This window comes from Myotis myotis, unplaced genomic scaffold, assembly GCF_014108235.1.
Source record: "Myotis myotis isolate mMyoMyo1 unplaced genomic scaffold, mMyoMyo1.p scaffold_m19_p_8, whole genome shotgun sequence".
Classification (NCBI taxonomy): Eukaryota; Metazoa; Chordata; class Mammalia; order Chiroptera; family Vespertilionidae; genus Myotis; species Myotis myotis.
In genome coordinates, this window is record NW_023416390.1 from 9,481,324 (window position 1) to 9,600,260 (window position 118,937).

The 118,937-nt window shown below is 45.1% G+C and overlaps 2 protein-coding genes and 2 pseudogenes across 21 annotated transcripts; all 4 read left to right on the forward strand.

The window, feature by feature from the left end:
- Nucleotides 1-537: 537 nt before the first annotated feature.
- On the forward strand, nt 538-44,983 carry CFLAR (CASP8 and FADD like apoptosis regulator). Of its 18 annotated transcripts, none has more exons than XM_036319869.1 (12): nt 2,348-2,643; nt 7,537-7,606; nt 15,068-15,468; nt 18,467-18,572; nt 19,809-19,944; nt 20,831-20,916; nt 24,494-24,551; nt 27,646-27,695; nt 28,407-28,488; nt 37,284-37,794; nt 41,123-41,283; nt 44,847-44,983. In XM_036319869.1, exons 3-11 carry the CDS (start codon nt 15,188-15,190, stop codon nt 41,259-41,261), a joined length of 1,449 nt encoding a protein of 482 aa, XP_036175762.1. In that variant the 5' UTR covers nt 2,348-2,643; nt 7,537-7,606; nt 15,068-15,187; the 3' UTR covers nt 41,262-41,283; nt 44,847-44,983. The 18 variants fall into 18 exon arrangements, 16 of the variants coding, with proteins under 16 accessions (XP_036175760.1, XP_036175761.1, XP_036175762.1 ...); XM_036319876.1 differs by lacking the exon at nt 7,537-7,606 and having other exon boundaries at nt 2,351-2,643; nt 37,284-37,426; nt 37,565-37,794; XM_036319867.1 differs by lacking the exons at nt 2,348-2,643; nt 7,537-7,606 and adding an exon at nt 538-694.
- Nucleotides 44,857-46,613, forward strand: LOC118661642 (annotated as a pseudogene).
- A 9,525-nt stretch (nt 46,614-56,138) lies between these two features.
- On the forward strand, nt 56,139-56,469 carry LOC118661825 (annotated as a pseudogene).
- Nucleotides 56,470-57,561: 1,092 nt separating this feature from the next.
- Nucleotides 57,562-87,099, forward strand: CASP10 (caspase 10). Of its 3 annotated transcripts, XM_036319429.1 has the most exons (10): nt 57,562-58,202; nt 58,300-58,354; nt 59,441-59,540; nt 59,748-60,101; nt 61,778-61,874; nt 67,703-67,838; nt 73,828-73,907; nt 80,019-80,127; nt 80,999-81,491; nt 86,164-87,099. In XM_036319429.1, the coding sequence occupies exons 4-10, from the start codon at nt 59,755-59,757 to the stop codon at nt 86,324-86,326; spliced, it is 1,425 nt and encodes a 474-aa protein (XP_036175322.1). In that variant the 5' UTR covers nt 57,562-58,202; nt 58,300-58,354; nt 59,441-59,540; nt 59,748-59,754; the 3' UTR covers nt 86,327-87,099. The 3 variants fall into 3 exon arrangements, with proteins under 3 accessions (XP_036175322.1, XP_036175320.1, XP_036175321.1); XM_036319427.1 differs by having other exon boundaries at nt 57,562-58,354; XM_036319428.1 differs by lacking the exon at nt 59,441-59,540 and having other exon boundaries at nt 57,827-58,202.
- Nucleotides 87,100-118,937: the final 31,838 nt, after the last annotated feature.

Genomic DNA, 118,937 nt, shown 5'->3' on the forward strand with positions numbered 1-118,937 from the left:
TCTGACCGCAGGAACTGTAGCGGTTTGTGGTTCAGGAGCTGTAGATCATTTGCAGTTTTTCTCTGAAATGCAAGAAGAGGGGCAGGCCTCTGCTTCCTATAGCATAGCTGCGAGGTGTTTTCTTAGGAATTTGAACCCAGCTGATCAGAAGGAGTCCTTCTGGGCGGGTACACTATTCTTTCACCACGGTCAATACTCTGTTGGTATTATTCTTGCCACTTTTCTGTAAATTTAAATTTATTTCAAGAAAAGTTAAAAATTAAAAGAAAAATCTCCAAGTAGTTATTAGGAACACATAGATGAAAACATGAAGTGCTCTCACATTTGCTAGTTATTCCCATACATCAGTAAAAAGCACTAGTAGTGTTTACTCCTAACGCCAACTAACCCTGCCGAAACAGCCCTGGGTTCGAGTAAACGGTTACAAGGGTTATAAACAGGAAATAGGGGTTGGCTGTGGTCCAGAGATCGTTCACCCCCCGGGGGCTGGTGAGTGGGGGGTCTCTGGCCCGAACACAGGGCCAGACGTAGGCCGGCAAACCGTGGTGTGCAGGGTTAAGGGAGGGACAGGCTCTTGGCAACGGGCGTTTGGCGTGTAGCAAAACGCCACGTTCACTTCCACTTTGCTGCTCAAGCGTCCGGGAAAGCGAAGCCTGAAAGGTCGCGGCGGTAGGAAAGCCCCGCGGACCGCACGGTACGTGGCCCTCTCCCTCCCGCCGCTCCGGCTCCAAACGCTCCAGACCTGGTTGCAGGCTGCGCGTCAGTGTCGCCCCGCGCCCCCGCGCCCCGCGTGCAGCCTCGCCCGCTCCGCATCCCCGGGCGCTCCCGAGACCTGGCCCTGGGCAGGGGGGTTCCCGGCAAAGGCCGGGACGGGGTGGGCCTTCTGGCAGGTGACTCACTCCTGCCCACTCTTTAGCTCTGGTTTGCCCGCGGGCACTGGCCGGGGCGGAGCCCCCCGCCCCCCGCCCCCCGCCCCCGCGCCCTCCCAACCCCCACCCCTGCCCACCCACTCCCCCGGCTCTCCCCGCACCCCGATTGCCTGGAGGGCTGCCAGAGGCTGCGGGCACCCCAGGTGTGGTCCCTCCGGGGCGCGGGATCCCCGGGACCCAGTAACCCGCGGCCAGCGGAGGCAAAAACCAGGCCGCCAGCTCGGGTGGCAGGTCGCCAGCGTCCTGCAAACTTGAGATCACAGGAGCAATGCCTGCGGTGAACTATTCGAAATGTTTTCCTTTTGAAAAGTTGATGCGAAAGGCTTTTTCTCTGCAGTGAGAGTGCGCGCGCTTAAGGGAGCAGCTGGCCTGGCAGCCGGGTTCCCTCTCTCGCCGCAGCCCAGCCCGGGGAGGGATCTCCAAGCCGAGCAATCGTACTTTCTGGCTAATGACGAGGGAGGGCAGCTTGTCTCGGGGAAGATCAGAACGATAGTATGTATGTGAAGCCTTAGAAAAAACCTGCTTCCAGTAGGTTTTTGCTGGATGGTGTCCGGGTTTGGACAGAAGGCCTGTTCTTTGAAATATTAACAATGGGTTGCAGTAGGACAAAGGGCACTGAAATGCAGACTAAGGTTCTGGTTCCAGGAACAGAAAGCATGTTCCAGGGACAGCAAGTAAATTCAAGGACGTTGGAGCTCTGGCGACTATTTTTATTTAACTTTGAAATTCGTTTACCCAACGAGAGGCGGTGCCTTTGGGTTGATAGCAAAACAAGTTAGACCGCCCCGACTGTGGGTAAAAAACTGAAGCCCGTGGAGACCCAGCTGTGGGTAAGAGATTTCAGGTAAGAGGAAGCACATTGCTGGCATTTTACCTCTGGTGGTGTCCTTAAATAATCTCACCAAAAAGAGTTTCATTTGGAGGACAGACAAGACAGCTAGACTCCACAAACAGAACCAAAGCGCGTTTGTTTGCCATCCAGAAGTTTTCACGTTTTTGCTAACACTTGTTTTACTTGCAGCTTCTAGGTTGGATGTCCTGATTAAAATGGCTTTTTCTAAGACTCCCTGTTTTACATTATGTTTGTAACTGATGGGTTTTTAATTCTTCTTCTTCCTCTTCTTGTTCCTCTTCTCCCCTCCTCTTCCTCCCCTTCCTCCTCCTCCCCCTCTTCCTCCCCCTCCCCCCTCTTCCTCCCCCTCCCCCCTCTTCCACCCCCTCCTCCCCCTCCTCTCCCTCCTCCCCCCCCTTTCTCCCCCTCCTCCTTCTCCTTAATTACTATTATTAGCGCTAGCAGGGGGCCCACTGGAAGCTGGAAGTAATTAAAGTATGTTTCCGTCCTCGGTTCTGGGGCGCCCCCAGCCGCGGCGCCCACTCATTTCCCACCCCGCGGGTAGTTTCCCGGGCGCCGGGGGATTGACTCTGTACAGAGACACGCAGTCTCGGGTGGAAGGCGCGGCGTGCGGGGCGGCCTGGAGGCGGTTCGGGGCTGCGTCGCAACAGGCTTCAGGAAGCCTGGCCCGGCCCGAGCCGCCGGGGCTGAGCTGCGGGTGACGCCCCGTCCACTTCCTCGTTCTTTCGGGACAAAGACCAACTCTGCAATTTCCCAGAGCTGGTCTGCGGGTGCTGGGTGCTGCGTGCTGCGAGCTGCGAGGGGTGGCGCCTGCCCCAGAGGAGGTCGGAGGTCCAGCTGAGCAGCTGGCGGCTGCCCTGCGTGAGTAAACCGAGGATCCCGCCCGCCCCTCTCCCCCACCTGCACGCTGTGCTGTCGCCCTGGACTCGGGGACTGTCGGGCACTGTCCCCGATCCGGGCAGGAGAGGGCTGAGTCTTGCTCTCAGCCCGTCGCCCCCTCTGAGCCTCCCGGAGACTCCTGCAGCACTCCTGGGCTCCCTCCGTCCATTCTTTCTTGCTTATAGGGCCCCAGAGGCTGATGACACTTGTGTCTCAGTCCTGACATGCCTCCTCTCCTTGGAACTCACTATCCTCCTGCCAGTATTTATGGAGCTTCTCTGGGCCAGGCAGAGCTCTGGGTGCCGGGGACGGCGAGATGGATTCGAACTTGGTTCCTTCCCCAGGCAGCCCCCAGCGTGGTGGGAGGAGACCCAGCAAAGTTACCTCCACAGCGAACTTGATGTCCAGCAGCTAGGCCAGGGCACCGACAGCCTGGGATACAAAGGAGCAAGCCAGACGGTTACAGAGCTGTCACACGGGGACTCCCATGGGTCCTTGCTTTCCTGACTATACTCAGAGAGGGAAGAATACTGTTACTGTTGAAATGCCCTGTTTCTGCCTTATATTCAGCTCCTGTCACTCCTCTAGGAAGATTTCACAGCCGGTCTGGGGGGTTCCTGAACTTGCATAAATCCAGGGGCTATTTTTGCACTTTACACAGGATTGCACTGTATTGTCATATTTCCTTTTAAAAAAACTTTCCAGTCAAGTTATTAGAATTATCTGCGTTAAAAATACATGCAGAATAAACGGAGAAAGTCTCTGGAGTCCATTGCCTAAGATAACCAAAGCTTACAGGTTAGTGTTGTTGTTGTTTAGACAGCTATGCACGCAAATGCAACCTTTTCAGTGTTTTAAAATATGTATATGTATTCTCTTATTTTGTCTGATGCCATTTCTCCAACTGTATTTCAGAACTGCTGGTGTTTGTTTTTCTTCTTTCAATTAATATGTAGTTTAACTCCCCCCTGGAATCAGGGTTTCTAATGACCCCTTTTCTTGTTTTTGAGAAGGTGTGTATCCACAATTAACATTTCATTCATCTGCTTGTTCAGAAGCCGGAATGTTTTTTTTTTTTCTCCCTCCTCAACTATGGGTTTAGAGGAATAATTTCTTCTTTGACCTCTTGTACATACAAATGAATGAATGGACATATGTATTCATATATGTAATAGGTATATTCTTGAATCTTTTCTTTCCAGATGAAACTGCTTCCTTTCCTCACCCCCACTTCGTACCTTGTTTTGTATTTATGTTTCTCTGGTGTGGTCTCCACTTTTAGCCACTTTGTCTTTTCAACCATTTAATTTTTTGTGCAGAACAGACAAAAAGCTTCTTCATTGTTTTCCTCTTATTCTAGATATTGGGCTGTCATTTTCAGTATTTCTCTACTTATGAAAGAACTAAGCTCCTCTAATTTGATACCACATTTACCTGCATATTCAAGATGGTTTATGTCTTCTGCAGTGAACTGGGGCCTGCGGGCTGGGGGCAGCTCCTGCATTGAGTATCTGCCCCCTTGTGGTCAGTGTGTGTCATAGCGACCGGTCGATTTGCATAGTAGGCTTTTATTATTTAGGACTAGAGGCCTGGTGCACAAAAATTTGTGCACTCGGGGCGGGGGGGAGGGAGCGTCCCTCAGCCCGGCCTGTGCCCTCTCGCAGTCTGGGACCCCTCGGGAGATAACGACCTGCTGGCTTAGGCCTGCTCCCGGGTGGTAGAGGGCAGGCCCAATCCCTAGGTGCAGCCCCTGGTCGGGCTCAAAGCAGGGCCGATTGGGGAGTTGGGGCACTGCCCCCTGTCATGCACAGAGCAGGGCAGATCGGGAGGTTGCAATGCCACCCTCAGTCACGCTCAGGGTAGGGCCGATTGGGGGGTTGGGGCACCGCCCCCGTCACACTCAAGGCAGGGTTGATGGGGAGGTTGCGGCGCCACCCCCTGTCACGCACAGAGCAGGGCCAATCAGGGAGTTGGGGCGCTGCCCCCTGTCACTCACAGAGCAGGGCCCATCAAGGGGTTGGGGCTCTGTACCCTGTCACACACAGAGCAGGGTGGATCAGGGGGTTGGGGCGCCGCACCCTGTCACACTCAGGGCAGGGCCGATCAGGGGGTTGGGGTGCTGCCACTGTCACAGTCAGGGCAGGGCCGATCAGGGGATTGGGGAGCTCCCCCCTATCAGGCACAGAGCAGGGCCGATCAGGGGGTTGGGGCGCCTTCCCCTGTCACAAACAGAGCAGGGCGGATAGGGAGGTTGTGGCCCCAACCCCTGTCACACACAGAGCCGCAGGGCGATCGGGGTTTGGGTGCTGCCCCCTGTCACGCTGTTCCAGGGGCCAGGAGGCCTTGTGGCTCCGCTGATCCTGGTGCTGGGAGGCATATTACCCTTTTACTATATAGGATAGAGGCCTGGTGCACGGGTGGGGGCCGGCTGGTTTGCCCTGAAGGGTGTCCTGGATCAGGGTGGGGGTCCCACTTGGGTGCCTGGCCAGCCTGGATGAGGCGATGATGGCTGTTTGCATCTGGTCACACCCCCTTCAGGGTGGCGGTCCCCACTGGGGTGCCTGGCCAGTCTGGGTGAGGGGCTGAGGGCAGTTTTCAGGCTGGCGGGTGACTGAAGCTCCCAACTGCTCCTTTTTTCCTTTTTTTTTTTTTATTCTTGGATTTATGGCTGTCACTGGAGCTGAGAGCCCGCTTTAGCTGTGAGACCTCGCTGCTGAAAGCAGGTTTCTGGCTTTGTTTACTTTCTGTATTTGAAACTTTGTTTGCAACCCAGCTCTGAGATCCCGGCTGACTGAAAATAGGTTTCTGGGGTTTTGTTTAGCTTCTATATTTGTAACAATGTTTCTTAGCAGCTCAGAGCCCAGCAGCGGCAGGCGGGGAACGGGGAACGTTGGAGTCCTCCGTCACTGAAACAAGCAAGCCACCTGTTCGTGTCAGTAGCCTGGCTGCCGGCCGCCATCTTGGCTGGCAGTTAATTTGCATATCACCCTGATTAGCCAATGGGAAGGGTAGCGGTCGTATGGCTAATTACCATGTTTCCCTTTTATTAGATAGGATGAGTAAGGCATTACACATGGCCTTAGTAATGGAGTTATGTAATGATGATCAGTCAGGTCAAGGCTGAGGAGAATGAGCTTGGCAGGCCTGTCAAGGTCCACCACAGCCTAATGAAGATGAATAAGAAATTAATCTGTCCTCAAGGATCTTACCACAGGTGACAGGTGCCCAAACTAGTATAAGACAAATGCCAGACAAGAGTAAAAAGGATGCTGTGAAGCAAGAGGAGGTGACCTGATTTGGGGGTCAAGACAAGCTTATGGGAGAGATACCTGGGAAGATGGGAGAGAATTTCAATAGGCAGGGACTGAAAAGAAGGAATTTCCGACTGGAAGCAAATACTTGAGCAATGCTGTTGGGACAGGAGAACACTGTCCAGGGAATATTGAGATTTTTTTTTCCTATTTATTTTTATTTATTTATTTATTTTTATTGCTTAAAATATTACAATGAGTAGTACATTTGTTTCCTCCCCCCCCCCCACCCCCGCCAATGTTGAGATTTTTATATGTCTTGATTTAGATGATGGGTGGGACAGAGGTGGGAGATACTGTTAGGTGTTTGGTCTCTGTATGAGAAGTTTGCCCTAGCAAAGGCTTAACTTTGGTAAAGAAGGAGGGGTCCACTATATTAAGCAGATGTAGCTTTATTGTCCCTAGTAATTCTGCTTATGTTGCTGTATTTAGTTAAATAATTCATGATTTTAAAAAATATATTTTATTGATTTTTACAGAGAGGAAGGGAGAGGGATAGAGAGTTAGAAACATCGATGAGAGAGAAACATCGATCAGCTGCCTCCTGCACACCTCCTATGGGGGATGTACCCACAACCAAGGTACATGCCCTTGACCGGAATTGAACCTGGGACCCTTCAGTTCACAGGCCGACGCTCTGCCACTGAGCCACATGGGTCAGGGCCATGATTTCTTTTTGATCTATCCTTTCTCATTCTGTGGTTCTTTCATTCCTTTGTTTATCTAGTCTGGATGATGCTACTGTTATGAACCAAGGAAGTAATTGAAAGTAAGGATATGCTGGAATTTGTGGGAGCTTCCCTGGGAGTCATGGGGCTGAGCCTCACCAAATAAGTTTATAACATATACCTTTAAATTTTATGTTATTTTATAAGTGAGATCATCTATTGTTTGTGGGCAATTTGCAGTAATTGAAATGCACTGCTTGTGAAGCCACATAATTTTGAATGTGTGTTTTTAGCCACGGATGCAGAAGTAGTAACACACCAAATTGGCGTGTGTTTATGCTTCAGCCTAAGTACGTGGTCTTTTAGACTATGTTTGGTATGTATCCTTGGCACTTCAAAAATTCCAGAAACCATGTGAGGAATTACTACATCTCATTTTATTTTATTTACTTTTAAAAATTATTTTTATTGATTTTTAGAGAGAGAGGAAGGGAGAGGGAGAGATAGAAACATCAATCTGCTGCCTCCTGCATGCCCCCTACTGGGGATGGAGCCTGAAACTCAGGCATATGCCCTGACCAGGAATGGAACAGGTGGCCTCTCCGTGCATGGGACAGCACTCAACCAACTGAGCCATGTCGGCTGGGCCACATCTCATTTTAAATATTGGGGGGGGGGGGCACAAAATGGCACTTTATAGTTGCAGGAGGAAAGAGGGGTTTATTGTATTAGCAGTTTGAATTGTTACCCACACAGCCCACATCCACAGAGTCTGTGCATGAATGGAGAAGGAAAGTGGGTTCTGTTATGTTCAGAGTGAATGCACAGAGCTCCTGTGAGATGGCCTCATTTTATGTTGCCTTGAGGGTCAAGTAACCCCTTCTTTATCCTTCCAGAAACTTCTGTGTGACTGCGTCTGGGGCCTTCTCATCTCAGTGGGGATTCCCAGACAGCTACCTGAAAGCGGCAAGTTTGCATGCAGCTTTCTGCAGCTGGCAGGGCAGGCGGGCTTCTCTGCATTAGCACCTGTTCATGGTGTTGCTGGGGAACTGTTTACTTCTCTACTGCAGCTCGGTGGACGTGACCTTGCTTTCATGCTAGGCCGTGAGTGACCTTGCTCCAGGGAGCAAAGCAGTATAAAGAATGGAATCTGAAGTATGTCCTTGGGTAGGTTAAAGTAGGACGGGAACCAGTCGTGCTGGCTGCTGTGCTACTGATTACAGAGAATGTTATGTGCTTTGGATATCAGATGGTTTGGAGGCAAAGTAGACATTCTGTGAGAAAAATTGGTCACCTATTAGAGCTAATGCTGGATGCCAGGGAGTTATGTAACACGGTAGAAGGTGTTACTGACCAAGTCTGTGTGGGCTCTTCCTAGGAGATGCACAGTAGCAGGTGATTCGGCGGGCCCTGAAGCGGAGAAGGGTTTTGCTAGGCAGGTAAATGGAAGAGGTAATCCGGGCAAAGGCTCACAGTATGCATGGGAAAGAAAGAACTCCTTGTTTGGTTGAAGCCGAATGTGCAAGGTGGGTGTTAATGAGAGGTGAGGGCAGGAGCTGGACCACAAGAGGCCTTGAATGCAAAGAAAATTGGAACCTGCCTTGGGAGAGGAGGAACCCTTAGAAGGTTTGAATTAGGAAAGTGACTTGGTTCAACCATGAACTTCAGAAAGTTCATTCTGATAGGAGTTCAGTCTGGAGAGGGTGAAGTCATAGGCAGGGGGAGCAGAAAGTTCAGGGGAATAGAAAGGTCAGGGGAACAGTCTGGGAGAGGGATGGATGGGAGGGCACACCCTCATTTAAGGAGCAGGTGCAGAAGGAGGGTGTGGAGAGTCAGAGGTTAGCAAGGGACTGCATAGAATGCAGAGGTGTGAGGTCAGCCAAGGTAGGATCAAGGCGGGGTTAATCAGCAGACCCCCGATGTGGCCACTAGGAGGTCCCCAAGTCCTCTACAAGAGCACTGTCAGCAGGAATGGGACAGCAGGGTGAGCAAAGAGAGGCACCACCTCAGACACAACATTTAAGGGGGTGCTTAAAAACGCAGTAATCAAGATATAGTATTCTAATGCAATGTTTTGAAAAAAAATTGACATTCATGCAAAAAATCCATAATGAACCAAATATCAACATTTAAAACAGACAGCATTAGTACTACTGATTTTTCCTTCGGCAGGTTGTAGTTTGGCTCCGTACGGAGTGTCACTGTGTAAAGGATGTGGGGGGAGGGAGGATGCAGGTGGAGGCTTAGTGAGGAGTGGATTGAAGTTGAAGTAACCTAAGGACTGAGGGCAGACTCTTCATTCATAAAGGCCCAGCTTCACATGAAAGTAAACTACTGAAAGGATCAGTCTATCTAGGACAGGGGTGGGCAACCTTTTTGTGAGTGCGTGCCAAAACCGGCAAAATCTCTGACTCAAAATTCTTCTGCGTGCCAACCCTAATTTTTTGAGAACATGTTATGCCAAGTTGATATCTCTTAAGGTGTACGTATGTGAAGAAACTTGAAGAAATAATAAAATTCATTCGAGTGAGGAAAACACAGTATATGGTGATGAAAAATACATTTATTTTTTAATGTATACATGTACACTGATAGTCTGACAGAAAACTTTATGACTCCGTTTGATGTTATCAGTGGGACTTTTGCTGCTGCATCACTGATGACAGAGATTCCACATCAGGTTTCTATTTCGTGACCTTCAGAGATATGCACGAGCTACTACTTTCATCCATCAGGCTACTCCTATTACGAGACTTAACAAAATTCATCAGTGAGAACAAAGATTCACAAGCGTATGTGGATGAAAACATGGAGAGTAACGCTGTTGCAAAGTTTTTTAAACAGAAAAAATTTTCTGGAATGGCATTCCAAGTCCTCAAAAGTTCGTTTTTGACACTTCTCTCTGGTACTCCTGTCTCTAATCGCTTTTTTTCCCAATGTTTTCCAAGTCAACTCTAAGGTCAATAAATTTCTGCTTCCAAATTGAGCTACTCTGAAATTCAGTCAACTGCATTTCAAAGTCAGCCATGTCTATCCATGAAAACATTTGTAAGTTTAGTTCCTCCAGTTTCGTGCTGTCTGAAAACCTCATGAATTTTGCTGTCTCTTCCAGTTCTCTAAATTTCGCAAATCTTGAGAAGAACTGCTCAATAGTTGACTCGATGATGTTTAAAAACAGCTTTTGAAGGCTTTGACAGTCTGTTCTGTCATCTTTTGGGAGGTCTTTGATGTGCCTCTTGAGGTTTGGGAAATATCTAAATCTCTCACCATCCACATCCCTCTTAAAGACTTCCAGTTTCTTTTCTAAAGCCTTTATGTAACCAAACATAACATCAAGTGTCTTGCCAGTTCCTTGTAATTTAACATTTAAGTCATTCAAATGTTGACAAAAATTGTAAATGGAAGATTATAAGAGAGGGTTCCGCGTGCCAGCAAAAGTTACTGGCGTGCCATGTTTGGCACGCGTTCCAGGGGTTGCCCACCCCTGATCTAGGGGATCTGAGGCTTAAGGCTTTTTCTTGTTGTTGCGGTTTTTTAAGATGGAAGAGACCTTAACATGTTTACAAGCTGAGGGAAGGAGTCCCTGGGCCTAGGGAAAGGTTGACCAAAGAGCTCATGGAGACAGGAGGGCACAAGGGGAGTGGTTGGCCCTGGGCAAGCTGACGGACAACAGGTGCCAGCCCCACAGTGGGAATGTGGAAGGTTACTGGAGTTCAACCCTGGTAAATGTCAGTCATCTGATAACCCGCACCCCTGGGTGGTGATGGGATGGAAGGGAGCAGCGTGGGTGGCGCCATTGTGAGGTTATGGGAAAGTAGCTGACCAAGGTCCTGTAAAAATGGTTTCAGAGCAGCAGTAAGGAAACCTAAGGGTGTGGTGTGATTCCCCCACCCCCACCCCCTTCAGCCAGACTTGCTATTCTGGACGTATGTGTGGAGGAGGCTCACCGTTGAGGATGGGATGCTGGGGTGATGAACCATTCTGCTTTTCCCAGGACGGAGGAATTTTCTGGGACACAGAACTTTTGGTGCTAAAACTGGGAAGTCCTGGCAAATCAGGACCAGCTGGTCACTCAAGGTGTTGCAGAGCTGGTGGCCAGGAGGCAACATGGCAAGAGAATTGAGGGTGCTAGCTGGTGAGAGTTTGTAGCTTATGCTCTCAGTCCAGTCTGGGGAGAAAGGGAAGTGAGGCTATTACTTGGTAGTAATTTGTGATCATACCTTCATTCATTCAACAAGTATTAATTGAGTGCCTACTATGCTGAGGTCCACACAGAGGATTTAACCAGAAAGAAGACAGGAATGCCCTCATGGACCCTCCTTCCGTGGTGGCTAATGTCAGTTGGTCTTCAGGACCCATTCTCACCTCTGTCCAGAGGGCGGACAACTACAGTCTGCATCTCCCCGGCTTCTTTAAAAGTAGGATGTGACTTTAGTTCTGCCAATTAGGTGCATTCAGGCAAGATTTACAAACAGCAGTGAGGTAGAGGCCAATAGCTGGTTGCTTTTCTCTGTTTCTCTGCTGACAAGCATGGTGGTGATGACTTGGGGATCTGGGTAGCAGCGTTTAGGTGTCCAGTCACCAGGTGTGGCGTTGGTGGAGGCAGGTGTGCTGGCGGTGGGTTGCCTCCTGGTAGCTGGGTCACCGTGGGTGTTCTTGAGCTCAGTTCTCCCTGTGGCGGCCTCCTGATTCCCCACTGAGATACGGTCTTCGTGGGAGTCCCAGGAATCTTCCTCAGGAGCCCAGCCAAGAGCCCCTTCCCCTAGCCCTTGCTGCAGTTTTATAAACACCCATATTGAATGTATTTCCATGGAAAATACCTCATTTCTGTTTCTAAAACCTGGCACACGTTCTATTGGCCAAAGTTGTGGGGATTCACTTTGGAAATTAACAGCTGAGTTTTTTTAAATGATCATTGAACCCTTGCACAAATCCCACTCGAGAAATGAAACTGCTACTGGTCTTGGGTTTTGTGTCTCACTGTGAAGATCGGAACAGTTTGTACCAGGGTATGGGGGTGGAAGAAGGGGGAGGCATCATCATCAAGTTACAATTTGACAGAAGAGGGCAGGGGAGTAGAAAAGGGGAATTTTTAAAAGAATTCTATATACCTATCGATGCCAGTTACGTCTGGCTAGAAAAGGCTTACTGTAGTAGAGTGAAATGAAACTAATCTAATGATGATGACATCAGGAAGACTGGGCATTTAAAAGCAGGGGAAAAAAATAATTGGACTCACATAGCCCCTCTGTCCCTCATCCAAGTGAGGCGAAGCAAGTGACTTCGGAGGAGGTGAGTGGCGTGTGGAGCTGGCAGCGCAGGCAGGGTGGGGCTGCAAGCCATGGGCACTGGGCTTCACAGAACTCTGCAGACCTCATTCCACCTGCTGCCACCCCTCCTTGCCCCTGGCCACATCTTCTGAGTCATGTTAAGTACAATCTGACCAGTTCTTTTTGAGGATAACTTTGGGATGCCTCTAGGATTCCTTGTTCTAAAGCTTGTCTATACGTGCACCAGGGAAGCTCTAAAAGCATTCTGGATGCTGTGAAATACGTGTACAGAAGAGACCGAAGCTAATTTTTCTTTTTAAAGATCTATAAGGTTTCCTTTTGGCTTGCTACTGTTTTCTAATTTTATTGTACTGTGTTCAGAGAATGTGGTACGAGGTATATTTATTTTAGTATCTGTATACCTAATGTCCGGCTTATGAAGCAAAATATTACACGTTCAGTCATTTCAAAATATTATAAGTTCAGCCTCTGTATTTTTATCTAGTCACATTCCATTCATCCTGTCATGGAAAAAAATTCAGTATTTATTATTGCTATGTATGTTTTAATATTTTCACTACACACCTCACTCCCTAAACAATATACAGTGGGGCAAAAGTAGGTTTGCAGTTGTGAGTACTCGAAACATGAGTTTATTCTTGTTTTATTAATTATTGTATTATTTTCCATATGAACAATTGTAAAACTACTTTACTCCGCCCTGTATGGTATTATTTTTTAAGCATTTAGGGTTTTAATGTATGCTTTAGCAATTTGCTTTTTGCCTAGGCAAAAATATTTCTTTTGTTTTGCTTTTTCTTTGTAAGATTCATGAAGTAGTAGTTTATTTTCAGGGCCATGTGGTACTTTATTAAAGGACTATAACTTTAAAATCTATATCTATATCTATATCTATATCTATATCTATATCTATATCTATATCTATATCTATATCTATATCTATATCTATATATCTATCTATCTTTGATCTCAGAGGGGAAAGGAGAGGGAGAGAGAGATAGAAATATCAATGATGAGAGAGAATTATTGATTTGCTGCCTCCTGCACAGCCCCTACTGGGGATCGAGCTTACAACCTGGCACCTTCCCTGACTGGGAATTGAACCAGAAACCTCTTAGTTCCTGGTCATTGCTCAACTGCTGAGCCCACCAGCTGGGCTGTATATAAATATTTTATAGGTTAATTTATAAAAACTACTAACAAAATTGTGACTTTTAGTGAATAAAGAAAGAACTTGACCTCATTTAATGGAAACTAGTGGCTATTAACATGCCTATGAGTAGAGTATAGATTTAGGCTTTCTGAAACACATAAAATTAATATTCAGCTTTCAGATGAAAAAAATAGTTTGAGTACCAGTTACTTTTTACTTTCATTGAGCAATAATTTTGTAAATTGCATTACTCTAATTATTCACAAGAGGCCATATGTAAGTGAATTTTGGATGAATGGGAATGGGATTGGTGTAGACACATCAATACTTATTAACAAGTATACATTAGATAAAATGTCTATTTTTATTAAGAGCTCACCCATTTACACTGGTAGTGGGAGGCCAGTGTGAAAAGTATGAATGAATGGTCTATTTTAAAATAAAATATTTAAAAATTTTAAGAAATAAAATAAATGTAATTTTATTACTTTCAGACTCTTTAATATTTTCATTGATGGATAGTTCTGGAATTTTAGGAAAATTGTGCTTCCTCTAAGAATCTGTTTTGTTTTTCTTTTCTTTGACAGCAAGAACTATATATTTAATGTCCCAAATACCCCTTTTTGCTTTGACTGCCAGGGAGCTCAGGGACAAATTCACAGCCTACTAAAATCTGTTTAGGCCTTTCTGGCCTGCATGTTTGCATTGTATTTACCACTCCAACCCATTTCAACTTTGTAACCTAATTTTTTCCTTTGTTTACGTATATAAAATTTTCCTGCTTATGAAATTTTATTTAAGATGCCTCAAATCTTTTGTGGACTGAGATTATATATAAATAAAAATTATTTATAAATAAATAAAATAGATTCAGTGTTCTTTTCACTAAGTTTAGCTACATAAGTATATAAATATACTTGTATGCAAATATGTAGCAACAACACCTTGCAGTTGGGTTGTGTTTCCAGTTATTTATTTGCTGTGGTTAGCTTTTAACCCCCAAGGTTCTCTGATAGAAACAGACTAGGTACTACTCTCCCAGAACACTAACATTTTTAAGCGTAAAACATAGCCATGAAACTTTAGAATAGATGGTGACTGCCATTTGCAGCTTAAACTTGGAAAGAAAATAGGTTGTGTTCCACTGAAAGAAGTTCAGAATGTACCCATGGCATGGCCTCCCCACCACTCCCACCCAGATCCCATCCCAGGACTGGGATCTTTCCCCACATCTGTTCCACTTCCTTCCTTCCACTGGTACCGTCAGGAACTCTAGTGACAATTGCTGCCCTGGAACTTCCAGGGGGGAGGGTGGCCACAAAGAGGGGATCAGAACTGGACAAGGTTCAGCTGTGGTGGCGGGTCCTACAAGCATTCATGGTGAAGCCGTGAAAAAAGCCTGGGACGTTGGGAGGATGGCAGTGAAGGTTTGTTACGTACAGGTAGAATGAGGGATTTTAAAGTAGGAGAAGTAGGAATAGATGCCTCTTTCTCCCATTATTTTTGATCCCCCACAGAGGGCCGGTCCCTTTGTGTCAGCTTGCCTGGGCTAGGTCACGGAAAGAGGAAGTTAACTCTTGTGATGCCAGTTTCGTCTGTCCTCTCAGCTGCTTAGTAATTGGGTTTTTCCTCCTCTAGTAAAATTTGCCATTTAGTCACAACCTATTTTCTTTCCAAGTTTAATCAACTTCTTGTATGATTTCATACATTCCTCACCACATCATACATTCTAATAATTTCTGGTAAGCGTGTGGGTGTTTTGGGGGGAAATTTTGTCTCTGATTTTATTTGCCTTAAAATGTAAATTATTTTCTTTGTCTTGGTTTTGGATCCGTTTGTCTATTGAGGGTCGCTCTTTGTAGACTTCACAATATGAATTTAATCTCCTGGAGACCAGCAAGAAAGGAAAAGCCCCTATTTTGAATTTTAAGCATAAGTTCCTTTGATAAGAAGATTTTTAAAAAAATTCCCTTTTAACCACAGAACACCTCCATTGGAAAGGATTCTGAAAGAAATGAAGAAGCCCATCAGAAATGAAGTCAGTGGCCTCATGGCCTTCTGTTGACTGGACTGGCGTCTTGCCCCTGCGAGGCACTCTGCAGGATGTTTGCTGAGGTCATTCATCAGATTGACGAGGCGCTCGATGAAGATGAGAGGGAGATGCTCCTGTTTCTGTGCCGAGACGTTGTTGCAGATGTGTCCGCATTTAACGTCAGGGACCTTTTGGACAGTTTAAATGAAAGAGGAAAGCTGTCTCACATGGGCCTGGCTGAGCTGCTCTACAGAGTGAGGCGGTTTGACCTGCTCAAGCGGATCTTGAAGATGGACAAAAGGGCAGTGGAGGCCCACCTGCTCGGACACCCACATCTTGTTTCAGACTACAGGTAAGGCTGAGGCTGGGAGGGAGGCAGGTGGTTGAGACTTCTGAACGAGAGAAACAAGGACAGTGAGAAAAGCAGCTTCGTTATTTCCTCTGCTCACTGATCCAACGGCTGTATAATGTTACTTCATTCCTTTAAGGCACAGCGGTTCTCAACCTGTGGGTCGCGACCCCTTTGGGGGTCGAACGACCCTTTCACAGGGGTCGCCTAAGACATATATATAATTACACATTGTTTTTGTGATGAATCACTATGCTTTAATTATGTTCAATTTGTAATAATGAAATTGGGGGTCACCACAACATGAGGAACTGTATTAAAGGGTCGCGGCATTAGGAAGGTTGAGAACCACTGCTTTAAGCTCTTTGAATTTCTAGATGGTGTTTTCTTTAATAGTTGGGTAGTAGTAGATCATAATGACAGTGGAAGTGATAGATGATATGTATTTGCCCTATGGATAGAGTAAGAGAAATGGGCACGACTAAGACCTAGTAAATTTTTTTTTTAATTTATTGATTTGAGAGAGAGAGAGAGAGAGAGAGAGAGAGAGAGAGAGAGAGAGAAAGAGAGAGGGAGATTTTTTTGTCTCACTTACTTATGCGTTCATTGGTTGATTCTTGTAAGTGTCCTGACCAGCCCGCATAGTATTGGAGTATCGGGGCAACACTCTAACCCACTGAGCTTCACCTGGGCCAAGACCTGGTGATTCTTGCAGCCTCTGTGAGATCTATAGTGGTCTCTGTTAGATTATTTTCTATGATGTCAGAACTGGCAATTTTCCATATTGAGAAAGGAAATAACAAGTCAGATAAGTACCACATGATCTCACTCATTTGTGGAATATAATGAACAATATAAACTGATAAACAAAGAGCCAAACACATAGAAACAAGTCAGATGATGATCTTTGTGGAACTCTAATTGTTCCTGAGGAAACTAGTGGTTTGGACTTCCTTCTTGTGAGTTTCTGGGAAGTTCCTACTTCCAGATGCTTCTGTATGAAAATTCCAGCCTCAGTATGGAAATTACCATGTCCAGACATGTCAAGCTAAGAAAGACCACATCTCATCCCCTTTCAGAGAGGAACATCCGCTGGAGTCCCCTTTAGTTCATACAGCCTTTAAGTTGCTCCTTTTGTTCACACAAAGTGCTCTTAGAGGTTCTGGGGTGCACAGAAGCCATTTCTCCAACCATCATATAATATCAGTAACCTTAAAACTTGTTGGGAACTGCTTAAATTAGCAGTTCCTTTTTCTCCAGACCACCAGCCTTGAGTTATTTTTTTTTTTAACATATGTTTTTATTGATTTGAGAGAGAGAGAAAGGGAGAGGGAGATAGAAACATCAATCAGCTGCCTCTTGCACACCCCCTACTGGATATTGAGCCCGAAACCCGGGCATGTGCCCTGATTGGGAATTGAACCAGTGACCTCTTTCTTGGTGCATGGGCCAATGCTCAATCCACTGAATTACACCAGCTGGGCCACCAGCCTTTATTATATCAATAATGTATAGTTGGAGATGATGTGTATTATTAAAAAATATATTAAAGAGAGTTGAAAGCAATGTGGGCCTTGGGAAGTGTCTGAGACTTGAGGTCTGAAGTCCTGATTCAAGCCTCAAAACTGTCAGGTGCAGGCCTGGTTAGCTGATCCAGCCACTAACATTGGTTGGGCCTTTTTTATCCTAGAGGTAAAGCTAAGAATAATAAAATACCTAATTTCACAAGTTGTTTGTGAGGCTCAATTGTGATAATCTAGCATGTGAAGTACCTTTTAAAACTGTAAAGCACTCTGCGAATGTAAAAATTGTTGCTGTTGTTATTCTTGGTCATTTTCCACTTCTCCAAGCATCATAACCATCATATAATATCAGTAACCTTAAAACTTTTTGGGAGGCACCAACTGGGTTTTTGTGAATAAGTTAGGGGGCACTCAACATTTACTATTTCTTATGGTTGGTGAGTGGGGAGGCAGTTTCTCAGGGCCTTTTGGCAGAAAGGCCAGGCAATGGGAGGGGAGTGCTAGATTTATGTATTCATTTTTTTAAATGTATTTTTTAAAATTAATATCAGAGAGCAAAGGAGAGGTAGAGAGAGATAGAAACATCAATGATGAGAGAGAATCATTGATCAGCTGCCTCCTGCATGCCCCCTTCTGGGGATCGAACCTACAACCCGGGCATGTGCCCTTGACTGGAATCGAACCTGGGACCCTTCAGTCTTCAAGCTGATGCCCTATCCACTGAGCCAAACTGGGCTAGGGACATTTATTTATTTGTTAAGTAGCTTTTGTTTTTGTGGGTTGATATATGCCAGCCTGGTATTTGGAAAGTGCTAGAGCAAAGTAAGTGAAGACTCTTCCATACTCAAGATTCTGTGAGTCTAATTGGGAAAACAGCCCTTAAGCCCAATAAAGCATGATGGTAGCTCTTACTGGAGCAGAGGTGACTGACTGAGTTAGGAGGGGCTTTCTAGAGCAGGACCTCTGCGGTCACAATCCCCAGGCTCTCCATGATCTTTACACTTTGAGTTTCAGAGTGAGCCGGGTGTTTGCTTTAGAATCTTGTGACTCAAAGTATGGTCCATGGATCAGCATCAGCATCAGCATCAGGGAGGTTGTTCAACAGAGAAGATCATTTTCAATTCTATTTGTGTCTTCATCTTAGTCATTCAGGTTCTTTACTTATTTCTTCATAACTTCTGGGGGAGCTAGGGGATTCTTTAGGGAAGTTTTTATTCTCTGAGTTGTTTTCAGAGTAGTTATTTGGAAAGAGAAGTACCATCTCCTACTGAAAACGGGAAAAGATGCGTTATCTTTTGGAGTTCCCTTAAGGTCTCCTTCTGGGGTGATCTAGGCTTTCTGTCTTATGGGGGGCACATTCAAATGGGGACAAGAACTAGTCTTTTAACCAATTGTTGGCATAGAGGAGGCACGGGTTCTTGGTGGTCTCACTGGGACTGGTAACCTGAATTTACTAAAGAAACTTGTCTGTTTCACAGGGTGCTGATGGCTGAGATTGGTGAACATTTGGATAAATCTGATATGTCCTCATTAATTTTTCTCATGAAGGATTATATGGGCCGAGGCAAGACAGCCAAGGATAAGGTGCGTTTTCTTTTTCTTGGTTAATATTCCCAAGAGCCCGTCAGAAGTTGGAGGACACTCTCTATGGTGTGAAGAGAGGGAAGCAGGCGTTTGAGCAGGGAGGCCCAAGCTGGGGGTGAGGGAAGGCAGAAAGTGAGAACAGTATGGGGTTGTTGTTTTTTTTTAATATAATTTTTTTGATTTCAGAGAAGAAGGGAGAAGGGAGAGGGAGAGAGAATCATTGATTGGCTGCCTCCTGCATGCCCCATACTGGGGATCGAGCCCACAACCTGGGCATGTGTCCTTGGCTGGAATCGAACCTGGGACCCTTCAGTCCCCAGGCCGATGCTCTATCCACTGAGCAAAACTGGCTAGGGCATGGTTATTCTATTTTAGAATAAAAATAGCACGTCAGCAAACAAATGTTAAGCAGAAGGGAGGTGAAACCAAAGGCAATGCCTGAGTAACAAAATGCCCTGACCTTGAAATTTTGCCTCCTCATATCCTCTGAATCAGAGTGAGTTGGAATGGCCAGCATTGATTAAAAATGTGAGGAACTTCAAAACGGTATCATTGGGGTTTTCCTAGTAAAAAGATTCCCCCAAACTACCTTCTCTCTTCCTTTTTTAGGAAAGCCCTTAGTGTTTTTTTAATTTTTTTAAAATATATATTTCTTTATTGATTTCAGAGAGGGAGGGAGAAGGAGAGAGAGATAGAAACATCAATGATGAGAGAGAATCATTGATTAGCTGCCTTCTGCACACCCACTACTGGGGAACGAGCCCGCAACCCAGGCATGTGCCCTCGGCCGGAATCGAACCTGGGACCCTTCAGTCCGCGGGCTGATGCTCTATCCACTGAGCCAAGCCGGCTAGGGCCCTTAGTGTTTTTTTACAATAACACCAGCCTGTTTGAAAGAGAAGCAGCTTGGGAGGATTTTACTGTATTTTTAGGTCCGCTCTCTCACCATATTCCTTGATGACACAAAATGGCCATGTGTCCATTCCCAACCTAGACACAGGTTGGCCACCAAAAGACTTCCCACTGCCTCTTTGCTGAGTAAACTTCAGGAGAGTAGTTTGCACCTGGCCCTGGAAGGCCTATCAAGCAGAGAAGTCTAGTTTAGGATCCCTGAAGGTCTGAAGGAGCTCCCCTTGTCACCGTTTCTTGCTGTTAAAAACCCACAGCCTGAATTTTGCATTTGGGACTTAATCGTCAGCCCTACTGACATTTATTTCTTGTTGGTGTCTCTCTTAGAGCTTCTTGGATCTTGTGATGGAATTGGAGAAGCTAAATCTGGTTGCTCCAGATCAATTGGAATTATTAGAAAAATGTCTGAAGAACATCCATAGAATAGACCTGAAGACAAAAATCCAGAAATACAAGCAGTCTGGTAAGCAGAATTTTGGCCTTTCCGTGGTCTAAGGAAAGCACCCTGTGCAGGGTAGATTTGGTTGGTAAATATCCATTGTTGGGTGGATGGAAAGCACCTGAATGTTCACAGCCCCCTGATAGCCTGTGATTAGAGATCATATCCCTTTATATCTTTCATATCCCAGATCTGCTGACTTCATCGCCCCACGCCCATGACCCAAGAGTCTTGGCCTTCTCCAACATGCCACCAAGCAGTTCTTAACATTCCCACCTCCAAGAAAGAGTTTGCACCCCTATTTTCTGTACCTGGTGGAGGTGCTGTGGACATTCAGGGCTTTTGAGGATATGCCCTGCTGCCTTGCTCCAGCGTTTGACCTGATCACCATACAACTCTGGGTGGGATCTTGTCACTGGGCTTCCATTGCTTTCCTGCATATGTTTTGAGTTTCACAAAATCTTCTCATGAAAAAGGGCATCTGTTCTGCTGAAAACCCCTCCCTTGGTAAAGGGGACCAGGTTCACGCTGGCCTTCTCTGGCATGTCCCCCGCCCCCATTGTCCTTTAGACTCAGCCTCAGCTTGGGGCCTGTTAGCAGTCTACTGCCCCCAGAGTCACAGCCTAAAGGACATGGCTGAGACCCAGAGATCTACAGAACTGCCCCTCCCCGCCCCTGCCTCCTATTCTACCCCAAATGACTGATAAAAGATTAAGTACAAGAGTAACATTTTTAGTCCTTTCTTAATGATGCTGGTGGAAGAAGAGTCATCTGATCTGATATTTTGAATTAAGTAAGGTGGCTGGAAAGTTTAGGGTATTTTCAAAGATGATGATTGACCTTGTACTGAGCTATCATTGGAGATTCATTTAATAATAGTTGGTAAACCTTAACTCTCTTCTGCTTACAGCTCAAGGAGCAGAATCAAGTTATGTAAATGGCCTCCAGGCATCTCTCCCAAACTTGAGTATTAAGGACCCTTCGTATAACTTAAGGGTGAGTCTGGAGCAAATGTGTGGAATCCCAGCATGAAAAAGCTTCAGAAATTTAATTAAAAAATATATATTCTTACACTATGTACTCTACTTAACACTTGAAAAAATTGTGGTAGAAATGTGCCTATGTATATAAAACATATATATGTAACAACTTATTTCTAATCTTTTGTTTTGACAAAAAATAATTCCAAATAAATACTTTTGTATTTACCTCTCTGGGCATTTGCTTTTTATTGAGCTTATTTTAATGATGTCAGCAAAAGTGTTTTTTGAAAGGTTCAGAGTTGGGCCGGGATCTCACAGAACTGACTCAAGGCTCAGTGTAGTCAAAAAGATATTTACTCAAGGCACCTGGGTGCAGGTGGACTGAGTTTGAAAAAGAAATCAGTGGCGAATGGGGAGGGAGCAGGCTTTTTATGCGCGTAGGGAGCGCTTGCAGATAGCTTTAGGGTGACACACGGATCAGGACCTTGCCCGGATCGGGACCTTGCCCAGTCCGTTGTTGGTCGTAGTTTTACGGCCTTGCCCTTTGTCCTTCCTGGGGGCTGCGCAGGAGTTATGGTCTTCAGGAATTTCTGTAAAATAACCACTCAAGGGGATCATGTTGTGTGCAAGGCTTAGGCTTGCAGAACCGAGCTTTCTTTTGTTAGCCCCTGCTGAGTTAGCCCTGTTTCTTGATTAACCCTTTCATTTTTGTTATTGAGAGATTTTTAAAAAAATATATTTTTATTAATTTCAGAGAGGACAGAGAGGGAGAGAGAGGAACATCAATGATGTAAGAGAATCATGGATCGGCTGCCTCCTGCAAGCCTCCCACTGGGGACAGAGCCCACAACCAGGGCATGTGCCCCTGACCAGAATCAAACCTGGGACCTTTCAGTCCGCAGTCCAACCCTCTAACCACTGAGCAAACCCGGCCAGGGCGAGAGATGTTATTGATCTGTGAACATAAGTATGTTTTATTCTGAGAAGTCTATCTTAGTATAATCTCATCCTCATCCTCATATAAAGATATGTGGAATTTGTAATGAGGACGTAGATCAGAGTGCAATTTCATGGTTAAATGATAAAGACTTTCATAAAAGTATGTGATGAAAACATTAACTACCCCTATGATAGAAATAGCTTCATGAAGAACATGAGCTGTAAGAGATGCCACTGAGCAATAGAATTTCAGAGCTGAAAGGGATGATGAGGATTATACTGTCCAGCCCCCTCACTGAATAAATACGAAAACATAGTCCTAAAGAACGCTGAGTGATTGCCCACCTCCAGCTCTCACCAGAACTGGGCCCAGCCCCTGTGCCTTCCTCTACACCGAGGTGTATGTACTAAACTACGTACTAGATACACCATCGCTTAGATATGTCTGTCGTTTTCCAAGAACCAATTATGCTTGCTTTTGTCTTTCTGAACCTCTGTGATATTAAATGATGAGACAAAACTGATTTAGGATGCTGACTCAGGTTTTCTGAGCTTTCTCTGCTATTGTCTCTCTAATATCAATTATGTCACCATTCTTAGTTAAAAGTCTGCCCCATTTTTACTATTGTCTTTCTATTTTGTTAATGAAAGTAATTGTATTCACTATCTTTGTAGCCCATTGAGAACTCACATGCTCTATGTGTAAACTTCTCCTTAAATTTGCTATATTAATCTGTGACCCTGATCATTCATTTATTTAATAAGCAGGCACTGTAGCACATGAATTCAGTGAATTTCTCACAAGATTTAGGAGCCGGATACCTAGATATTAACTCATACATGGCTGCAAAAGTGCTTTAAAAGTTATGGTGGCAGCCCAGCTGGTGTTGCTCAGTGGTTGAGCATCAACCCCTGAACCAAGAGGTCCCCGGTTCGATTCCTGGTCAGGGCACATGCCCTGGTTGCATGGGGGACACGCAGGAGGCAACTGATCGAGATTTCTATCTCTCTATCCCTTTCCCTTCCTCTCTCTCTCAAATCAATAAAAATAGATACGGTGGCATTAAATGGCACATGATACCAACATATTATAGAATAAAAAAGTTGTATGACACTGCAATATAATGCTTATTTAATTTCATTTATTTCTTTGTAATATGCTTTTTAAAATAAATATATTTTTAACATTGATTTTAGAGAGAGAGGAAGGGAGAGGGAGAGAGAAGGAGGGAGAGAAAAACATTGATGTGAGAGAAACATCAATCTGTTGCCTTCCGAATGCACCATGGGCTTGTGCCCCGACTGGAAATCAAACTGCTGACCTTTCTGTGTACGGGATGACACTCAACCACCTGAGCCACACCGTATAAGGGCTCAGTATAATGCTTCTTAAATCTAGCTTCGACTTAATGTTATATATCTTTAATAGTATGTAAAAATGAATGCATATCCATGTGGAGCTTGAACTTCTACTTAATATCATCAACCTGTGGCTACGTCACTGGTTACATGCTTTTCTTTACTTTAGACACACAGACTTAGCTAAAGACAGTGTAATGAACAGTCTACTTCTCTCTTTTGGCTAGGATAGCTTCAGTGGAGAAACTGTCATTTGAAAGCTGAGCGTATCAGATGGTTGACAGTATGTGGGATGTGTACCTTACACAGGACCTGTCATCTGAGAAGAAAGGGTCGGTTCAATCTTTAATTCTCTGATTAATCCCACGGTAGCCCTCAGAAGTGGTAGCTGTTATCGAGAATCAAGCCCACATGTGGCTTATGTTTAGCTAGGCAATTACAGAAAAACAGTAACTGGACTAAGCACTTCATGTGCTAAGTACTGTCCTGAGTGCTTTGAATACATTTAACCTTCACAAAAATGTATAAGGTAGGTACCACTATTGTCCTCATTTTGAGGATAAAGAAACAGATAAATAAAGGTTAAATAACTTGCTTGAGGTTACATAGCTAGTAAGTGGCAGAAACAAAATTTATAGCCAGGTTTATTTGAGCTAGAACTCCCACTCTTAACCATACATACATTGCCTCTGTGTTAAATGATCAGGTTTAAGGTCAATTGCATGTTTCAACAGCTTGTTCTGTCTTGGAACTCTTTTTTTTTTTATTGATTTCAGAGAGGAAGGGAGGAGAGAGAGATATAAAAACATCAATGATGAGAGAGAAACATTGATTGGCTGCCTCCTGTGCACCCTTTCCCCTCCCCTCCAATGGGGATTGAGCATGTGCCCTGACCAGGAATCAAACCATGACCTCCTGTTCATGGGTCAATGCTCAACCACTGAGCCACACCTAGTTGGGCTGTCTTGGAGCTTTTATAGCAATTCTACTATTACCATGACAGCTGACTTTATTGAGCTCTTTTGAAACATTCTAATATGCTAATTTAGCATATTTACATGTTAATTGTATTTTCACTTCTTGAAAAGAAAGTTGCCTTGTTCTTTGGCTACAAGATGTAGGATTCATGGAGTTAATAGCTCTTGCTCTTCTTCTTTAGATAATTTAACAGTGAATGTGATATTTTTGTTTTTTCCTGGGTAAAAATTCTATAGAAATATTTAAAGAGGTGTAACATAATGTGACTCTGAAAAAACTAACAGGGACTGTGACCTTATTCTTTATATTTGAAGCTTCAGAATGGGAGGAGTAAAGGACAAAGACCCATGGTGAGCCATCCTGACATTCAAAGTAAGACTGACTTCTCTTCATATTTTTTCTTGTAAATACTTGATAATTCTAGTACAAAATGTTTTCTTTTTTAGAGTTGGCTGTTTTCTTTATCTATACAGTCTCATTAAAGCTCCCCCAATGCAGTTAAACTCTTAAAATGTATTCATCGGCATTTCTAGTTACTTACCGAACTTACTTAGTTGAATTTAAACACCTCTTACTCTCCCAGCTTCATCTTCTTGGCTATATATTTCTGCCTGAAATGAAACAATAACCAGGCCACATTAAACATTAATCTAATGAGTCACGTTAAACCAAATATCTAGCAGCAGGAAGAAGAAAGGTTACTAAGATCTTGTGTTCAAGTCCATTTAATAAGTCTAGGTACTCTATAGATGACATCCCCCTCTCCTAAAAAGAAAGGAAAAAAATACAATTTAAAAAACTAGTAATTTCAACCTGTATGACCTCTCTCATCTCTCTGACAGCAGCACGCACTCCCACCTATTTTTAAAAGTGTATTTCTTTTGCTTGTCTTGAGACCTCCTTGAAGCGAGGCTGAGTCAGTCACACTGCAGTCCTGGAGATGGCTCAGGACTCCCGGAGGCAGGCAGGGATGGCTAGGCAGGTAAGGAGGGCCCGGTCTTACCCGAGGAGCTTGGACCTGGTCCTGTGTGCAGTGGAGATCGTGAACATTGTAGTAGGGCAGTGGCCTGATGGAAGCTATCTTTGCGTGGCAGCCTGTCTGCTGTCTGCGTGCACTTGGAAACGGAAAAGCATTTTGCCTGATTAGCCAGATGGAGAAGCCCATGCCTGTCATTTCATACCTAAAATTCTGTGCTCCAGGAAAAGCTACAGAGGAGCGAATTGATTCCTGAAGTGACAGCATTTCTTAAAACGCTGGTGAGGTGTGGTGAGCATTAGCATTCTGAATGCTGTTTAAAGGGAAATAGGAAACCTGGTAGATCTGGATAGGAATTAAAAGCAATCTGTGTTCTTTCCACTGCGTTAATGGCAGGTTTGTTCTTGATTGGACTTGCACAGGCGAGGTAAGTGAAGCTCTCCACACCCTGGTGATCCTGGGAGAGCTGCTTTGGCCTGGGCATGGTTGATTTGCTAATAAAGGAAGAACGCATTCTTGGCCTTAATCTAATAGAAGTTTAAAATGATCAAGCCCCGTATTCATATTAATTTGGATTTCTAAATAGATCTCATCTGAATGATGATAATGATGATGATACAATTTATGAAGCTCTTACTAGGTGCCTTAAATGGAGAAAGGCATATTACAGAGATCATTCTGTGCTTTTAAAAATTCTGTTAATCCATGATTGCTAAAATACAAAAAGACAAAGTGAAATTTTCTCTTAATTACAAGTATCAACATAATCTGATTAATGTTTGATTTATATACCTCTAAGACTCTTATTTTTCACATATAGATGTATAAATATATGCACACAAATACATATTTTTAAGTATACTGGATCAATATTATAATATTTAGTAATCCATTTGTTACTCAATATATTCTGCATATCTTTTCATGTCAAATACATAAAGATCTCTTATCCTTTTTAACATTGCATAGTATTGCATTATATGGACACTAGAGGCCCAGTGCACTGTGAGGGATGGGGGGTGTGTGGCACCTCTCAGCCCAGCCTGTGCCCTTTCGCAGTCCAGGAGCCCTAGGGAGATGTCGAACTGACAGCCTAAGCCGCAGTTGGACATCTTTAGCGCTGCTGTGGAGGCGGGCCACTGCACTTGCCAGCCATTAGCCCTGTGTGAGTGCCCTGACTACCAGGGGGCACCTCCTGTGTTGAGCGACTGTCCCCTGGTGGTCAGTGCACATCATAGCAACTGGTCATTCTGCCGTTTGGTCAATTTGCATTTTACCCTTTTATTATATAGGATAATTTATTTACCCTGTTTCATATGGGTAGACTTTTAGTTTCTTTCTAGCTTGGGGCAGTCCTTCAGTAGATGTCCTTGACATTTTTGCATACTTTCTCTATTATTTTCATAAGATAAACTTCTAGAAGCAGGATGTTGTTTTAAAGGGTGTTGCTAGTTGTTCTTTAAAAAGAGTGATTCAACTTTTACAGCTTTGAAAATGCTCATTTCCCCCAAGCCTTATCATTCCTGGCATTTTCTTGGCCTGTCTTTAGACATTATTTCTCATTTTTGCAACAGTAGTATAGATTTTGGTTTGTTCACCTTAGAGATTTAAAAATCCCCTGAGACTTCAGGAAGAAACTTGCCCAAGTTCACAGAGCTTGTTTGTCATGGTGCTAGGGTTCGTGCCAGCCCTTTATGGCCTTAAAACTGATCATTTCTCTACCTCCCTGGGCTAATAAAGTCATTTTTATCTAACAAAATGTGCTGTAGGCTCACCTACATTTGCTAAGCTCACTGTCCCCGATCTTGCCATTGACATTTAATGCTACGATCTCCCAGTATCACTGGGCTAAGAAAACCTGGCCATCTGTTCAGTCTCTAAGGCTGTTCCCTTGGGTGTTGCCCACAGTTTTAGCACAGGTAGGAAAGCTATTGGTATTGTTGGTGGTGAAGGTATTAGATTCTCAAGTTAAAAACTCAGCAGTTACCTGGTCCTCACCTGGAGAAGCCTTCTCTCACTTGCTACTTAAGCAGTTTTTCTACATGACCCTTCTTTAGCACAGAAACTTGGGTTACCTTATCAGGTTTTCTTTTTTAAAAATATGTTTTTATTGATTTTTACAAAGAGAGGAAGGGAGAGGGAGAGGGAGAAGGAGAGAGAGATAGAAACATCGATGAGAGAGGAACATCATTGATGGGCTGCCACTGGGGATTGAGCCAGAAATGTGGACATGTGCCCTGGCCTGGAATCGAACCAGCGACCTCTTGGTTTTCTGGGTCGATGCTCAACTGCTGAGCCATGCTGGCCGGGTATATCGGTTAGGTTTCACAGTGCAGGGTCGGAACCCTGGGGCTGAGTATGGCTGAGGAGAGAAGAGATAGTGGGGGGAAGAAATAGGGGAAGAGACACTTGTGATATGAAGAAACGCAGCCAGCATGGAGTGGGCTAAATCTCCTTCAGCTTTTAAGTGATTTCCCTCTCATCCCGCAGGAGAACCAGTGAAGACGTCCGTTCAAGAATCAGGAGCATTCCTGCCTCGGGTACAGAATCCATTTTCTCATTTGGGATGGCACCGCACGCACACGCTCTGTGGAGAACACTGGCTTCTTTAAAAATATCTGTCCGTTAAGAATTTCTAGTGACAGTGATAGGATTCTGAGAGCGTCAGTCTCCTGAGAATTCTTCTGAAAGGGAACCGTGGACATAGCGAAGAGAAAAATGCTGGAGTGGATTGTGTTTGTGAACTTTGGAATGCAGAGAAATGCCAAGGGCCACGTCCCTGGTCAGCTGAGTCATTCCTGAGTGTACCAGGAAGCCCAGACACTGAGCCTTGACTTGCTTTTTCTTGGGCTGATAACCTCTGTAAGGAGAGGCAATAGGGGGCCGCCTTTTGTACTCGTTTGATAGCACTTGTACAAACTGAGGTTCCTGAGAAATATGTGACCCATCTTTTCTCTCTGTTTCAAATGATGTTTCTCCTGCAAAGCTAGGACACATGTAAAGAGACTGTGATTCTCCTTAAAATGAAATAAAAACAGAAATAGCTTGTTGTCTGAAGCACATTCCCTGAATAGAGGAACCATTTGATATTAAATGGAAATGTCAACTGTGACTACGTCAGGCTCTGTCTGTTGACTGACTTCCTGCCCAAGGGCTGTTTAAGAAAATCCAGAAGGAAAGTTGGCACACAGGGGAGACCTTGCGGAAACAGCGGTGCCAGAGTCTTTAACAATCCCTGCTTTGTTTTCCAGCCCATCCCAGAGGACAGGTACAAGATGCAGAGCAAGCCCTTGGGAATCTGCCTGATACTGGATTGCATCGGCAACGACACAGGTAGGTGTGGCTGCTGTAGGGTAACTGCTGCCTCCAGAGTGAGGCCACGGCACAGGCAGGCTACACCCGCTGGCCTGAGGAGCACTCGCGGCTCTCGCAGACCACTGCCCACCTCTCCATGAAGGGGAGTTTCCCTTTCAGGTCACAGTCCAGTGTGGATTGGGCTAAGGCAGCGAATTTTCAAGTGGTGCGCTGCAAGGATGTTTACAACATGCCATACCTGACTATATTTAGCCAGGGGCGCTGACCTCTTTTCCCTTAGATTGTCAGATAAAAAAATGAGAACAGCTAACACCACAGTAGCAAAAAAAATTATACCTCTTTTTTTTTTTTTTGGTCAGATCAGCAGAAACAGTTCTTTGGTGTGCCGCAGAATTTTAGTCATTGGTCTCTGTGTGCCATGAGATGGAAAGGGTTGAAAACCGCTGGGCTGGGGTTCCATGTGGTTATTTAGTGGCTCCATCTTTGGAGACCCTGGAGTTTCCCACAGGAACCTCTCTGTCTGGCTGGTGGATGAAGGGAATGCATGATCCCACATGCATTTGGGGACCAGGCCTCAGAGTGGTATGCCCAATTTCTTAAAAATATGTTTTTATTGATTTTTGGAGAGAGAGGAAGAGAGAGGGGTAGAAAGATAGAAACATCGATGATGAGAGATCGGCGTCCTCCCCGCTCCCCCCACACTGGGGATCGAGCCTGCAACCCAGGCATGTGACCTTCTGGTTCATAGGTCGATGCTGAATCATCGAGACACAGCAGCCAGATGGTCTGCATCATTTCCACCCCACATTCCACTGGGCAAACTCACTTGTATGGCTTCACCCAACCCCAGCAGACAAAGAACTCAGTCTAGCTGTGTGTCAGGAGGAAACTGAAAGGGGATCTGGGGAACACAGAGCATGTTGTCCGGCACAAAGGCGTAGTTTGTGCAAGTTGCTGAGCTTTAGCCTTGTCTTCCCATGCTGGATGCTGTGGCAGAGAGGAGTCCTGGGCCCGGGGAGGGTGGTGGGATGGAAGGCTTTCTGGGTTTCAGTATTACCAGATGCCTCATCATTCACCCAGAGAGACCGTGAACGTTTTTCTGGGGAACATTAAAAATATGATGTGTGTGTTCTGTCAGAGGCAGTGTGTCACTTAGTTCTGCACTGTGGGTGTTGCCCTGAGTCTGAGCTATGTGTGTGCCACCATTGTTTGGATCTGGGTTGATTCTTTTGTCCAATTGTGGTGACTCAAATGACATCAGTCACTGGTGATGCATCTAAAGAGAATGAGAAAACGCTAGTTAAGTGGAATAACATGTTTAATTCCCTATCTCTTCCTTAAAAGGATTGGTCGTCCTGTCTCCCCAGTTTCCTTCCGGCTTTCCAACATTCTCTCAGAATGAACCAGAGCTAGCTTTTAGGCTCACATAAAATGTTACCATGGAGAGATGTATGGACAGAGAATCTGACAGAAGATCAAATTAGAAACCCTTAAGCTGGATGTCCCAGGATTTCTGATGTGATCTCTCTTTCTCATGTCCTATTTTTGGTTAGATGTGAGAAATGCTGGTTTCTCGGTATAAGTAAGTGTCCTTCCTTTTGTAGCCATTAGTACCCACATAAGAGGAGCACGTATTTTCTCAATGAGTAAATTCTGCTTTAAAAGAGACGGTGTAGCTCTTCTGCTTTCCATTTTAATCAGTTCCGTTTCGTTCCTTTGAGTTCCCAGACGCACATGGCACGGGATGTACATCTGGCATAAAGAGAATTACACAGATAAAGCCATGATCTGCTGTGAATTTGTGGCTAAAACCCATTGTCTGTGCTTGCTTCCCGTGCTGGGTTATGGGCCTCTTGCCGGCAGGGACTGAATGTGTATTTGTGTATTTCTGCATTTCAGGAGTGCGGTCAGAGTTGGGCTCTGGAATATGACTGCTGCATGGGTATGAATGATGGCTCTGTCATGTGCTAGCTTGTGACCTCTGGCGATTTTCCTCTCTATGCCTCAGTTTCTATTCTGTAAAATGGATTAGTAACAGGACCTACCTCACAGGAAGGTTGGGCTTAGAGTGGTGCCTGGTCCACTGTAAACAGGTACTGAATGCCAGCTGACATTCTTTTCCCAGTTCGTGTGTTTAACTTTGGTTGCACACCACTAAGCTAGAACTTGCATGGCTTTGTGTGTGGTACAAGGAGTCTGATCCCAGACGAGTGAGGGCCTAGAGAACTGGGGGCTGAGGCCTGTGCTGGGCCCGGCTGAGTGGGGCAGGTCCCCACAGGCCGGAGCTGGGTGGGATGGAGGGGTAACTTGAGAGGCTGCAACTTCTGAGGAAACACCCAAGTGGAAAGCTAGCCAGACCACTCCTACCAGTCATCAGTGTGAACGGGCTTGGCAGAGACAGAGAATCTGAGTCCAAGGCCAGGGCCCGGGGCGGGTGAGGGAGGAGAAAGACCTGATTGGAGAGGATGGGAAGGAGGGTAGAAGTGGGGGGGAGCCCGGGGCACCTGTGTCTTTGGCCTGAGGTAGGAGCAGGTATTGGCCTTTGGTGCATTTGTATGTCTGCTTCCTTGACTCAAGCCCTCCCTGCCTCTGGGAGCAAAACAAATAACAGGGCGTGAGGCCTCTCTTACAACCCCTCCTGGGCTCAGGTGGCCAATGAACAGCTAAGCAACAAGACAGCACACCCTACTCCTGTTGTGCTGTGGGTTTATCTGCTGAGGGACCCCAGGTCCATTGTAAGCCCAGATGAGACTCAGAGCCCCTGCAGAGTGTTGATTAAAATGAATGGGCCCTGACCAGTTTGGCTCAGTGGATAGAGCATCTGCTTGCGGACTGAAGGGTCCCAGGTTTGATTCCGGTCAAGGGCATGTACCTTGGTTGTAGGCACATCCCCAATAGGGGGTGTGCAGGAGGCAGCTGGTTGATGTTTTTCTCTCATTGATGCTTCTAATTCTCTATCCCTCTTCCTTCCTCTCTGTAAAAAAATCAATTATATATACACACACACACATACATATATATATATATAACGAGTGGAAGGCACGGTCTCTTCTCACCTTCTCCCTAGGCCTCCAGCCCTTCACTTGCCAGCTGCCCTCCTGGAGATTTTCACCGAGGCCTTTGACTAGCAGTGGTCTTAATTACGCAGAGTGCCCCTCATGTGTTCATTTCCATCTGAGCAGCCTGGGGCCTCATCTAGAAGGATGCCTGCGGTTTCCTTTGCCTCTTGCCTGGTTAACTTAGTCATGTGGTTAACGTTGGACATTTGGGAAGAGTGTAGGAGTCTGGTAAGAAACATTGCCAACTGAGAGAAGGGATCTGAAAGAGACGAACAGGCATATGATGACTAACTTGAGAGGGGTGGTGATCAGAGTGGAAAATTGATTTAAACTCGACTATGTGCTAATTCCTTCACATGGATTCTCACTTAATCTTCGTAAATAATACTGTAAGGTCGGTACTATTATCCCCATTTTCAAGGTGAGCAAGCAGAACACGGTCAACTTCCTTCCTAACTTCTCTGGAATTTGAAAGCTTGACTCCACAGCCTCTGCTCTTGGCTACTTTGCTATAATGGAAGTTCCGTGTGTGTGTGTGTGTGTGGGGGTGGGGGGGGCTTGTCCATCTTTTTTACTGTGTCTCCAATACCTGGCACAGCACCTGGCACATTGGAGCCCAATAAATATTTGGCGGGTGAATGAAGGAATACGGTCTTCTAATCTCAGCGCGATTCTAAAACCATTTATCTGTACTGCAGAATTTAGCAGACGCTCTTATACCTACCTATCTTCTGTCCTCAAAAAGAAAAAAAAGATTTTTACCCAGAGAGTACAAGTCCCCCAAACATTTATAGGTTTATTCTTCCTTTATCCCATACATGTTTATTGAGCACCTCCTCTATGCAAAGCCCCATGCTTGGTCCTGTGTGAAGCAAATATGGAGGCAATGAGGTGCAGTCTGGTCTCAGAGCCGCGCTGCGAACGACGATAAGGTGATTTTTTTGGTGGCTTGTTCTTGAGGCGCATCCTCACAGAGAACAGTGACCTCCCCTTGGAGCAGACACGGAGGCGTAGGGACTTGGGGCTAATTGTCTCCGTTTGGTAGAATTAAAAAGCCGGTCGTGGAGTTGTGTCGTCTGTGCCAGGCCCTGCTTCGCGGAGTGGAGAAGGGAATGAATCAGGTCACAGACAGGTGAACTCGGGGCCTCGATCTAAAGCTCTGGTTCAGCGGTTCTCAACCTGTGGGTCGCGACCCCTGAAAATACATCCTGCATATCAGATATTTACATTGCGATTCATCACAGTAGCAAAATTACAGCTATGAGGTAGCAACGAAAATAGTTTTATGGTTGGGGGTCACCACAACATGAGGAACTGTATGAAAGGGTCGCGGCGTTAGGAAGGTTGAGAACCGCTGGTCTGGTTGGTGTGTAGGCTCCTGACGAAAAGACGTTAAGAAGTGTTTCGCCCTCTCTCTTTTCTCCCTGCTCCTTCTGAAAAGCTGGAAGATGTCCCTGTACTTTTTAGCCAGGCGGAGACTGGGATTTTTCTAGCAGCTGCTGCTTCCCTTGTGATCTTGAATAAGTAAACATGCTCTTCCAGCAGAGCAGCAGGAGATGAGAAAGCCAGAGGCGGGCGGTGGGGGTGCTTGGCGGCGGGGCTGGCGGCTCACCAAGAGCCACGCTCTCACTGCGTGGCCGGAAGGAACCCCCCCCCCCCCTTTCCCGGAATGCGGTTTCTGAAGAACAATTCAAGTTTACAAAGATAGTGCTGGGTCAGGAGCGGAATTTCCAGGGCATTTCGAATGTGGAACTGGTTTGTTCAAGTTTCTTTTGCACTCAGTCCCCAAGCTGTTGTTCCCCTATTTGCGGGGAAGGCGCAGGCAGTCACGGTGCTATGTGAGGACACAGACTGACTACTCTGAGCCCATCTCAGTTTCAGAGGCGGAGACCTTTCTCTGGGTGCTAAGGAGGCAGATTCCATGAGAGGCACCCGCAGGCTCGTGCTTTGTGATTGGAAGTGCCTGCCTTGATTTTCTTTAAATTTACTGCCTTATATTCATAAGCACGCACAGTGTCCAAAGCATCTTGGCAGAAACCCCCTCGGATCCCCACTGCTCCCTTTTGAAGCGCATACTAGTAGTATAGGCATCAGTGCTAATCCCATTTTACAGATGAGTAAACTAAGGCTGTAACTTGTTCAGTGTCACACTGTGACCGCCCCCTTGATCCTGTACGTGAGACTGGGCTATCTCCGTGTTCTTGCTGGCCCAACAACGTTGCAGTTCCCAGCTGACATCGTGCCACCTCGCCGTCTGGTAGAGGAGAGATGTGACTTTACGGCCGTGACGGCAGGCTGGTCTCCAAGTGACTGCCTTTCCAGAGGGATGTTTAAAGGGTGCGCCATCGTGGTCTGAGGCCCGTCCAGACTTGCTGTTCTTATTGTCCCGTTCTCGGCTTTGGGGACCTGTGTGGGTCTTGGCTTCCCCTCCAGCTTTAGCCTTTTTTCTCTGGTTCTATTAGGTAAGGACCCCTTGCCCTGACCTCGGGCCCCCACCCCTCTCTTAGCCCCACTGCTGGGTAAGTCAGTCCTCTTTCAGGACTAGGCAAAGCCCAGGCCCAGCAGGTAGGTGGGGAGCGGAACTTACACTCAGATCTTGTGATTCCAAGGCTGGTTCCTCTTTTGCCCTGTGCCATGCAGCTGCCTGCTCACAGCCATGTGGCAGCTGCTGTCCTCGCAGGAACCCACAGGAGCCCAATAAAGGCACCAGACAGCTGTCCTGACCGTACCCCTGTGTAACAGCATAGGAAGAAACTAGGCTTTTTGTTGTTGTTGTTAATCTCACCTGAGGATATTTTCCCATTTATTTTTAGAGAGAGTGGAAGGGAAGGGGAGAGACAGAGAGAGAAACATTGATTGATGTGAGAGAGCCTCCCGGATCAAGGCTGCAACCGAGGTACATACCGGACCCTCAGTCCTGGGGCGACGCTCTATCCACTGAGCCCACGTCAGCTAGGGCGAGACTGGCTTCCTTCCCAGGACTTTCATAAAGGAGGGAATTTCTCCGGAAGGGAGGGTCTCGGAGGAAGTGAATCATCTCTCTGAGCTAACAAGTAAACAGTGTTGAGGCTGCTGTTTCCCTGTTTGCTCCTGCCCCCTAGAGGGGATCATGAGAGCTCTGGGTCCTTTGCAGAGAAAGGAACCATTTGGAATACAACTGGGGATGGAACTGGGGACCTAGTCAGGCTTTCTTAGGGGACACTTTTGGTTCCAGCCTGAGCGCTCTGCTGGGGCGGGAGCCTTGCCCACCCAACAGGCAAGGGCCAGGGCGCAGGGCTAGCCGCCTCTGCTACACAGACTCTGAGGACAAGCGAGCTATTTAATAGGATGTCAGCCCCCTGTGTATCATGCCCTTCGTTTCCCTGCTAATGCTTATTTCTCATAGGGTTTTAAGGAGATGGGCACCTTTTTTATATCCCTTCATTATTATGTGATATATAAAATTCGTTTTCTCACCTTATCTGTGGGCTAGGCAGAGGATAAAAGGAAGTAGTCTTAAGTCATGGTTATAGCCTTTTCCTTTTCCTGGCAGGAGAGAAGAGGACTTAGCTGATGAATTATTTATCTGAGAATGTGTGCAAATCACTCCAAAACATAGAGGCTTAGAAGAACAAATTTCTGTGAGTAGGGCGTTATGAGCTGCTTCACTGGCTGTTCTGGCCCAGGGTCCCTCAGGAGGGAGGGTCAGAGGTCAGCCAGGGAGGTGTGAGATCCCAAGACCTTCTCAAGGCCTCACCCACGTGGCTGGGGAGTGGTTGCAAGGCCTTCGCTCCCCCTGCGGGCCTCCCCTGGGACTGCTTGAGTGTTCGCAGGACATGGCAGCTGGCTGCCCCGAGAGTGAGCAGTTCAGAAGCGAGAGAGAGCCAGGTGGAAGCCATGGCCTTTTTGGGATCCAGCTTGGGAGGTCACAGTCTCCCTTCTGCCACAGTCCAACAATTACTAGTAAAGACCAGTTACCAAGTGTGGTCCACATTTCAAGGGGAGCAGATGACTCTGTGTCTTTTTAAGGGAGGAGTACCAAAGAATTTGTGGAGTTGTTTAAAACAGCCGTGTCTGGTAGGGTGTGGGGCCACAGCGAAACGCAGCTCTCCTGGGGGGAAGTTCTACCAGCCCCGTGGCGAGCGTGTGTAGACGCTGCTCGCAGCTGCGTGGATCAAGTTTGGAGCACGCAGGCCCTGGCTTGACCAGTGGCTGTTATTCCAGCTTTTTGTTGACCCAAGGCGGTGTTTCTTGCCCCACCTTTTGTCTTTTTTCCTATTTCCTGCTGAGAAGCCAGAAGAGAAATTGCGGTTGCTTACTTTCACTTTTATATGTCACTAGTGCTCGGTGAAGCTTGCAGGGCAAGGAAGTGAAGACAAGTGGTTGCAGCCGTGGGCCTTTGAATTATTTGGGACTCTCCAGACTGCACATCATTCCCATTTGGTGTAGAGAGTTGGGAATCTGTCAACAGTTTTGTGGTGCATTCGGTTATGTATCTCCCTTGATGCTTTTCTGTGATGCCTAAACTAGCAGAAGGTGGGACCCCTCTGTTCCTTGGTGGAAGGAATGTCTGTTCTAATTATTGTTGTGTTGTTTGGTTTGGACTGAATGCAGTGTAGGCTCCCGGAAGACCATTCCCCAGGTGAAAAAGAGAGGTGGGCACACAGCCAAGAGACACGGAAACAAAACCCAGAGGAGCTCATGGGCTACTAGTTTGGGTGGCAACCTGAATGAGGAGATGTTTGTTTAGCCTCTGGGCTTGGGACAGACAGTTCTCTGCCCCACAAATGAACTAAAAACTGGAGACATCACTCAAACAAGAAACAGAAACTTAATGGGTGGCTCAAAAGAATGTGGAATTGCCGGGCCGGCATGGCTCAATGGTTGAGTGTTGACCTATGAACCAAGAGGTCATGGTTCGATTCCTGGTCAGGGCACATGCCCAGGTTGTGGGCTCAGTCCCCAGTGAGGGGTGTGCAGGAGGCAGCCGATCAATGATTCTCTCTCATCATTGATGTTTTTATCTCTCTCTAGTCTCCCTTCCTCTCTGAAATCAATAATAATAAAAAAAAAATTTAAAAAAAGACTGTGGAAGTTTTGAGCGAGGAAGAAAAAGATGTCTCTCCTTGCTATTAGAAAGATAAAACAATTTGGGAGACTGTTTTTATGTCTCCAGTGAAGGTAAGCTGATCAGATGGAGAAGAAGTGGACTGGGTAGAGTGTCTAGGGTTCCAAGGCCATAGAAATTTCTGGAATATGGACAAAAAGATTTTTAAAAAGAGAGTAGGAACTAATTTCTGTGGAGCACCAGGAGCTTTATTTGTCTTATCTCATGTAATCCTCACAGCGTTCTCAGAGGGTGGGTCTCATCACTTCCATTGAAAGCTGGAAAGACCCACTTCCTAAAGAGCATGCCGCCCAGGTGTGGCAAGGTCAACACACTCGACCTCTACTTTTCCTACTTCCTTCCTCTACGTCTGGAGCCAGGGTCAATCCAGGATTTCTGCAAGCTAGGAGACGACTCTGCGGGCACTGTAGGGAGTCTTGGCCCAGGGTTCCCACTGCTCAGTCAGAGGTCACACTGGGAAGCAGGTCAGGAGGGGAACTGGAGAGTCTGGAAATGGTCACCACTTACATCCTAGGGGCTTCATGTCATCCCCCAGCGACTGGGTGGAGGTGAGAGGACTCGAGACCCACACCACCCTTTCTGCAGCTATTTGGAGCTGAGCCCTGTAATGTATCCATTCCTATGACCTGCCTGTTTCTTTTCCCCAGACGTTCTTCGGCACACCTTCACTTCCCTGGGCTTTGAAGTCTGGTGTTTCTCATTTCTGACGATGAGCCTTATGCGTCATCATCTTCGCCAAGTTGCCTATTGGACTCACCACCAAGACAAGGACAGCTTTGTGTGCGTCCTGGTGAGCCGAGGGGGCTCACAGAGCCTGTTTGGTGTGGATCAGACTCACTCAGGGCTGTCTTTGGATCAGATCAGGAGGATGTTCAGGGGAGATGCATGCCCTTCTCTCTTGGGAAAGCCAAAGCTCTTTTTTATTCAGAACTATGAGAAGTCAGAGAGTCACATGGAAGACAGCAGCCTCCCAGAGGTCGATGGGCTAGCAGCGAGCAACATGGATGCCAAGGCCTGGCAGCCTGAGCCCTGCACGGTTCACCCAGAAGCCGACTTCTTCTGGAGCCTGTGCAAGGCAGATGCATCTCTGCTGGACCAGTGCCCCACCTTATCGTCCCGGTACCTACAGTGCCTCTCCCAGAAGCTGCAGCAGGAGAGGTGAGCCGCCCTGACTGATCCCAGAGCACTAGATCACCACCACCTCAGTGGTGGTTCAGCACTAATGGGTGCACAGAGCAGGGATGACTCCATGTTCTAAGGTGGACACTCAGGGTGCCAGCGGCATTACTGGCCTTTTACATGTATCCTGCATGTGCACAGACAATCCAAGTGGGTCATTGTTTGATTCAGTTGCCCCTTGGTGAAGGGGATTGAAGTCACGTGCCAGAGTGCTGCCCGCTGGCTTGAATCACTCACTAAGCAGCTTGTAAAGTATTTAGAAAAGAGCACTTTCCCATCAGTTGGCTCATTTAAAAAATATATTTTTTAGCTTGACCAGCGTGGCTCAGCAGTTGAGTGTCTACCTATGAACCAGGAGGTCATGGTTCGGTTCCTCGTCACAGCACATGCCCAGGTTGCAGGCTTGATCCCCAATGGGAGGGCATGCAGGAAACAGCTGATCAATGATTCTTATCATTGATGTTTCTATTTCTCTCTCCCTCTCCCTTCCTCTCTGGAATCAATCCTATATAATAAAAGAGAAACATGCAAATTAACCATCCCTCTGCTACGCCCACCAGCCAATCAGAGTGATTATGCAAATTAACCTGACAAAGATGGCGGTTAATTTGCATATGCAGGTGTCAAGCACCCCAGGAGGCAACGGCGGCCATTGCTGGCCCGGGAGGCGAGGCCAGGTGTGCCTAGCCATGCCTGCGGGCTCCCAGGAACTTGCCGACGGAGAGCAGAGAGGAAGAGCGAGCGGAGAGCGGAAGGTTTGGAGGACTTGGCAGAGCAGAAGACCGCTGGACATAGAGCAGAGCGAGAGGGAGGGTGGCATGGAGTGTGCGGCTCCCTCTGTCACCCCAGTTTCCTCATCACAGCTGTGGAAACTGACAGCAGGGAGGAGGAAGTCCTACCCCCACAGAATCAGCCGGAATCAGCTGTTGGTCAGACAGCTCTCAGTGGCCTGACAGCCAGGACTCTCATTCACCTGCATCTCAGACCGTGACAGCAGGGAGGTGGGACTATGTCTAAAGAACAACGGTTGATACAACGTAGCTCTGCAGCCGAAAGATGCCGGTGTTGTCGGCAGACAGTGTCTGCAGAGCAGCATGTGTCTGATCTTGAAAGAAGGTGGTGCCTGCGACAGAATGTATCTGAACACCAGCTTCTGGAAAAACGTTGCTCTGATGCCAAAAAACACTGGCATTATTGACAGAAAATGTCTAAAGACCAACATGCCTTTGAAGTTGAAAGAAGGCAGTGGCGACGACAGAATATGTCTAGAGAACAGTCATCAACAAGTACTACCAATACTGATAGGAACTGCCTTTTCAGCAAAAATGGAGTACATGAGGATGCAATTCTCGAACATAGTTGTGGTGGAATGACTGTTCGATGTGAATTTTGCCTATCACTAAATTTCTCTGATGACAAACCAGCCAATGGGAAATTTACTCAATGTTGTAGCAAAGGGAAAGTCTGTCCAAATAATATACATTTTCCAGATTACCCGGCATATTTAAAAAGATTAATGACAAACGAAGATTCTGACAGTAAAAATCTCATGGAAAATATTCGCTCCATAAATAGTTCTTTTGCTTTTGCTTCCATGGGAGCAAATATTGCATCACCATCAGGATATGGGCCATACTGTTTTAGGATACACGGACAAGTTTATCACCGTGCTGGAACTTTACATCCTTCGGATGGTGTTTCTTGGAAGTTTGCTCAACTCTATATTTTGGATACAGCCGAAGCTACAAGTAAAAGATTAGCAATGCCAGAAAGCCAGGGCTGCTCAGAAAGACTCATGATCAACATCAACAACCTCATGCATGAAATAAATGAATTAACAAAATCGTACAAGATGCTACATGAGGTAGAAAAGGAAGCCCAATCTGAAGCAGCAGCAAAAGGTGTTGCTCCCACAGAAGTAACAATGGCAATTAAGTACTATCGTAACAGTGACCCCGGTAGATATAATTCTCCCCGTGTAACTGAGGTTTCTGTCATATTCAGGAACGAAGATGGAGAACCTCCTTTTGAAAGGGACTTGCTCATTCATTGTAAACCAGACCCCAATAATCCAAATGCCACTAAAATGAAACAAATCAATATCCTGTTTCCTACATTAGATGCAATGACATATCCTACTCTTTTTCCACATGGTGAAAAAGGCTGGGGAACAGATATTGCATTAAGACTCAGAGACAACAGTGTAATCGACAATAATACTAGACAAAATGTAAGGATACGAGTCACACAAATGCAGTATTATGGATTTTATGTCTCTGTGCAGGGCACATTCAATCCTATTTTAAATCCAGGAAAATTAACTCAACAGTTTATCGTGGATTCATATTAAAAAATGGAGGCCAATCGGATAAATTTCATCAAAGCAAATCAATCTAAGTTGAGAGTTGAAAAATATAGTGGTTTGATGGATTATCTCAAATCTAGCTCTGAAAATGACCATGTGCCAATTGGTAAAATGATAATACTTCCATCATCCTTTGACGGTAGTCTCAGAAATATGCAGCAGCGATATCAGGATGCTATGGCAATTGTAACGAAGTATGGCAAGCCCGATTTATTCATAACCATGACATGGCAACCCCAAATGGGCAGATACTGCAAACAATTTACAATGCTGGCTAAAAGTTGAAAACAGACCTGACCTGGAGCCAGAATTTTTAATATTAAGCTGAATGCTCTTTTTAAAAAAAATATATATTTTATTGATTTTTTACAGAGAGGAAGGGAGAGGGACAGAGAGTTAGAAACATCGATGAGAGAGAAACATCAATTCAGCTGCCTCCTGTACTCCCCCCACTAGAGATGTGCCCGCAACCAAGTACATGCCCTTGACCGGAACCGAACCTGGAACCCTTTGGTCTGCAGGTTGACGCTCTATCCACTGAGCCAAATCTGTTAGGGCAAGCTGAGTGCTCTTTTAAATGATATCTGTAAATTCCATTTATTTGGCAAAGTAATAGCTAAAATTCATGTCATTGAATTTCAGAAATGCGGACTGCCTCACATTTACATATTATTGATATTAGTGAGTCCAAATTACATTCCTCTAATTAATTCCCTTTCAATGTGCACAATTTCGTGCACCAGGCCACTAGTAAAAATATTTTTATTGCTGATAGTATTACAGATATCTCCCCATCCCCCCCACCCCCCGCCCCAGCTCCTACTCCCTCCCCACCCCAGGTCTTCACTACCCTATTCAGTTGGCTCATTTCACCCTAATGACAATCTGTCTCCTCTTTGATGTTTGCATGCAATTCACTTTAGCTTTTCTCCTTCCCTCCAGAAGTCGGCCACTTGTGGATCTCCACCTTGAACTGAATAGCAATATGTATGACTGGAACTGCGGAGTACCTGATAAGGAGAAGTACCATGTCTTGCTGCAGCATACTCTGAGAAAGAAACTTTTTCTCTCTTGCAAATGAAAAGCCCAAGACTGCTGAGCAGGTGTGGCTCAGTTAGTAGAGTGTCATCTCATGCACAGGAAGTTGACAATTAGGTTCCCAGTCAGGGCACATGCCTAGGTTGCAGGCTTTATCCCTAGTGTGGGGCAGCGGGAGGCAGCCAATCCACGTTTCTATCTATCTCTGAAATCAATAATCAAAACACATCTATATATATAAAAGCCTAAGCGACCATCGCAACCAAATGGATAACCAGGCCGGCAGGGGTGTTAGTGAGGGACGACCAAACGACTGAGCAGCAGACTGCAAAGATGGCAGTGCCCACAGCCAATAAGGAGAGAATATGCTAATTGACTGCCACGCCCTCAAAGATGGTGGTGCCCACAGCCATAAGATGGCCAGCAGGGGAGGGCAGTTGTGGGCGATCTGGCCGGCAGGGGAGCAGTTAGGCATTAATCAGGCTTGCAGGGGGATAGTTAGGGGGTGATCAGGTTGGCAGGCAGAAGCAGTTAGGGGCAATCAGGCAGACAGGCAGGTGAGCGGTTAGGAGCCAGCAGTCCTGGATTGTGAGAGGGATGTCCCAGGTTGGAGAGGGTGCAGGCTGGGCTGAGGGACAACCCCCAGTGCACAAATTTTGTGCACCAGGCCTCGAGTTTTAAAAGAAAATCCAAAGACCTTTCTTTAGTCCTGCACTCTCTATCACTATCCAGAGAGTAGCTTTCAAGCGAATGTTCATGAGGTGGGAGAAGAAGCCCTGGCTGGTGTGGAAATGACCCTCCGAGAGGCATGTTGGAGGGGAAGGAGTATTTGACTAGAGCTTGGAGGTGAAGGCCTTGGGTGCTGTTGCTGAAACAGCTTCTCAGAGTTGGGAAGGAAAAGAGCTTTGAAACTTAAAAATTGAGTTGAATTTAGAAACTGAATTGGGCATCTCAGGATTATGTTGCTTTCCATGATAGCGATTAAGTCAAGCACCAATCAAAAGCCATAGAGAGCCTTCTTTTTTTTTTAAATTAAATCTTTATTGTTCAGATTATTACAGTTGTTCCTCTTTTTTCCCCCTAAAGCTCCCCTCCACCCGGTTCCCACCCCACCCTCTGCCCGTATCCCCCCACTGTCCTCATCCATAGGTGTATGATTTTTGTCCAGTCTCTTCCTGTACCCCCCACACCCCTTTCCCCCGAGAATTTTCAGTCCACTCCCTTTCTATGCCCCTGATTCAATTATATTCACCAGTTTATTCTGTTCATCAGATTGTTTATTCACTTGATTTTCAGATTCACTTGTTGATAGATGTGTATTTGTTGTTCATAATTTGTATCTTTACCTTTTTCTTCTTCTTCCTCTTCTTAAAGGATACCTTTCAGCATTTCATATAATACTGGTTTGGTGGTGATGAACTCCTTTAGCTTTTTCTTATCTGTGAAGCTCTTTATCTGACCTTCAATTCTGAATGATAGCTTTGCTGGATAAAGTAATCTTGGTTGTAGGTTCTTGGCATTCATCACTTTGAATATTTCTCACCACTCCCTTCTGGCCTGCATAGTTTCTATTGAGAAATCAGCCGACAGTCACATGGGTATTCCCTTGTAGGTAACTAACTTTTTCTCTTGCAGCTTTTAAGATTCTCTCTTTGTCTTTTGGTCTTGGCATTTTAATTATCATCATAATTAAATGATGTGTCTTGGTGTGGTCCTCTTTGGATTCCTTTTGTTTGGGGTTCTCTGTGCTTCTTGAACTTGTAAGTCTATTTCTTTCACCAGGTAGGGGAAGTTTTCTGTCATTATTTTTTTTCAAATATGTTTTCAATATCTTGCTCTCTCTCTTCTTCTGGCATCTCCATAATTCGGATGATGGTATGCTTGAAGTTGTACCAGAGGCTCCTTACACTATCTTCATATTTTTGGATTCTTTTTTCTTTTTGTTTTTCCAGTTGGGTGTTTTTTGCTTCTTCGTATTTCAAATCTTTGACTTGATTCTTGCGATCCTCTAGTGCAGTGATGGCGAACCTATGACATGCGTGTCAGAGGTGACACGCGAACTCATTTTTTTGGTTGATTTTTCTTTGTTAAGTGGCATTTAAATATATAAAATAAATATCAAAAATATAAATCTTTGTTTTACTATGGTTGCAAATATCAAAAAATTTCTATATGTGACACGGCACCAGAGTTGAGTTAGGGTTTTTCAAAATGCTGACACGCCGAGCTCAAAAGGTTCGCCATCACTGCTCTAGTCTGCTATTTTATCTCTGTATAATATTCCTTATTTCATTCAGTGTATGCTTAATTTCTAGTTGGTCCTTTTTCATATCCTCGAGGGTCTCACTAGATTTATTGAGGGTCTCACTAAATTTATCGGCGGTTTCTAGAAAATTCTTGAAAAACCTTAAAAGTGTGGTTTTGAACTCTATATCCAGTAGTTTGCTTTCCTCCATTTCTGTCATTTGTGACCTATTTCTTTGTCTTTGCATTTTTTATGCTTCCCAGTGTTGATAGAGTGGCTTTCTGTGCTAGGTGTCCTATAGGGCCCAGTGGCTCAGCCTCCCGTTACCTGAGGTGGACACTCTTGGTGCACCTCTTTGTGGGCCATATGCACAGTCTTGTAGTTAAGCCTTGATTATTGTAGGTATCACTGGGAGGAATTGACTTCCAGGCCAATTGGCTGTGAGAATCAGCTGTATCTATGGTGGGAGAACTTCTGTGCTGATGACACCCTTCTGGGGCAAGACTTGCTTCAGTGGGGCTTTGGTGCTCACTGAGTCTGCCCCTTGAGTGTGTCCCTTATGGATCTGAGGAGTTGTAATCTGGATGGTCCCACTCTGACCACTGGGTACACTGGCTCTTGGATCTCTAAGGAGGTGCTAATTTAGCCTCTGTCTGAGGCTACCCAGCAGGAGATATGGAGAGATCTGCAGATTCCTCTTCTTTGTTTGGGGTTTGGAGGTGCCCAGATGAGGCCCAGCTGTGAAGCAATGCAAGCTGGTCCGGGGCCATGGGCCTTCTTTTGGATGTTCTGGGTCTCTCTGACCCAGCTGCAGTTTGTTAGGTAATTTTAGATTGCAAAGGGCCAGGTCATTCATATGCAAAAGCCTCTGCACACAGCTTGGGTGGGGCGGGGTCTCAGGGAATCAACAGGATGGAGCAAACAACTATGGCTGATCCTCAGTCCTACCCGAAGAGGCCCCGCATCTCAGTGTCCTGATAATTGCTACAAGCACTTCTGAGAAAAAGCCGCCCTCGAGTTCCGACCGCTACCTGACAGTCCAGTTTCTCCCCATATGAGTCTGGGTCCACAGAGACTCTCCCGGAACTGGAGTTCAGAGAAGTTGGGAGCTTGAGACTCCCTCCCGATTGAAAAAGACAACCGTGTCCTCAGTTGCCAGCCCTTTTCATGTGCGCCTCCGTACCTCTGTGCTTTACTTCCACACCTCCTCTGAGTCTCAGTGTGCTTTTCTCTTTCCTTTTAGTTGTAGAATTTCCACTCAGCCAGCCTTCCTGTGGTTCTGGATGATGTTCGTTTTGTCTTTTAGTTGTATTTTTGAATTGGTTGTGCGAGGCAGCAATTTTGGTGTTTACCTATGCCGCCATCTTGGTTTCTCTCCACCAGACTTCTCCTCTTCCACCTTCCTTGGCCCACACCACCCTGCTCACCATGGATAATGATATTGCTGCACGTGTGGACCACACCAGCTCCAGCTTGCGCAGAGCGGGCTTTGGGGGGGATGCCCCCAGTGCCATCTGTCTCCTCCATGTGGGGCGCCCCTGGCACCAGGGCATGATGGTGGGTATGGGCCAGAAGAACTCCTACGTGGGTGATGAGGCCCAGAGCAAGAGAGCCACCCTGACCCTGAATACCCCATCAGGCATGGCATCGCCAACCACTGGGACGACAGGGAGAAGATCTGGCATCACACTTTCTACAACGAGCTGTGGGGGTAGGGATGGGGGGCATGTGGCCCCTGAGGAGCACTCTGTTCTGCTCACCGAGGCCCGTCTGAACCCCAAGGACAACAGTGAGAAGATGACCCAGATCATGTTGGAGACCTCAACACCCCACCATGTGCGTGGCCATCCAGGCCGTGCCACTGGCATCGTGATGGACTCTGGGGATGGGGTCACCCATATCCTGCATCTGGACCGTTGAGCTACCTCATGAAGGTGCTCACAGAGCATGGCTATAGCTTCACCACCACCACCCAGCGGGAGATGGTGCGCGACATCCAGGAGCAGCTGTGCTGCATCGCCCTGGACTTGGAGCAGGAGATGCCCCGGCGGCCTCTAGCTCCTCCCTGGAGAAGAGCTGCAAGCTGCCGGACGGGGAGGCCATTGCCATGGGCAACGAGCGGTGCCGCTGCCACACGGTGCTGTCTGGTGGAACCACCATGCACCCGGCACCGCCAACAGGATGCAGAAGGAGATAACTGCTCTGGCTCCCGGCATGACCTGCACGATGAAGGTCAAGACCATTGCGCCCCGGACCGCAAGTCTCCATCCTGGTCTCGCCGTCCACCTTCCAGCCGATGTGGAGCACCAAGCAGGGGTATGAGGAGTCCGGCCCCACCATCATCCATGCAAGTGCTTCTAGGCGGACTGTTTGTTTGTTTGATTTTGGGGGGTTGGGCGCTTGACTCAGGATTTAAAAACTAGCACGGTGAGGGTGACAGCAGTCTGTTGGAGCAAGCACCCCCAAAGTTCTACAATGTGGCCGATGACTTTGATTGCACATTGTTCTTCTTTTAAATAGTCATCCCAAATAGGAGAGATGCACTGTTACAGGAAGTCCCTTGCCTGCCCCAGAGCCGCCCACTCTCCTTAAGAAGGGCCAGTCCTCCCCGAGTCTACACGGGGAGGGTGGTAGCATTGCTTTTGTGTAAATTATGTAATCCAAATTTTTTAATCTTCGCCTTAATACCTGTTATTTTGTTTTATTTTGAATGGCCAGCCATCGTGGCCCCCCCTTCTTGTCCCCAACTTGAGATGTATGAAGGCTTTTGGTCCCCTGGGAGTGGGTTGAGGTGTGGAGGTAGCCAAGCAGGGCTTACCTGTGCACTGACTGACTTGAGGACTTGAGACCAGTTCAACAAAGTGCACAGCTTAAAGAAAACAAAAACACAAAAAACAAAAGAAAAAAAACAAAAGCCATAGAGAGAGAGATTCAAAAAACAAAACCCACAGAGATAAGCATTGAAGTGCTTGTGGCCCCGGTGGTTAGCTCCGTTGGTTGGAGCTTCATCCAGAAACGCCAACATTGCCAGGTCCATCCCTGGTCAGGGCACATACAGGAATCAACCAATGAATGTATAAATGGGTGGACCAACAAATCATTGTTTCTCTCTCTCTCCCTAAAAATCAGTCAGTAAATTAATTAATTAAAGTAAAGCGCTCCTCTCTGCAGTTTGTGGGGGTCATTACCTTCCCCTTCCAGCCCCATCCTCTCCCGTAGAGGTGGCATGACCACATAGCTGGTCTTATCCCATCTGCCTGACGTGGTGAAAACACAGAGCAAGGCAAATCAGCATCTTCTCTTTCCTTCCCTCTCTTTCCTTTCCCTCTTTTTAAAACAATTGTTTGTTTGTTTGTCTTTATTTATTTATTTATTTAATGGATTCCAGAGAGAGGAAGGGACACACACACACACACACACACACACACACGGAAAGAGAGATAGAGAGAGAGATAGAGAGAGAGAGAACATTGAAACATTGATCAGCGGTCTCATGGAACCTGGAACCTGGGTATGTGCCCTGACCAGGAATCTAACCCACCACCTTTTGGTGTACAGGTCAATGCTCCAACCAACTGAGCCACATTGGCCAGGACTAAGTTATGCGGTGTTGTCTGTTTCTCTACTTTTGTCGATTTTCTTATTTGCCTTTGATGACACTGTTTTTATTAATACCATCCATCAGTCAATTCCCAGAGCCAAAGAGAGGGATGCTATGTGCTTGCTGGTGTGTTTTGCTCATTTGCAAGGGGAATGGGGAGGAGTAAAGAGGGATTGTGATTCCAGGCGTAGGCTGACAAAACAGGAGGATGAAGGTTTGCCTAATTCACAGAACTGTTCTGAGGAGGAGATGAGAGAGCCTTTATGATCATACCCAACGAGAGAGTGTTCATGGCTGCTTATCGTTGTTATTATTATTACACCACACTAGGAGTTATTTTGGAAAGGTTGAACTAAACCTTGAGAAGTTAGTAGGGTTTTGGCAGGTTGAAATGGAGAAGAGAGTATGTTGCCAGAGAAGACCTAAACCAAGTGAAGGAGCAGAGAGGAGAGATGCAAGGCGTGTGCGCCACACCTGGAGCATAACTTTTAGCTGGAGAGGAGAGAATGGGAGCAAGGTGAGCTGGAAGCCAGGAGACGCTGTGGTTAGAATGTCAGGCGCCTCAGAGGTCTGCATCTTTGTCTTTTAGTTATCATGTAAGTTATTTTTCTTACTTTAATCGTGACTCTTTTCTTGGGCACTTTTGTATATAATCATTTGATTACTAAATGCATATTTTATTTTTTTACTGAGTATAGTTTTTTAAAAAAATGTTTTATTGAGCCCTAACCGGTTTGCCTCAGTGGATTGAGCGTCGGCCTGCAGACTGAAGGGTCTCGGGTTTGATTCCAGTCAAGGGCACATCCCCAGTATGGGGTGTGCAGGAGGCAGACTATCAATGATTCTCATCATTGATGTTTCTATCTCTCTCTCCCTCTCCCTTCCTCTCTGAAATCAATAAAAATATATTTTAAAAAAATATGTATATAGATAAGAGCTTACATTGAGATGTTAGCTCATTTTACATACAACTAAATTTAAGTAATTAAGTCAATTTAACCAAACATGCCTTAATGTCTTTTATTTGGTAACTATAGATTTTTAACATTAGAGGGCTTACCTTTTTTGTTCAGTTTAAACAGAACATTATATATGTATTAGTATTTTTAAAAAAATTCTTTATTGTTTAAAGTATTACATGTTTCCTCCACTCCCCCCCTCCCCATTGATTTCTCCCAGTCTGCTCCCATCCCCCAGCACAGGAATGGAATCCATAAAAATGTTAAGAAAATTATATTCCTGTATATTCTGATAATAGGTCCATTGTATCTATTTGAAAGAGGCCTTTTCTGCCCTCTTGTATACTTTGTTTTTAAATAAAAATATTTTAGAATACAGAAAAGTGTCAAGCTTTTGTAAGCATTTGTGTGTTAATTTTTGTGTAGACATGTGTTCAAGTCATTTGGGTACATACCAAGGAATTGCTGAACTGCGTGATAAGCCTACGTTTATCTTCGGAAGAAAATGCAAGGCTATATTCCCAAGTGGCTGTACTGTTGTTGCGGCGTTCCCATGGCTCTGAATCCTTGCCAACATTTGTTGGTGTTAGTGTTTTGGATGTTAGCCTTTTTAGTAGATGTGTACTGGTATCATGTTTTAATTTTTGATTACCTAATGACCTTTTTACTATGTTGGTTGAGCGTCATCTTTCATGAATTTTATCCTCGGGAAGTAGTAGTGCAATGGGATCTGTGACAGTAATCGTCATAGTCATGTGGTGGGAAGGGTCCATTTATCCATGGGCTGTTACCTTTTTGGTGGTTGCTTTTCCTACCTTTGGGGAGAAAATTTCTAAAGTCCCCTTAAGAATTTTAAGAGCCGGAGAGAATATCTTATATGACTGTATCTAGGTTTCCTCAAATTTGAATACGGTCACTTAAAATTATAGAACTAGGTACCGAGTGCTATAAAAGCTCCTAGTTAAATTGAAGAAAGCTTAATGTTGGAACTAGGGTCATTTGAAAGCTTCTGCTTCAGAAAGTAACCTTTAGTCTGTGGACTCCAGATAAAAGTAGGCATGAGTAAAATGACTAAGAATATAATAGGGAAGAATACCCTGCTTATCCATCTCCGAGCCATAAGGTCATCTAGCTAGAGCTAGATTTCAGAGAAATCAGGGTGAGTCCCCAAAAAAGCTCCCTCCAGACCTTCGGAAGGGCCGAGTGTTCTGGGCTATTTGTTTTTGAAGTAACCACGCAGTAATTTTTATTTTTCAGCACTTCTAGAAAAGTCTAATGCCTGGAATAGAGGAGGTTGAAACTGGGAGAGGGCCTGGGAAGTGGAGGTGCTGCGTGTCTCCCTTTATATACTTTGAGGGTGGGGGATTTGGACTAGAGCCTGGATGTAAAGAGAAGCCAACTACTGCTACCACCATCCTCTCCCAAGGCGGAACTAAAGAGAAACAGTCTAGTATTTCCCCATTGTCACCAGGACAGTCATCAACTCCCACCACTAGAAGAGGTCATAAAAGTTTTGATTGGCTCTTCGTGGGGACCCAGTCAGGAAAGAGATTGTGAGAAATGTCTATTCTTTCTACTACCATCAACTCACCATCAGCATGATCTCAGGAATTACGTTCCGAATGGAAGGAAGGATGAAATGCTGAATACAAATCACATGCCACACAATCTCGCCCCTGTAACTTGGTTCAAGATTTCCCCTTGCGTACTAGGAGTACTGGGATAGCAGTTTAAGTTTAGCTCACGTGTCTATATTCTACCTCTACCTTCCAGGCTTAGCTCAGATGCCTCCTCCTCCAAGGCATCCTCATCTGGATTCATCCCTTGCTCCTTGAGTCTCCTGCGGCAGTTAGGTGAAGCCCCACTGCAGTCTCAACCTCCCCGATCATTACAGATAGTATATTGTAAGTAGCAGTAACCTTGGGCTCAAGAGCATGGGATTGGGAATCAGAGAGACCTAGGGTTGAATCCTGAATTCCCACCTCTTCCTAACTTTGGGATGATGACAAGTTACGTTACCTCTCTGAACTTTGATTTCCTCATCTATTGAATGTAGATAATAGTGCTGATGTCAGACTGTTCATCAGAAAAGAAGGTGTCAAGAAATGTAGTCGTCATAGTTATTATGGAAGGCAGACACTGTGTTTTATCCATGTTTTCTTTCTAAATATGCCCAATCTAGTTCTTTACAAATAAGAAGAGCTTGTTAAATATTTAAAATAATTGAAAAACCTATTGTGCTTTATGAACAGGATAAGAAGTGGTAGTTTCACCAAATTGCCTCCTGATATGGCCCAAGGAATAAAATATTTATGGTTGAATAGCTGAATAGAAGACTAAGATTATGTGCTAAACTATACATAACATAAAACTCACCATTTTAACCACTTTTTTATATTTTTCATATTTCATATGCAAGAAGCATAGAGATATTTATTGTGCATGGAACCATATAGTCTCTAAACCTTCATCAAAACCAAGTTTTAGAAAGTTAAAAATCTCCATATTACTTTGTATTTAGGGACCTCATTATATCTATTTTCCCTATATTTTTCAAAATTTTAAATCCTTTTTTATTTTTCAATTACATTTGACATACAATTAGTTTCCAGTGTATACCCCAGTGAGTAGACATTATATAACTTACTACATGACCATCCCAATATACCTTGCACCCTTCTGACACCATACATAGTTATTAGAATATTATTCACTATACTCCCTACGCCATACTTTACATCCCCACGACTATTCTGAAACAACCCTTCACCTTTTCATCCATCCCTCCAACCCTCGTCCCATCTGGCAACCACCTGGATGTTCTCTGTATCTATGAATCTGTTTCTGTTCCTCTTGTTCATTTATTTTGTTTTGTTCAGTTATTGATAAGTACTTATTTATTGCTATTTTATTGTTCATATTTGGTCTCCTGCTCGTCCTCCTCCTCCTCCTCCTCCTGATTTTTGTGACTTTATTTCTTCCAAGTCAGAATATACTGAAGGAAACGAAGGGAGGACTGGGGTGGGGGCTCCAGGGTGGATTCAGGTGGGCTCAGGCTCGAGAAGCTGCTGTGTGGGGTTAAAACGCTGCCATGAAGACATCCAAGTGGCTTCCAGGAAGTGGCAGATGTGCTGACACATCTGGACAGAGCAGTCTGGCTGGCCACCTCTTACCAGGAACCCCCCGGTTGGGCTCAGGCTGCCTGTCGCTGTGTCCAATAACGGAGGGAGGGTTGAATCATATTAGGTGTTAATTGAGAAGGCCTGTCAACCAAGAAGACAGGGCCCTTACAAGCATCAAATCCTGCCTTTCAGCAAGATTCAGGAGACAGGATTATATAGGGGAATGGGCTGGGGTGAGGGATGAAGCTACATGTAGTCTTGGGGGTCCACAGACATCAGCTATTGTAATTAGTCATCAGGTGATGAGATGATATTGATGAGATGATGTTTTGACTCCTGGTGGGTCGTCTGACCATGCTTATTGGTTCTGCTTGCTGGATTCACAGCTGAGTCACCTCCTCAATCGCTTTGCACAGGTCTTGAAAAGGAAACTTTAAGAAAAACTTAAACCCCTACTCACATAAGTATATGTGTTATAAGATTTAAAATAATATGATTACTTTTCAGATTAATTCAGATGCTCCATCTATTAGATTATAAGTTCCCCTTATTATCCCCCTCTCTGATTAGGTAGATTGGTTGATATCTATCAACCTTGTACTACAGTAGTAAATTCCTTTATAAAGAAGCTTTCTCTTTCAAAAGACTGGAAAAGAGCCAAAGAAATTCTGTATTAGTTTACATTTATTTATCTATTTAGATTTATTATTTAGTACACCTATAGTTTGCTTTTATGATTTCTCTTTACAACTTTTCTATGATTTTTACAAATATTTTTACAATTTTAACTCACTTTCATTTCCTTAAAAAAATGTATCTCCATGTCTTATGCCTTCTATTAAGTATTCCTACTCTAATATCCTTTTTTCCTGTTATATCCCTTCTCACCTTTTTTACTTCCTCAATTCTAACTCGTCACAGCCTCTCTGCAACTTACACAGAACTCTGCAACGTACCTAGTCCCTTTCAGTTTGTCTACTTCACTTTCCTTTTCTTTCATCTCTATACTTTCTATTATACCGAAACTATATTCTTTCTAATTAGTTAGAATTAAAGGTCAGTTCTACACAGGCTCCTCCATCGCCAGCTTCAGAGCAGATGGAGTGGTCAGAGGTACGTTTCAGGGTCCATCTCTCCTCCAGTTGGCCCAGGGTCCTTGCTCTGCTTATGTCTGTCTAATTGCCTACCACATCCTCCTCAAGGATCCTGGCTCTGAATTCTTTCAGGGAAAGGAGACGTTGGATCTCTTCTGAAACTACTTCCTGCTGATGAGGGTTGAAGTCCTGTCAGAGCCAAGAGATCCTTGCTCCCTGTCAGAGGGACGATGAGGCCTGGCCACAGAAGGAGGTGGCAACGATGGCTAGAGGTGGTATTCCCCAGGTGTGAGTAGGGCTTATAACCTGGTGTAGACAAGCTGTGTTATAAAATTTAGTTTTATTCGGTAAAAGTTAGAAAAGTAAGAGTTATGACAAATGGTCTGGTGGAAGAAAAATACATTTTAGTTCTAATAATTTCCTGTTGAAATAAATTTTCTCCCTAAAATCACTCTCATTTTTATTAAAGAGCCAAATTAAGACCAATTTACTTACTGTATTACATTTAGCTACAAATTGGCCTGATGGTTTGCATGAACACAACAAGAATAACAGTTGATCACACAGACTATTTAAAAAAAATATTCTTTACTGGAATCTCATGAGAAAGTTTACTCCCAGGGCAAAGAAACCAAGCCACACAGTTGCTATCAGGTTTCGCCTGCAATACCTACAGAATTGGGGTGCATTCCTTGAGTTAAGGTCCCTGCAGGTGTCTTAAGGTTTCTTTCATGCCACCTCTCAGGAAAGCAACTTTCGTTCCTCACCTGGAAAGACTGTCATGAACTACGTGACCAAGCAAGGTACCAGGCTATTTATCCAAGGGGCTTATCGGCTTCAGAGTCAGTCTTCATTCCTTAGAGCAGTGGTTCTCAACCTGTGGGTCGCAACCCCTTTGGCGGTCGAACATCCCTTTCACAGGGGTCGCCTAAGACCATCCTGCATATCAGATATTTACATTAGGATTCATAACCGTAGCAACATTACAGTTATGAAGTAGCAACGAAAATAATTTTATGGTTGGGTCACAACATGAGGAACTGTATTTAAAGGTCCAGAAGGTTGAGAACCACTGCCTTAGAGCTTTCTGGCGACATCTAGAGTTCTGGCATGTGTCTCTCAGACATGACATTCCAGTAAAGTTTTCGTTAATAAAACCACAATTGGAAACTGGCTTACATCCTGTTATGAAGAAATCAGATTCTTTTTGGATTTATGCAAACAAACACATTGCCATGAGAACAATACTCATTAAGAGTTTCTAGTTTCTGGAGGAATCAGATATGGAGAAAAATATAAATGCTGTAATACTGCCTATCAAGGTACAATTTACCAAACTGCTTTTTGTTTGTTTGTTTGTTATATTTTATTGATTTTTTACAGAGAGGAAGGGAGAGGGATAGAGAGTTAGAAACATCGATGAGAGAGAAACATCGATCAGCTGCCTCCTGCACACCTCCTACTGGGGATGTGCCTGCAACCAAGGTACATGCCCTTGACCGGAATCGAACCTGGGACCTTTTCAGTCCACAGGCCAATGCTCTATCCACTGAGCCAAACTGGTTAGGGCCGAAACTGCTTTAAGAAAAGAAACAAGTTCCCTTATGCCTGGAAAACAAGAAGGTTAAAAATCAGCAATATTTTTAATAAAAGTTACAAAAACTATACAATTATTTTTAGCTCATTCAGTTCTATAATCACATTCTGTTTCTCCTGATTTTTCTTGCCAGTATTTCTATACATGCAGATACTCTATAGAGTTCTAGTAATTTTTATCCAATTCAAGGGGATGATCTGAAAGTTTATTCTCAGAGATATGTAGCTTAAAATAAATCAGAGTTCTTTCTATGGATCCCTCAGAAGATGTAACAGTTTTCCAAATGCATCATAACAAAACAACAACTGTCTCCAAAAGGCAAGAAATTTAAAATTATACGGTTATTGATTTGATTATAATGCAAATGGCATGGACTCTTGTCCTGCAACACACAATATTCTAAGATGGGCTTTTAAATAATCAAGTTTATGATTAACATAACATAACCATTTTAATAATATATATAAAACCTTTGCTTCCTAGGCAAATACAGGAACACCCCCCCCCCAACCCCCTCAGGAATGCAGCTACATGCAGGCCTGGGGGTCTGCAGATGCCAGTTATTATAATTAGTCATCAGGCGATGAGATGATGTTGATGAGTTGATTTCAGAAATAGGCTTAATTTCCTCATGGAAAATATACTCACATTCTTAAGAAGTATAACTGAGATAACATAACCTGATAACTCTTAGGAGGCTGCAAAAAAGGTGGGTGTGTATGTGGGGAGATAGAAGGCCCCGGGGTTTGTTCCTAGGACTGTAGCAACTCCTGGGCCTCCAACAGCTTTAGTGTAAAAGTACCATTTTTTTTCCTTTACAAGGAGAGTGCTCCCTCACCCTGTTGCTGCCGCTTCTGCAGCCTATTCAAGGGCACTTCTTTAGCTCCAGCCCTCTATGATATAAGTACTTGGGGAGTTTAAATGACTATTTCCCATATTTTTGTTTCTCAGTAGAATCCTTACATTACAGACAGACAGACAAGAACTCTCACTAGAGACCAAACAACAAAGAGACACAAACAACAATCAACAGAGACACTCTTATATACGATATTTACAGGTGCACATAACCACAGACAAGGCTTAATGAATCAGAGTCCTTTCCATGGATCTTTCAGAAGATGTCTTACTGTGCCCGGGACTTACAGCCAGAATGTGGCCCAGGGGGCTGCCAGCTGGGGTTGCTAGTGAACACCCACAAACAGAAACAGAAACAGCTATTGTTTCTGTTTATTTATTACAATCAGCTATTGTAATTACTCATCAGGCGATGAGATGATGTTAAGGAGATAATGTTTTGACTCCTGGTGGGTTGATCTGAACCTGCTTATCGTTTCCACTTGCTGGATTCACAGTTGAGTCACCTCCTCAATTGCTTTGCACAGGCCTTGAAAAGGAAACTTAACCCCCTTTTCATAATTTAAAAACTTAACCCTCTATTCACATAAGTATATGTGTTCTAAGATTTAAAATAATATGATTACTTTTCAGATTAATTCAGGTGCTCTATCTATCCTATATAATAAAAGCCTAATGTGCAAATCCATGAATGGCAGAATGACGGGGTGGAACGACTGGTCGCTATGATGCACACTGACCACCAGGGTGCAGACGCTCAACACAGGAGCTGCCCCCAGCCACAGGCCCCAGACCAGCCAAGGCAGGTGCCAGCAGCTCCCCCTCTCTGCCCCCTGCGCCTCCCCCACCATTGCCTGCCGGTTGCCCCACAGATTGGCCCTGATTGCAGGCCAGGCCTAGGGACCCTACCAGTGCATAATTTCATGCACTGGGCCTCTAGTTAGATTATAAATCCTCCCTCCCTATCATTTCCAGTGGTCGGCAAACTCATTAGTCAACAGAGCCAAATATCAACAGTACAACGATTGAAATTTCTTTTGAGAGCCAAATTTTTTAAACTTAAACTATGTAGGTAGGTACATTGTTATTAACTTAATTAGGGTACTCCTAAGCAATAAAAACGTCCTCAATCTGATAGAGGTATGTTTGCTGAGGTCCACCCCTTCCAACTCTCCCATCCACACTCGCCTTGTATACTTGTTTTGTCTATCTCCTTTCGTTCATCCTCTCTATATGTCCAAACCATCTCAACATACCTTTCTCAATCCTCGACACTACATCTTCTTTCACTCCACAACGTTCCCTAACATTAACTTAATAAACTTTACTTAAAGTTTTAAGTCTTAGTACGTTGAATAAAACTTGATATCATACTTAATAACGATATTATTTATTGATAAAATTAAATTCCTTACAATTTACCTTACAATATCCATGAAATTAAATCATAACAATGACTCTCTCGGGTCCTTGTTTCCAAGATGACCAAGAAAAGAAGGAATAATGGTCTTGCCAAAAAAGGCCGAGGCCATGTGCAGCCTATTCGTTGCACCAACTGCGCCCGGTGCGTGCCCAAGGACAAGGCCATTAAGAAGTTTGTCATTCGAAACATAGTGGAGGCCGTAGCCGTTCGGGACATCTCTGAAGTGAGTGTCGTTCTCATGAAGCCCGGAAGGACCGAACACCCCCACCCCGATTCAGACCTGCGGGTGCTGCCCCACGACCTCCACCAAAGCCCATGTAAGGGGCTGAGTCTTTAAAGAGTGAAGAAAAGTTCTCTGGGGGGGGGGGGGGGAATAAATGGAAATTGTATTTCAAAAATCAATCAATCAATCATGATAATGACTGACAAACACTAATGTGAACAATGGCCTTGCATCTCCTTGGAAAGTTTGGGTAAGTCAGGTTTGTATGTTGTTGTTTTTAACTTTAGGCACGATTCCAGGTTCTCATCAATAAGACGACTTCTGCGCACGGGCCACAAAGTTTCAATCACACTGTATGTGCGCGCCCGCACGAGGTATTTTGTGGAAGAGCCACACTCAAGGGGCCAAAGAGCCGCGTGTGGCTCGCGAGCCGCAGTATGCTGACCACTGTCCTAGAGCTTTCCATTGGCAAATGCTGCCTCCTGGAACTGAGGGACAAAGGTTTTGAAATAAGCCTTTGCTCCTTTGGCCATTTCATGTCCATCCCTTCTGGGGCTTATTGGATAACTTTGGGGCCTGGGAATAAAGTGTCCACTCTGGGCAAAGGGATGTGGTTGTGGGAGGGTGCGAGTGCCGCATTTACCAATGCCGCCATCTTGACTGGAAGCCCCATTTTAACCATTTTTAAGGGTGCACGTTAGTGGCATTAAATACATTTTCCTGTTGTGCGACCATCACCACTAGGACTCGTCTTTCTTTTCTTTTTCTTCTTCTTTTTTAAAAATCTTCACCCGAGGATATTTTCCCATTGATTCTTAGAGAGAGGAAAAGAGAGAGAAACATCGATGTCAAAGAAACACATCGGTTGGTTGCCTCCTGCACAAGCCTGGACCAGGGCCTCAGCCAGGGAGGAGCCTGCAACGAAGTACAAGCCCTTGACTGGGATCGAACCTGGGACCCTTTTGTCCTCAGGCCAATGCACTATCCACTGAGCCAAATTGGCCAGGGCAGGACTTGTCTTTCTTAAACCCAGAGGTTCTCTAGATGATGCCTAGGATCTGGAAATGACAGTTTAACATTTGCTAATAAAGCATAATAAATTTTACTTATTTTCAGAGATGAAGTATCCAAGACTCTGGAATTCTTCCCAGAACTTGGCAACATTTGAATTATCGTGTAGTGATTTAGAGCCAAACCTGCTGGGTGAGGTTTGGGTCTCCCACTAGCTCGTTGTATGACCTTGGGCAAATCTTTCTGTGTCTGAGTTCTCATGTCTTAAAAAAGGGGTCATTGGGTGACCTAGTGAACAAAGCATGCTTGACGCATAGTGATATACTGGTGAGTGTTAGGTATTGTTTTTGTTTTTAGAAATAATGTCTTCAAATTCTCTTTCCTGCTGGACTGAATGCACTGTGAGGGCAGAGACTGCATCAGTTTTGTCTACTGTTATTTGACTTCTTTGTAGATACCTCAGATTGGCTTATCTCTCAGCTCCTCCTCTGCCTCCTCCTCTTTTTCTTCTTCCTTTTTGCTTAAAAAATTTTTGTTGTTGTTGTTGTTAATTTGTAAATGGAGTTGTTGAGAAAAGATTAAGATGGGTGACTACTGTTCATGAGATTCTGGGTTTTATTAAGGGAACTTGGGGAAGGAAGTGGTTGGAAAATGGACATTTTTTTTTAAGACAAAGAAAAGGCTAGAACACTTAAATCCTGAGCTCTATAGTGTGCATCTGCCTTTAGGAGGTGCTGTTGATCAGGATTATCCTAATGCAAGCAAAGGGAAATGGGAAGGGAAAAGGCAGCGATGACATCAACAGGAAATTAATATTAAACCTGAGGGCCCAGTATTCATTGCAGTCAGCAGTAAGCAAGTCTGAAGTTTTCCTCCCGCGTAAATGGGAGCTTTCTTGAAACTTGGAGCCCAGAGAGGATCCTAATTCCTTTAAAACTTTGTTTTCAGGTAATTTCCCCAAGAACCACTTACTTCCAGAGGATCCGTGGCATCTGATTTGAAGGTATGTAGTTAACTACTTTCCTCTGCCGGGAGTCAGACAGTCCAGCATTTCCCCCTTGCTTTCTGTCATAGAAACTTGCAAAAACTCTTGTTTTCAGCAATGGCATGATTTCTGCCTGGATTTATTAGCCTCCCCATGGAAAATGAAAGTTTAAAAAGCCTTAGGAAGGCTTCGACACAGCCTTTTACCGGCAGGAATACGCTCGTCTCCATTCAGGAAGCGAGAGATTTAGGATCTTCAGGAAACTTCAAGGCAAATGTATAATGAGTTAGAATAAGAAGATCCCATGGATGACCCCATTTTTTTGTTTCCTTTTTCTAATAATAAAAGTAATATGTATTTATTGCGTAAGATTTGAGAAACTCACACAGGAGCCCAGAAGAAAATTTATATTTTATATAATTAGACCATCGAGATATAACCACTCTTTGTTATTGATGTTTCATTTTTGCTATGTTCTCTTTCCTTTAGAAAGTAGTTTCTTCTTTCTAAATAGCCATGTCTTGCATAGTGGATATATACCTTGTCCTTATATGATGAATAATATTACATTGAAAAATGTTGTCAATTTATTGATCCTCTTATTAGTATGAAATTTAGTGTAGAAAAGACCAGTTTATGCACTGCTTATGTGGAAATATTGACTTAGTTACTCTGTGACTTTCTATATTGATCTGAGCAACTCTTGTCTAAAACCTCCCTGTATTTCTGGGGTCTAGGATTATGATTATTCTTCCTGTGGGTTACAAACCTGTACTGTTCTGGTTAGTAATATTACCTTGCCATCCTTGGGTTGGTAAGCACTTCAGAAATATAACCCCCCATTGCTTTATTTCTAAACTGTGGGGCATAAATCTAAGTGCTAATTCTGCCATTTGATGGCAATGACTTAAGAGTTCTAACCAGACCCTGGCAGCTCGGCCTACGGTAGCTCAGTTGGTAGAATGTCCAACACCGAGGTTTCCAGTTCCATCTCCGGTCAGGGCACATACAAGAATCAACCAATGAATGCATAAATATGTGGAAAAAGTCGATGTTTCTCTCTCTCAAGATCAATAAATAAAAAAAAATTTTTTTTTAAAAAAGAGCTCCAACCGGAAGACGAACTCCAACGGAAACTGTTGTGCTGAGTTGTCCTCCATTTCACTCGCTTCTACGGGGACATTTTGATTTCAGAGAAGTCAGGGTAAATGGCATCCCCAAAAGCTCCCCGCAGACCTCCCAAAGGGTTCACACACAAGTGTTGGCTATTGGTTTTTGAAATAACTGCACAATCATTTTCCTGTCAGTAATGTTTAAGTTTCCAGGAAAGTCTAGTGCCCGGGAGGGAGGAGGCTGTAGGCGGGAGAGGGCCTGGGAAGTGGAGGCTACCCCGTCTCTCTGTCTTTTCCAGACTGGCCATGTCATCCGGCATTCAGAGTTGGATTCCCGGTCCGGAGGATAATGGTAGGGAGAAGCTGCGCAAAAGGCTTGTGCATATTGATTCAAACCTTGAAGACCTAGAGGTGCAAAAATTGAAGTTTCTCTGCCGAGACTTCGTCCCCAGCAGGAAGCTGGAGAAGGCCAGCTCGGCCTTGGATATTTTTGACCATCTCATTAACGAGGAGCGGCTGAGTGAGGAAGACCCCTTCCTCCTGGCGGAACTCCTCTACATCATGAAGCAGAACTTGCTGCTGAAGTACCTCAGCTACACCAAAGAGCAAGTGAAGGATCTGCTGCCCACCCGGAAGCAGGTCTCCCCGTTCAGGTGAGGAGGGGACTGCCATCAGGCAGAATGGGTGTCCAGTTAGGGGTCATTCAGGCCACTGGGCCTCAGAAGGAGACTGAGGTTTCCTCAAAGGATCTCACTAATATGTGGAATGTAATGAACCAAATACACCGATGATCAAAAATAGATCCAGAGACATAGAAGCATGAACCTCAGAGGGAAGGGGGTGGGGGTGGGGGGAGAGAACAAGCAAAGAACTTGTATGTATGGATGCATAACCCGTGGACACAGACAATGGGGTGGTGAGGGCCTAAGGTGCAGGGGACAGGAGCGGGCTGGAAAAGGTTAATGGGGGAAAAAGAAGGGCCTATGTCAGTGATGGCGAACCTTTTGAGCTCGGCGTGTCAGCATTTTGAAAAACCCTAACTTAACTCTAGTGCCGTGTCACATATAGAAATATTTTGATCTTTGCAGTCATAGTAAAACAAAGACTTATATTTTTGATATTTATTTTATATATTTAAATGCCATTTAACAAATAAAAATCAACCAAAAAAATGAGTTCGCGTGTCACCTCTGACACGTGTGTCATAGGTTCGCCATCACTGGCCTATGTAATACTTTCAACAATAAAGATTAAAAAAAAGAAGAAGAAGAAAGAAAGGAGACTGGGATTAAGATCTCTTGGGTCTCTTTCTTATGGACCTTCTTGGGTGTCTCTGATCAGCAACGCTAGGAGATTTCTCAGCTCTAGGTACCATGGAGCTGAAACGCTGGGATTCTCGGGCCTGGCAGTGGCTTCCCTCAGCTTCGTATCTCACTGCCACGGGAAGCCCACCCCAGCACAGCAGGCCCATGCGTTCCTCCTTCCCAGTCTGCAGGCCCTCAGACAGTCCTCTCGTGTGTCTGCCTATATTCAGTGATTTGAGAAGGAAAGAATGCATACTCAGCAGAGTGAAATGCCTCTGTGTGAGGGAGGGATGTCATTTAGGCGTGTCTGGTTACATGTTTTGGGTGAGAGAGGTAAAATACAGACATCAGGCCTGTCATGGTCAGACCACAGACACCACTGTTTTACATGGTCCCGGACATAGCTGCAGAGACCCTCACAAGGAGGAGCCTTCGAAGTGCGGTTTTATCGAATTGGCTGGGTGATTATGTCCTTCAGGCTTTAACATTCGGACTGGCTCCCAGAACCTGAGCTACCCTCGCTCAGCTCAGTGAGGGAATGCTGGAAATCTGCTGTTCAATGACAGAGGGCTGGTCTCTGGCGTGCAGAGGCATCAGTGTGTGAGCGAAATGTTTAGCTTTTCTGGTGATTCACTATATGACTACCCAGAAGTCGGGGTATTGTCCTTTCTCTTTCAAGAGTGGACTTGACATGGCTGGGCATCAGGTTCTCTGTGACAAGGGCCTGTAGAATAACCCAGAATTCCTCCAGTGGAGTTGGGAGTCGGAATGCCAAAATTGTGTTCTGTGCTTTCCTGGCACTAGACTTGGAACCAGAAGGCCTGTCCCTACTGTTTACTGTGTTACCATAATTTAAGAGGCCACTTTGAAGCTCAAAGTTTTAGTTTTTGAATCTATAAAGAGGGATTAATCACAGGGCTGTGGTCATGTACCTGAGAGAGAACATTTGTAGATGCACTCGATTCACAGTGCTGTCCTCTGCACGTGAGAGGCTTCATTTGACTCTTTGGTTGTGTGTGTCTTAGAAACCTGCTCTTTGAACTGTCAGAAGACATCGACTCAGAGAGCTTGAAGGGCATGATCTTCATTCTGAAGGAGTCCTTGCCGAAAGTCGAGACGCCGGTGAGTGGGTCACACAGAGCGGGGGGTCTCTGTGAGCATCGCTCTAATCTGCGTTTGGGAAGATGCTGGGGAGGGTTTTCAAGATGGTGTATTTTTTGCGGGAGACCATATCATCAAAGGTTAGGAATATCGACGTTGGTGTCGAACGGGCCTGGATTCTAGTGCTGGTTCTGCGACCAATTTCTCCATATGTGAGGCTATGATCGAAGATTTCTGCGTCTCCATTTTCTCATGTACCATGCCAGCTCCTTCCAGCACTGTTGAGGGGATTCAAGAAAATAATGTACACGAGGCATGAGCATAGGGCCCGTATTTGACAAACAGTAACCGTGCAGTAAGTGATTAACTGCTACTGACATCCACTATGTTTTATGATACAGAAATGAATGTTCAGGGCACAGCCAAGAAACGAGGAGGTGGGAAATAAAGGCAGAGCGGGACTCATCGCTCGTCACCTACACTAATCGAGGTGTCTGAGGGAACCGGGTGTCCTTTCCCGTGGACTTCACAGGGTCTCCCATGTAAGGTTTCTGTGGAAATCAAATGAAACAGTTTGAAGATGTGTTTTTTAAAGAGCTATATAGGTGCTTTGAACTAATAGTAATGCTTTTAATGTTAATATAATGCTCTTTGCTAATATTCTTACTGTATTGGCCATATTTGCTAATATTCTTGCTATATTGGCGGGGAGGTAGTTGCGTGTCTCTCTTCTGGGCCTCAGTACTTTATATTTTCTCTTTTGACTCCAATAGCAGCTTGTGGCAAGAAGTTAGTTGATTTCTGAAGGGACCAGTTTTCAAAGTTTACCCTGTAACATGACTCTGTGTTATTTACCTGCTCCTTTAATTAGATTCTAAGTTGTATAATATTTCATAACATACAAAAATACATGTGGCATATGGAAGTTATGAAATGTAGCCCTAAGCGAACAGCCATAAATTCCCCCATTCAACTTATGAATGAGAACCTCACCAATTCTCTGAGCCTTCATGTGCAGCCACCGTGTCACATTCTCTCTGAGCAACTGATACTAAATAACTTAAAAAAATAACCAAGGATTGGGAAGCTGTGATACATGTGGTAGGTCAAATGAACACCATGCTAGTAATTCATTAAATGGTGTGAGACCTATAGACCTGAGCAGGTTATGTCTCTGTTTTGGCCATAATCTTTGAGTCCTTTTTTTCCCTTTTCAGAGCCCTCAGGGACTTAAGCCTTTCGTGTCCTTAGATTGGTTATCTCTAGAGCAGCGGTTCTCAACTTGTGGGTCGCAACCCCTTTGGCGGTCCAACGACCCTTTCACAGGAGTCGTCTAAGATCTTCCTGCATATCAGATATTTACATTACGATTCGTAACAGTAGCAACGTTACAGTTATGAAGTAGCAAGGAAAATAATTTTATGGTTGGGTCACAATATGAGGAACTGTATTTAAAGGGCCAGAAGGTTGAGAACCACTGAACTAGAGGTCCTTTTCTCCCACAGATTGGTTGTGAGTTCCTTGGGGGTGGGGCTGAGCCTACTCATCATTATCACCCCAGAACCTTGTAATGCAATCTACCTCTTTCTCTTTCCTTTTGGAAAAAAAAAAAAAAGAGCCTGAACTTTCTGTTTATGTGATTTTACAATGAATAACTGGGGGAATTGGCAGGATAAACTAAACCTCCATGATGGGGGGTGCAAAGATATATTTATGACATTCTCGTTGTTGCCCCTTGTCAGAATTTTCTTCCTTAGAAACTTCCCTGGAAGTTTTGATAGCTTCCTGTTATTGTGTTATTTTTTTTACACTTTTTTGTTGTTGTTTTGTTGTTACCTGAGGACATTTTTTTCCATTGATTTTTAGAGAGAGTGGACACAGAGAGGGAAACTTCGATGTAAGAGAGAAACATCGATTGGTTGCCTCCAGCACACACCCTGATGGGTGGGAGGTGGGGGTTAGGGGGTAGGGGCAGGAATCGAGCCTACAACCGAGGTATGTGCCCTTGACTGGAATCGAACCTGAGACCCTTCAGTCTGTGGGCCAATGCTCTAACCATTGAGCCAAACTGGCTAGGGCTTTTCTTTCTTTCTTTTCTTGAAAAACATGCACCAAAATATAAGTACAGTAAAATGACACAAAACAAACATACATGAATGAATTATTATAAGGCTAATATCCTTGAAATCACTACCTAGGTTAAGAAATTGAACTTTGCTAGCCCTTCCAGAAACCCCTCCATGTGCCCCATCCCAATCACAGCCCCTTCCCCTCCCCTAGAAGCATCCACTGTCCTGGCTTTTATAGTAACCAGGGTCCTATGTCTCTTTATGGTTGTATCATCTACCTGTGCATCTCTAGCCCTCAATTTAGTCTTGTCCAGTTTTTTTCTTTGAAGTGTCCTTTAATCTATAGGTTAAACTCCCCTCCCACAATCCCTTTCTTTTGTTTAAAATGTGTTGACGACCCTGAGGACAATTGGCCCATGGAATTTCCCCTAGTCTAGGTTTTGCTAATGTGTGTGCTTGGTGCAGTGCAGCAAGCTCTTCTATCTTCTGCTTTTCCTGAAAATTGGCAACTGAATTCAGAGGCTTCGACAGACTCAGGTTAGAATCAGGGGTGGGCAAACTTTTTGACTTGAGGGCCACAATGGGTTCTTAAACTGGACCGGAGGGCCGGAACAAAAGCATGGATGGAGTGTTTGTGTGAACTAATATAAATTCAAAGTAAACATCATTACATAAAAGGGTACGGTCTTTTTTTTTTTTTTAGTTTTATTCATTTCAAACTGGCCGGATCCGGCCCGCGGGCCGTAGTTTGCCCACAGCTGGGTTAGATCCTTTTGACAAGAACATAGTGGTCTTTTGTTGCATCCTTTCATTGGGAGGAACAGAAATCTTGGTTTTCTCTCTCTTTTTTTTACTCCTCACCTGAGGACATGTTTCCATTGATTTGGGGGGGGGGGGGGGGGGGAGAGAGAGAGAGAGAGAGAGTGAGAGAGAGAGAGAGAGAGAAGCAACAACACTTTGATGTGAGAGAGAAACACTGATTGGCTGCCTCCTGTATGCGCCCCGCCGCCGCCTGGAAACTGAACCTGCAACCTGGGTGTGCACCGGGACCAAATCGAACCTGCCACCTCTTTGTGTACAGGACAGCGCTCCAACCAGCCGATCCACACTGGCCAGGGTCTCTCTTTTTTGATATTAGCAACTATTGATATTTAACGGTTTTATATATTGACTCTTTGGGGGTTGCAAATGGGATTTTTGAATTCTCTAATTTGTTTCCCCCTTGTCTATTTGGTTACCTGGTGATACAGTTTATATATAAATCCTAGATTCTTTTATTTACCCAGTGTTTATGATGACTGACTGGTTCCCTGTCATTCTCTGAACGTGACCCATTATAAAAAAAACAGTTTGAATTCATAGATTGAAACATATTTGGGTTTCAGTCTATTGCAATTATTACCCTCATTGAAGTTCACATTGTCCCATTTTTGCCCAGTGGTAACCTCTTCAAGTTGGCTCCTGTGTCATTTTTACATGAATTCAGTGTGATTATTTACAACAGTTGAAAATTTACTTTGCATGTACTATACCTATTATCTTCCCCCCCCTTTTTTGGTTGCAATATATCTACATTGTTAGAGTACATGGCCACATGTGTATATACTACACAATCTTTAACATTTTTATTTATTTTATGTTTACACTTTCTTTTAATCTTCATTTAGTTCTCTTTCTACAATTAAATATATATGTGTGGAAACCTAGAATACCCTACAAAGGTCATTTTTGTACCACTGGCCGGTAAAGAATTTATATCTCAGATTGAATTTTTTGCAATTGCAATTGCAGATAATGTAGCCTTATTAAGTCCTGGTATGGAAACTCACCAGCACTTAATAGACTGCATCATATACACACACTCCAATGAACTCGTCCTCATCCTTATGTTATTGCTCTAACTTCCTTCTTCTCTCTACTGCCAAACTGCTTGAAAGAATAGTCTCCACACACCCTTCCTCCACTCACTCAATTCTCGATCACATTCCATGCATCCCAGTATGCTACAGCTTTCATCACTCCAGCCATACTATTCCTGCTGAAGTCACCACACAAGCCCACATAAGCGGATTTTTAGTTTCTCATCATTGCCCCACATGGTTTTCTTTGCCTGGAATGTCCTTTTCCATGTTGGCAGTGAAGCATTAGTCATCCTCCAAGGTGCAAGTCAAGTCTCTCCTCCCATGGGCAGCTGTGTGAGGCCTGCTGTGTCGAATAGATGATACATTATTGAGTGGCATCAACATTTAAGTCATCTTTGACTCTTTCTTCACGTCTTCACCCACTTCCAATTGAACTTCAAAACTCACCAAATTGCAACTCAGAAATGGTCTCAAGTCCAGTGCCTCCTCTGCATTTCCACCACCAGGTCTTGATCATCTCTTCACCAGAGTATTTAGCCTTTCTGCCAATATTTTCTCTCGAATCCATTCCTTCTCCAACCTATTCCAAAGTCTCCTATTTATAAACAAATCTATTCATGTTACTGTTCTCAAAAACTACTATTGGTACCCCTTGGGCCATGGGACACTTGCCCAAATTTCTACATGGTGTGTGTGTGTGTTCTTTCACCGTCTCTTATCAGCCCATTGCTCCAGCCATGACCTGGCTCTCACCCATGGTTTGTGCTCAAAGCCTTCTTTTCAATATCCTGCACACACTGCCCCTTTTCGACTGTTCAACCATTCATCATGTCTAGAGACCTCTTCCCCAGATCCCACTCTGCTAATAGTGTTCACTTTCTGAATATTTTCTCTTTTCTGGGGGCTCTAGTATAATTTTGTTCATATATACTTTCTTTCAGAAGCAGCTTAATACATTGAGAAGCCCTAATCATTGAAAAGATTTGGTGGCTTCTATCCCCTATGTAATTCAGTATTAAAATAATACTAGCCAATTTGAGCTTTTCCCAGGAGTACTTATGAGATTTTTCTTTTAAAATACCAAATATAACATTCTTTCAAAAACATTTTATGCTCATTTCCTTGGTGCCTCTGTTTTGCTGCTGAGTTAAAGGTAGTACATACAGCTCAATGGTTAATGAAGGAGACTTCACTGCCACTTACTGGCTCTGTGACCTTGGACAAGTTGTCGACTCTGTGCTTCAGCTGTTTCATTTTTAAAAAATATATTTTATCGATTTTTTACAGAGAGGAAGGGAGAGGGATAGAGAGTTAGAAACATCGATGAGAGAGAAACATCGATCAGCTGCCCCCTGCACACTCCCCACTGGGGATGTGCCCGCAACCAAGGTACATGCCCTTGACCGGAATCGAACCTGGGACCCTTGAGTCTGCAGGCCGACGCTCTATCCGCTGAGCCAAACCGGTCAGGGCCAGCTGTTTCATTTTTAAAATGGAGATTGTAGTAGTATCTACCTCACTGAGTTGTTTTTGAGGTTAATATATGGCAGGCACTGAATGGCATGTAGTATTCAAGGTGTCTCAGAAAATGTATACACACTTTGAATAGTTATAAAGGCAGTGTTTATTAAGATACATTTCATTTTCAAAATGCAATTGAAATTAAAGACATGATGTGTATACATTTTGGGGGGAGACACCATATATACTAGTATACTGGCTTTTGATATGAATACAGATTTTATAGAGATTGACTTGGTCATACCTCTTCCCCCACACTATTGAACTACTCTGGGATAAACAACCTACGTTATTCATCCATGCAAAACCTGGTGCCTCATGGCCACGTAGGCAGTGTTTAATGAATGAATGGATAATCAGTAGGCAAGTAAATGTGACTCCATTAATTCTCTTGCAGACCTCTCTAAGTTTCCTGGAACATCTGGAGAAACAAGCTAAAATAGATGCAGATAATCTGATCTTACTGGAGGATCTCTGCAACACTTTTGCACCTCATCTTATGAGAAAGATAGAAAAATATAAAAGAGAGAAAGGTAACTAACTCATGCTTACTTGCTTGCAACAGACCATGGGAATTCTTAAATTAACTGGTCACATGTGATGTTATCAGTCTGATAATATTCTCTGGGAAAGCCAGAACTCTCCTGAGCTTGTTTATTCAACTCATTGATTGAGTGCATACTTTGTGCTAGACACAGTTTTAGAAGCTCCTCTTGGGAACTTGTATTCTAGTCGGAGGAAAGTACTTTTAGACAAATATCTTCTTCTTATTCTTATGTGGGAGTGAGAGTACAGGAAATCAGTTAGAATGAAATAACGAAAAAGGAGGCAGGATAGCACAGGGAGTATGCTATGGAGTCAGATTGCCAGGACACCATTTATTAGTGGTGCTGTGGCCCCTGCCTTAGCATTTCTACGCCTCACTTTCCCTATCTATAAAATGAGGTAATGATAGTACTCGCCTCATGGTTTTTCTTGAAGATATGAGTTTTATTGTATTTTAATTAATTTATTGTTAATCCTCATCCGAGGATATTTTCCCATTGATTTTTAGAGAGAGTGAAGGGAGGGGGAGAGACAGAGATAGAGAGAAACATCGATGTGAGAGAGACACATTGATTGGTTACCTCCCACATATGCCCCTACCAGGGCCGGCGATTGAGCCTGTAACCCAGGTACTCGCCCTTGATGGGGAATCAAACCCAGGGCCCTTCAGTCTGAGGGCTGACACTCTACCCACTGAGCCAAACCGGCTAGGACTTGAAGCTATGCATTTTCTAATTCCTATGAAACGCTTGTCTGGCACAGAATAAAGCATTCAATACATGTTTGTTGGAGAGGAGAGTCATGAAAACTTTCCTATGGTACTCTCAGAAATTACTATCAGAGAAGAAATTTATTATTCTACTTTTCTATTTTGAATAGGTAGGATTGCTTTGGTATAGAGGCAATAGCACAGGGCAGAAATCAAACCTGGCTGCCTCACCGTGTATCAACTTGTGAAAAGTTGTGTTTCTCTGGGTCTATTTCTCCACTGTTAAACAAGAGCTACGGATAAAAACTCCTGAGTATATTTGGAAGCCTCTAAGCCACACCCATATTTACTTAGGTGAATCAATCTAGTGTGCAAATTTCTGTTGTTGAAAATGAAACTAGCCAAAAGGAAACTCCTCTCTAAGAATTCTCTAAATACAAGGTGAACTTTGGAACAAAATATATTGTTGTTAAAATGATAAACTCTCAAACCACAACTACAACAATGAATGAATGTATAATTTAAGTAAAAGTTATGAAGAAAAAAATGCAGGTCTTCTAACGAGCAGAGTATCAAGTGAGAAATAAAAAGCAGGAAGTTGATGTCGAAAGTATATTTGGAATCCTCGTCTGAACTCTGAGGTTTTGTTTTCCGATCACATTGCCATTTTCTTGTCATGTACCCGACACGAGGTAAACACAGGGCAGGTGGGCAGAACTCTAGTTTTCATGTAGTAAGTGCCTCCCTGAGTCTTGTGGGCTGAGCTTTAGATCAGAAGAATTCTAATTTTGACTTTTCTTTTCCACAACCTACCTGCTGTGTAGTCTCCTTTGGGTTTTGAAAGAAAAACTCGTGTTTACTTCTACTAGCCCACCAGCACCCCAGGAACACCTCTGACCCCAGCTGTGTGGGGTTTTCCAGACCCAACAATTCTCTGTGGACACCAACTGTGTGTCCCACATTTGACTCACTTTTGACACGAACCAGAGTTAGCACAGACCCTAACTCCATTAGTGAAGGTCTCAGGCCCCCAAGACTGCCCCCCCTTCAGATGCCAATTACAAGTAGTGGGTCCCCAGAGTACGAACAGCATCTGTCCGATTTGGGTACAAGCCGGTGGGTCTCATAATCCCCACCTCAGGTTCAATAATTGGCTAGAATGGCTCCAGGACTCTGGAAACCTGAGTCCTTGCTAGATGACTGGATTATCAGGAAAAGAAACAGCCAAGCAGAAGAGATGCATAGGGTGAGGCGGGGGAAGGACCATGGCGCTCCCAGGCTCTCTGGAGGCAGTTCACCGTCCCCACACCTCCATGTTCACCAACCTGGAAGCCCTGTCCCATTTGTATCTGATTAGGACAGAAGCTCTGCTTAAGAACCACCAGGAGATCTTCCTCAGTTTTCTTGAGACTTGGTGTGACTTAGTATTTTAAAATTATTATTAAAATATGTGTAATAATTATAATAAAAATTAAAATTGAATAATGACAACAATACAGAGTATAGAAGGTAAAAGTCTCTCTCTTCTCCTTCCTCCACTGACAGCCCATACCCCAGAGATAACCACTGTTTGGAGTATGTTTTTGTAGCCTTTCTTTTTTTTAAATTTAATTTAATTTACATTTTAAAAATATATTTTTTATTGTTGATAGCATTACAGATATCTCCCATTTCCCCCCTCTTTACCCACTTCCTCCTAGCCCCTCCCCTCCCCCTAAGTCAGTGATGGCGAACCTATGACATGCGTGTCAGAGGTGACACGCAAACTCATTTTTTTGGTTGATTTTTCTTTGTTAAATGGCATTTAAATATATAAAATAAATATCAAAAATATAAATCTTTGTTTTACTATGGTTGCAAAGATCAAAAAATTTCTATATGTGACACGGCACCAGAGTTAAGTTAGGGTTTTTCAAAATGCTGACACGCCGAGCTCAGAAGGTTCGCCATCACCGCCCTAGGTCTTCACCACCCTATTGCCCATGTCCATAGGCTACGCATATAAGTATATAAGTTCTTTGGTTTATCTCTTCTCATCCCCCCACCCCACATTGAGGTATGTCAGCCTGTTCTCTGTCTCCATGCTTTGGGTCCTATTTTGTTGGTCAATTAATTTTTTTTATTAGATTCCTCATGTAGCCTTTCTTCTTTATAGAGACAATTGTGTGTGTGTGTGTGTGTGTGTGTGTGTGAAGATTAATATATATTTAAATAAGATCATGCTAATCATATTCCATACTTTACTTTATTCTTACCCAATATATCTGACATTTTCCCATAGCTCATTCTTATTAATGGTTCCACAGAAAATACATTTGATGTACATATCATATTTATTTAATTACCACTTTATAAAGCTGTGGTACATTTACACAATGGAATACTACACAGCTGTAAAAAAGAAGGAAATCTTACCCTTTTTGACAGCATGGATGGACCAGGAGAGTGTGATCTTAAGCCAGTCAGAGAAAGACAAATACAATATGATCTCACTAAAACGTGGAATCTAATGAACAAAACAAACTGATGAACAAAATGGATACATGGAATAGACTGGCTGGTGCCCGAGGGAGGGGGCTAGGAGTGACTGGATAAAGAGTGAAGGGATTAGCTAAAGAACATATATGCATGGACATGGACAACAGTGTGGTGAAGGCCAAGGGAGGGGCAGAGGAGGGGTGGAGGTGGGCAAAGGGCGGGAAAGGGGGACACCTGCAACAATGTCAACATTAAAAATGTTTAATAAAAAATGTATTAAAAACTAAACATTGACCTAAGAAAAAGGATTTTCTTTTTTTCTCTTTCTTCTTTCCCCTTCCTTATTTCTTTCTTTCCTTCCTTTTCTTTCCTTTCTTGTTCTTTTCTTTCCTGTTTTTCTTTTCCTTTTTCTTCTTTTTCTTTTAGTTATTATAGTCCGAGTTCTGGCTTTGATGCTGAGGCAATGCTTTTGTAATCTCTAGATGGCAATTATCTGATGTTGTAAGCACCATATGTTTAGAAATGGTATCTGGTAAAGTATATAGTAAATTTTAAGAACTAACAAAATTATTAAAATAATAAAAACAAAAAACAATAAGAAATAAAATAATACCAGGACTGAAAATAAAATGGTAAATAAAAATAATTTATAAGTTCACTTTTTCTTCTGAGTATATATATGTAGATCTCTTTAAGCAAATGGCATTACAAATTTATAGGTTTCTGTAAAATAATTTCTTTTGCTGATTCGTTACCTTGAACTGCTGCTGGTCAGATTGTTGTTTTCCGATCTGTGATTCTATTTGCTGCCTCCTAGGTAGTAACATTTCCTTAGATCAGGAAAGTGAATCATTGCCTTAAGGAGAGGGAGAAATAACTATTTTTTACTCTGTCTAGAGTAAATGTCAGCCTTGTTTAGAATATTCAAGTATAAAAAATAAAAAATTTTATACCTATGACTGTTAAGAAAAAGTTCATTGTTCTGAGAATACTACTAAGTCACTGAATTAAAATTTCCCTTGAGATGTGAATTACCTAAAATTTCATATCTTTAATATTCAAATGTTCATGGTTATTTTCTTAGAAATATTTTATAAATTGATATTAGAAAGAGGAAGGGAGGGGTGGGGAGGGATGGAGGGAGAGAGAGAGAAATATCCATGTGAGAGAGAAACATCTCTCACTCACCCCGACCAGGGATCAAACCCACAACCTGGGTATGTGCCCTGACGGGGAATCGAACCCTCTGCCTTTTAGTGTATGTTCCAACCAACTGAGCCACACTGGCCATGGAAAGAAATACTTTTAATAAGATGATTCAATCTTATTATTTTTTACTCTGGAATACAGAGTTTTAAGCAGCAAGTACGTAATACATCCTAGTGAATATACTGTGATAACACCTAAGTTCAAAGGCACTTATCTCTAGAAAAAAGGTGTATATACTTGGATGTTTTTACTTTTAAACATATTTTGTCTCATCACAATAATACAGGAACCACAATAAGGCATACTGAAGCATGGAAGGCCATCATCTATAATAAAAAAGCATAATATGCTAATTAGACTGGACATCCTTCCGCACGACTTTCCGGATGAAGCCAGGGCTGTGAGGGAAGCCGGTGCCGGCAAACAGGGGAAGGAAGGCCTACTCTTGCATGAATTTTGTGCATCGGGCCTCTGGTGTTATATAAAATTTGATACAAAAACTTAGGATCATGTTATAAATTAGATAATCATGTCAAAAATGTAAAAGTCCTATAAACTTGAAAGGTTAGAGCTTCAGGTACATAATACATTTTAAAATATAGTCCCCCAATTTTCCTATTGGTTGAAATAGGATTCCAGGAAACCTTTGTAAGGGCTTGTCCTGATGGCAGAAACATAATGTCGGCAGGCGATGCAGAAACTTCTCCGAAAAGTGCAGCTTGCTTAAGAGGCCCCTGTGCAGAAACGGCTGCGAGGCTCTGCTTTTTTAACATCTGAGCCCAGTGAGCCACCAAGAGCCCTTCTTACTCCTCAATGTTCACACTTCCTTCAAAAGCGAAAGAAAATGTCACTCATTGAAGCCTTGATTTTAGCAATAGTTTCACCACCTGTTGACAATTGGTATACCTGACACCATTGCTGACCACTTACCTCATGAGCTTCATCTTAAACTCCTGTAATTCAGCATTAGAAATTGCACCTGCTTTGGCAATCACTGGTATCATGCTCACCTTGTTGTCAAGGCTCTTCATGGTTAAGAGATCAAGTGTCTTCAGAGAGTGGCCCCTTGGTGAGATGAGGCAGAGGCCCGCATGGGTCTGAGGAGAGTGGTAGTTGAACCATGAACCTCCTGGTTCATGGGTCAATGCTCAACCACTGAGACACACCAGCCAGGTGAAAGTCTTTGAAGAGATGATGCTTAATCTTCAGTTCTTCTTGGAGCCAGGCCTCAAAATGAGCATCTATGCAGTCACTGCTGGTTGGTATGTCTCTTCTTTGTTTATCTGGTCACCAAGTCCCACTGTACTCACAATGGCCAATTGTAATTGAACATTACTTTATTGGAGTTCATATGCCTGAATTTTAGGTCTAACGTGGGTAAAATTCGAGGATTTACGGTCTTCAAAATTACTAATAATGTATTAATCAGCATTGATTTTCCAATTTCAGTCTCCTCAACACAGAGATTATTAAAACAGAAGCCTTGCTGAATGGATCTATTGACCAGCTGATGAGGCAAACTCTGAAAAGCAACGTAGCCAGACATCGTTAAAAAACGAATATTTTCTATTTTTTTGCAGAAGCTGAGCAAAACGAGGAAGAACTACTTTCTGCTTCAAACATTAATCAAATCCGTCAAGCCTTACCAGAAATTTCATCGGTATGTTGGTAAATGTTTGACCACCAGCTCTGCTCTCCACCCCCAGTCTCCAAGAAAGAGAGAGAGATAGAGACACCGATTTCCATCTGATTTCCAGTTACTAATAGGATATCAACTGTATTGCAGAATTTAAAAAATCTAACACTAGCTCTCACTTAGCTGGCTTGAGCTGACTCCAGGGCACTACTGTGTTGTGCTGTGCCATCTACTCTTATCTCTGGCGTCCAATCAGGGCTGGCCTCATGGGCATACAGCCTGTGCAATCACATACAGCCCAGGCTTTTTTAATGCTTTTTCACTGTCTTGAAATTATTTTTTTTAATGTTAAAAAAATTTCTTTTTAATTTTAGAGAGAGAGTGAGAAGGACAGAGAGATAGAAACATTGAGAGAGAGAGAGAGAGAGAGAAACACTGATGAAAGAGAAACATCCATCTGCTGCTTCCTGCAAGCCCCCTACTGGAAATTGAGCCTGAAACCTGGTCATGTGCCCTGACTGGGAATCTAACCGTGACTTCCTGGTTCATGGGTCGATGCTCAACCGCTGAGACACACCAGGCAGGTGAAATTCTTGGTTTATTTTAATCCTCACCTGAGGATATGTTTGCATTGATTTTTAGAGAGAGAGGAAGAGAGAGAGAGAGAGAGAGAGAGAGAGAGAGAGAGAGAGAGAGAAGATTGGTTGCCTCCAATATGTGCCTGGACCTCAGATCTAGCCTGCAACCTAGGTATGTGCCCTGACTGGGAATTGAACCTGTATTTATTGGTCGACTGCCAATGTTCCATCCAACTGAGCCACACTGGCCAGGGCTGTTTTGAAATTCTTAATAATGTATAGCTGTTGTTTTGCACTAGGCCCCACAAATTAGGTAACCAGACCTCCCCAGCGGACAAGAACGGAGTTTCTGTGGTGCCCAGCAACGGGAGGGTGGGAGAGAGGGAAACACGGGGGAATCTGCAATCTGTTCGTCACGACGTGAGCGAGACCGTTGGTAGACAGATGACGCTCTTCCCGGGCTTTGTTTCTTTCCAGCAGACGCGGGCAGTTCTATTTTGCCAAACTCTGTAACTCTGTTGGCATCAGTGAAGTTAGCTTGGCCTTGGAAATTTTTGTTTTTGTTTGTAATTGTGGTAAAATACAAATATCATAAAATTTATCATCTTAACCATTTTTAAAAAATATCTTTTTATTGATTTCAGAGAGAAAGGGAGTGGGGGGGGGAGAGACGGAGACATCAATGATGAGAGAGAATCACCGATTGGCTGCTTCTAGCACACCCCCCACTGGGAGTCAAGCCTGCGCACAGGGCATGTGCCTGACCGGAAGCAAACTGTGGTCTCCCAGTTTGTGGATCAACGCTCAACCACGGAGCCACGGGGGCCAGGCATATCATCTTAACCATTTTTAATGTACAGTTCAGTGCTGTTAGGTACACTCACATGGCTGTGTAACCAAACTCCTTCTCGAACTCTTTTTATTTTGTAAAACTTAAACTTTGTAGCCACTAAACAATAGCTTCTCATTTCCCACTCCTACCAGCTCTTAGCAAACACCCTTCTACTTTCTGTCTCTATGAACTTGACTACTCTAGGTACCTCATAGACTAGTAAACGGAGTCATACAATATTTGCCTTTTTGTGACTGGCTTATTTCGTTTCATGTATAATGTCCTCAACGTTCATCCATGTTAGAATTTTCTTCCTTTTAAAGGTTGAATAATGTTCTATTGTGTGGATAGCCCACACTTCGTTTATCCGCACCCACTGATGGCTACGTGGGTTGCTTCCACCTTTTGGCGACTGTGAATGATGCTGCTATGACCGTAGTACAAATATCTCCTCTAGATCCTGCTTTCAGTCCTTTTGGGTGTTTACCCAGAAGTGGAGTTGCTGGATCTTAGGGTCATTCTGTATTTCATCTTTTGAGGAACCACCATACTGTTTTCCACAGCAGCGGCATCCTTTCTGCCAATCATACACAAAGGATCCAGTTTCCCCACATCTTCGCCAGCACTTATTTTCCCGGTTTTTGACAGTAGCCATCCAAATGGGCTTGAGGTGGTATCTCGTTGTGGTTTCGATTCTCATTGCTTCGCTCATGATTAGTGATGTTGGGCATCCTTTCGTGTGCTTGTTGGCCATTTGTATGTCTTCTTTGGATAAATGGGTTGTTTTTAAATTGGGTTGTTTGTGGAAATTTTATTTTTTATTTAAAAAATTTTTCCATAGAGTTCCAGTCAAGATGATGGTGTAAGTAGACATGATATTCAGAACCTCTCACAACCACATCAAAATTACAACTAAGTTACAGAGCAACCATCATTCAGAATGCCTGAAATTAGCTGAACTGAAGTCCTGTAACTAAGGATATATAGAGGGAGCCACGTTGAGACTGGTAGGAAGGGTGGAGACATGGAACAGCCTGGTCCCACTCCCACATGTGGCACTTAAAAACCAGGAGGTATATCTCAACTGTGGAGGTCCCCTCTGAAAATACAGGAGTCCCAGCACAACAGCAGGGCCCCCAGCCCAGGGTTCCAGTGCTGGGAGGACAAGGCCCCGTCACTTCCAGCTGTGAAAACTAGTGGCTGAGTGAGACGAAGGGCTCCGGAGTCCCAGGCATGGTGCATGAAGGCCCCACACACTGACTCACTCGGGCTCCCTTGCTCTGAAAATTCTCGCCACTGTGTCTTCGTGGACCCTTCCCCTTTGGAAGAAGGGAGTTGATTCTCTTCTTGTCACTTTCCAGTGGCCTTTTCTATGGCTGGAGATGAGGCATCTGTCCTTTTCTGCATCACATCACTTTTTGGTAACATTTACATTTCAGGTTCATTGTAAGGGATACAACTCAAGAACATCCATATGGAAGAGATCCATAGGGCAAGAGATGAGAGGTGGGAGTGGCAGGGAGCTTCCGTACCTTCTCAGGGCACACCCCCTCAATGTGTTTGCCAACCCAGCAAGTCTAGATTTTCAACTCTCCTCCTAACTCTGTGAATTTCCTGCACTTCTTCTTTCCTCAACATGAGGGGACTTGGCAAGATGAGCTTGCAAGGAGTAATGGTAGATGTTCCCAATGCACTTTTTATAACTTGGATCAGGATGGCACAAAGAGATATATTTTACATATAGCAAGTTATTCACTGTGACTTGGGAGAAGGTTTACAGATTAGTGGAGAATTCATTTCTTATCTCAATTCAGAGCGAGCCAATGAACGCATGGATTATACCAGGCTTTTCTATGGGAGGGTGAAGAGGTGGCTTCCACTTGGAAAGCCCGACATAACAGCTTCCGGGGAATGCAAGCAACCCTTCAGAATTCGGACACCCTCTGTGAGGAGGGAGGGAACCTCTGGTGGCCCTGAGGCGCCAGGCTAGCAGGGACAGAGTGGGATGTTGAGTCTGAGGATGTCTGCTATGGTGCTGCCTGCAGAGGGAGAGAGGCCAGAGGGAGGGGCTCGGCAATGGTGTGTGTATTTCCTTGAATCCTTGCCCAGAAACCATAACCTCAGGGAAATATTTCAGGCTCTGCCATTGGGAGAACCCGCTTGTGAACAAACTGGTTATTGGTTCCACACGCTCCACTTCCCCAGGAATCTTAGCTGGGAGGTTATGTGATATGGTGTTGGTGAGAATTAACCATTATTGAGTATGTGTCATGTGCTAGGCCAGTGATGGCGAACCTATGACACACGTGTCAGAGGTGACACGCGAACTCATTTTTTGGTTGATTTTTCTTTGTTAAATGGCATTTAAATATATAAAATAAATATCAAAAATATAAGTCTTTGTTTTACTATAGTTGCAAATATCAAAAAATTTCTATATGTGACACGGCACCAGAGTTAAGTTAGGGTTTTTCAAAATGCTGGCACGCCGAGCTCAAAAGGTTCGCCACCACTGCGCTAGGCACTGTTCTAAGAGCTTTCTAGGGCTTATCTCATTTAATTCTTCAATCACATTATCACTGAATGATGAGGAAACCGAGACCCAAGAGGCCAAGTACTTTGCTGAAAGCCAAAGTGGCTAGAAAGGAATGGAGCTGGAGTTTGGCAGTCTGACCCCAGAGCTTGCCCTCCAAACACCCGGCTTCACTGGGTAGCTGCGGGAGCTCAGGCAACGGCTTTACTTCTTTGATAAGTAAACAAGTTTCTTTCAGTTTTGCAATTCTGCGGTTTCCCAGTTAAAACATGGCTCCCTGGGACCTCACCTTCTCCAAGGTGAGGAGGAATGCGCAGGTGCACCTCTTTGTATGACAGCAGCTGGGGTCCTTTTCAGTGTGTTTTCTGGTCTGGTGTATACTAGACTTGCTCAGCCTGAGGTGAGCACCCAGGACAGACCCTTCATCTTAACCATAGTTAATAACTGACTCAGAGGCTGGGGCGGAGCTCGCCAGATTCTACTGAAGTCTGGCTGGTGGGCCAAGAAAAGTTTCAAGAGATATTTTCCTGTTATTGTTCTGGGACAACTCATTCTTGGCTTCCTCTTTATGATGGATCCTTAGTCAGAGGAACCAGGGAGTTTGCAGAAACCCTTCAAAGCACTGCAGTCCTCAGCCAATGCCAAAACCCTGACTAAGTAATCCCAGGGCTATGGACTGATTTTTGTCTTTCCCAGACTGAGTCTCTGAGCCTTTTTTCTTTAATTTTTAAAATTGATTTTATTTATGTTTATTTTATTGTTGACAGTATTATAGATGTCCCCCATTTCTCATCCTTTACCCCCTTCCTCCCAGTCCCTGCCCCACTGCAGGCCTTCTCCACACTATTGTCTGTGTCCATTGGTTGTGCATATACGCATGAGTTCTTTGGTAAATCTCTTCCCATCTCCCACTTTCTTCTCCTTCGTATCTGCTCAGTGACTGTACCCAAACAAGCTTTCTAACAGAAATATTTGATCTGATTCATGTGGTATTGACTCTCAACTCACCTTGTGTAAGGATATCTAAGTGAGGAGATAATATTTGAAGAAAATAAGTATTTCTCTTTCTTGGTGACCAAGTAACCCTGGTCTCTATGGAGATGTTGGGACCATCTGCTTACAGTCTAACTTCTGGAACCAGCACAAAGGTCTGGACAATTTCTTTGGGAGAGTTTCCAACTGGGGTCTCACCCTTAGTGGCTTTGAGGGCTCAAAGTTCTTTGTGTCTGTCTTGGATCTTCTTCCTCTTTCTGTGATCATCTCTGTCCTTCCTACCTTTCTTTATAACCTTCAGAAGTGTGCTGACACTTGCTATGGAGGGGACACTATTGCCCTTTCAGTCACACATACTTTTTTAAAAAAATATATTTTATTGATTTTTTACAGAGAGGAAGGGAGAGAGATAGAGAGTTATAAACATCGATGAGAGAGAAACATCGATCAGCTGCCTCCTGCACATCTCCCACTGGGGATGTGCCCGCAACCAAGGTACATGCCCTTGACCGGAATCGAACCTGGGACCTTTCAGTCCGCAGGCCGACGCTCTATGCACTGAGCCAAACCGGTTTTGGCAGTCACACATACTTTTAAAATTATTTCCAGAAAGGGAATTTCTTTTTTATCTACTGATGCCACTTCTTTTCCATTTGGATTCAAGCTGTACCATGTTTTCAGGAAATCATTTTAGCCACACAGAGGCCCTGATGAAGCCAACTCAGATAATTTATAATCATAGGCTGTTTGTGATAGCCTTCAGAAATAATTGCATACATTTTAAAATCCCCACTGTGATTGCTACCAAAGAGATTTCTCTGGTTTTGGAGAAAACAGATCACTGAATCCTACCATCTGAAAAAAATTATCATTTGATATTTTTGTTGTCTTGTTAGGTCCTTACCTATGCTTTCTTCACTTTGCTAATCCAAAAAGGAAGATGCTTTTGCATAAACCCTGGGTTTTCCAAAGTTAAAAAACATACTCTGTTATTTGACACTGAGAATAGACATTTTGCAATTAAACCAGGTGAAGTCTGAATTTTAGTCAGGGCCTGGCCATTGATTAATTCCAGACCAGACCCAGGATCTTGAGAATTCTCTGCCTTTAGTATCAATAAATGGAGTGGTTGGTTAGAAGCATTAAACTCTTAAAGTGAAGATTCTCTAATAAGTGGTTCCATCTCTTCTTCTTTCAAGGAGGAAACTGTGTACAGGATGGATCATGAACATAGAGGCTACTGTGTTGTTATCAACAACCAGAACTTTACCTCACTGTCAAAAAGACAAGGGACTGATAAAGACGCTGGTAAGAAAGGCTGTAATAGAATATCGAATGGAAGCTGGGGATCTTAAAATCATTTTTCATTTTCATATTTTCTTTCTGTAATTTTTAATCTTCCATTTAATGTAAGGATGATGTTACAAATGTTTCAAAGCCTCCTATACACGCCTAGTGTTTTAGTCTATCTAGGCTGCCATATCAAACAACCAAGACTGGGTGGCTTATAACCAACCAATCTGTATTTCTCATGGTTCTGAAGGCTGGGACGTCTAAGATCAAGGCTATGGGGTTTCAGTGTCTGGTGAGAGTGTGGTTCCTACATGGCTATCTTCTCACTGTAACCTCACTTGGGGTTTCTTTATGGGCTCAACCCTCATGGCCTAAGCACCTCTCGAAGGCCCCCATTTCTAATGCCCATACCTTGAGGGTTAGGATTTCAACATGTGAATTTTGGGGAGACACAAACTTTTAGACCATAGCACCTGGGATGTCAGCAACCTGCTTACAGCGTGAAAAGGGCCCCTGACCACATATGATTATGTGATGTAGGCGCGGGCATGCTGGGTCAGTTTGAGAAAACCTGTGTTTGAGCTCTGGCTCTACCACTATCTGGGATTTGTGACCACGGGAGAGTCACAGAGCCTCAGCTCCTCACCCATGAAGGAGAATGGACTCTGGCCTCTGCTCACTCGCAGGGCCATTGTGATAGCACTGTGGGTGCTATAAAAAGGCAGGTTAATTATAAAATTTTATTGTTATGAAAGTAAAACATAATCCAAAGTTTCAGGATATTTGCTGTGCAATTTGTATAACTATTTGCATTGTTTGACCCCTTTTATTTCATTTTGCTCTATTTTATGTCATCATTCATCCCCCCACTTTTTTTTTTTAACAGAGTGCCTGAAGCATGTGTTCCAGTGGCTTGGATTCAACGTAGATATGCGGGTTGATGTAACTAAAGAACGCCTGGACGAAATTCTGCAAGAATATAAGAGCCATCCAGACCATGCCGACGGAGACTGTTTTGTGTTCTGTTTTCTGACCCACGGGCAACTTGCAAGTGTCTACTCTTCAGACGAGGCCCTCATTCCCATCTGGGAGATCATGTCTCACTTTACGGCCCAGCAGTGCCCTGGTCTGGCTAACAAACCCAAACTCTTTTTCATCCAGGCCTGTCAAGGAGGAGAGATACAATCTTCTGTATCCATTGAAGCAGATGCTGTAAATCCCGAGTCAGGAAATTCTCCCCCTAAGAACACTATTCCTGCGGAAGCAGATTTCCTTCTTGGCCTGTCCACTGTCCCCGGCTACGTATCTTTTCGTCACAAGACAGAGGGGAGCTGGTATATTCAATCTCTGTATAACTGTTTGAAGAAATTGGTCCCAAGGTAAGAGTTTCACATTGTTCTATCCACCTACCTGTTTATCCATCCATCTATTCACCTACCCGTCCATCCCTCCATTCATCCATCCATCCATCCATCCATCCATCCAACAAACCTGTATTGAGAACCAACATATAGCTGGAAACGAAGATATGGAATAAAAAAAAGACACAGTCCTGGTCCTCACGCTGCTCACAACTAGAGGGACTGACAAGCAGATGGGGAAGAGCATGCCCCTGTGGTAGACATATACTGTAGAGCACAGGTGTTATGGGAACACATAGAACTGGTACCTCACCCAGATTTGGAGGACCAGGGGAAACTTCTAACTGCGGTGAAAGACGTGTTGAGCAGAGGGCGCAGCATATATAAAAGCATGGGGGCCTTTAATGTGTTCCTTCCTTTATTAATTTATTAGTCACGCATATTTAGTGAGTGCCTATGTGCTGCCTGTGGGCCATATGCTTGGTCTTCTGCCTTTGCTCTGACAACTGTCCTTCTGCCTCTGCCACATGCTCCTTACCTGGTTTCCTGGAAATGAGCCTTCACCAAGGTTCTGCCCTGGACCGCCCCCCCCCCTCTCCCCTCCCCTCCCCTCCCCTTCTCTCCCCTCCCTGGGTAGTTTTCGCTATCCCCGGAGGCCACTAGGCATCTCCATAGAAATGGCTCCCAAATTGCCATCTCTGAGTTCTGCCATCTCTGAAGTTTAGCTTCATCCAATTTTATGTCCTCAGCGCCTGGCATAGTATCTGACGTATTGTTGAGCTTGGTAACTCTTTGCTGCACCAATGAATGAGTGACCAAGTCAACCTCATTCTGAAGGTCATTCTTACACATTTTCACAACCTGCCAGACACCCTACCTTTGCGTTGCCCTCGGACCTCACATCCCGTATGAACATCCTGAATCCATCTGCTCAGCCCGCTCCGGGAGCTCCTACTCCCGAGTGCCATCTCTGGAAATGGCCACGATGTTCTGGGAATTTAAGATAGCGAATCCGGATTGGAGCCTCGAGGGACCTAAGCTTTTCTCTCTCTTTTGCCAACCTCTCCATCCGCACCATAGCCGTCAGAGACCGAAGTCCTGCGGCTTCAGGGACGAGGCAATACTTTACCGAGGGACACTGTGTGCCTGCTAGACCGGACTGAGCTAGGGGCGAGGGAGGTGGCTGTAAATCAGAGACAAAAACCTCTTCTCCGGGTTCCGGTCGCTGGGCCGAGGGAAGAGCGGAGGGAAGGGCGGGCAGCACCGGCACCAGATGCGGAGCGGGAGGGGGGCGGGGCGGGGTGGGCGGGGGCGCGGGAGCTACCACGCCAGCCGCCCCGGACATCCATGAGGACCATGATTCCTGCATGGAGGAGGCAGCCGAATCCAACCGCGACCCCCAGTTTGAGCCCGTGGTTTCCCTTCCTGAGCAAGAAATGAAAGCCCGGGACGAAGATGAAGAGGAACGTTTCCAAATGCGGCCAAAGCTGTTTCGATTCGCTTCCGAGAACCATCGGCCAGCCTCCGAGCACCGAGGGAAGGAGGCCCGGCGACGCCCAGCTCCCGAAGCAGAAGGAAAGGGACATCGCCTCCTCCCGCGGGGGGACCGGACCTTGAAGACACGCGCCCACCGCTCTCTCCCCTCCCCATCCAGCGACGGGGCCGAACCAGAACCAGAACCAGCGCCGGCAGGGACCGCGCCGGGCACGGAACACCCAGGCCCCTTGCGGATGAGCGCCCCACGCCATGCGCTTCCTCGATGCTGAACCTGCACGGAAACCTGCACGGAAACCGAGACGAAGCTTGAAGAACGCAGGGCAGAGAGGGAAGGGAGGAGGACTGGGCAGGAGCGATAGTGCCGAGATCTTAGAGGCCGGAAAGCCAGAAGGTCTTTCGGTGGAGGAGACTCGGGAGAAAGCCGAGGAGAAGCAATAAGCCCTCTGCCCTTGTTTTCTGTTCCTTTTTTTTTTTTAAACATATTTTTATTTATTTCAGAGAGGAAGAGAGAGAGAAATATTAATGATGAGAGAGAATCCCCGATTGGCTGCCCTCTGCACGCCCCACACTGGGGCCTGAGCCCTCAGCCCGGGCATGTGCCTGCCTGGGAATGGAACCGTGACCTCCCAACCCACAGGTCAACGCTCCACCACCCAACCACGCCCACTGGGCTCCTTTTTCCTTTTTTAAAAATTTGCCCCCCCCTTCTTTTCCGTTTGTTTTTGTGAGGGACTTTATATAAAGAACTGAATCCCAACATTCAGGTGTTCTGGTCGTTTGGAAGTTTTTGCCCTATTGGAGACCCCCCGTCATGAAAATGCACTGTGCGAACTTTCTTTTCCATCGTGGGAACACTCATTTATAGTCATCACACATAGTGAATAAGCAACTCATTCGAAAACTTAAAAAAAGAAATCCCTTCTCCATGTAGCGTACAGTCCAGTAAGAGGTAGACATATAATAAAACTGTAAGTAAATGAGAATTTAAGTTAATAAGATAATTTTAGAAGTGATGCCTGCTACAAAGAAAGCAAAACAGGATCATGATATGGGGGGAGGAGGGCAAGGAGGTGCTTGAGAAGGCTTCTTGGGAGAGGTGATCCTGGGAGTGGCTGAATGCTGAGGAGTCAGCCACAGCAAGATTTCAGGAGAGAGAGAACAGCAGGGTGGAGGGACTAAGTAAGAATCAGGCAGGGCTTACATTCCCATCTGAAAAATAACAATGCTGCCCTAGCTCAGTGGTCGGCAAACTCATTAGTCAACAGAGCCAAATATCAACAGTACAACGATTGAAATTTCTTTTGAAAGCCAAATTTTTTAAACTTAAACTATATAGGTAGGTACACTGTTATTAACTTAATTAGGGTACTCCTAAGCTGGCCTTTGCTAGAAACTTCCTCAATCTGATTGAGGTACGTTCGCTGAGGTCGACCCCTTCCAACTCTCCCATCCACACTCGTCTTGTATACTTGTTTCGTCTATCTCCTTTCCGAAAACTGACTTCTGCGCATGGGCCACGAAGTTTTAATCTCACTGTATGTGCGCCCGCACGTGGTATTTTGTGGAAGAGACACACTCAAGGGGCCAAAGACGCATGTGGCTCGCGAGCCGCGGTTTGCCAACCACTGCCCTAGCTGGTTTGACTCAGTGGGTAGAGCATCAGCCTGCAGACTGAAGGATCCCAGGTTCGATTCCGGTCAAGGGCATGTACCTTGGTTGCAGGCTCCTTCCTGGCCGGGGGTGGGGTGGGGGGGTGGGGGGGGGGGCCCTGGTCAGGGCACTTGCAGGAGCCAACCAATCGATGTGTTTCTCTCACATCAATATTTCTCTGTCTTTCCCTCTCTCTTCCACTCTCTCTAAAAATCAATGGAACAATATCCTCAGGCGAGGATTAAAAAAATAATAATGAAAACTAATGATGATGACGAGAAGTAGCAGTAATACTAATCATACTAACAGTGATGGTCAGTGGAATATTGCAGCCGGTGTTCTAAGTGCTTTACATAAATTACCTTATTTAATTCCCATGGCATTCCCTAAAATGAGTACTATAATGGTCTTCATTTTAGAGCTGAGAAAACGGAAGCATAGGAAAGTAAGTAACCTGCTTAAGACTGCATGGTCCGTGAGTGACAGAGCTATGATTCAAACTTGAGTCTGTCTGAAGAACCTATGTGTTGCTTCTGATGGTGTGTATTGCCCGCCTCTGGAACAGTCATGCTAGTAAATGCTGCACAGCCTGCAAGCCCAGGCTCACATGCTCTCTCCTCTCTGGAGCCTTCTCTTCTCCCGGCCAGGAGTTCTGTCTTTCTCCTTCAAACTTTCAACAGAACTTTGACCTTTTCAGATGGCATTGATCACATTCTGCCTTGTATTATGAATTTGGTGTCTATGCATTCCTTGGTACATGTTTTATGTCTGCATTTTAAGTGTTTCAGATCAAGAATTGTATCACTTTCATCTCTGTATCCCTCTCCAAACCAAGAATAGAGAGGACATTATTAAGAGGGCTCTCTTTCTCCACCTCTATCATCTGCCTGTCTATTCTTTCCATCTTTCTATCATCCATCCATCCATCTATTTATCTAGCTAGCTATCAGCTTGAAGGAAGACAAATAATTATATGTAAAATTCCTTTGTGGACTAAGTACATTAAAATGCAAGCTGTAATTATTATAATGTCCTTCAACACTGAATGTAGAATTGAAAATTTTATGTAATTTAGAATTTCTTTTTTTAATTTCAGAGGTATTTCTTTTCTTTTTTTTGTTTTGTTAATCTTCACTCGAGAACACTTTTCCATTGATTTTTAGGAAGAGTGGAAGAGAGAGGGAAAGACAGAGAGAAACATCGATGTGAGAGAAACACATCAAGTGCTTGCCTCTTGCACGAGCCCTGACTGGGGCCTGGGCCGGGGAGGAGCCTGCAACCAAAGTTCATGCCCTTGACTGGAATCGAATCCTGGACCCTTTGGTCCACAGGCTGACGCTCTATCCACTGAGCCAAACCAGCTAGGGCCAGAAATATTTCTTTATAGTTGGCAGGATTCCAGTTAGAATCTGGATCTGTTGGGCTAGGAAGGAGTCACATGATTTATGGTCTTATTTCTTTTTTTTTATATAGTCTTATTTCTAAGACCTGGTACATGATTTCTGTCTCCTGATTGAAAATATGTTTTCTTCTCTGCCTGCAGACATGAAGATATCTTATCCATCCTCATTGCTGTCAATAATGATGTGAGTCGACGAGGTGTAACGATGAAACAGATCCCTCAACCTCAGTACACACTACGTAAAAAAGTCATATTCCCTGTGCCCCTGGGGGAACCTCCAGAGAGGGTTTTCACTGACTCTTAGACTTGAAAGGAACCTTCTCTTCCAACTTCCCACCCAGCATAGGAATCAGTGACAGATGGTGAACTGGCCTTCGTCTGTCACTCTAGCAATAAGAAATGTTCTACTTTCTGACACAGTAAATTCTGTGTCCCCCCCCTTCCCCTTTTAAACAAATCTAAATGCTACAAAACTTTTTTCTTTTTAATTATTGATGCCTTGGGTTATAATCTTGGCTTTTGCTCTGCACCCTGAGAAAAAAGCAATTGACTTTGGTTTATGTAGCTGTGAAGGAAAAGGTGGAACGAGGGACATTTTAAGGTTCCCCTTCGCTCTAGGAACCAATGTCCTTAGATTTCCCCTCTCCTTGACCACTCCTTGTTATAAGGGACCACTCCTGTGTCCCCTCCCCATGGCCCTGTTTTGGACATTGACCAATGATGAGATCACAAGATCATGGTTTCCAACCCTCCCAAAGCTTTCCTTCTGCACACCTCCTGAGGGGAACCTTTGGTTTACAGCCACGCCCGCCTGCTTCCGTGTTCAGGAAGGTGTTGCTGCAGGAACTGGGCTGGCTCTAGGAAATGACACGCTCAGCTACTCCGGGAGCAGAAACTTTACAACCTGATGCTACTTCCCTGTCGGTCAGGACCTTGCAGAGGCTGGTGACAGAACACTCAACGCAGACTGAGGAAAGCAAAGGACTTACTGCCTCTGCCACTTGAACACATGATGCGTGGTGCTGACTTCCGGGGAGGCCTGAGTCGGGACTCTGGGGTACAGCGTGTGTCTCCCGGCTTGGGGGTGGTGGGGATGGTGGGGGTGGGGGGTGGGGGGGCCCTCAGGGTTGGCAGCTGCACTAACATGCTTGGCTCTTCCAGCCAAAGGAAGTGGAGAGGAGCAGCTTGGGGGACCCACGCTCGCTGTTTACAGGAACTGTTGCCCCTTCTTGGCCAGAGAGGTGTCTGCCTGTGGAGGGCTACGCCTGTGGATAGGTGGCTCTGTATGGAAGCCTGACGCTTCTAAAATTAAGGTTTTGAACATTTCTATGTATGTGAACTCTGTTTTCAATTTCAAGAGGAATTTCTCTTTTTTAATTCTTGGAAAGAGGGAGATGGAAAGAGCTGCGGTTAAGACCTTCGTGTACAGATGAGGAAGCTGCGGTCCCAGGAGGCAGGTCAACGTGCTGCAGCCTTCCAGCCGGCTATTGTTTACGTGATTCATTTCCCATGGAAGCGAGCTGAGCAGTCACGGGACGTAGTGGGGCTTTATGAACGGCCCCTTGGATATGCAGAGGCTCATGAAAGACGTCGGGGAATGAAGAACATTCTCAGTGATGTCTGATTTTATAGTCAGATTCATTTATGGTGAACTTTCTAGGAGAAATGGTCATGAGAACCTTGTTAATGTAACTAGTAATCACGTGGATTTGAATGTAGCTTGGCAAAGGAACCCGTATGTCAGGATGGTCTTCTAAAACTGTGGTTCATACATGTCAGAGGAACAGCTGGTGGTTACAGTCTTTGTTCAGTTGCATATGCACAGCTGTTGGCCACTTACCAGTCCTCCTCTACAGGGAAGCATGGCGTGGGGCAGAGCAGAGAGTCGCGGGTAGAAGCTTTGGGTTTGTGATGCCCTGTGACGCCCTTGCTCTAAGACACTAACTCAAGCTAGTTTTCTGAGCCTTTTCTATAAAGTAGAGAAAATATTATCTGTTGGAAGGATTAATGAATATATATATGCATACATACAGGGTGGGGTAAAAGTAGGTTGACAATTGTAAACCTTTTGCCCCATCCTGTATATATTCTTAGATTTAATGGCTATCTATTTAGCTATCTATTTAACTATATAGATAGCTAAATAGAGACACCTATATGCATATATATATATATATATATACTGTATCACCTTTTTGGTGATAATATATATATATTTGGTAATATATATATATATATATTATATAAAATGTAATTGTGCTGCTGTGCATATAAGGCTTTTAGATGCAGAGTCTTTTGGTAGTAACGCAAATGAAAATAGCAGAATCTGAGTTCCTTTGCATCTTATTCCAGCTACTTGTAGCTGCAAATCAACACTAGCAATACCTACTGCCATCCTCTGAGTGAAAAGCTGGCTCTTACCTCACTGGCTCATAATGTCCCCGCAGCAACAAGGCCAGCTCCTGGCTCTGTGTCCAGATAGACAAAGCACTGCTTATGAAGTCTCCCTCATTAGAAACATTTGGGGTTTACCTGTGGGGCTACTTCAGGGACTGAAGTGTGATGGGCCCGTATGATATCTAGGGGATTCCCCCTTAGTAATACATTATCTCCCGGCCAATGCTCAGGTAATTTAAATATATAAGCAACTGGTGCACTGTGGGTACTGGCCAATCAGAATAGACACTGACCAGTATAATTCAGTGGTAAATGCTGCTGAATAACAGCCCTTTATCAATGATCAAGTCTCCACTGAGGCCAATCAAATTAGAAGTTTAGCTCATTTTAGAGATGACTTTTGTGCCACATCTACCTTACAGTCTTCCAGGTCAGATGCTGTCTGAGTGATTTAGTCAAGCTGTTCTCAGCCTGGAATTCTTGGGTCCACAGGTGTTTGTGGCTTTCTTCTCAGGGTCTTTGAGTCCTCCACCGTCATTTTAAATGTTGTCATTCCCTTTTGGTGATAATGAAGAAACGTTAATAGAAGTGAATCCTGGCTCTTCTGTATGACCAGTTTATATGCATTTGAGTTCTGCTACACAGACTCTGTGCTCACATCCTGATGTTTACAAAAGTGTTGAACTTTTTAAAAAATTAAATTAATTGGGGTGACATTGGTTAATAAGATTATACAGGTTTCAAGTGAACATGTCTATGATACATGATCTGTATACTGCATTGTGTGCCTATACATTGAACTTTTTACTGTAGCATGGATAAGGGTCCTTGGCTGGAGGCCCTCAGATTTATTGTCTGGTGCCCGTGGTTAATCTATTTGAAACCTGCTCCAGTCCAGCCTCTCACCAATGCAGGGTTGCCAATCCTCCACTATCCTTCACCTCTCACTCTTCCTGCAGCGGGGACTTGCATCACATGCGGAGTCATGGATTTGGGAGCTTAAAAAACTCAAGAAACCCTGTGGTCCAGCCTTCCGAGTGTTGAGTGACTTGCTGAATTCTCACAGCTGTTAGTGAAGGGTTTGCAATCCTGTGCATCTACTGCTCTGCAATCCTGCCACCTGCTTTTTCCCGGTAGGACAGCTGTCATTGTTCTTTTCTCTGTTGGACTTGAATCTACCTCCTCAGAATGGACTTAAAACCACTGGTTCTCATTCTAAACTCTGGAGCCACACCAGCCAAGCAAGTATAATTATCCTCTGAGGAGGTATATACTGTAAGCAACAAGTTATTTAACTTTTCTGGTGCGGTATGGGTCTTGTCAAAAGTCTGCAGTTTTTTCTAAGGTTGTGTTAAGAATGTAGGGACAGATTTGTATTTTAGAACAGGAACTACATTTTTGAAAGTGGAACCCTTGGTGAAAAGTACTAGGGGAAATCCCGTTTTAAAAAACATTCATGTGTCAATATAAACAACCATTTCTTAACATAAATTTGCATATGTGATTTTTAAGAGTTTTTCTATTAAAAATTTACAATTGTATTAATTCTTAATTTTTAAATTTATTTTCGAACAGATAATATCTTTGTATTGTTTATAGGTAATAAAATATAAAAAGGTACCCAAGTAAAGTCTCGCTCCCATTTCTGTCGTATGCCCAATCCTTACCTCCTCATCCCATAAATAATTTCAGGGTTTCTTTTTTTAAAAAAATATATCTTTATTGATTTCAGAGATGAAGGGAGAGGGAGAGAGAGATAGAAACATCAATGATGAGAGAGAATCATTGATTGACTGCCTCCTGCACATCCTCTACTGGGGATGGAGCCTGCAACCTGGGCATATGCCCTTGGCTGGAATCAAACCTGGGACCCTTCAGACTGCAGGCCGACGCTTTATCCACTAAGCCAAACTGGCTAGGGCATTTCAGGGTTTCTTAATGCAGGCACAAATACCAATATGTGTGCATTTTAAAACAGGTATTGCCTGAAGCAAAGTGCATGCACTGTGAAACTCACATCTCTTATTTGGTCTCATTTTAAATGATTCTATGCAAGATGCTTGGAAATACTGGTACAATTCTAGAACGGGAATAACTTTATAAATTTTGTGGACTGGATACTTGTAAATAGTAGTAATTGATTTACCAATAAAGAGGTGTTTGTTTTTTTCCTTTTAACCTTTGATTTTGGTGTGTTTTTTTTTTTATTAGTTAAATCTTTATTGTTCAGATTATTACATTTGTTCCTCTTTTTTCCCCCCATAACTCCCCTCCACCCAGTTCCCACCCCACCCTCCGCCCTCACTCCCCACCCACTGTCCTCATCCATAAGTGCACGATTTTTGTCCAGTTTCTTCCCGCCTCCCCCTCACCCCTTCCCCCCCAAGAATAGTCAGTCCATTCCCTTTCTACGCCCCTGATTCTATTATAATCACCAGCTCATTCTGTTCATTCAGATTCACTTGTTGATAGATGTGTATTTGTTGTTCATAATTTATATCTTTACCTTTTTCTTCTTCTTCCTCTTCTTAAAGGATACCTTTCAGCATTTCATATAATATTGGGTTGGTGGTGATGAACTCCTTTAGCTTTTTCTTATCTGTGAAGCTCTTTATCTGACCTTCAATTCTGAATGATAGCTTTGCTGGATAAAGTAATCTTGGTTGTAGGTTCTTGGCATTCATCACTTTGAATATTTCTTGTCATTCCTTGTCAGGCCTTTCTGTTGAGAAATCAGCTGACAGTCGTATGGGTATTCCCTTGTAGGTAACTGACTTTCTTTCTCTTGCTGCTTTTAAGATTCTCTCTTTGTCTTTTGCTCTTGGCATTTTAATTATGATGTGTCTTGGTGTGGTCCTCTTTGGATTCCTTTTGTTTGGGGTTCTCTGCGCTTCCTGGACTTGGAAGTCTATTTCTTTCAGCAGGTAGGGGAAGTTTTCTGTCATTATTTCTTCAAAGAGGTTTTTAATATCTTGCTCTCTCTCTTCTTTTGGCACCCCTATAATTCAGATGTTGGTACGCTTGAAGCTGTCCCAGAGGCTCCTTACACTATCTTCGTATTTTTGGATTCTTTTTTCATTTTGCTTTTCCGGTTGGGTGTTTTTTGCTTCTTCATATTTCAAATCATTGACTTGATTCTTGCGATCCTCTAGTCTGTTGTTGGGAGTCTGTATAATATTCTTTATTTCAGTCACTGTATGCTTAATTTCTAGTTGGTCCTTTATCACAACCTCGAGGTTCTCATTAGATTTCTTGTCGATCTCATTAAGTTTATTGGCAGTTTCTAGAAAATTCTTGAAAAACCTTAAAAGTGTGGTTTTTAACTCTATATCCAGTAGTTTGCTTTCCTCCATTTCTGTCATTTGTGTCCTTTTTCTTTGTCTCCGCATTTTTTTATGCTTCCCTGTGGTGATAAAGTGGTTTTCTGTGCTAAGTGTCCTCTAGGGCCCAGTGGTTCAGCCTCCCCAATTACCTGAGGAGGACACTCTTGGTGCACCCCTTTGTGGGCTTTGTGCACAGTCTTGTTGTAGTTAAGCCTTGATTGTTGTAGGTATCACTGGGAGGATTTGACCTCCAGGCCAATTGGCTGTGAGAATCAGCTGTGTCTGCAGTGGGAGAACTTCTGTGCTGGAGACACCCCTCCGGGGCAAGACTTGCTTCAGTGGGGCTTTGGTGCTCACTGAGTCTGCCCCCTCAGTGTGTCCTTTATGGATCCAAGGAGCTGCAAACTGGATGGTCCCACTCTGACCTCTGGGTACTTTGGCTCCTGGATCTCTAGGGAGGTGCTAATCTAGCCTCTGCCTGAGGCTATCCAGCAAAAGCCTCCCTGCAGGGCTTGGGCGGGGTGGGTCCCATGGGATCAACAGGGCGGGGCTTGCAGTTATGGCTGCTCTCAGAGGCTCCGCTTCTCAGTGTCTTGGCAATCACTGCAAGCCCCTCCGAGAGAAAGCTGTCCTCGAGTTCCAACCGATGCCAGACAGTCCCGCTTCTCCTGTATGAGTCTGGGTCCCCGGAGACTCGCCCGGAACTGGAGCTCAGAGCCTGAGACACCCTCCTGATTGAAAATGACAACCGCGCTCTCAGCTGCCAGCCCGCTCTGTGTGGGCCTCTGTACCTTAGTATTTTACTTCCGCACTGCACCTCCTCTGAGTCTCGGTATGCTTTTCTCTTTCCTTCTAGTTGTAGAATTTCCACTCAGCCAGCCTTCCTGTGGTTCTGGATGATGTCTGTTCTGTCTTTTAGTTGTATTTTTGAAGTGGTTGTTCAAGGCAGCAAACTCCGGTGTTTACCTATGCCGCCATCTTGGTTTTCTCCATATTTTTGATATTACTTAATACCTTTTTTTCTGCTTACATAGTAAAATTCTCTCATTGTGGAATATTTGGGAAATGCAAGAACAGATAAAGAAGAAGAGTTAATTCACTTATAATTCCTCTTTGGTATACACTGCCATCATTTCCTGATCTTCCCCATCCTCTTTAAGTCAGTTTAACCTCCAAGTCTTCCCAATCATGCATCCAGTAAACTTTGTCATTACCAATATCTGTACTTCCACCCAAGTCTCAGTTTCAAGCATGCCCCTCCATCGCTGACAACTGCCTGCTATCTTTCCATCTTACTTCCTTTGGCCCCTCCCTCCAACAGTGTCCCTTCCCTTCCTCTTTACCCAGCTAGAGTCCCCATGTCATCATTAAATTCTCCCTCTTGCACCCACCCTGAACACCCTTGCCTTTCCCTCAGTCCTTCTCAGGGCAGAACCTGAACTCTGGTTAATCTCATATGTCTGCTAACCACATCTGGACTGGAATGCCTATTTGTGGCTTGTGGAAAAACATCACTGGCCTCAAGCCAATGACCACAACCTGTGACATTTCCCTAGTCAGGTCACCCTTTTGTTCTCTGGGACTATCTCCACCTTCTTTGGCCTCCTCAGACCTCTATCACCGTCCACTCTCCTCACTTGCACTCTATGGTCTCATTTCACTGAGGGATGTAATCGGAAGAGACTTCCTCTTGCACCACGGAGTCTCCTGCTCCATCTGCATTTGACCCGTATTTGCTTCTTTCTCTCCTGGAAGCAATGGGTGAGCTCTCTGTGCGACTCTGGAGTCAACACCTCCTCTTGTGCAGGGACCATCCCGACAAGGAATTCACTCCCAAAGCCTCCCTCGGCTCCCCTGCTAAACCATGAACTTACCCCTTTCCCTCCGCTCATTTCCCTGGGCACACAACTCATGTTACAATTTCCCCTTCCTTTAAACAAAACAAAACAAAACACCACCCGCCCCCGCAGGGCCCGGGTTTAGTCAGGGACTCAGGAGGATTCTTGTGTAAGTGATTTGTTCAGGAATTGCTCTTTGGGTGCAGGACAGGTAAAGGGGGAAGGCAGGCAAAGCTGAGGCCACGCCTGTTGTCTTGGCCTGGCCTCGCGGAGTGGAACTGGGCTGCCATCCCTTCTCACCCTCCTAATTCGTTCTTTTAATTCATAGTTAGTCAAGCATTATAAAGCTAAGAGCTGTCCCAGATGAGGGACCTTAACTTACAGGCACAACCAGTGGTCAAGGACAAGCCAATGTTATCAACAGTTCATGAAGGTCTGCGAGAAATGGGCTTGGCCAAGTGCAAGATTGTGATGAACTCTGATACTTATAAGAAAGGTGACTCATTCTTCCAGTAATTGAACGCTGTCTGTAGAAGAGTAGGTGGTTTACCTCCTCTGGCCCTTGGCACTGATGCCTTAGGTCTGGGTTCCCTGGAAGTGCCACACCCACTCACCAGGCTCCCCAACCCTCTTTCTCTGCTCCTTGTGTTTAGGAAGGGGTTACAGTTTCTGGAAAGGGAAATGAAACCGGTTTCATGGCAGGAAGATAACACATGTGGGTGCACGGAGCAGACTCCCTCCCACAGCCCAGCCACCTCCCTCGGGCGCACCTTTGCTCAGATGTCTCACACGCCCACGGGCAGGCAGGACTGTGTGAAAGTCCCTTCCAGAGGCTGGCTTCTCGCTCACCCACAGCCATGCCACCTGCTTTTACAGGCCCTGAAGCCAGAGTAAGCCTGGCCCCTTTCCAGCCCCACCTTTCTATTTAGGAGCATGGAGTTTTAGCATTCTGAACCTATTTATCACTCGTTAAAAGTGATAAATAGGTTCAGAATTCTAAAACTTCATACATATATATGCACTGGCTGGGTGGGGGGATGTCCCTCAGCCCCACTTGTGCCCTCTCACAGTCTGGGACCCCTCGGGAGATAACTACCTGCTGGCTTAGGCCCGCTCCCGGGCGGCAGAGGGCAGGCCCAATCCCTAGGTGCTTGCCCCGCAGCCCCTGGTCGGGCTCAGAGCAGGGCTGATTGGGGAGTTGGGGCCCCGCTCCCTGTCATGCACAGAGCAGGGCGGATCAGGAGGTTGCGATGCCACCCTCAGTCACGCTCAGGGTAGGGCTGATTGGGGGGTTGGGGCACTCCCCCCTGTCACACTCAGGGCAGGGCCAATGGGGAGGTTGCAGCTCCACCCCGTCACATACAGAACAGGCCCATGGGGGGGTTGGGGTGCCGCACCCTGTCACACACAGAGCAGGGCTGATCAGGGGGTTGGGGAGCTCCCCCTTATCAGGCACAGAGGAGGGCCGATCAGGGGGTTGGGGCGCCTTCCCCTGTCACGAACAGAGCAGGGCGGATAGGAAGGTTGTGGCCCCACCTTCTGCCACAGACAGAGCCGCAGGGCGATCAGGGGGTTTGGGTGCTGCCCCTGTCACACTGCTCCAGGGGCCAGGAGGCCTCTCGGCTCCGCTGATCCCGGTGCTGGGAGGCATATTACCCTTTTACTATATAGGATAGAGGCCTGGTGCACCGGTGGGGGCTGGCTTGTTTGCCCTGAAGGGTGTCCCAGATCAGGGTGGGGGTCCCGCTTGGGTGCCTGGCCAGTCTGGGTGAGGGGATGATGGCTGTTTGCAGCTGGTCACACACCCTTCTGGGTGGGGGTCCCCACTGGGGTGCCTGGCCCATCTGGGTGAGGGCCTGAGGGCCGTTTTCAGGCTGGCGGGTGACTGAAGCTCCCAACCTCTCTTTTTTTCTTTTTTCTTTTTTATTCTGGGATTTATTTACCTTCTATGGCTGTCACTGGAGCTGAGAGCTGGCTTTAGCTTTGAGGCTCGGCTCCAGCTCTGAGACTTTGGCTGCTGAAAGCAGGTTTCTGGGCTTTGTTTACCTTCTGTATTTGAAACTTTGTTGTGACTTCAGCTCTGAGATCCCGGCTGGCTGAGAGCAGGTTTCTGGGTTTTGTTTAGCTTCTATAATTGTAACATTGTTTCTTAGAGAGCAGCTCAGAGCTGGGCTGCAGCAGGCAGGGAACCTTGGCCTCCTCCTTCACTGGAGCAAGCAAGCCTCCTGTTTGCTTCAGTTGCCTGGCTGCTGGCTGCCATCTTGTCTGGCAGTTAATTTGCATATCTTGCTGATTAGCCAATGGGAAGGGTAGCGATGTTACGGTTAATTACCATGTTTCTCTATTATTAAATAGGATATATATATATATATATATACATATACATATACATATATATATATATATATATATATATATATATATATATATATATTTCAGAGAGGAAAGAAGAGGGAGAGATAGAAACATCAATGATGAGAAAGAATCATTGATTGGCTGCCTCCTGCAGGCCCCTTATTGGGGAATGAACCCACAACCCGAGCATGTGCCCTTGACCTGGAATTGAACCATGACCTCCTGGTTCATAGGTCAATGCTCAACCACTGAGCCACGTTGGTTGGACTGAACTTATCACTCTTTTCCCTCTTATTGTTCACACTTTCCTTTCTTTTTAATTTTCAATTACAGTTTGCATTTGATATTTTTGTGTATTAGTTTCAGATGTAACAGCAGAGTGGTTAGAAAATCGTGTATGTTAGAGAGCCCCCCCCCCCCCCCCCCGGTGTTTCAGATACCGACCTGGCCCCATACATAGTTATGATGATGTTATTGACTATACTCCCTATGCTGTAACCTGCATCTGTGTGTTCAGACTTTTGGTTCATGTGTATATGTGTCTATCTTTCTCATTTCATTGTAAACGTCTTTCTAGATTTTCTATTTCCTTTATTTGGAAATGTAACACAAGAACATAGTAAAAAAAATTAAAACCGTGCAAAAGGATACATGGGGAAAGTAAATTTCATGCTGACCCCTTCCCCCCAAACCTGCAGTTCCTTCCACAGAGGTAATTATCATCTCCAGTGTTTTGATTGTCCCTTCAGAGATTTCACAAAAGAAGAAATTAAAGTGGAAAATAAAATTATGACAAGATGTTCCGTCTTCTTAGTAACTCCACAAAACAAATTCAAACAATGGGACACTATCCCTCTGATTGATAAAAATTAAAGAAAAAGAGATGGGCAAAGGTGTGGGGAATGGGCACTTTTAAGTATGACTGGTGACATAAATTGTGCAACCTTCCAGGAAAAGCAACTTCACACCTCTCAAAAAAAAAAAAAAAAAAAAAAGGAATTGTACAGCCTTATGACAGAGCAATTCTCTCCTCTTCCAGAAATGTCTTCTTCAGAAATAGCCATGTTCACAAAAACACATGTCCAGTACTGCAAGGTGTGTAATGAGACACCACCCCTATGTCCTTGAATAGGGGCATGGCTAATTAAAACCGACAAGCTTTATAATGCTGGACTAGCTATGAATTAAAAGAATGAATTAGGAATATGTGTAGGGACCTGGAAAGATGCCTATCATATCGGGATACCTAAACCACATAAACATATGGTCTGCAGCTTGCTTTCTTTAGGTACATAGTGTGCAAAGTCATGTAGATGTATCTCCCAGTTAGGGTCCAGTTAGAGATGGGAAGCACACCTGTCACTCAAAAGGGAAAATCCCTCTAGGCCAGGGGTGGGGGGACGTCTGGCCTATGGCCCTATAAGACCCACAAAATCATTGGCTCTGGCCCTGCCAAGGCAACCAGGAGGGACTTGAAATTCAATAAATCTAGGAGCTTTTTTAAAAAATTCGCAACATGCATTTATAGTAAGTGAATTATAAGTATAAATATCCAAATGGCCCTTGGCAGGAAAAGGGATTCCCACCCCTGCTCCCGGTAAGGGAGAGCACCCAAAGCAGAGCCTGGGGTGTCACGAGCCAGAGCTTGTCCACAGTCAGCAAGGGGGAGCTGGGGCCAGAGGCCGTGCCAGGCCTGCTGACTCAGTCCCCACCGCTGAGTCCTGTGAGCTGAGGCCCTGCCTTAGGGGCAGGAAGACAAGCACCTGACTCAGGAAGGGAGGCCCCTTCACTGCTCCGCCCTGCACCAGCCCTCTAGCGCCCTCTACCAACAAAGCCTAAAATTGTGCCAGCTGGCCAAGGGGACTTTTTTTAAAAAAAAATTGTTTAAAGTTTATCTTTATTGCCCAGCTGGTGTAGCTCAGTTGGTTGAGTGTTGACCCATGAACCAATAGGTCAGGGCACATGCCTGGGTTGCAGGCTTGGTCCCCAGTGGGGGGCCTGCAGGAGGCAGCCAATCAATGATTCTCTCTCATCATTGATGTTTCTATCTCTCTCTCCCTCTTCCTTCCTCTCTGAAATCAATATATATATTTAAAGAGAATGAATCTTGTCCACAGCAAACAGAGGTACTTTACAAAAATGCATGTATAGCCCTGTGGCTATAACCTAAAATTGTCTTCTAGATATGGGGATACTAGCAAAGAGCCCTTCCCCTCACCCTTCCTCTTCTCCCTCCTCCACCACTTCAGTGACAGAGTACAGGACTACATCTAGCTCCAACAAAGACTCCCAGGAGACAGTCCTTCCTAAAAACTAACAAGAGGGCATTTGTAAAGGGATGACTTTACTGCCTCTGCTTTTAGCATACTTTGGGCTTTAAGACTTGCTTATCCTTGAATATGAGGCAGTATTGACTAAAATGCACACACATAGCAACGCTTAGACAGTCACTTGTCTAAAGACTTCCGGGCATAGATCCCTTCTCTCTGTATTTCCTTCCTCCTCCTCCTCCATCATCTCATAAACAGTCAGCATACTCTGCAAGGCATCAAGTTTAACAATTCCATCCCCCTCAAAACAAACAAACAAACAATTCTATTCCCCAAATATAACTGTTTCTATGAGTTAACAGAAAAAAATACTTAAAGGATGTCACTTTAACTCTCTACTTTTTAACATGTTTTGCACTTTAAAAAAATGTTTGTATTGATTTTAGAGAGAGGGATAGGGAGAAAGAAACATCGATGAATTGGCCACCTCCCACACTCCGCCTACTGGGGATCAAGCCCACAATCCAGGCATGTGCTCCGACTGGGAATCGAAACCACGACCAAGACTTGGTTGATGGGTCGATGCTCAACCACTGAGCCACCCAGGCTGGGCCTGTTGCGCACTTTTAAACATCTAGAAAAGACTAGATGTTTCAAATAAGGATTTAAGTTTGGCCACAATAAACTGTACCCTCAAACCCCAAACTCTTCAGGGAAATATCTAGAATGAGCCTTGGTTAGAGATGAGTTATTTTTAGGATGATACACTGCATTACAAAATTCTTTTTATACCTGAGTCTCATTCCACATGTGCTTTTTCAATTAGAAAATTAGTAAGTGTGAAAACAATGGACTACAATTGACAGAAGTTCAAGGTTTCCCTTGTTGGGTTCAGGATATTACCAGAGGAAACAGCAGCATTCCTTCACCAGTGGGAGAGCTCTACTTGCTAGTGCTTCCTCCTGTGGCACTGAAACTGTTATAATTAACCTAGTCATTAATTACAGGAAAGGAGAAAAAAACAACAGGAAAGGAGCAAATATTGTAGGCATTCCCAGGAAGCTGCAGCTTTACACTCTCCAGGGGGCCACCGGAATAGACTGCAGATGGCTGGGGGAAGGGGCTGGACAGGGGGAGAATAGATGCATGCCCTATAAAGTCTGGGTGACATAGGGAAGGTACTTGTTTGTTAGTCACACCTGTGAACAGGTCATTGGCTAGAGTAGGGATGGCCACTGCAAGCGCAGGAAGATTTGGGATACTTAAGTCCCTGAAAAAAGGAACTCACTCTCGCTCTCATGGCTCTCACATTCCTGCACTCAGCCACATGGCTCGCAGCCATGTGGGCTCCATGCAATGGACTTATAGGCTGCAACTAGCCCTGTGGGAAACTGATATAGGGTTAAGCCTCGGACTGACCTGTTGGCAAAGTCACAAACAAGTCCCAGTTTAGAGGGCACAGTCCTCTTAGCATAATTAGGCTTGACCTTATAACACTCCCTAGATCTTATCTGGGAAGCTAATGGGCTGAGGAAGTGCAGGAAGTGTAACCATGGTCAAAACAAGTGAAACTCACAAGAACTGTGTAACTATGGTAACCACTGCTTTGTTTACCTGAGTATAAAAAGCTTGGTGAGGCCTGAGCACAGTGGAAGTCCTTCCTCTTGAGTTGGACTTGCCCGCCTGGTCCCCCAATATTCCCAAATTATCTCATGTCTTTTCTTTTTCATTTGTTGTGCTGCTCCTCTTCCAGACCCGAACCCTGAACCACGCAGGACGTGGAGGGAAACACTTACGACATAGCCCGATGCTGTACCAACATGGAGCAGAAACTGACACTGGCTTTGCTTTTAGCTCCACTGAATCCTCAGCTATACTTCTTCCAGGACTGGATCAAGGTAAGTGGGACTTTAGAAACCCAGGGATATAATTCCATGCACATAAAAATCCCTCACACTCCCCTGTGAGTCTCAGAAAATTCTTTTTCTTGCAGTAATGTAAGGACCCCAGCCCCAGCACTCAATGGGGAAAGAGATACCCCACTTCCATCAATAACAGTACCACTTTGAACGTTTAAAGTTGTTTCTTTTGATATTTAACTCCACGTTTATATACAACACTAGAGGCCCGGTGCAAGAAATTCATGCACTGGGGGTGGGGGGACGTCCCTTAGCCCGGCCTGTGCCCTCTCGCAGTCTGGGACCCCTCCCTCCTTACCGCCCACCTGATTGCTGCTTTCTACCCGCTTGGCTTGCTGCTCCTTAGTGCTGCCGCGAAGGCTCCTGCCACCACCGCTGCACTCGCCAGTTGTGAGCCCCGCTTCTGGCTGAGTGGCACTCCCCCTGTGGGAACACACTGACCACCAGGGGGCAGCTCCTGCGTTGAGCATCTGCCCCGTGGTGGTCAGTTCATAGCCACCAATCATTCCACCATTCGGTCAATTTGCATATGAAGGTTTTATTATATAGGATAGGATATTGAATGTGAACTGTAAATGAAAAATAAAATTTAAAAAAGAACCAAATAAAATTTTAGATCTGAAAATTTATATATATATATATATATATATATATATATAATTCTCACCTGAGGATGTTTTTAAAATTGATTTTTAGAGAGAGAAACATCCATGTGTCAGAGAAATACCAGTAGGCTGCCTCTGCACCTGCTGACCCACTGGGATCTCACCTAAACCTAAGTATGTGCCCTAACCTAGAATCCAACAGGAAATCCTTTGGTGTACAGGTTGAGACTCTGACCAATTGAGCCACCTGGCCAGGGCAGATCTGAAAAATTTTTTTTAAGTGTACCTCCAGGTCCTGGTCAGTGTGGATCAGCAGTTAGCGTGTCCTCCCACGCACCAAAGGGTAATGGGTTCGATTCCACGTGAGGGCACATACACAGGTTGTGGGTTCCATCCCTGTCAGAATGCTTGGGGAACTTTCTCTCTCCCTTCCTCTCTCTCTAGAATCGATGAAAAAAACATATCCTTAGGGGAGGACTTAAAAAGAAAAAAAATGCTGATTTGGTTGAGTGGATAGTGCTTCTGCAGGCGGACTGAAGGGTACCGGGTTGGATTCCAATCAAGGGCACGTACCTGGGTTGCAGGCTCAATCCGGGCCCTGGTCGGGGATTCAGCAAGAGGCAACCAATTGATGTCTCTCACATTAGTTTCTTTCTTTCTCCCTCCCTTCCACTCTCCGGAAAAAAAAACAAAAAACAGCAATGCAAAAATGTCCTCAGGTGAGGATTAACCAAAACAAACCAACACACACCCATCCCCAGTGTGATTATTGAAGGAGCATATGAAGTATTTGTTGAATGAGCGGGAAGGGATGGGACTTCACTTTCTAACTGTTTTAGCAACTCCGCAAACCAGAGGGTTTATTTTTTATTTTAATTTTTATTGATTGATTATTTTAGAGAGAGGAAAGGAGCGAGAGAAACACCAGTGTGTTGTCCCGCTTATTATGCTCTCTTTGGTTGCTTCTTGTCTGTACCCTGACCAGGGGTCTAACCCGCAACCTGGCTGTATGGGGAGGAGGTCCTAACCCACTGGGCTGCGCGCTGCCTGTCAGGGCCCCTCAACAAAACCCCTCTGGGTGCCCTGGCCCCTGCTGTGGGTCGGAGCTCCTCTGCCACAGCAAAGGTTTGGGTTCCATTCTGCCAGGGCACCTACCTAGGTTTTGGGTTTGATCCCCGGTCCGGGCTGACTGCTGCTCAGGAAGGGACAGAGGACCGTGTGCTCCAGTCATTTGGTGGGGAGCTGGGGTTCCATTGCCAACCTGGCCCACTCTGATCCCCGCTACCCCCGCTCCTACATCAAGGACGACTTCAACTATGGCAGCTGCGTGGCCTCCGCCCACGTACACATCCGCATGGGTAGGTCACCCTGTGGCTCGCCAGGCACGGCTGCTGCGCAGTCGCCCCAGAGGCGGATTTCCGGGTTCCCAGGGAGAGGGTCCTCTGTGCTGGACTCCCAGGGAGAGCGGGTCGGAGGGAAAGCACTTCGCCTGGAGCAGAGCACCCTTCCTGTGCAGGGCTCGCAGGGTTTGTGTCTCCGATCCTGACCTCAGCAGCCCCAGCGCCGAGGTGGTGGGCCTTGGTGCTGCTGGGCGCCGCCGCCTGCAGGTTTGTGTCTCTGATCCTGCCCCCAGCAGCCCCAGCAGCCCCAGCAGCCCCAGCACTGTTGTGGCGGGGCTTGGGGCTGCTGGGGCCTGACGGGAGACATAAACACACAGGGCCATCAGGATTCGCTGCTCTGGCCTGGAGATGTAAGGCTTCGCTCTGTGGCTTGGAGCCTATGTATGCAAATTAACCACCAACTTTGTTGAGTTAATTTGCATACTTTCCTGATTGGCTGGTTAGCGTAGTGAAGGTACGGTCAATTTACATGTTTGTCTACTATTAGGTGAGGTGCTTCTACTTCTATTCCTTATTTAATCAGTTTTGTCACTTGGGTTAAGTCATTAATTGTGTTCAAATCTCTTATAGTTCTACTGCTTGTCAGTTACTAAGAGAGGCGCATAAAGACCCCCAGCCCCCCGCCCAGGCCTGATGCCTCGGCCAGGGGAGTTGACCCTCATCACCCTCCGATCACCAATCACCGGATCGGCCCCTTGACCAGGCCTGAGGCCTCCGGCAGAGGTGTCAGGCCTGGGCAGGGGATCCCCAGCTCCCCGTGGTTGCAGGCTCCACCCCTGCCCAGGCCTAATGCCTCTGGCCGAGGCATTAGGCCTGGGCAGGAGACTCCCAGCTCCCCGCGATCTCCCGCTCTGCCCCTGCCCAGGCCTAACACCTCTGGCCGAGGCATTAGGCCTGGGCAGGGGACCCCCATCCCCCCGCGGTTGCAGGCTCCGCTCCTGCCCAGGCCTAACGCCTCTGGCCTAGGCGTCCGGCCCGGGCAGCAGGGACCCGCAGCTGCAGTGGCCCTGCGATTGTGGGCTCCGCTTTAGGCCCAGGCAAGGGACCCCTAGCTCCCAGGACTGCCAGCTTTGACCGTGCCCAGCTCCCATTGCTGGCTCCACCCCTACTTCCTGCTATCACTGGCCAGGGTGGCAAAGGGGCCTGATTCTCCAATCATGGCTGGGGGGCAGGGCAAAGGCGGCCCTGGGGCCGCCTTTGCCCTGCCCCCCAGCTCTTAGCTCCCCCCTGGGTTTCCGATCACTGTCAGTGGCAGGGGGCTTCTTCCTGCTTTCCCTTTTGCCTCCCTGCATTGTGCCTACATATGCAAATTAGCCGCCATCTTTGTTGGCAGTTAACTGCTATCTTAGTTGGCAGTTAATTTGCATATAGCCCTGATTAGCCAATGAAAAGGGTAGCGCCATATGCCAATTACCATTTTTCTCTTTTATTAGTGTAGATAGGATGTCGCTATTTCCCCCCTTTTGCCCCCTCTACCCAGCTCTTGCCCACCACTTCTCTCTGGCCATCACCATACTGTTTTCTGTGTCCATGGGTTGTGCATATATTTTCTTTGGCTAATACCTTCTTTAAATTCACTTCTTTAAATTTTTATTTTCAGATAAGTACTTATAATTGCACCATTATATATTTTCTATTATATCATTTAGAATTAAGATATTTTTTAATTGAACCCTTGTAAATTTTAGCACAATTTAATAAATTATGCTAGAAGCAATTAGGAGATTTTTCATGTAATGCATACACATTTCAATTAATATTTTATTAATTTTTAATTTTTTTAAATATTTTTATTGATTTTTTACAGAGAGGAAGGGGGAGGGATAGAGAGCTAGAAACATCGATGAGAGAGAAACATCGATCAGCTGCCTCCTGCACATCCTGGGGTCCAGGGGCCCCAAAGGTGTGGATGGAGTCGGCAAAGAAGGAATGACATGGAGGCAGCATTCAGTTCATCAGCGGCCTAGCCAGGATCTCTAGCTAAGTTCTGGCCAGGATCTCCAGCGAGGATCTCCAGCCAAGTTCTGGTCTGGATCTCCAGAGAGGTTCTGCTTTGGATCTCCAGCCAGGTTCTGTGTCCATGTTCCCTCGCTAGGTTCTCCAGCCAGGTTCTGTATCTATGTTCTCCACTAGGTTCTCCAGCCAGGTTCTGTCCAGGTTCTCCAGCCAGGTTCAGTCACCAGGTTCTAGTCAGGTTCTCTTGCCAATTTCTGTAGTCAGGTTCAGTCCAGGATCTTTTGCCATGTTCTCTCCAGCGAAGTTCTTCTGTCTCTAGGTTCTGTGTAGGTTCTGTCTTCTAAGTTCTGTCTTCTAAGTTCTGTCTTGTTACATCTGTATTTATACCAGTTGATTCAATCCTATCAATCTCTATTACAAAGGTTAGGGTGTTTCTTATCTCCATTCCAGGGAGTAAAGATTATGTAGCTTAAGCATGATTGTTCATAGTTAAAGTGATTAATTAAACGCCTGGCACTTAGTTAAGAGGTTTTATTCCCTCCCTAACTTCAGGGGAAAATCCCTACCTGGGGAAACAACCTTTCTCAGAGACCTTGGTTAAAACACATAGTGCCAAGAAGGTGAGCAAACATATTAAGAACAGTATGCCATATATGCCAGGTCCCTTGAAACAGCAAGCATGGACTGGCTCCTGGCACACATCTCCTACTGGGGATGTGCCTGCAACCAAGGTACATGCCCTTGACCGGAATCGAACCTGGGACCCTTCAGTCAGCAGGCCGATGCTCTATCAACTGAGCCAAACCGGTTTTGGCAATTTTTTTAAAAAAAAATATATTTCATTGATTTTTTACAGAGAGGAAGAGAGAGAGATAGAGAGTTAGAAACATCGATAAGAGAGAAACATTGATCAGCCGCCTCCTGCACATCTCCCACTGGGGATGTGCCCGCAACCAAGGTACATGCCCTTGACCAGAATCGAACCCGGGACCTTTCAGTCCGCAGGCTGACGCTCTATCAACTGAGGCAAACCGGTTTTGGCAATTTTTAATTTTTTAATATTTTAATTTGAAATAATCTCATACATGTAAAAAAACACTATAAAATACTACAGCATATTATATGTACTCTTCACCCAATTTCTTAGGTGTTAATAATTTAAACATAACCATTATACAACTAACAAAATTTGGAATATATTTTTCTTATAATCTCTTTAATGTTACTTAATCCATTTACTTTGTTTTTGATAATCTTCACCCAAGGATATTTTCCCATTGAATTTTAGAGAGAGTGAAGGGAAAGGGAGAGACACATTGATTGGTTGCCTCCTGCATATGCTTTGATAGGGACTGGGGATCAAGCCAGCAACTGAGGTATATGCCCTTGACCGGAATCGAACCTGGGACCTTTCAGTCCACGGGCTAATGGTCTATCCCAGCCGTGGGCAAACTACGGCCCGCAGGCCGGGTCCGGCCCGTTTGAAATGAATAAAACTAAAAAAAAAAAGAGACCGTACCCTTTTGTATAATGATGTTTACTTTGAATTTATATTAGTTCACACAAACACTCCATCCATGCTTTTGTTCCGGCCCTCCGGTCCAGTTTAAGAACCCATTGTGGCCCTCGAGTCAAAAAGTTTGCCCACCCCTGGTCTATCCACTGAGCAAAACAGGCTGCAGTTTAATTAATTTACTTTTAATCTATATGTGTCTTTATATTTAAAGTGGGTTTTGTTTTTGATTCACCCTCATAATCTATCCTTTAATTGGTGCATTTATGCCACTGACTTTCAGAGTGCTTACTGATAGAGTTACTACCATATCAGGCGGCTTCTGGGACTTCTGGGTCCCGCCCTGCCTTGCCGCCTGGGACCAGATCGGTCTGGGCAGCAAAGCAGACCGGATTCTGGGTCTTTCAGGGCTGCCTTGGATGATGGTGTGCTGGCGGCTGGCGCTGTCCCGCCCTGCCTGCAGTATGAAAATTAGCCGCCATCTTTGTTGGCGGTTAATTTGCATATCACGCTGATTAGCCAATGGGAGGTGTAGCGAAGGTATGGTCAAGTACCACGTTTGTCTATTATTAGATAGGATATATTTTTATTGATTTCAGAGAGGAAGGGAGAAATAGAAACATCAATGATGAGAGAGAATCATTGATTAGTTGCCTCCTGCATGCCCCCTACTGGGGATTGAACCTGCAACTGGGGCATGTGCCAGGACCAACCCCGGAAATTGAACCTTGACCTCCTGGTTCATAGGGCAATGCTCAACCACCAAGCCATGCTAGTGGGCTGGGCTCTCTTCTTTTAATTGTGAATTATTTAACAGCCCATGTCACTGGCCAAACCCTAACAGTAATCCTATCTAACAGTAACCCTAACAGTAATAGACAAACATGGTAATTAATCATACCTCCACTATGCTTCCCATTGGCTAATAAAAGTGATATGCAAATTAACACATTGTTTGCAGGTAGTTTTTATCGCGCGCTAACAGGTGGTGCGGGCCATTTTTGCTAATTTTTTGTGCAAATGGCAACATTCAGTAAAATTACGATAACTTTAGTTTATGTATTTATACATTACCCGCATTCTACCGCTAGTCTATAAAAAATGTATCCCTTGTCTATAAAATACGTGTCCCACCCTCTACTACCAGTCAACGTGAAACGTATAAATATGTTTCCCCACATACAATGTATTAACTGCCAACCAGGATAGCAGCCGGCAACCACGCAAGTGAAGCAAACATGAGGCTTGGTTGCCCCGGCAATGGAGGAAGCCAAGGTTCCCCGCCTGCTGCGCCCGGCTCTGAGTCTGAAAGCAACAGCTCCGAAATGCAACTATGTTTCAATTATAGAAGCGAAACAAACCCCAGAGATCTGCTTTCAGACAGCCTGGCATCTGAGCTGGAGCTGCAACAAAGTTTCAATTACAAAAGGTAAAAAAATCCCAGAATAAAAAAAAGAAAAGAAAAAAAGGAGAGACTGGGAGCTTCACTTGCAGGCTTGGCATGCCTGCAAACAGCCCTCAACCCCTCATCCAGGCTGTCCAGGCACACCAGTGGGGACTCCCAGCCTGAAGGGGGTGCGGGCAGCCTGAAAACAGCCTTCAGCCCCTCACCCAGGTTGGCCAGGAACCCAAGCGGGACCCCCAGCCTGATCCGGGACACCATTCATGGCAAACCAGCCGGCCCCCATCCGTGCACCAGGCCTCTATCCTATACAGTAAAAGGGTAATATGCAAACTGACCCTAACAGCTGAAAGACTGGGAATGACTGGTCACTGTGACACACACTGGCCACCAGGGGGCAGATGCTCAATGCAAGATCTGCCCTCTGGTGGTCAGTGAGCTCCCACATGGAGGAGCTCTGCTCAGCCACAAGCTAGGGTGCTGGCTGCCAGTACAGCAGTGGTGGTGGGAGCCTCTCCTGCCTCCTCAGCAGCTTAGGTCTGCTCCCCTCTGGCAAGTGGACCTCCCCCGAGGGCTGCCTGGCTGCCAGAGGGATGTCTGATTGCCAGCTTAGGCCCACTCCCCTGGGGAGCAGGCCTCAGCCACAGATGGTCATCAGCCGAGGGGTCTCAGACTGAGAGAGGGCACAGGCTGGGCTGAGGGAACGCCCCCACACCAGTTCACGAATTTCGTGAACCGGGCCTCTAGTTATTAATCATGATCTTTTCCATTTTAAAACAGAAAATGAAGCATGATATTTAAAAATGCCACAGAATCTTCTGACTTACATCTGAGCTGTAGACAATTTTCTTATTTTGTAACGATTCTCAGAAACATGTCTTTAGCAACAACTAAAATTGTTTCCCGTTAGTTTTGTAATATGTGATGACATTGGAAGAGTTACTTCTTCTTTTGGCCTGTGAGATTAAACTGAAAAGTGCACAGACCTTGAGACAAGAGATTTTGTCATTTTCTAATGGCTAAAGCCATTTTTAAATTGCTTATATGTATCAAAGGTAATTCAATAGAGTACAATATGAAATTTAAACTTTATATGAGTTCGCATTTGAATAGTTTTTATTTTTTATTGAATTTATTGGGGTTACACTGCTTAACAAAATTATATAGGTTTCAGGTGCACAATTGAATAGGTAAATTATATATAATATTTATAACAAGAGAAACCAAGATGGCGGCATAGGTAAACACCAGAGATTGCTGCCTTGCAAAACCACTTCAAAAATACAACTAAAATAACATAACACTATCTTATCTAATAATAGACAAACATGGTAATTAACCATACCTCCGCTACGCTTCCCATTGGCTAATAAGGGTGAGATGCAAATTAATTGCCAAACAAGATGGCGGCCGGCAGCTATGCAGCTAAAGCGAACAAGAGGCTTGGTTGCCCAGGCGATGGAGGTAGCCAAGGTTCCCTGCCTGCCACAGCCGGTCTCTGAGCTCTGAAAGCAACAACTCCAAAGCAACTATGTTTCAATTATGGAAGCTAAACAAACCCCAGATACCTGCTTTCAGCCAGCTGGCCTCAGAGTGGAGCCGCAACAAACTTTCAATTACAGAAAGTAAATAAATCCCAGAAGAAAAAAAAAGATGAAAAAAAAAAAGAGACTGGGAGCTTCAGGTGCAGGCTTGGCCTGCCTTAAAACAGCCCTCAGCCCCACATCCAGACATGCCAGGGATGCCAGTGGGGACGTGCATCCTGAAGGGGGTGCGGGCAGCCTGAAAACAGCCCCCAAACCCTCATATGGCTAGCCAGGTACCCCAGTGGGGACCTCCACCCTGAAGTTGTCGGGCAGCCTGAAAACAGTCATCAGCCCCTCACCCAGGCTGGCCAGACACCCAAGCGGGATCCCCCACCCTGATCCGGGACACCATTTGGGGCAAACCAGCCGGCCCCCACCCGTACAACAAGCCTCTATCCTATATAGTAAAGGGGTAATAAGCAAACTGAGCCTAACCGCAGAAAGACTGGGAATGACTGGTAACAATGACACACACTGACCACCAGCGGGCAGACGCTCAATGCAGGATCTGCCCTCTGGTGGTCAGTGAGCTCCCACATGGAGGAGCTCTGCTCAGCCACAAGCCAGGGTGCTGGCTGCCAGTACAGCAGTGGTGGTGGGAGCCTCTCCTGCCTCCTCAGCAGTGCTAAGGATTTCCGACTGCAGCTTAGGTCTGCCCCCCCGGTGGCAAGTGGACATCCCTTGAGGGCTGCCGAGCTGCCAGAGGGATGTCTGATTGCCAGCTTAGGCCCAATCCCCTGGGGAGCAGGCTTCAGCCAGCAGATGGTCATCAGCTGAGGGGTCCCTGACTGTAAGAGGGCACAGGCTGGGCTGAGGGACCCCCCCACCCCCAGTTCACAAATTTCATGCACCGGGCCTTAGTTATTAATAATGATCTCTTCCGTTTTAAAACAAAAAATGATACATGACAATTCAAAATGCCACAGAATCATCTGAGCTCTAGACAATTTTCTTATTTTGTAATGATTCTCAGAAACATGTCTTTAGCAATAACCAAAATCTTTTCCAGTTAGTTTTGTAATATGTGATGACATTTGAAGAGTTACTTCTTCTTTTGGCCTGTGAGATTAAATAGAAAAGTGTACAGACCTCGAGACAAGAGATTTTGTCATTTTCTAATGGCTAAAGCCATGTTTCAAATTGTTTATATGTATCAAAGGTAATTCAGTAAAGTACAATATGAAATTGAATCTTTATATGAGTTCGCATTTTGAATAGTTTTTATTTTTTATTGTATTTTTATTGAATTTATTGAGGTTACACTGCTTAACAAAATTATATAGGTTTCAGGTGCACAATTGAATAGTTAAATTACATGTAATATTTATAACATATAATAACATTACATTATACTATCTAATAATAGACAAACATGGTAATTAACCTTACCTCCGCTATGCTTCCCATTGGCTAATAAGGGTGATATGCAAATTAACTGCCAACCAAGATGGCGGCTGGCAGCCATGCAGCTGAAGCGAACATGAGGATTGGTTGCCCCGGCCATGGAGGAAGCCAAGGTTCCCCTCCTGCCACAGCCGGTCTCTGAGCTCTGAAAGCAACAACTCCAAAAGCAACTATGTCTCAATTATAGAAGCTAAACAAACCCCAGATACCTGCTTTCAGCCAGCCAGCCTCGGAGCTGGAGCTGCAACAAACTTTCAATTACAGAAGGTAAATAAATCCCAGAAGAAAAAAAGGAAGAAAAAAAAGGAGAGACTGGGAGCTTCAGTTGCAGGCTTGGCCTGCCTGCAAACAGCCTTCAAACCTTCAGCCAGGCTGGCCAGGCACCCCAGTGGGGACCTCCACCCTGAAGGGGTGCAGGCAGTCTGAAAACAGCCATCAGCCCCTCACCCAGGCTGGCCAGACACTCAAGCGGGACCCCCCACCCTGATCCGGGACACCATTTAGGGCAAACCAGCTGGTCCCCACCCGTGCACCAGGCCTCTATCCTATATAGTAAAGGGGTAATATGCAAACTGAGCCTAACAGCAGAAAGACTGGGAATGACTGGTAACTATGACACACACTGACCACCAGCGGACAGACGCTCAATGCAGGATCTTCCCTCTGGTGGTCAGTGAGCTCCCACATGGAGGAGCTCTGCTCAGCCACAAGCCAGGGTGCTGGCTGCCAGTACAGCAGTGGTGGTGGGAGCCTCTCCTGCCTCCTCAGCAGTGCTAAGGATTTCCGACTGCAGCTTAGGTCTGCCCCCCCGCTGGCAAGTGGACATCCCCCGAGGGCTGCCGAGCTGCCAGAGGGATGTCTGATTGCCAGCTTAGGCCCAATCCCCTGGGGAGCAGGCCTCAGCCAGCAGATGGTCATCAGCCAAGGGGTCCCAGACTGTGAGAGGGCACAGGCTGGGCTGATTGACCCTCCCCCCCCCCAGCCCCCAGTTCACAAATTTCGTGCACTGGGCCTTAGTTATTAATAATGATCATTTCCGTTTAAAACAGGATATGATACATGACATTTCAAAATCCCACAGAATCATCTGACTTCCATCTGAGCTCTAGACAATTTTCTTATTTTGTAACGATTCTCAGAAACATGTCTTTCGCAACAACCAAAATCCTTTACTGTTAGTTTTGTAATATGTGATGACATTTGAAGAGTTACTTCTTCTTTTGGCCTGTGAGATTAAACAGAAAAGTGTACAGACCTCGAGACAAGAGATATTGTCATTTTCTAATGGCTAAAGACATGTTTCAAATTGTTTATATGTATCAAAGGTAATTCAGTAAAGTACAATATGAAATTTAATCTTTATATGAGTTCTCATTTTGAATAGTTTTTATTTTTTATTATATTTTTATTGAATTTATTGGGGTTACACTGCTTAACAAAATTATATAGGTTTCAGGTGCACAATTGAATAGGTAAATTATATATAATATTTATAACATATAATAACATAACACTATCCTATCTAATAATAGACAAACATGGTAATTAAACTTACCTCCGCTACGCTTCCCATTGGCTAATGAGGGTGATATGCAAATTAACTGCCAACCAAGATGGCGGCCAGCAGCCATGCAGCTGAAGCGAACATGAGGCTTGGTTACCCTGGCGATGGAGGAAGCCAAGGTTCCTTGCCTGCCACAGCCGGTCTCTGAGCTCTGAAAGCAACAACACCGAAAGCAACTATGTTTCAATTATAGAAGCTAAACAAACCCCAGATACCTGCTTTCAGCCACTGGCCTCGTAACTGGAGCTGCAACAAACTTTCAATTACAGAAGGTAAATAAATACCACAATAAAAAAAGGAAGAAAAAAAAGGAGAGACTGGGAGCTTCAGTTGCAGGCTTGGCATGCTGCAAAGAGCCCTCAACCTTCATCCAGGCTGGCCAGGATGAAGGGTGGACTGCCACCATGAAGGGGGGCGGGCAGCCTGAAAACAGCCATCAGCCCCACACCCAGGCTGGCCACGCACTCAAGTGGGACCCCCCACCCTGATCCAGGACACCATTTAGGGCAAGCCAGCCGGTCCCCACCCGTGCGCCAGGCCTCTATCCTATATAGTAAAGGGGTAATATGCAAACTGAGCCTAACAGCAGAAAGACTGGGAATGACTGGTAACTATGACATACACTGACCACCAGCAGACAGACGCTCAATGCAGGATCTTCCCTCTGGTGGTCAGTGCGCTCCCACATGGAGGAGCTCTGCTCAGCCACAAGCCAGGGTGCTGGCTGCCAGTACAGCAGTGGTGGTGGGAGCCTCTCCTGCCTCCTCAGCAGTGCTAAGGATTTCCGACTGCAGCTTAGGTCTGCTCCCCACTGGCAAGTGGACATCCCCCGAGGGCTGCCGAGCTGCCAGAGGGATGTCTGATTGCCAGCTTAGGCCCAATCCCCTGGGGAGCAGGCTTCAGCCAGCAGATGGTCATCAGCTGAGGGGTCCCAGACTGTGAGAGGGCACAGGCTGGGCTGAGGGACCCTCCCCCCCCCCCCCCCCATTTCACAAATTTCGTGCACTGGGCCTTAGTTATTAATAATGATCATTTCCGTTTAAAACAGGAAATGATACATGACATTTCAAAATGCCACAGAATCATCTGACTTCCATCTGAGCTCTAGACAATGATCTTATTTTGTAACGATTCTCAGAAACATGTCTTTCGCAACAACCAAAATCCTTTACTGTTAGTTTTGTAATATGTGATGATATTTGAAGAGTTACTTCTTTTTTTGGCCTGTGAGATTAAACAGAAAGGTGTACAGACCTCGAGACAAGAGATTTTGTCATTTTCTAATGGCTAAAGACATGTTTTAAATTGTTTATATGTATCAAAGGTAATTCAGTAAAGTACAATATGAAATTTAATCTTTATATGAGTTCGCATTTTGAATAATTTTTATTTTTTATTATATTTTTATTGAATTTATTGAGGTTACACTGCTTAACAAAATTATATAGGTTTCAGGTGCACAATTGAATAGTTAAATTATATATAATATTTATAACAGGAGAAACCAAGATGGTGGCATAGGTAAACACCTGAGATTGCTGCCTCGCACAACCACTTCAAAAATACAACTGAAAGACGGAACGGACATCATCCAGAACCACAGGAAGGCTGGGTGAGTGGAAATTCTTCAACTAGATGGAAAGGGAAAAGCATACCGAGACTCAGAGGAGGCCCAGTATGGGAGTAAAATACTAAGGTGCGGAGTGCATGCGGAGCGGGCTGGCAGCTGAAGGTGTGGTTGTCGTTTTCAATCCGGAGGGATTCTCAGGCTCTGAGCTCCAGTTCCAAGCGAGTCTCTAGGGACCCAGACTCATATGGGAGAAGCGGGACTGTAGGGCATTGGTCAGAACCCTAGGGCAGCTTCCTTTCTGAGGAGCTTGCAGCAATTACTGGGACACTGAGAAGCAGAGCCTCTGAGGGCAAGACTGAGAGCAGCCATAACTGCTAGCCCTGCCTTGTTGATCCTGCGGGACCCGCTCCGCCCAAGCCCTCCAGGGAGGCTTTTGCTGCATAGCCTCAGGCAAAGGCTAGATTAGCACCTCCCTAGAGATCCAGGAGCCAGGAAGCCCAGAAGTCATAGTGGGACCACCCAGTTTGCAGCTCCGTGGAACCATAATAGACACATTCAGGAGGCAGACTCAGTGAGCACCAAAGCCCCATTGAAGCAAGTCTTGCCCCAGAGGGGTGTCTCCAGCACAGAAGTTCTCCCATTGCAGACACAGCTGATTCTCGCAGCCAATTGGCCTGGAGGTCAATTCCTCACAGTGATAACTACAACAATCAAGGCTTAATTACAACAAGACTGTGCACAAAGCCCACAAGGGGGTGCACCAAGAGTGTCTACCTCAGGTAATTGGGACACTTAGCACAGAAAGGAACTCTATCGACACAGCGAAGAATAAAAAATGCCGAGACAAAGAAACAGGACACAAAATACAGACTGGGAGGAAAGCAAACTGCTGCATATAGAGTTCAAAACCACACTTTTAAGGTCTTCAAAGAACTGTCTAGAAGCCGCCGATAAATTTCATAAGGCCCTCGAAAGGGCTGGTGAGACCGCCGATAAATGTAGTGAGATCTTCAAGAAATCTAATGAAACCCTTGATGTTGTGATAACCAACTAGAAATTAAGCATACACTGACTGAAATAAAGAATATTATACAGACTCCCAACAGCAGACCAGAGGATCGCAAGACTCAAGTCAAAGATTTGAAATACGAAGAAGCAAAAAACACCCAACCGGAAAAGCAAAATGAAAAAAGAATCCAAAATTACGAAGATAGTGTAAGGAGCCTCTGGGATAGCTTCAAGCGTACCAACATCCGAATTATAGGGGTGCCAGAAGAAGAGAGAGAGCAAGATATTGAAAACCTCTTTGAAGGAATAATGACAGAAAACTTCCCCTACCTGGTGAAAGAAATAGACTTCCAAGTCCAGGAAGTGCAGAGAACCCCAAACAAAAGGAATCCAAAGAGGACCACACCAAGACACATCATAATTAAAATGCCAAGAGCAAAAGACAAAGAGAGAATCCGAAAAGCAGCAAGAGAAAGAAAGTCAGTTACCTACAAGGGAATACCCATACGACTGTCAGCTGATTTCTCAACAGAAACTTTGCAGGCCAGAAGGGAGTGGCAAGAAATATTCAAAGTGATGAATACCAAGAACCTACAACCAAGACTACTTTATCCAGCAAAGCTATCATTCAGAAGTGAAGGCCAGATAAAGAGCTTCACAGATAAGAAAAAGCTAAAGGAGTTCATCACCACCAAACCAGTATTATATGAAATGCTGATAGGTATCCTTTAAGAAGAGGAAGAAGAAGAAAAAGTAAAGATACAAATTATGAACAACAAGCACACAGCTATCAACAAATGAATCTAAAAATCAAGTGAATAAATAATCTGATGAACAGTATGAACTGTTGATTGTAATAGAATCAGGGACATAGAAAGGGAATGGACTAACTATTCTTGGGGGGGAAGGGTGTGGGGGGTGCACCTATGGATGAGGACAGTGGGTGGGGAGTGAGGGGGGAGGGTGGGGTGGGAACTGGGTGGAGGGGAGTTATGGTGGGAACAAAGAGGAACCAATGTAATAATCTGAACAATAAAGATTTAATTTTTTAAAAAAAAATATATTTTATTGATTTTTTACAGAGAGGAAGGGAAAGAGATTGAGAGTTAGAAACATCGATGAGAGAGAAACATCGATCAGCTGCCTCCTGCACATCTCCCACTGGGGATGTTCCCACAACACAGGTACATGCCCTTGACCGGAATCGAACCTGGGACCCTTCAGTCCGCAGGCCGATGCTCTATCCACCCAGCCAAACTGGTTTCGGCAAGATTTAATTTTTTAAAAAAAACAACAAAGCGCTGAGCAAAAAACATCTAAAAAAATAATATTTATCTACACTAATAAAAGAGAAAAATGGTAATTGGCATACGGCGAAACCCTTTTCATTGGCTAATCAGGGCTATATGCAAATTAACTGCCAACAAGATGGCGGCTAATTTGCATATGTAGGCACAATGCAGGGAGGCGAAAGGGAAAGCAGGAAGAAGCCCCCTGCCACTGACAGTGATCGGAAACCCAGCGGGGAGCTAAGAGGTGGAGGGCAGGGCAAAGGCGGCCCTGAGGCCACCTTTGCCCTGCCCCCCAGCCATGATCGGAGAATCAGGAGCCTTTGCCGCCCTGGCCAGTGATAGCACGAAGTAGGGGTGGAGCCAGCGATGGGAGCTGTGCTGGGGTCCAGCCCCAGCGGGTCCAGGGGTCCCCAAAGGTGTGGACGGAGTCGGCGAACAAGGAATGACATAGGGACAGCGTTCAGTTGATCAGCAGCCTAGCCAGGATCTCTAGCCAGGATCTCTAGCCAAGTTCTGGTCTGGATCTCCAGCGAAGTTCTGGCTAGGATCTCCAGCCAGGTTCTGTGTCCATGTTCTCTTGGTAGGTTCTCCAGCCAGGTTCTCCAGGTTCTCCAGCCAGGTTCAGTCACCAGGTTCTAGTCAGGTTCTCTTGCCAATTTCTGTAGTCAGGTTCAGTCCAGGATCTTTTGCCATGTTCTCTCGCTAGGTTCTGTCTCTAGGTCCTGAGGCCAGTTTCTGTCCAGGAACTTTTGCCATGTTCTCTCCAGCGAAGTTCTTCTGTCTCTAGAGAACGTTCTGTGTAGGTTCTGTGCCTAGGTTCTGTCTCTCTTGGTTCTGTATTCTAAGTTCTGTGTCTTGCTGTCTTATTACATCTGTATTTATACCAGTTGATTCAATCCTATCAATCTCTATTACAAAGGTTAGGGCTTTTCTTATCTCCATTCCAGGGAGTAAAGATTATGTAGCTTAAGCATGATTGTTCGTAGTTAAAATGATTAATTACCCACCTGGCACTAGTTTTATTCCCTCCCTAACTTCAGGGGAAAATCCCTACCTGGGGAAACAACCTTTCTCAGAGACCTTGGTTAAAACACATAGTGCCAAGAAGGTGAGCAAACATATTAAGAACAGTATGCCATATATGCCAGGTCCCTTGAAACAGCAAGCATGGACTGGCTCCTGGCAGAGCTGGGCACGGTCGAAGCTGGCAGTCCCAGGAGCTAGGGGTCCCTTGCCTGGGCCTAAAGCGGAGCCCACAATCGCGGCGGCCCCCGCTGCCACTGCAGGTCCCCGCTGCCTGGGCCGGACGCCTAGGCCAGAGGCGTTAGGCCTGGGCAGGGGCGGAGCCTGCAACTGCGGGGAGCTGGGGGTCCCCTGCCCAGGCCTGACACCTCTGCCGGAGGCCTCAGGCCTGGTCAAGGGGCCGATCCGGTGATTGGTGATCGGAGGGTGATGAGGGTCAACTCCTCTGGCCGAGGCATCAGGCCTGGGTGGGGGCAGAGCCGGGGATTGGGGGGATATGATGGTCCCCTTGCCAGGCCTGAAGCCTGGGTTAGAGGCATCAGGCTTGGGCGGGGGGTGGAGCAAGCGATCAGAGGAAGATGGGGGTCCCCTGCCCAGGCATGATTCCTGGGCCAGAGGCCTTAGGCCTGGGCGGGGGCCAGAGCCAGTGATCAGGGGGAGATGGGGGTCCCCTGTCCAAGCCTGACACCTCTGGCGGAGCCCTCAGGCCTAGGCAAGGGGCCGATCAGGCGATCGGAGGGTGATGGGGGTCAACGCCTGAGGGCTCCCAGTATGTGAGAGGGGGCAGGCTGGGCTGAGGGACACTCTCCCCCCCACACACACCCAGTGCACGAATTTTGTGCACCGGGCCCCTAGTAATATATAATAACATAACACTATCCTATCTAATAATAGACAAACATGGTAATTAAGCATACCTCCACTATGCTTCCCATTGGCTAATAAGGTTGATATGCAAATTAACTGCCAACCAAGATGGCGGCTGGCAGCCACGCAGCTGAAGCAAACATGAAGCTTGGTTGCCCTGGCGATGGAGGAAGCCAAGGCTCCCCTCCTGCCACAGCCGGTCTCTGAGCTCTGAAAGCAGCAACTCCAAAAGCAACTATGCTTTCAATTATAGAAGCTAAACATACCCCAGATACCTGCTTTCAGCCAGCCAGCCTTGGAGCTGGAGCCGCAACAAACTTTCAATTACAGAAGGTAAATAAATCCCAGAAGAAAAAAAGGAAGAAAAAAAGGGAGAGACTGGGAGCTTCAGTTGCAGGCTTGGCCTGCCTGCAAACAGCCTTCAAACCTTCAGCCAGGCTGGCCAGGCACCCCAGTGGGGACCTCCACCCTGAAGGGGTGCAGGCAGTCTGAAAACAGCCATCAGCCCCTCACCCAGGCTGGCCAGACACTCAAGCGGGACCCCCCACCCTGATCCGGGACACCATTTAGGGCAAGCCAGCTGGTCCCCACCCGTGCACCAGGCCTCTATCCTATATAGTAAAGGGGTAATATGCAAACTGAGCCTAACAGCAGAAAGACTGGGAATGACTGGTAACTATGACACACACTGACCACCAGCAGGAGACGCTCAATGCAGGATCTGCCCTCTGGTGGTCAGTGAGCTCCCACATGGAGGAGCTCTGCTCAGCCACAAGCCAGGGTGCTGGCTGCCAGTACAGCAGTGGTGGTGGGAGCCTCTCCTGCCTCTTCAGCAGCGCTAAGGATTTCCGACTGCAGCTTAGGTCTGCTCCCCGCTGGCAAGTGGACATCCCCCGAGGGCTGCCGGGCTGCCAGAGGGATGTCTGATTGCCAGCTTAGGCCCAATCCCCTGGGGAGCAGGCCTCAGCCAGCAGATGGTCATCAGCCAAGGGGTCCCAGACTGTGAGAGGGCACGGGCTGTGCTGAGGGACCCCCCGACCCCCACCACCGAGTGCACAAATTTTTGTGCACCAGGCCAGTAGTTATTAGTATGATTGAGTTTAAATCTAATATATTTTTAGTTGTTTTTATTTGTGGTGCCAATTTATTTTTGTTAACTTCTTTGACTTCCTTTAGTTTAGGTGAATTAAATAATTTTTAAAAAAAGTGTATCTTACCTCTACTAGCTAGTTAATTATACATTCTTTTAGTTGTCTTTTAGTAATTGCTTTCAAATTGCTCCGTGTGATAATGTAGCCACTAGCCATATGTCTGCTTAAAATAGCTTTATTGAGGTATAATTGATAAACAACAGATGGCACATACTTAAAATTCATAATTTGATAAGTTTTAACATATATATTTATATATACATGCCTTTGAAACCACCACTTCAGTCAAGTTCATTTGACCTCCTAAATATGCCTTATGCCCATTTATCCTGCCTTCCTGTTCCTCCCCACCCCTGCTTCTTCTAGGTATTTAGTGCTATAACATTTCCCTAAGTACTGCTTCATTTTGATATGTTTTGCTTTTATTTTAATTCAGTTCAGATTTCTACTTACCTAATTTCCTTTTGATTTC

What these genes read in the sequence shown, in the direction of transcription:
- CFLAR (XM_036319867.1), top strand. Translation starts at nt 15,188, where the DNA reads ATGTTTGCTGAGGTCATTCATCAGATTGACGAGGCGCTCGATGAAGAT. An exon ending in GCAAGACAGCCAAGGATAAG is followed by an intron (nt 18,573 to 19,808) that starts GTGCGTTTTCTT and finishes TGTCTCTCTTAG; the next exon opens with AGCTTCTTGGATCTTGTGAT. An exon ending in ACCCTTCGTATAACTTAAGG is followed by an intron (nt 20,917 to 24,493) that starts GTGAGTCTGGAG and finishes TTATATTTGAAG; the next exon opens with CTTCAGAATGGGAGGAGTAA.
- CASP10 (XM_036319427.1), top strand. Translation starts at nt 59,755, where the DNA reads ATGTCATCCGGCATTCAGAGTTGGATTCCCGGTCCGGAGGATAATGGT. An exon ending in TGCCGAAAGTCGAGACGCCG is followed by an intron (nt 61,875 to 67,702) that starts GTGAGTGGGTCA and finishes ATTCTCTTGCAG; the next exon opens with ACCTCTCTAAGTTTCCTGGA. An exon ending in AAAATATAAAAGAGAGAAAG is followed by an intron (nt 67,839 to 73,827) that starts GTAACTAACTCA and finishes ATTTTTTTGCAG; the next exon opens with AAGCTGAGCAAAACGAGGAA.